This window comes from Scleropages formosus, chromosome 1 (assembly GCF_900964775.1).
Source record: "Scleropages formosus chromosome 1, fSclFor1.1, whole genome shotgun sequence".
NCBI lineage: Eukaryota > Metazoa > Chordata > Actinopteri > Osteoglossiformes > Osteoglossidae > Scleropages > Scleropages formosus.
In genome coordinates this window covers 43,106,695-43,229,702 of record NC_041806.1, presented here as the reverse complement: position 1 = coordinate 43,229,702, position 123,008 = coordinate 43,106,695, and the positions used below count along the sequence as shown (strand labels likewise).

Genomic DNA, 123,008 nt, shown 5'->3' with positions numbered 1-123,008 from the left:
AACCCGCTCACACGGCGGCTTACAGAGATGAACACCTGGACATGAACAATACTATACCATAACAATACCATAAAATTAGCCATCGGTATTTATCAGCATCTTCCATTACTGTTTTCCCAGAGCCAATCCAGAAGTGGAAGGCTCAACGCAGGTCGGAACGGCTTTCTGTTGCTGCCTAATTAGCCTTACAGATTGACGGTCTTACATGTTTACTCTCATCTCTTCCATGTAGAGTACAGCGGTACGCCGCGTTTAAATACGCATGCCAAAGCCTTCCGTCAGCACAAGTGATGAATGCAAACGAATTCCCACTTACGCTCTGGATTAAATGCCAGCAGACAGTGGCACTTGGAGGGAGGTGACAAATGTCCATCTGCAGTCCTGCTGGGTGTTGGGGCAACGAGAGGCCCAGGCGCCAGGCGTGACTCATTTAAAGCCCTGCCATGGGTAGGGGGTGAAGCGATACGAAGGCGGGGGGACCTGGCTACTGCAGTCACACGAGTGGCTAAAGGAGAGTGCGTGACAGGAAAGAGGGCGAGATTACGCTCCGGTGGCTGCCTGTTTCTTCAATGACCCGTTCAACGCTGCACACTTTCCAACTGGGGAGGGGGTGTGTACCTAGGGCCAGGTGCTCTCCAATTAGACCCCTATTTTGCATTGACATTTGAGTGCATCCAGCGGGTACAACATGTCCACACGTGCAGCAGCAGCAGCAGCAGCAGCAGCAGCATGACCCCATCACTGAGTTTATTGCGTTTCTCAGAAACCCCATGGTTACCAAGAGGATCCTGGTTTCCCCGTCCGGGAAGGATCTGTGCAAACAGCGCCTCCCGTTTGGACCCTCGCGTTGGGTCACACTCCACCTGGTGGTCACCCGCGTGACGGCACGTTCACCAGCCGACTGACTCTCGGCACAGTCTGACGACTGAACATCTTCCTGAAATAATAGCAGCAATTTCGAAAATACATATTCTTCTCGCTTGCAGTATCAGTCAAAAATCAGGCCTTAAAGGCTGTCTTCGTGTCCGTTTGAGACGTACAATCCGAGAGCCTGCTGTATCAAATGCTTGAAATGTAATGTTCACCATGGGATCAACACTGAAGTATCTGGCGGTTAAGGTGACTTCTCCTGTCTTCTGTAGGAAGTCCTACCTACATTCACTCGCCTTCATGGTCTATGAGCAGGTGGTGAGAAAAGCCTGAATGTCTGGTGGTGTCAGACAGTGTGGGAGGTCCTAAGGAGCAGGTATAAGGCATCATCAGTGAGATCACCAGTCTCACTTGATCTGAGGGACCACCAGTACCTGGCTGTCTTCTCCCACAATGTTCAACAAGAGCACAGGGGGAACATCCTCTCTTGCCTTACAGTTCAGTGGCCCAGATGGTCGGTCTGAGAGTCCTGGTTCCAGAGAGGTGAGAATAGTCCAGCCAGCCATGACGCTTGGGGGAGAGATGGGAACACTTAGGCTAAACACACCTCCAACTGTGGGCAGATCGACCAAAAAGAGAGGATGAATACGATGACCTTTGAAGCTGACAGGTCCACAGACAACATCAACAGAGCAGATCGCATGCCAGGAATAAAGCAACACCAGCAAATTGGAAAGAATGTAAAATGTTTATTGTCCTTATTTTTTAATGGCAAATTACTGAATTAACAGAAACGTCATGTTAAAAACAAAAGGGAGAAAATAAAACTATTAAGGTTATGGACATTTTAAGGGGAAAAAAGATGAGGGTATTTTCAGAGTGTAATTTACTCCTGACCGTGTTTATACTAAATCCTGGATGAGGACAGATGAAATGGATAGCTGAAGGCAATGGCTCCGAAACACCTGCCTTAAGGAATTATCCAACCCTTCGGCAATTTGCTGAATCAGGACGTACGCGTACATCCGTGATTTTACATCCTAAATAAATATCCCAGTCGAAAAACAAACACAAACAACGAGGAAGCTGTTTGACAACAAGGCCCGGAACATTCTGGAGGTGATGTGCATATATTCAAGGCCCAGAGCTGGCGTTAGTACCGGACACATGGAGACGCACACTGTCCGAAGGACACAACCAACAAACACTCCTCTACACACGAGTACGCTCCTTATGGTGGCAGTTGAAACCAGGAGACACATTGGAATGGCTGTAAATGTTACTCTGTGTACGTGGTAAAATAGTCTTGGGGGGGGGCAATACTGCTGTCAAGGTTTTCTGTTTAAAACCTTGTGATCAAGAGAGGAGGAGAGAGGGAGATATGTTCTAAACGTTGAACTCCTTCACATCCGGCAGCAATTTACAGATCGTAACGAACATTATTTGTAAAATGACTGTTACAACGTTAGCCTTTACGCCTATGACCGTAAGGAGGGAAGAGCCATTTCGCGTGGATAAATAAAAACCCGTTAACTAAAGCTAGTTCTTCTTAAAAGAAGGTGCAAAATGACGGAAGGACTCTGTCATGCTTGGTGGAAGCCCCGCGTGTCACACGTGACGGCGAATGAAAAGAGGAATCCGCATAATGCAGTTACACGCTTCTTTCCCAGGACAGCAGAAAGGAGTCTCTCTATGCATCACGTGCGCCGCTGAAACAGAAAAGCAAAGAGGACCGACAGGTATAGAAGTGACCGTCAAGTTCCTCGGAGACAGAACGCGTGAGCTTTGCCTTCAGCTTTGCGAACAGGGATTAAGATTAATGCCCAGGCCAGAAGGTCGCAACGTTCAGGTTAATTTTTAATTGATTGTGTCTATCATTATCATATTTTTTATTGTCCTGGACAAAAATAAATCCCGTAGCATTATTTTATTAAGAAATAAAATAAAATAAAATAAAATAAATGTCAAGAAAAAAGGAGAAGTGTACAGGCAATTTGTATTTACACTGGATGCAGGCATTTCATTACCGGTTCATCACAAACCCCAAAAACGCCGCGAGCCTGTCCTATCCTCATGTTACCCTGCAAAGAGCGAATCCCGAGACATCTCGACACCAACGGTCCATCGAGTCCCTCTGTCCCCATCGGACGAGCGCCGTGTGGGAGCTGATGGAGAAGCAAGAACAGTCTGCAGTGCTCTGAAAGCTGTACAAGTCCCGCCAGCAGGGCAGTCCCCTGCAGCACGACACATCCCTTGGGCTGTCCCCATAACCTCCTCCTCCTCGCCTCCCTGCCTCCCTGCCCCCCTGCCCCAAGATGAGGTGGGGTGGAGTGGTCCTTCGTGGCTCAGGAAGCACAGTCTAGAGGTTGTCCCCTGGCTGGTACTGCGGCTCGGTGGCGGTGAAGTAGTCCTCCAGGAAGGCCTGCAGGTACTCGAAGGTGGGCCGTTCCTCAGGGTCCTTCTTCCAGCACTGCAGCATGAGCTCGTGCAGCGAGCTGGGGCAGTCCTGGGGACAGGGCATACGGTAGCCACGCTCCACCTGCTCCAGCACCTCCCGGTTGTTCATCCCTGTGGGTTTTCATGTACACACACACACACACACACACACACACACACGGTCAGGACGCAGCCAGCAGAACATCTTTTGCTAGACAATGGTACATCGAGAGCTGTTGTATCCAAAAACTGAGATCCATCCAGATAATGAAGAGCTACCACCAAACATCTAGGATCATTATTTTCCACTAGGAAAAAATTTTCTGAAACGAATAAAAGATCTTTTAACTGGCAAACATTTTATTGTGTTTACAAGCCCGGCTAAAAAATGGGGTCAGCGGAGATTGGCAACAAGCACCTCAAACAGGCGTCGAAAACCACAGCGCACATCTGTCAGCAGGATGGTCCACTTCAAAAACCCATAGCGTTCTAGCCCCATACGTGCATGTGCGCGTGCGTGCGTGCGCGCGCGCGCACACACACACACACACACACACACCACTGTTGGCCTGAAGTCTTACATCTGGATGATCATGTGTTTCCTGTCCAACCCAGATCCACGTCTTTCACTAATAGGTGACTGAATAGCAGGCAGATCTTTAAGGACAAGAGAAGGGAAACCCAAGACCTGCATGTAAAGTTGTTTACCATAATAAACTATTTCAAGAACAGGAAAAAAAAAAACAGGATTTAGCCGAACGTGAAATGGACCCTCAACAGAAACGCACTCACTGCATCCACCTGTTCTTTTAGGCGTACAGCGTTTCACAGCTGCCACAGATGTTACCCATGATCCCTCACCTGGGTAAGGTACCCGGCCCTTGGTCACCAGCTCCGTCAGCAGGATTCCGAAGGACCACACGTCAGACTTGATGGTGAACTTCCCGTAAAGTGCTGCCTCGGGGGCTGTCCACTTGATGGGAAACTTGGCACCTGTAATGACAGCACGTGTCCTTTTCCTTCACGACTGCGCCACACACTGCCCAGCTGAGCTAAAGCGCTTCCCTCCAAACTGCTCTGAAAGACTTGAGGTGGTTAACCCGAGTCAAAAAGATCAAAGATTTGTTTTATTCTGTGGGCACTAAAACGGACTCAAAATGACAGAGGGGCGCCATGTAGTTCAAAGTAATGACTGCCACATGGTGATGCTTCCGAAGTGAGTCATTGGAAAGGAGGGGTGGCCAGCAGGGCTGGGGGATGTACACGATGACCTGCCGAGACTGCGTGAAAAAGGCCGGATCGTCCTTCATGTTCCCTGGGAAGGGAAGAGTTCTTTCATCATGTTGCAGGCTGTGGGTGGGAAACGATAAACAAACAGAGCGGGCAGAGGGCCAGCAGAGGGCCAGCACTGTATCGCAGTGGTAGGGCTGGTCGTTGGGGTGAACGGGGGGATACGTTTACGTCACCCCCTGCTGCATCTGGGTCCTGTATTAGTGGTGTCTGATACAGGATCCTTGTCCTCTGATGACCTTGCTGCATGCTGCATGGTGCCCACATGGAGAAGAGAATTGGAAGCGAGGACCTCCAGTTCCTGCCCATGTGTTTCGCAGAGGCTGCCATGCCTACCTTGCCGCGCCGTGTACTCGTTATCCTCAATGAGCCGGGCCAGGCCGAAGTCGGCGATCTTGCACACCAGGCTGTCCCCTACGAGGATGTTGGCGGAGCGCAGGTCCCTGTGGATGTAGTTCATCCTCTCGATGTAGGCCATGCCAGCAGCCACCTGGGAAGACGGCAGGAGTCAGCCCAAAACGTCTCGTGTGAGAACGACCTCATCGGTTCACTTTGAAAGTGGTTTATACAGCTGTTCTCCACATGGCTGAAGACAGCAGCATCCTTACAGATGCACATCAAAAACAGGAATCGTTATAATAACACCATGGGTACTGTTTTGTACATAGAAAGTCAGACTCATTATCTGTATTCAGAATCCTTCACTTGTTCATTTTCCAAGCATTCGCAACCTCTCAGTGACTTTGGTAACGCTTTCTCCATGGGCTGGGTCTGCAACCAGTGTTGCAACGAGGCAAAGCTGCATCTTGTACTAATGTCATTTAAACATGTATACCTGGGCTGCCATGTCCACCAGGTTGGGCAGCTTCAGAGCGCGTCCTTCTCCATCCTTCAGGAACTCCAACAGGCTCCCTAGAAGCACAAAGTCTCCTTACTCTTCTTACTCTACCGTCCAACGCATTTCGCAAACAAGTCCGCATCGGCGTCATCACCCACGATCAAAACTTGAATCGGAATCTAACATATTTCCAAGAAAGCAATGAATACTAATCAGTTCCTCTACTCCCTCCTCTTTAGGGACTTGAACATAAAATCTGCTTCTTCTGATGAAAACCAGAAGGTTAGATGTATGGCGAGAAATCACCGCATCTGCAATATTTATCTGCTGAGATGACATAGCATTTTTTTTTTTTTTTTAAAAAAAGAGTGCTCTCCAAGAAAAGTCATAATCTATTGATTTAAATCTTTAACACTTCTACACTTCATTACAATATCTGGAAATCATTTTAGGTAAAATGTATACATTTTAAATAACAGAAAATCAGGACAATATGGAAAGGTTATTTCAAATATAACTGCAGAGAAACCATGTATGGACTTTCTAGATGGAAAGCCAAAAGGCTGGTGCTTCTTGGTTTTTGCCCTAGTGTAGTGGGACAAACTGCTCTTTCCCTCAAAACTGCTGAATCCATCTGTCAGACCCACTTCTCTTCCCATATCCTCACAGCTTCACATCTGCTATGATGATCTGTATAATTTGCTTGTTGACTCTCCTTTCTGCAGGGACTTACTTGAGTAATGTGTTCTAACAGCTGTACTTTGATAATCATCTGTTCCTATATAAAAGTCTTCATCTGTTGTTGAATAGTTTTGTTTTCTCCAAGGTGTATATTGCTTTGGAAAAAAAGTGTCTGCTAAACAAGTATGTGTAAATGTAAATGTGGGTACATTCATACCCTTAGCCTAACGTACATGTTCCTTTCACTAAAGGCAACATACCCCCATATGGTGACATGGGGGGCGGGGGGTGAGAGTTTCAGCCTCCGCTGGACTACGGTGTTTTCCAACTGCCTGCCCACTGCTCTGTGTTTACAAAGGCTCTCTAACCACCCAGCTATGCGACAGCGTCTCCTTGGAGACGACCCCTGACCTTTGCCCATGTACTCAGTGACGATGTAGATGGGTTCTTCAGACACCACGGCGTAGAGCTGCACCAGTTTGTCATGACGCAGCTTCTTCATGATCTGCGCTTCCTCCAGGAAGGACTCGGGAGACATGGTTCCTGGCTTCAGGGTCTTCACGGCCACCTTAGTGGTGCCGTTCCATGTGCCTGACCATCCACACACACACACGCGCATCAGTTAAACACTGTGACTGCCCAGCGATCACGCACCACCAGGACCTGGACCAATAAGCCAAGAGGTTGCAGGTTCAAGCCCCAGTACAGAATCCTAACACTATTTTTGAAACAGTAAAGTCTTTAGCTGTTTCAGTTGGTATCCTGCTATATAAATATTGATAGAAATACATAACTTGAAGACTGGAAATATGCTTTGGAAAAATGATGTGAATATATTATTAATCCAAGCAAATTTACTGAATTGGTACGCAGTGTTAATTTTCTGTAGTTTTACGATGCCAATTAAAAAGGAAGGAAACTGTGCTTCTACAAAAGCAAACCAAACCAAACATCAAACAAACATACAAAGAAACAAACAGCTATTTTGGAGTCTGCTCGCCCTTGCATCGCATGCAACAACATGGCCCCGAGAACCACACGTGCGACACAGAGTTACGGTTCAAAATGGCTGCGAGAGGCCAGGAGGAGGTGCGATGCGGTTGAAAACGCACAGCAGACCCCCGTCTGAGAGGATAATCCATCGCAGGGTGATTAACAAAAGCAATAGCACGGTAATGCCCCTCTGAAGGCCCCTGCCATCTGCCACTGTGCAGGGACTATATACACAGTGCACAGAGCATGTCTCATTACCCAGAATTCAGTACAGGCCCGCTCGTTCAGAGTCGCCTAAGCTCATTCATTAGGGCAAGACTGGAACGGCTTTACTGGTCCCGCAGGACGTAAAATGTCAGATGGGATGCGAAGGCAAGCAAACCCCAGACAGAGACAAGGCTTCACTCAGGTCTCTATACAGGAGTCTACAGAGTGGGGTGAGGGTTGGGGTCGGGGTCGGGGTCGGGGTGGGGGTGGGGGTGGGGGTGGGAGGGGCAGGATGAAGGATTCCTCCCAAATAATTAAGTAATTTCACTTCCATACTGGACAGTGTAGTCATATAAATGTTCACAAACCAATTATAACGATAATATTATTGATAATAATAATGCGAAGAAGAAAAGGTGCTGATGTAATATTACTTTTTATTGAAAGGAAGTATTTAGAGAGGTGGAAAGTTCAAAGTAATTCAGGTTGTCCCGGAGAAAAAGACAAACTAAAGTTCTATTACTTAACTGCAAATCCACAGCATGAGGTCATTTTAATGTGACTTTGCATTCTATACAGGTTCCCCTTGTATAACAGATGTATAACAAATGTAATTTATACTGCTCAATTTTCATAATGAGCTATCAACTCACTTGTTAGCGATACCTTTTCAGAACAGACATTTCAATACTAAATGTGTGTCTTGGTGACGCCGAGTCCCACACAAAGTACGTGGAAGGGTTTCTCCCCTGTACAGTATGTTAGCTGCTAGACGCCTTTGTCTACTGGCAAGCAATTCACGAGTCTTGCGACTCTTTACCATCTATGACAATTGGCCCTAAAGAAAGATTAAAATTTTAAGTGATTAAATATATAAATCTGATTGAAAGGCAGTACGATTATGACTGACTGTTTAACTGTACTATCATTTTACTTCAAATGGTACTTTACCAATAGCTCAGCAGAGATCGGTTACAGACATTATGGATGATTAGACTAATTATGAAAATTGCCTTGTCCGTGTAATAATTCTGGCAGTACTTAAATTTCTAAAAACTGTTTTTCAAAGCTCTTTATAATAAAGATATATGTGTTATAATTTTAAAGCAATTTACAATAAATGCTGATATTCCTCTCCCAGGCTGGACAGCAACCTGTGTCAGGTTTGTCTTGTTTGAACCTACAGTCCAGGATCTGTGTGGCACCGGCTACCCTACCACGGTGCACAAAAAAAAAAAAAAAAAAAACAGAACAGACGGAATAAAACCACAAAACAAAAAAATAAACAGAACAACATATGATGAAGGGCACAGAAAAAATGTCAACGCAAATCTGTTATGTAGAAGCGATTTTGAACGTGTGAGTCTTAAGTCTGGATTTAAAGGTATGCGGAGCAGTTCTGATATTCTGGACTTGGTTTTCACAGACTTATTCAGTTTTTAAAGGATAAAGTAAGGAATTCAGAATTTTTGGTTCAAAGGAGTAAATGTGTCGTGACACAGGAACATGTCTGGTTTTCTCCTTTTAAATAAATTCATAGAAGAATCCACTTTCTGAGTGGATATCCAGGAATAACGTGCACTCCTTATGCAAGGGAAACCTGTATATGATTATTTAGTTGTTACAGGATCCAGTTAAGTTGCTCACAGCACTTCAGTTTGTATTTTTTCCCGGGAGGCGTTTCAATTAGAGATGAGTAAGACGTCTTGTTGCCTTACCAAACCACACCTCAGCAAAACATCCAGCCCCCAGTTTTAGTTCCAACACGAGCGACTCCCTGGCGATCTCCCATGCATCGTGGGCCAGGCCCACAGTCTCGGGCGAGTTGTTCACACACACTTGCACTAAATTATAGCACAAACCATCCGCGCTCTCTACAGGGGGGAGGGAAGGCAAGGCACAGAGAGTTATCTACCAGGAGGAGGAACATGCAAGGATGGATGTGGAAAAGACTCATCGGCAGCAAGTTTCCTGCAATTTGGTCCAAACTGAATCTCAGGTCCTACACGAATATGTACCTTTCACATTACCGCCATTTAAATGTACTTTTCACAAAGTGTTAACATATTATTAGTAACGGGACAGCAGGTGGTGCAGTGGTTAGAGCTGCTACCTTTGCACTCGAAAGTCGCAGGTTCGAATCCCACCTCCTGCTGTACTAGGCTTGATCAAGGTACTTACATTGAATTGCTCAAGCAAAATTAACCAGCTGTATAAACGAGTAAATTATTGTGGGTAGTTTACATAAGCATCTTTGGAAAAAAATCATCAGATAAATGTAGTAAAGGCCTCTTTTTGGATGCGCCCAATTTCACTACCCAAAATGTAACTGGTGCATTGACTCTACTCGCTCCCGACTTGCCTTCCACATTGCCTTGGGGGGTGGTACATTACTGTGGAGAATATGCCCGTACCCATCCAGACCTCCCCAAACTGCCCATTCCCCAGACGCTTGATGAGCTGCAGTGACTCCCGCGGGATCTCCCACACGTCTTTGGTTTTGACGGACAGGTCGGCGAGGCGGGGCATCCCCTTGTGGCAGGGCACCACCAAGCGACAGCACAGCCCCGCGGCCCGCTCTGCACACAGCACAGGAAGCAGACACGCAAAGCGTGAAGGAGAGGCAAAAGGACACGGAGCTCCTCGTCCCAGCCGAGGAGCGTTTCTGGCAGCGGTGCAGCAGGGCTGGGCGGTGCTGCGGTGGAGTTAGCGGAGGAGCGCTCAGGTGATCCCTGTGGACGGTAGACGACGGCCAACGGTCCTGCTGCCGGGTCAACCGCTCGTCCTTGCTGGCCTTAACCGGCGCTTTATCCCGTAACTTAGGTTTGAACACTTGTACAATTGCTTTAGAAGTACCTTCATAAAAGTTCATCTGTAAACCAGAGAGATGGGGATGTTACCCGTTCACTTAGCGAACCTACAGTTTGTACACACAGAAGCTCTTTGTGTTAAGAATGACGGAGTTATGAATTTTTTAACATACATTTTCTAAAATTTTGTGGGGTGACAGCTCACCTCCACAGTGTTCGCAGCTCATGTTCCGTGTTCCTGAGTGTTGCCGATTGACGGAAAGCTGACAAACCATCACGCACATGCCTATAAGGTGAATTGGTCCGCAACTTGAACGGAACATGAGCTTGTTGACAGCTGTAATTTTCACGTAACTCAAAGTTAAATTAAAAAAAAAAAAAAAAAAAAAGTAATTTATTACACCTACATCTGAGGTTTTTCCAGAACATAACCCATGAATAAAATGCAGGGCCAGTTCGCTGTTAACCTTTAATTTCTTTAATCTGAAAATAATGCCAAAGAAGACATCTTGTCCCTCACATACAGCTGACTGCGTGCAGCAAATCAATACGAGGCATCAATTTCCTTATATTCGGATGGTTTCGGACCTCTAACATTTACAGCAGCGAAAGACAAACGGTCCCAGTGACACGGTCGTCACATCCCAGTTTACCCAGGGCAGGGAAGAGGAGATAACAGAAAACGGTTTCATACCGATTATGTCCCTGCAGCTCAGGCCTGCCTGCTTTAGCTACAGCCCAGGGTCAATAGCACACTTTCCATAAAACGGGTCGATACGAGAAAAACTCCGGAGGCATCGTCCCGAATCGCCCGCGGTCGTTGCCGGTTTGACCGAGGTAAAGCAGAGCGCAGCGGTCGGGGCTAAAGCTTTGAAAAGCAGCACGAACGCTTTTGTGCCAGCGATGCACAAGTGAGGCCCGTTTGCATAAAGAGGAGGAACAGCACACAGCTGAGAGCGCAGAGGTGCGAAGGCCTCACAGAAGGAGCGCGCAAGACGTGTGGATGAGCCGAAACACAATGTGAATAAAACGTCGGTGCTGCCGCTGCGATCGGGAGGGCAGATGGACCTAGAACGATAATGCAATGAGCCATAAACACAGGAGGGAAGGGGGGGTGGGGGGGGGGGGAAGCCATAACGTTGAATCCATTTAAACATCAATAGGTCAGAAAGCTGTCAAAAAAATGTGTTTAGTAAAAGCTGACAGCGTTCACTTTATAAAAATACAGTGCAAAGGTGTTTAAGTGCTGCTACTTCTCTATCCATTTAGCCAAATCTTGTGACTGGGAGAAATTGTTAGTCTGAAAATTATTTTTTTGGCAAACTGCCCATAAATATTTAGCGCAAAGTGTTCTGCTTGCTGAAATAAAGCAGGCATCAGTCGAACGGTATGATGTCACCAGTCAACCCCTCAACTCGGGGAAAAATACACCGGCAGACAAAAGGTGATGTGCGTCAGTGACGAGCTGCACGTACGGCCTTCGGAGTACAGCCTCCCCGTGCGACAGCGGCGCGAGTGGACGTCAGACAGCACGACGGTCCGTGGAGGGACTGCGGACGCTTACCTGAGTAGTGCTGTACCAGCTGCTGCAGGGTCTCGAACTGTGCCCTCGTCGTGATGTAGTAGCCGCCACTGTCCAGCTTGCGGATCTTGTAGTGTTTTACGTGCTCCCCTTTGACTTCATCCCAGTCTCGAATGGAGAGGGAAAAGGCACCTGTGTGTGTGGAAGGGAGGGACGGACACACACACACACACACACACACACACACACACACACACACACACACACACACACACACACACACACACCAAAGGCCAAATTAGATTCATTCACACAAGGGCTGACACATGTTCCTGTCTGTCACACACTCATGCTGTGAATTTATTATATATGGTAATTTCAATCGTTACTAAATATGTATATTTAAATATATCAATGTAAAATATTTGACATTTTAAATACATCTATATACATACGGCAATATCTACACAAATATTAACACTGTGCTAACACAATTACACATCTTTTGCAACAGTGGCAGAGAATCTTTATTTGCTATTATTGTATTATAGGAATTATTTGCTATATTAAATGCGCATCACAGGTTTTCTGTTACTGCCTTGAAAACAATTCCTCTAGATGAAGAGAACCTATGGGCGTGGCAATGTTTTTCTAAAATTTTAACTCCCGGCAAAACACATTCATTCTTGTGCAATATGTAAATATAGCATCTGATTTAAAACTTGTACAAAACCTTCCGGCCATTTCACTTTCTCTCTAAGTGGACAACGGTGGTTATTCCAGGGTGTTGCTGTCAAACGCACTGACGGCACCGCTGCTCCTTACGCCGAATGCCAGTGTCCGGCAGCATCGTTTCCATGGTTACCTTTAGTGGTTTCGCTCTCCCGGATGAGGAAGGTGCCGCGCGGGTTGCCATTGGACAGGAGCTGCCTCTCTGCATCCTTGCGGCCCAGTTTGCCAAAGTACCAGCTGTGGGGGGATTGGGGGAAGGAGAGGGGAGGTGGGTTAGCGTCCTTTGTGGAAGAGCGGGGGAGTAGGCAGGTAGTGACCAGTGTCTGAGAATGTGGGCTGTGCTGGGGGGGGGGAGACCCCGCTGTTCGGATTCGGGGAGCGTGAGCTCATCGGGGCCGGTGGAAACCCAGAGAGCTGCGCCACATTCAGAATACGACAACTCCCCGTGCAGCTCTGGAAACTCCAGGGCTCTAAAAACAGCGCCTGGAATCCTCTGGAGACTGAGATCTCAGCAGGCAGAACTCCCCTTTGTCTGCAAATTGGATCAGCCCCCCCCACTGCTGGCCCGCTGTTAATTTCAGCCTGAATTACTGTGGAGCATAATGAGATTCGGCCCTGTTGTGTTCCAGTAGAATAGCACAGCCATTGCTCATAGCTGGGAGCTGAGAGAGCTGAACCTGGAGCATCCACCCCCGCGGTGTGACAGGCCTGGGTGGGGACTGTGGGGGGTGGCACGCTATGCACTTTTCCCATTTAAACCGCCGCCCCGCTGACCACACTTTAACCACTGCCAGAAGAAGCGCCTCGGGGTCGCGATCCGTACAGGACTTGCAAATCACTTCATGACTCCGGCGACTCCCTGCAAACGTGTGTGTGTGTGTGTGTGTGTGTGTGTGTGTGTGTGTGTGTCTGCCGAGCTGCAGTGGGGGGAGGGGGGGCGGCGGCGCCGGTTGAGCCTGCTGGTGACAGCCATTCCCACCGCGCCTAGCCACCTTCACCGCGCCCGCGTGTCTCCGACTCACTCCTCGGCCTGGATGGAGTCCACGGGAGCCACGTAATTACTGGGAATGTAGCCGGTTCCACCGGTGGTGAGGGAGTGCGCTTCCCACCAGTCTCCTTCACTGGGGGGAGAGAGAGGGAGGGGGTGAAGAGGAAAGTTCTACATCAGTACACGTTCCATCAAGCGTTCCACATGCGAAGCATAACCCTGTTTACAGCGTGTGACACCCTGGATGTCCACATCATACACATCTGTAACACATCTGTAACACATGGATCCCCACCGGCCATCGGCAGTGTGAACCGACCAATCCGAGGGTAAGGCACATCACTGACGGACCCCCACGCAGTACCGGGACACCGCTGGAGTCAGGGGACTCCCGAGAGACCCATCTGGAACCCTCTTGGGCCGAGAAGAAACATCCTACAGACCACGGTGGGTTGTGGGATACAGCAAGAGGAGGAGCGGGTGGAGGTAGCCGCCAGTGGCCTGCTGGGAGCCAACAAGGGCAGCAGCGCACGTGTAGGCTGTACACTGTTAGGCACACACACACACACACACACACACACACACACACACACAGGCCCCCTCCTGGCCTCTCCACCGCAGTCGCAGTAATTCCTCTCAGAGCATTTCTCGCCGTCTGCACCACCCAGTGCTGTTTACCACCACGCCGCAAGAGCCCTCGCCCCCGGGGCGGGGGCAGTGTGTGGGATGTGGGGCGGGGTGGGGGGCACTGGCAGTACCCTTTTAATCGAACAGGCTCACAAAAGCATCTGTGGACTGCGTGCGAGGTGGAGAGCCTTCCTCTGCCCTTCCTTTGTCCCGAGAGGGATGAAACGAGAGGGGCGGCAAGAAGATGAACCAGGTCGGAGTGCACCGAGCGCCTCCGCCCCCGCCCGTGACACTTCGCACTACGGCATGGCCCTTCGGTGTACTGGTGACACAAGAGCAGCATGCGAGACCAAGAATGAATGCGTTCAGTATAATTTACTATACTACATATAATAAACACTGTAGAATAAACTACCTACAATTATTAACCCAGTCATACTGCTGGATCGATTCAGGGTGAGTTCTTGATCAAGGGAACGAGAGGGAGATGGGATCTGAACCTGGATCCTGTGAGTAGAAGGCAGGAGCTCTAACCATGACGCCACCTACTGCCCCTGTACCGAACATCACAGCTATATGTTCCGATCTGGTCTCTCTCTTCCTCATCAGGGACGCAGCCCTTGTCACCGTCACCACGTTGAACCGAGCTGCTGTCTGACCGGTGTGTTGCACCACACACTCATTTGCTTTCCATAATTGTATAAATAATTAACTGTTAGCCTGGGTTAATTACTTTTTTAATAACTAATAGCAGCGCCCTGCCCACGCTTAATTACGGGTACGAGAGCCTGTACAGACCTGCATAATTTGTCGTAAATTCAAGTTCCGCATAATTCCGCGAATTGCTCCAGATTAGGAGTCAGGTGACAAATGGGAAACATTAAAAAGAGACAGAGCGAACTCCAAAAACGGTTTGCTACCTGATCTCTCTCCAAGCGGATCGATGCAGCGGGACAACTTCCTATTCCCGTCTGCCCCGTCAGCCACGAAGCCCCTGGGAGACGCTTTATACCGCGCTCGCTCAATCGGAGATTACATTATGAAGATTTTACTTCTCTGGATTCCGCCCCTCCCAACTTCACAGAAAAAAGGTCTGCTGCAGATATTTCTAGAAACACCATTATACCACGATGCTCCGTTGCCTGTGCAGTCCAACTCCAGTCCCCAACCACTGCCAAAAAAAATACAAGGGTCTGTGAGTTAATGTAATAATGTAATGCAGCGCTTGATGCAGGCTGGGGGGTGTTGCCCACCAATGACAGACTAAATTGTCACTTTCTACCAGCAGGGGGCAACCTTTCAAATTCTAAACGGCCCGAGCGTCTAGCGGCGGCGCGGGCGTGGGCGGCCACCCCCACCCACACACCCGTCTTCAGAGGCGTCGTGAGCTTCGCCTGCAAGTCAGGAGGAGGAGGAGGAGGACGGTTCCCACTGGCCCACGAGGAACGTGGCAGCAATCACAGAGACGCAAAGCGCTACGGATGAACGAGGGAGCGGGGGGTCGAATGGAGGGGCGGGACTCGGAGGAGCTGTTGAGATGGCGGCAGGTACAGAGGCTATTTCCTGTGGCTGAGCGACGTCTGGGGGAAGGTGGTAGACTCAAGCAAGGCGAGGTCTCAGCCAGTCCTTACCGCGGGGGGGAGGAAGGGGGCACCGCGATCCGGCGGCACTACATGCTCGAGGAGCGGAAAGCGGCAACAACGCCGGCCTTGTGCACCCCCGGACAGCATCGCCGGGGGGGCCGAGCGACTCGGTGATACCGAGTCGCAGCGTCGGCCCTGTGCAACAACAAGGCCTTTGAGCCCCTCCTTTGCGCGTGTCCAGCCTCCCCAGGCTAACGTGTCGACACGACGCCCTTCTACAGGGATCCCACAAACACAGCATTCACAAACGTTTTACATCGATTCATTTAGCAGACACTTTTCTCTGAAAGGAACAAAGCAAAAAGCGCATCACGCCAACATGGGGACCGACGGGCCTGCACTCACGTGCTGTTGAGAATCTGGAACCTCTCCCCTTTCCTGAAGCTGAGGTCGTCTTCCGTCCGTGCCTCGTAGTCGTAAAGTGCCACAAAGAGGGTGACTCCTGCAGGATACGGGCGGGAGGCGGAGGGGAGAGACGCGCAGTCAGCCGTCACGCTATTGATGCAAACTGACAAACCGAGACGAAGCAGACGCGAGTAGCAAGGTGATGGTCTCGCCTGTGCAGAATGTCCCCACATCCTGGATTTTACATTTACATTTATTCGTTTAGCTGATACTTTTCTCCAAAGCAACTTACAATGTGAAGCTACTAACAATTATTTACCCATCTATACAGCGGAGTCATTTTTACTCGAGCAATTTAGGGCAAGCACCTCGCTCAAGGGTACTACAGCTGGAGGTGGGATTTAAACCTGTGACCTTGGGGTCCGAAGGCAGCAGCTGCAACCTCTACGGCACCGGCTCCCCCACGCTATAATTTTATACGGGATGGTGCACATTGCCAAGCATTTACATTTATTCGTTTCTCAGCGTGTATAAAGGTATTCCGTAACAGACAAACTTTTGGATACGGACACGACTGCGAAAGCACAGCTCGTTCGTCCGATAACACCGTTTCGCCGGCACACGTTGCAAGGACAGCTGCCTACAGAAATAATAATTCAAACAGGAAGTACAAAGGCACGTGGCGTGACGCAAATTTACGGAGGCCAGGAGAGAAGTGGATCCGAAAGATGTATCGAGTCCCTCCCCGAATGCTGGGAGGGATTCAGCAGCTCTGAGGGACAGAGGAAGCTCATCCCACCACACTGGAGCCAAAACCAAGAACTGACTGAGTTCAGACTACCAAACACACAATAAATTCCTGGAACGGGACTCTTATATTGGTTGATCTCCCAGAGAGATGCATATAAATGTCCTTCTCTTAAATTTTTAGGGCAAGAAGAAGAAACATGAGAGCACTAGTGTTCTTCATACTGATGACATATTTGCTAAACAGTACTTTCTGACAGAAGAACAGCGCTCAGGCCTGTGGTTCGAACCCGAACGCCTCCTTATTCCTCAGCTCTGGTGGGACTGATCCTCCGCCTCAGCCGTTTAACACCGAAGGCCGGATGGCATGAAGTAATACATTATTTTAGCCCACAAAGACACTTGCGAAGATGTCATCTCCTAGTTTAATTCTACGTCTGTGTTTAAAAATGCAACCATGTCGACATGACTGCGACATCACCAAAAAAATCGCATTCCCGGTAACCGTGGAAAAAAATGAACAGTATCCTCCTACACCATCACTCTGAAATGTGCAAACAGTAAATAAAACGTTAATAAAATTAAAATTTATCTGATTTCGTTTCGGAGGGGCGCGGTGGCGCAGTGGGTTGGACCAGGTTCTCCTCTCTGGTGGGTCTGGGGTTCGAGTCCCGCTTGGGGTGCCTTGCGACGGACTGGCGTCCCGTCCTGGGTGTGTCCCCTCCCCCTCCAGCCTTACGCCCTGTGTTACCGGATAGGCTCTGGTTCCCCGTATGGGACAAGTGGTTCTGAAAATGTGTGTGTGTGTGTGTGTGTGTGTGTGTGTGTGTGATTTTGTTTCACCGTCATACTAAGCTTGAGGCAGATAAAATATATAAGTTTTTTTTTTTAATGGATACAAAGAGGAGGAAAAAAATTAACATATATTTCTGTCTGGAGTCTTATTTTTGCACTGCCTTCAAATGATTACAGAGGCCACAGGAGAAAGGACTGCACCAGGACTGCGCTCGGGGGAAAGTGAAACGCTGGGAGGTTCCGGAGCGCGTGGGATTGGACTCCTTTGCACAGAAATGCCTCTGTGGTTACGACCCAGCGCGGTCCCAACCCGCAGCTCCCAGGGGCGGGGCGGCTTCCCGTACGTCGCGTCGCTGCGTCGCGCCTCAAGCACCGGCACCCGGGGTCCCCGGCCCTCCTACCTGTTCCACCACGGGAGCGCAGGGTCCCCGTGTGGGACGACGAGTTCACACCTCCGAAGACGGTCACGCCCTGGCTCCCCGGAGCGTGGAAGTTGTTGTAGTTGGGGATGGCGGTAACCCCGAAGCTGGGGTAGTGCTGCGGCGTGGGGTCGGCGCCATAGCGGTATCCTGTGCTCTGCGAGATGCTCGTGTCCCGCTCGTCGGTCAGTTTCGCTGCTTCTTTATCCTTGCATTGCACACAGCCCATTATCTATAATCTAAGGACAAAGACGGGGGGGGGGTAGACACCCATTAGAGCTGCACGCTTGTGTGATCTTGGGCAATAGGTGTCCGGCAGTCAGAGTTCAGATCATACAATCAGCACCTGTAATGACAGTGCAGGGCCTGGAGGGGGCGTAGTGGTTAGAGCCATTGTCTTGCAACTTGTACTGTACTTCCCTGAGCAAAGTACAAACCCTCCTTTGCTAAAGTACTAACCCTGAATAAATGGGTAAATTGCTCTGCATAAGTAGCTCAGTGTACAAACCTAATGTTGCAAGTTAGAAAAGTTAGGAAAGAGTAAATCAATAAATAATAATCACTTGGACAATGCATCACAAAGAATGCATGATTTTCCTGTACCACATGTGTCTTTTAGAGGTGTGAACACACTCGCAGTAATTCAGCGTACGTAGGAATAACCACCGATGCTTCTAGAACCTTCTGTTCCAGTGGTCGGTGACCAAAAAGCAATTATCTCAGCAGCAGTGCGAGGCAACACTGGCCACCGCTGTGTGTCATCCTGCAATTTTAAAATGACACACAAGTTTTACGCCCCGACGATGCCGGTTGCATGCCGGGCGACTCCCACATGGGGTTCCTCCGTTTTTGTTTTTTAAGTCCCACACACAGAACACTCGATGATGGCTAAAACAAACGTCGACCTGTCGCGAGCGTGACCTCATTTAGACACCAGTTAAACCCACTGGCAACCGGCAGACTCACTCAGTTATTGATTATTCCATATTCCACAGTCACGTCAACGGTGACACGACCGTACGGGCCGCAAGGATGCCAATGGTGTGTGTGTGGGGGGGCTCTTAAAGAGACAGCACACGCTTTTCTTCCGATAATGAGACCGGGACATTAAACCTGCATCACTTTCCCAGGCTCGGATAATTCAGACGGAGGAAGTGGAGACTCGTGCACTCAGCCCATCGTGGCCCGCGTAACACGTACGTACGGCGAACCAGAGAGCGTGCCAAGCTTGTCAGAAATGAATACTCGCTCTGAGAAAAATGCAAAGCTTCCGATCCCGCATGGCAGCTGGTGTCGTGCACCGGTATTTTCTGGAGCTGCAGGAAGATGTTGTCACTGAGGATGCTGGTGGTGAGCAGCTGTGTTGCTCCTAGTGTCCCCGGACACTAAAAAGCACCACAAACGCAGTCAAATCTCTCACTTGACTGCCCTTGTGACCACAAGTTGGCCTGCGGTTTAACAAGAAAGAGCGGGCACAAAAACAAAAACAGGAAAAAATATCAAAAACAGGAACGAGTGGTCTCTGAGACACGACAGAGGGGAGCACAGCTTCATCTACACTGACTCGCAGGGAGGAGGATGCTGTGGGCAAAGTCCTAAAAGGGGCCACGAGTGCACATCTTGCTGAGACACAAAGCCATTCATACTATCGCTGCCACCATCACCACCATCTGCTGGTTTTTCAGTTTCGCCCCTCCAGGCCGACTCAGTGTGCATTCCTACACCCTCTTTAGTTCCACAGCTGGATGCTTATCAACAGCAATGTGGTGAGGTAGCTCATCTAAAGGGGACGGATCCAATGGCCTCCAGCGGAAATACCCGTATTGAAAGGGACTCCAACCTGCCAAGACCTACCACCCAACAGCGAGCAGCTTCCACGGACATTGCAGGGTCAGTCATGTGACAGCGACGCCGCCGAGCGGAGTGCCGTGCAGGCGGGAGCCGCATGCGAAATGGGCCTCCGATTCCTGGAATTACCTGAAGACCCCCACTAGACACCTGGACCAAAAAGCAATCCAAATGTCCCCAAGTGAACCGCACACGGACGAACGAGGTTACCGAGATCAGACGTGTGTAGGAAACGTGGTGGCTGAAAAGCTCGAACCTAAGTTCACCAACTCTGCTGGACGGTGGATCACAAAGCCTTCCAGAATCATCGGGGGGATATGGTCAGCGAGTTCCAGTGTGCAGGAGTTGCGAGGATCGGGGAGGGAGCAGGGAGGGTGACGGGTTTGGGGCCCGATGGTGCTCAGACTTCTCAAACACGTGCCGATCTGTTCACTCTGACCCCCAAATTAATCGCCCCTTCCTTTTCAAAATGCCTCCTGCTTAACAGATCAAGCGTAACACCTGCTAACAACAGAAGGCAGATTGCTTCACCCCTTCTGCTGGAACACAAAACCTGCCCAATAAAGCAGAAACGGGCCACGTTGGGCTTAATGTGAGCCCACAGCAAAACTGCGGAGATCTCAAAATAACACTGGCTTTTTGTAGTACCGATGACCGAGTCGGGAAATTTCAAAGGTAATCAGGTTTTTCTAGTTTATTTTAAAGAGCAAACACTTTACGAATTCAGCTAAAATGTTCTAAAATTCTTCTTTCTAGTTTTATTTTGCCAGGCTGTGGCTTGCTAGCTAAAGTGTCAGTGAAAAAAGGAGTGCAGGACCACCTTAATTTAATTCACTTCCACGGTGCTTACAGCTCATGTCTGGAATTTGTGATCAATAACAAGGTGACATTTTTAATGAATTGGATTTTTTTTTTTTTCCATTTTTACGGCAATATCTGACACTTTCACAGATACTAACCCATAAATAAATCAAGGGACATCTCCATTACTAAACTGACTGCAACTTTGTAGTACAGGGAGGACTTCGGATTTACAAACAAATTGAGATACAGGCAGACTCCTGGTCCCAGTTGTGTCGGGAAGCCGAAGGAGCCGCTGTACTTGCAAATTTCTGTTAAGCAACTGAATTACACGAAGAAATATGGGGCAGTGGATCCAAAGACTCCCTGGTTCTCTTCTTGTCAGTGGATTATGATCCCTTCAATATTTAAAGTCTATTTTGCTCAGCTTCATACAATGCAAGGAGAGTGACATGGGGCTCTCTTACCGAGGAGCAGGAGCTACTAGTGTAACGGACCTCCGGCAGTCCCTGCACGTGTGACATTATTAACAGACCAGTAGCACCAGCATGATGGCCCAGAGGAAGGAAGAGCTGCTCTCAAACTCTCCCAGGAAGAATTCATATTTCATACAGGGGTGATGGGGCACACATCATTAGTGCGAAAGGGGAGGAGGCAGGGCGGCACAGGTCCTCCCCAGGCGAAGCTGGGGGCGTGGGGCACGGGGCTTGTTATGCCACCTCATCTTTGATAGATGTCAGCTTCCTTGGAGGTCCTGTTGGGTTGGGGGTTTTATATATGCACATGTCAAGGACTGTGTGGTGGGGCAACAAGGCTGTTATTTCCACCCCGGACACTTCAAAGGCAGCAGTGATCCACATCAAGTGTGCGTGTGTTTCCGTGCTCCATCGGGCAAGAGAAGAGTGAGGAATAATGTTGGCTGGGGGGGGGGGGGGGAGGAGCACGGCAGGAAAGATAGCTGTGCGCGAGCGTGTGGAGGGGCAACGCCCATCTGCAGCTTGGGACAATGAGAGGAGTCAGAGTGAGAGGGGTGCGACTCGGGCGGGGGTGGTGGAGGCACGTGTCGTGTCACGCTTCTCACAAAGGAGCTGGTTGATTATCGGCCTCCTCCATCGCGCACTCGGACAGAGTGCATCTTCGCTGCTGAGCAGCACCGCGCACAATAAACACTCTCAAGGTTACCGTCTCGGAGCTTCTGCACACGTCCTTGTACATCCAGCCCTCAAATGTCAAACCAGTGACCAGAAAGCTTCCGCAGCAATAAACAAGACGTAAAGACACAAGGAAACCAGAGAGGATTTTATGGCATCACACCAGTCCATCGTAGGCTCACATCTCTTTCAGTGGGGTTAAGAGAAAGGGGCTAAAATTGAGTGTGTGGGTGGGGGTTGTGAGGACAGAGGGAATTCAGGGATGAGGATTCAGGCTGCAACACCTGCAGAGCAAACCCACACTTAAAGGGAATCGCTATGGCAACATTCTGACGGCGAGTCTAAACTTCCGAAGCTTCAGCGTAACGGCAGAGGCCTTGGTTTCAGACTCCACTGCCTTTGCCGCACTGCTGTCCCCTTTCTCACACCTCTACGCAGCATCCCCTCCCTCCCTGCCAATCCACCCGGAATGCCTGGGTTTAACTTTTATTCTCAAGCCACTCGGAGGAAGCGAGGGCCGGTCGCCAGGCCTTCAGCAGCCGACCTCCCTGGCAGAGTTCCTGTGAGGAGCAGTTGTTCGGCTGGGATCGGCCCACCACCGCAGGGTCACGGGGGTCACCTGGGAAGCGCTCGCACACAATGCTGCCCGCTCGGCGGGTGTCGCCGGGAAACCCCTCCAACGGAAGATGGGGTGCGCTGGGGTGCCCATAGCTTACAATGGGACAGCAGTTAGCAAAAAGAGAATTATGAAGTACATAAAACACAAAAATCAAGGACAACAGCTCCCACACACACACACACACAAAAACATGCCAGGCTTCCTCATCTTTCAAGGAGTCAGCGTGAAGCTGTGGATTTGTTTATACCCAAGTCAGGGAGGAACCACAAAGTGAATGGAAGGAGCAAAAAGAAGGAAAAAAAAAAGCATCACTCTGCCCACCAGCTGAAATGCCCATGATGGGCAGTAAAAACAGATGTGACGAGCCACCCTTTAAGGACACATCAACAACACCAGTGTCATCATCACCATCATTATCATCTGTGGCTCAGTTAAATTTCACCCCATAAAACAGAGTAAAGTGCTTCGAATGTGAGGAAAGCGCCATGTCAATGTAATCTCTCATCTTCATTGTTATCATCATAATGACGGTCATTATGAGAAACACATGACCCTTCTCTCCCAGTGCTGCTGACAGCTGTTCAGGGCCACAAGAGACACTCTTTCCATATCTGCTCTGGGTCATCTTCCAACACGTGCCTGGTGGGAGATCTGCTGGAGGATGCTTCAACCTCCTTCATTATAAAAAAAGCACCAGAGGCCATCAAGCCCAACCCCCCCCCCCCAACATCCCACAGCTCAGCAGTACTGCACCTATACAGAAAGACCATATCTGCAGCATCCCCCTCTTGGGATATGCTCAACAAAGGTGACGGTGCAGAGTAAAGAGGAGGTCAGAATATGAGAGACTTCCTTGCTGCTCACATGTTTATACGTGGACTAGCAGACAGTACCAAATTCTCCCCCAACTCCACCGGCACCCGCCTTGAACCCTGGGAGGAACCAGCCTCCTGTCCGCCGAGCGCAGGCCGCAGTGCCGGCTGCCCCTTGCTATCGTTCGGAGAAGGGAGGGGCACCTCGTCCAGTTTGGTGTCTGACGGGTGGCCGGGGCTTGTGGTGACACCATTCTGTCACAGCAGTTCAGTGTTAGCGATGGCATCCCCTCCCCGCCGGGGACATAAAATCTGTGCTCACAGCTACATACCTCAGCATCGGACCTCAGGCTTCTCCTCCTCCCAACTCAAGAATCTCTTGCGTGAGACACATACACACACACACACACATATGCGCTTGTTTGTGTGTGTGTGCGCGTGCAAACGACAGGATAATTACAATCCGTCAGTCACGTGCACAAAGCAATATCCCGTGTCATAAACGTACCTCCTTGTTGTGACAACGGCACAATGAAGCATTTTCATGCTCATTCAGAGAGTGGGGACAATTGCAAGACTGAACACAAGCTCTGTCTTTGTTACAGCAAGGTCTGATTTTCATCCACCTCCAGTAATAGACCAACTTCATGTCCAAGGTAAATTAATCATCATTTGTTCGATTAGCTAAGTCAAAGTAACTACTAAACGGCACCTCTTACAGCACAGGACATTACAGTGTTTACCTGTATGCATCATGCAGCTGCGGTCTGGGCTTCACGCATGACTCTCGTACCCGGACGCCCCAAGACACCACATAAATCAGCAGAGCAGCCGGCAGGGTAGAGGTTAGTGCAGAGCTGCACACTGCCTTGTAACTGGAACAACCTGGGTTTCAATCCAACCGTAACATCGACTGTATTGTCAAGGGTTCTTCGACTGTAATATCAAGGTCAAGCTACTTAAAAATTACCCAGCGGTATAAATGGGCAAATAATTGTAAGGACTTAAGGAATACAGGTATAACAGCATAAGGTACTTTGAAGAAAAGCGCCAGAGAAAACAATAATGTAATATACAAATGTAAATCAACTAAAGCCAGAATCTGCTCAGACAATTTAATAAAAGTCCTTGGTATATATTTATGTAAAGGATAATAATGTAAGCATTAGTACAGCGTTTAAACATTTAAATCAAGCATCTCGACACAGCGATGCTGTTTACAAACTGCTGCTTTGCAGTGGGGAAGAAAAACATTGGAAAAAAAAAATTCCTAAAGGATTCACAGTGGGTGTGAGCAGGAATTATATTTACCATGGTATGATAAAATCCATTACTGCGGTTTTTCTCCCACAGTAATGGATAAAAAGCCCTTCCGTGAGCCAAATCTCTGAGCTCGCCAGCAAGCGTGCGTCTGTGTCCGCAAAGTGCGTACTCCTGGGAACGGAGGAACGAAACAGGACATCGGTATGACGGGAGCCTGGATGGGGTCGATCCTCCTATGCCTGGCAGCACCGACACCCCTTATCCCTGTCGTAGGGACCTCGATACACGAAGGCTCAGCGATGAATATATTCTAACCAAATCAAGTTCCAGATAATTGAACACATTTGTACGGAATATGAGAAATTATACTGCACACAGGCAGCTTTATTCGACTGACAGTAGAGTTGGGTACATTGCAGACGTTCAGGGGAGCGATCCCACTGATAACACCACGTATACCGGTCTAAGAAACCATGTCGTAACTGGGGAGAGACTCTCGGCAGCTGACACATGCTGTCCCTGTCTGTTCTGTGCCGTCACGCCGCCGTTTCCATGGAACCCACGAGACCAAGGGGAGAAAGTAACACATGGCGTGCAGGAAGTGTCGAGGAAGGAAGTGCACTATTGTTCCAAGACATCACTGCAATTTCCCGTCTCCCTCCTTACTGGGCGAAGCGTGATGCCAACCTGGCAAGTTGGGGTCAAATATGACACGATACAACCTGGACATATTATATACATATTGAAAATCAAAAGCAGACATAGTATGTTTACATTTAAAACAATATGAAGTATTATTGTACTTATTGGATCATTTACATATTGTATGTAAAACAATATGAAGGTTACTATGAGTAATAAATAATTTAGATGAATGAAGAAGCTAGTGTGGGTTGGTAATTCAATTCCTTTCAGAACTTCCAAAAAAAAAAAAAAAAGAGTTTCGCGTAAATCAAGTCAGCTCCCGCCGTCCACCATCACCCAACGGCCCTTTACACCTACATGTTGGAGAGACCCACAACAAGTGCAACAGCAGCCGCCACTCAGCAGTCATTGTTTCTTGAAAAAGCCGTAGGGAGGATGTGGTTAGCCTTCATCGAGCAGCTTTCATCGAGCAGCCTCCATCAAGTTTCCATTCACTTTGCTGAGAAATCAGCAGAACCCCATTTACCGACTTTACTCTGGTGTATCTACGCATCAACGCCCACCACAGCTCTAACTAGTAGCAGTAAGAAAAAGAAACCTCCCCCAGTTCTGCTGCAGAAGCGAACCTTTGCTTGGGGCCCCCGCCCTGCCGTCACCAACTAGCGCTCCGACATCTGTCACTTTTAGCTCTGTTGCCAGGTTACCGAATTTCACGGGGTAAAAAGAAGTACGTGGTTCCCCCAGTGGCACTCTTTACTTTTAAGGCTGGGATGTTCTGAAGTGCTGGTTTCGGAGGGTTGTGCCACAGGCTACCAGCGGCGATAGATTAGTGGGAACTGTAAATACCACCAAGCTCATGCATGACCCTATCCCGTGGTGCAGTCCGACACACCGCGAGATCCATTATTCATAGTACTGCAGTCAAATGCTTCTTATGCTGCTTGCTGAAAAAAGACACTAACACTCTGTCAGTGGTGATGCCCCCAGCTTTAGTGAAACCAAGATGAAATGAATCATTGTTTTAACAAGGCTTATTCTGCCTTTCAGCTCATTTGTTTCCATGAGGTACCAATGGAAAGCATGAGGGTGGCACGGTGGCACAGCGAGTAGCGCTGTTGTCTCACAGCGCCTGGGTGGTGCGAGAGAAAATGGGTTTCGATCCCTGCTCAGTCTGCGTGGAGTTTGCATGTTCTCCCCGTGTCTGTGTGGGTTTCCTTTGGGTGCTCTGGTTTCCTCCCACAGTCCAAAGACATGCTGTTCAAGTTCCCCTGTAGTGTGTGAGTGACAGAGAGTGTGTTCCACTGATGTATGGATGAGTGACCCATTGTAACTAGTGTATCTAGCAGCGTATGTCACCTTGGTGAATAAGGTGTGTGGGCTCATAACACTACACAGAGTTCATTAGAAGTCACTTTGTAGAAAAGTGTCTGCTAAGTGCATAAATGTAAATGAGAAGCAATGCTGTCTGATAGTCTACATGCTGCTGTGAACCACTCAAGTGGCATACTGTGTTCTCCAGGTTGTAAGCAGAACATTACAGCTACAAAGATACTGAATCCACGAGATCCTGTGTTCTCGCTACCTTTATTTCAGCGCTGGCCACCAAAACCTCAGTTTTCTCCTTGGCTCTTAATAACGGTCATTTATAATGAATTCGATATCAGTACTTTGCTTGCCAAAAAGTAAATTAAACATTTAAATTGACTCCTGGGCATGGATCACACCTTTATTACATTCACGAGGAAAACTACAACTTATTTTTCCAAAACTGAGGTCCTCCATCTCCCAGCGGGTCCATCCACCCTGTTGGGAAGTGTCTATCAAAGCGAACAGTTGACTCATTACATCTGATTCATCAGTAAAGAGTTTCGGAGTAACAATGGACTTATGCCTCTGCTTCTCCAGCACACTCAAGCCATACCCCGATTCTTCAGATCCCTCAAGTATGACGCCGGCAGGAGAATTTACATCGCTTTTTAGAAAAGCATCTGCTTAATGAATAAATACTAAAACTACAAAAACAAACCAACTTCACTCCAGTAGAGCTCAACTTGCCTCACCTAAAACAAAATTCAGTGCCTTCACGTCCAAACACTAAAAAAAGACATTGGAGGAGAAGATCTAAAAATACAATTACTTCTTTGGTAACGTTTCATTAGCAGGCCGAATATGCCTGACGAATGATTCAACATCAGAGTTTAGTTCTTACTGAGACTCCACCTCTTTAAGGTGGCTGAAGACATTGAAATTTCATGCCCTGACAACATGGATTCCACAACAGTGCAACCCAGAAAGCCCAGAACAATTACATATAAATTTCCAGAGCTGCAGTGCCGTGTTCTGGTGACGTGACCCTGGTCAAGCCAACATTTGACAAGACGTTCCCTTAACCTCCTTGCAGTACAAGTGTGTGTTACTCTGCTCCTCTTACTACAGAGGAGACACCAGATGATGAACACAGGTCAAACCTTGCCAGAATATAAATGGCCCTAACAGTTTGTGCAAAACAAACAAACCCTTTCCGCAAAGCAAATTTGTTGAATACCTTCATTGACATTTTAGGCTTTTTGCCATCCCATAACATACATTTCTGAAAAGAAGAATTAATCAAAAACCTTGGGTTGTCATGGAAAGTAAAGGACTCATAAAACCAAACAAAAAGAAAGATACCCACACCCACTAAAGTAAACCATTCTGTCATCTTCAGAATATAAAGGAAGCAAGGAGAAATTCCATCAGACTCACAATGTACCAGTTTGTCTAAGTGAAACAAGAGGAACCCATTACGGAGGATTGAATTCAAGTCAGATTTCCAATACCTTGCAATTTAATGACGAAAGAAGCCAAATGCAGTCAATTTATTTTAATGGAAAGAGAAGTAAAAAAAAAAAAAAAAAAAAAAAAAGCTGGCAAAGACAAATGTCTGTCCAGAGGTCAGTGCACAACAACATCCCAAGACTTAAATCTTCAAATATCAAAAAAGACTTTCAGATTAAATTATTCTCTTGATTTCGGTTGTACCCAATTAGCCAATGGCAAGTTTCCCAAGATCTGTTGGGTCGAGCTCAACGGGACAAGAACGGGTTCGCCCGAGTGCCTCTTCCACGCTGACCTGCGCCTTGAACATGATAACTAGCACCTGTATGGCTGTTGGTTTGGTTCTGCCTCCAAACCTTCCTCCCCTACCCCCCCACTTACCAGCCGCAGAGAGAGGAACGGATATGTTCAATAAACGGCCTGTGCTGTGGGGAGGTATGGGGGCTTGAGGTTATGACAAAAGGAGCAGCGACAGCTGCAGCTCCATGCTGCTGTCGAGATCAGTCACACAGCTGCCCTGCGCAGACGTGACCTTGCTGACCTATGGGGGGGGGTCTCTTTTCAGTCCCGGGAGAGAGGTCTGCGCCACCGATCAATGCTTCGCATCCTTCAGAGCAAAAAGGGAAAGAGTTCTGACAAGATGTACAAGTGCGTCACTTCTGTACTGTTTCTATCCAACATATAAAGCAACATCACTTTTACTGTATGTTAGCTAAATTAATAAGGTGCCCAAAGTAACCTTTTACTTAGAGCACACAAATGTTAAACATTTCCTTGACATACGTGTCCAAGTCATCATTTTGGTCTTCCATCGGAAATATTTGTTGCCCCAACTCGGATCGTGACCGCAGCCCTATTCTCGGCTTATACTGACGTATTCAGTATTAAAGGATTCCACGTTCATTACAAAAGGTGACTTACATAATATAACTACAAAGATGACTTTGTGATCCCTGTCCTTTCCCAACGACCCATGAAGTCCCACTGCTTTTAAGCAGAGTGCTATTTTCAGAAGGTCTCAGATAGGAAAAACCAATACAGTGAACCTAAATTATTTCCCCTGCTCTTTCACTGAGAGCAAATTAAATTAGGTTGTAACCTAGAGCGGCAGAAAATAAAAAGCATGGCTAAAAATGATGCATAAAATTGCCAGAAAAGGAATATTTCACCTGATTTATATTTCTATTTAATATGTCAACAATGTTCATATTTCTGGGGGGCGCGGTGGCGCAGTGGGTTGGACCAGGTCCTGCTCTTCAGTAGGTCTGGGGTTCGAGTCCCGCTTGGGGTGGCTTGCGACGGACTGGCGTCCCGTCCTGGGTGTCCCCTCCCCCTCCGGCCTTACGCCCTGTGTTGCCGGGTAGGCTCCGGTTCCCCGCGTCCCTGTATGGGACAAGCGGTTCCGAAAATATGTGTGTGTGTGTGTGTGTGTGTGTGTGTGTGTGTGTGTTCATATTTCTGACAACATCAGGACACCAGCGCAGTGTTAAATATGGTGGATTTCTTTTCTTTCTGAGAAAAAAAAAACCTTAAATCCTGCACTTAAAGCGGAGAGCGTAAGCAATGAGTCACGCTTCCACTCTATAATCCTGTTTAATCAACAGTATATGGATTGAAGTCGAATGCATTTGCTGCCGTAGACAGACAGACAGACAGACAGACACACACAGCAGCAACAGTACAGACACTCCAGACCATCTAATCCTGCTGTTGCTCTTGTGCTGCGCTAGTGGATCAGGGCTAATTCCCCACACAAAGCACACTTGTGTTTAATTGGCAAATGTGCCCAGAAGGACATGTCTTAGCCCATCGTGTCGGGGGATGGGGGTGGGGCGGAGATGCATGAAGAGAGGAGCGACTCGCTCCACATGACAGCTGTACCTCCCTCGGGCGTCTGCATGGTGTTAGGCACCAGTGTTGTCCCAACAAAGGCCTTTTTAAAGAAATACTGGCAGAGTAAACCCTGGTCACAGTGGCACATGGATGGGACAGGCCTGCACCGGCACTAATTCGGACCAGCTGCTACATCCAAAAATTTGTATTGTCCATATGATACCCATAACATCCAGGCTGTTGTCGCTGAAGGAAACAGGAGGCAAAGCCGTGTCCCATTAACACCATGAGCAGTCTCCCCAATTACCTCGGTCAGGCACAGAGCGACACAGCGCTTCATGGACGCCACATCTGAGAAACTGTGTGTGGCATCTTTCAGAATTTTTTTTTTTTTTTTTTAAAACAGCAGAATTTGGAAGAATGCTTTAGCAGTCATCCAATTTTACGAATGCAAATACATTACCATGGAAATCAACTATCCTTAGTATTGGCTCATTTGGATTAAAAAAAAATAAATAAAATTAAGAGGCCTAAAAGGTCATTAAACCTAGATGGAGAGCTCCTTTGTAACTCAGTCATAACTGCCGAAGCATCTCTCTGCATTTACCTTGACTCACTTCTCCCTTAATCTTGTAAGTCCTTGACAAACATACAAATGTTTAATAATTTTTAATAATGAAAAAGCCTTTATAGAGTTTCTAGCCCAAAGTGCGAGACAAGGAAGGTAACACCCTGGGCAGAATGCTGCTCCACCGCACATCGCAAGGTATTTTTGCAAGATGAAACCAAGTTCATGATGGTTTAATCTGAAAACTAGAGAAGATGGGTAGACCAAATAATTAGGCACATCCAGCAGCTGCTTGTTTACATTTCATACACACAGAAAACGTCTATGAAACAACTTGAAGAAGCCAAAGAGAAGTCTTCGGGTTCACCCATTACGCCGCAATTTGTACTTCATATAAATATAAACTGCTGCAACAGCTTCTAAAGCCTGTCAGACCACTCCTTACAAGAGCAGTAGTACCGAATTTGGACTCAAAGAGAACTGACACTTACTTCCGAGTAAATCCCAGCAACCAGACTGATCGGGAACTGACAAGTCCCACGGGGATTGTTAGCCCAATGTCTGAGCCTTATTGGCTATGAAGTGAACATACGGGAGGACACTGATGGTTGCCTTGTTGGCTGAAATTCAAAGGACATCTCCACTAAACCTGTCCAGGTATGTACTGGCCTACTAGACTTACCTTACACATGTACCGCTGCTTATCCTGGAAGAGTTCCCAACTATGCAGAAGAGCAACATCCAACTTCTTTTCCATTAAAGGTGGAAACCTTTGTCCTTGGAGACATAAGTGGATGGCTGCTCATGCAGGTAAACTCAACTAAACACAGAAAGGTCTTTTAGACTGCCCTGGGCAGGTGCTACAGAGCTGTGGAACTGCTAATCCTTTGTTTACAGTGCAGTTCAACAACAAACCGTTATTTTCCTCTACATGCACTAGAATGGTTAAAACAGAGGCTCATCAACAAAGACAAATTCAATCCATCTTGGGTTTGATTCATTCTGCTAGCATCTGAATTACAGGTAACTAAGATGAAAGTCAGATTTAATGATAGTGTCCGAACACAAAAAGCTTATCATTACTGCCCAAAATAAGCAACTGTCCATACTGAACTCAAAAAAGGGCAAAACATACAACAAATGTCAAAAAAAAACGTGAAGAACGTTTTAGACAATACCAGATATCGCCCACATTTTTTTGTTGCTGTGATAAACCAACAAAAGCAGTGTATAGCATCTTGCTGAAGGAGTCATTATACTTCTGCCACTCACTGGAATTTCCCCATCGCCGATAATGTCGACAGAAATTTTGCTTTGCTGCATCACGTGTCTGAAGTTCGAGAAAACAGGATGACGGAGAAAACAGGTCACGGTTTTAAGTCGGTGATCCCTCTGTCCTGATGTTACGGCTGGATGGTCGAGTCTCTAAGTAGGCTCACATGAGCGTTGGGTGGACAGCTGTCTAGCCCAGAGTTCCAGCCGGGACTAATTTGGTGCCCCACCAGTGAATCGGGTGAGTTCACAAGACACGCAGGGACCTGGGAGTGAATGAAGCAATTGTCACCGTTCTCCCAAGTTCATAATACGCCCATCAATGCGGAAAGTCATTAGTCCGCTTGGGCCAGTTTAAGGTCAGTTTAGAATCTTCCCTACAATATACCTGTCAGGACTCTCACCGGGGTGCGCAGTAACTCCGAGCGCAACAATAGCACCAGGCAGCAGCCATTGTCCGCAATTCAGACGCCTCTTTCACGCTGACCAATAAAACGAGACCGGCGAGATCCTCCGCAGTAATGGGCACATTCTATTCAGCCCTTGTGAGAAGTGCACTCTGAGAAGCTTCTGAAACGACAGCTCTTCCCCTCACACACGAACTCGCAGAAAAAGAGTGCCAGGCTACTTAGCATCACTGTGGACAGGGAGGCTCTTTTATGGAAAGTTTCGTAGCTTGCGGCCGCAAGCTGTCAAATAAGACCTTCTCTAGATCTTACCATAGCACACCGGCGTACGCCTACAAGCAACGTTACGGTTACGGTTCGCTGTGGCTGGATTGTTCTGGAGATGTCAGCCTCCCTAAGACAGCTTGCCATCTCTTTCTGTCTCTCCCAGACTCTCACTCGCCGACGAGGCCAGTGCTTCTCAACATATCATATGGAGAAGCACAATACCATGGTAACCACCGAACTCTGGCAGCAGTTGCCATGACAGTGTGGTATATGTTCCATACTATGATGATCCCTTAGTGAAACAAACAGAAATAACTTTTTCCCATTCCCCTACAAGAGACTGCCCTTGGAATCCACTGTGAAAAGTGCAGTAGTACAAGTTTATAAAGAGTATAAACTGAACATGAACTTCATTGAGAACCTATAGGCCAAGTCCCTTTCACCTAGTTACCACCCGACCCCCTTACTCCAGAAGCAGCTGGGCTCCAAATCTGGCAGGAACCCTCCACGTTGGCTCAAAGAGAAGTCATTCCGTCAACTCAACATCAGCGCCTCAAGGTTCGACAATGGCACACGAGCAATGGTTAATGAAGTGTGGCAGGACCGGGGAGATATCAGGTTACTGCGTTTAACACGGTGAGCGCTCCAGGGACTGTAGTGCTCCTGTTGCTGTGAAGCTTCATCTGAGATCTTCTGAATGCTCATTCGGTACTTTGATGTTCCCGACTCAATGGTGCTCCGCTGCCAACGCACGCAGGTGCCCCCCTTCCCCCCAGCTGACATGCGTAGGTGCCCCTCAGCCTCATCACATCCAATACTAGCAACACAGCGGCAGAAGCTGCCCAAGGGCTGAAAAGCAATCCACTGACACAGACACAAAGACCTCTGGAACTGGAGAAGAAGGGAGAGGACAGAGTTGACGGGAGGGAGAAAAAAGCAAGCTCACTAAAACAATCCCCAGATCACGGCCTGACACTCTGGTCCACCGAGATCAGCGTTCAGAACTCATCAAAGCGGTATGGATTTGGCCCGGACCATTTCTACAAACAAACACACAGACAATTCCGGATGCGTACACTCATGGCTGCCGCGGGTCAACGCGAGGGACTGCCTGATGGAGGAGGTGCACGTGGGTGGATGGGGGCAGGGCTCTCACACTCTAGAATAAACTGCTCTTATTAAAACAGCATGTGGGGAGGAAAGCATGCTGAGGGGAGAAAATGCAAACAGATGTCAACAAAACACGCCGCAGTTGAGAGAGGCCGGGGCGGGCATTTGCCGCGTCTCCTTTAATCGGAAAGTCGTAACTCCCGGTGGCACCAAATCTCTGCCTTTGCATGAGAGAAAAGCACTTTTAAGTGCAAAATAGTTGAGCTGTGAAGTGATTTTTGCCTCATGGAATCATAGCAAATCTTAGCGTTCTATTCACTTTGAAGGGACCACAGTGCGCGTGCACACACACACGCACGCACACACGCACACCATTCCTCCTGGTTTCACAGTAAACAGTATATTGCTGCACAAGGCATTTTAGGCTCGATTTTACGCCTTAATTTACAGCATCGAGTCACACAGTCTCTGCGCATTATCCAAACAAAACTGATTTCGGTATGATTCATCTATGTGAACGTCTCTGAAGGTGTTTAAAAGACATTTAGACGGCAGCGGAAGGTGAACGGAATTAATGATTCATCTTTATATGTCTTGCGGCCTTCCTTCCCTCCAGATGACATGACCACGAAAGAGTGGGCAGGCCAGCCATAAGAAGACACAGCACTGGGACGGGTTTAAATCGATTCAGTACGGCAAAACTAAGACCATGACGAGATACCACTGACCTACCATTAGTCATGACGGCTACGTGGAAGCCTAGACTCGACTGGCACTGGCCAGCATCCGGGTCACTGCACCATGGGGTGAGCAATGAGGCCACAAATCCATGAACCATAAACTCAAACACTGTGCACCTCAACATATCACATTAAAAGATCTAGAGCAGAACAAAGGTGTAAACATCTTTACGCTTATTCAATGCATTTCTCCAAAGCGACTTACAATGTTAGTCTACCTACAATTATTTATCCATTCATAGAGCTGGGTAATTTTAGTGAAGCAATTTAGGGTAAATACCTTGCTCAAGGGTACTACAGCTGGTGGTAGGATTTGAACCTGTCACTTTGGAGTCCAAAGGCAGCCACTCTACCCACTATGCTACCAGCTCTCCCTTTATCAAGCTTTATAACTGGACTTTCTTAAACTTTTAAAAATGGTAAGCCATATACATTGCTTTGGATCAACCAGTCTGCTAAAACGGTAAAGCGCAGCTAAAGACACAGGAGCGACTCTAATTAAAAGTAATGCACATGGGGGGGGGGAGAAGCTGCGCACTCCTGCAAAGAGCCCTTGTTGCAAAGGCGGATTTCCATTTTGCCACTCTTGAAGAATTCGCCGAAAAAAATTCCTTTCCATTTATAGCATATTGTACACTGCTCCAGTGTGCTTCCCACAACGCATTCCATTTTCCCGGGGAACAGAGCAGCGGAATCCGCAACGACCTCAAACCGGAAGGGGAAGTTTCGGGAAGAGGCAAGCGGCGCAACTGCAAGCGGAACGTAAAACACGGGCAGAAACGGGTTGTCAAAATTCAACGGGCGCAGCGACGTGAAAAAAGGAGGTAAAAGACAGCGATGAGCTGCGACACGTGGGCTTACTATCTTCATCTGCCGGTTTTCCTGTCGGCTTTTTTTAAGCTCTTACTGCAGGCCGACGGCCATTTCATAGGAGGTCTCGAAAGAAGGCCTCCTCCGGCGTTAAGCACGCGCCGTAGCCGCTGCGACGAAAACCGTTCCGCACGCGGGCGCGAAACGGTTCGAGGCCGACGGGCGAAGCGACGTTGCTCGCCCACCTCCTGCAGGGTGCGAAAAAGACTCGCAAGCCAGCTGGCATCCCAGCTCGGCTCGGGTCCGCATCGGCTCTGAAGCTGACATTTCCGTTCGCCGGCACAAGCGCGTAACCGTCCACATCCGCACGAAACCAGGCCCGTGCGAAAAGGAGGGTGTCGCAGAGTTCGCTGTATATTTGTGATAAACAAGCACGCAGGTAGAACGCCCCAGCAAAAGCACTTTTTCATTTGGTTTTCACTTGCTCATGCTATGATGACTAAAGTGACACATTTCACACTGATGATGATGATGATTACACCCACTGTTGAACTTCCGGGTGAAGGGGCTTTTTTTTCTTTGTCTTGGAGGAACGACGTGAAACGAAGGAGAACAAAGGCTCCCGTAGAGGCCTAGAGAAAGCGCTCGCTGCAGCTCAACCCCCTCCTCTGCGCTCTTCGCCCAGAGCTCCCGAGAGCAGCCGTCCTCAAACCTCGGGCTGGGACATTACTGCAGGGAGCGTGTTTCCGTGCGGGCGAAACGGCAGCAAGTCGCACATGACAAAGCCTCGGGAGCCGCCGGTACGGTGGCCGACGTCTAAACTGCAAAGCCTTTAGATTAAAGAGCAAAAAACAAAAGACTCCCTGAATTTAAATAAACCGTAGACCTGAAATCCAGACATTCACTGACAACAACTGCACATCTTCTTTTATGAAGTTTTTTTTCCCCGACGGGAATCAATATCGCTCTGTCACACGGCAGATTGCCTACGACAGCACAGTCGTAGATGGCTCATCCCTGGTGGCTGCTGCAAGCAGGTCTCCCTTGAGTCGTGCCCCCTTGGGTGGCCATGCGGAAATGCGTTTTCAGGGGAGGGACGGTGCTCACCTCTAGTTTCAGTGCGTCAGGACCTTTATTTGCTCCACATTGCTCGGTACACAGCTAAAGCAGAGGCCCTGTAGGAAGAGGAGGAGAACAAAAAGAAGAAAACTCAATTATTCATCGCACTTCTCAATAAAACATGAATGTCAAATGCGGGTTGTGCCGATACCATTTACACTTTGCGCAGTTTTCCCTTCCCCGTTACCGGCTGCAATTGCCTTCTAAAAATTGGCCGGGTTCATCTCGCACTGTAACCTCAATAACTGCCACTTCGCCAGCAACAGGTGGCTGAGAAAAATCAAGACACGGAGCAGAGGAAATAAATAAAAGCCACGATGATGAAATAACTCCCATGACCTAAAAATGTGGATTCTCTTGCTAAGGTAATGGGGTCACAACACTCAATATTTTTATTTATTTATTTATTTATTTTTTTTTAAATATACTGCCAGCCCATAACCTATCCAGACTAGTAGGACTGTAGATTTCAGCACTGGGGCATCACAAGAAATAATTAAATTTCCACCCAATTTTTTTTTTTTTTGTGCGAATAAAAAAAAAAAAAAAAAAGAAAAAAAAAAGAAAAAATATCAGCTGTGACCCCTCACAGGACACATTACTGAACGGATATGTCAAAATAGAACAAAAAAAAAAAAATTAATTAAATTACAACCATATGCTTCCTTCATTCCTGCTCAGTATTAGTGAACTCACATTCGTACTGCTTCGCTGGTGCCCCAAATGTGACAGCCCCCCAGAGGAAGCTTTCCAGATTTAAAAACTGAATCAGAGCTGGTGAATGAAAATTTAAAAACATATTTAGGGAGAAGTAAATCAGCCAGATGATCTCACTACAGCTGCTTGAGATACGTCGTAAGTCTCACATGGCTCAGGCTACACTTGTAAGGAATCTGAATAGATATTTAGACAAGTATAAAGACAGCAAGCCTGAAACTGTAAAGGCAACTTAAAACAACTTAATTACAGAGTAACCAAAGCTTATTGGGGGGGGGTGCGGTGCTGCAGTGGGTTTAGCCTGTGCCTGCTCTCTGGTGGGTGGTGGGTCTGGGGTTCGACTCCCGCTTGGGGTGCCTTGGGTTTTTCCCCCTCTCCCCCACAGCCCTACGCCCCGTGTTGCTGGGTTAGGGTCTGGCTCACCGCGACCCCGCTCGGGACAAGCGGTTCCAGACAGCGTGTGTGTGTGTGTGTGTGTGTGTAAAGCTTACTCCATGCATTACAACCTTGTAAAAACACTGATAAAGTGCATGCTATAATCCTGCTGAGGGAGCAGCGACACGCAGTCACTTCGATGTGCCATTGTTTCTGACATTTCTTGATTTATTGTTAATCTGCAAAAAGATAAATCCTTTGCTTCTGTCCATTCTGTGCTGCCTGTAAGGATTCCACATATTTTTCAATCAGCTGCCTATTTTTAGTGATGGAAGATTTCTTTTTTTTTTTTTTTTTTAAAACAATGAAATAGAAATTAAAAAAAAAAGTTATATTGGCAAATTAATTCAATTTGGAAGATATTTGACTGGACCGGCTGTGACCGATGACAAGGCGGAGGCAATACATTCACCGAAAAGAAGGGACACCATTGGAAACAATTTCTGTACAGAATTCGTACATTATTTCAAACACTTCTCTGCTCCATGTGGAACAAAACCCGTCTGCGCAAAGGCATCACAAGCGACAATTTCCAGAACGCCTCAGAAACACTCAAAAGAAGATGGTGCGAAACATACAGGTTCCTGCTCCTCAAAAGCCATCGTCTTGCAGGCTGTAAACGGGACACGTCGTCACCGAACTCGTTGCATAAATACAAACGCACAGACAGGAACGCTGACGTCATTCAGCTTCGCCAGGGAGAATAATTCGCCGCTGCAGAAGCGGCCAAACAATTTCTGCAACCTGAATTGGAGAACTTTTCACGGTGCTGCGCTCCGACAAATATAGATGTACGTCAGACACGATCGCGCAGGTCAAGCCTCTCGCGTCCTCTTCAAAATTCTCCTGTATTTTTTTTTTTTTAAAATTTACTCGAACCGTGGAATCGGCCGGCTTTCCCTAATCCCCAAGTCTATCTTAAAGGGAAATCCTTAAGGTAACGGGGGACGGGTTTGAAAAAAGAAAAAAAAAAACGCGTATTAACACAGTTCAATCCCATGCAGATAAAACTCGGCAGAATCTCAAACGACCCACGTCGCTCCAAAGGTCAAAATGCGAACCGTCTGCAACGGTGCAGAACACTTCCTTTGCGACCGCTCTGCAGGGAGACAGAAAGAGAGAGTAGAAATTAAAGGTTAGCAGAGCAGCGGCGGAGTTTTATTTTTGGATGAAACAGCGGAGGGATGGAAACGCACTGGCTTCTCCTCTGTAAGTAGGGGAAAACATGTGATTTTCTTCCCCCGGCGGCATCAAACTGCCAGTCAGCCATCGTCCCACACACCCCAGACCACTCGCAGGCCTTGCCCCAGTGCAGCCCGTGCAAAGAACTCCCAGCAGGCTTTGCGCTTAGAAAGCGGGGCCGGGGCAGGGCTGCGTCCCCCTTTTCAGGCGCACCCCTCCCAGTACGAGAGAATGGAACAAGAGGCATGGGGGAGGGCATTTCAGCTACATGGGAGATCACATGACTGCTAGGGCACAACAGGCATAGTCATTCTGCTGCTATTTACTGGGTAAATCCAGCAGTCCCCCAACGCTGGCTGCTGGGAGGACAAAGCTGGCGTGACACCGAGGGTCCCCCCTGCACACAGGGCCTGCTGGCACTTCACAAAGGCAGCCCTGTGACGCTCGGGAGAAACAGAGAGAGAGCAAGACAGAGAAAGGGCGTTTCCCCCTTGAATGCCTGCTGTCTACAGGACCAGAAGGAGCTGCTCTCCATTGTAGACTTTGCGGCACCTGGGTTTTGTTGATCCGGGGGAGGGGGGCAAAAAAAAGAAAAAAAAAAAAGAAAAAACAGAATGTGGATCCATTTCTCTTAGAGCAAAGGTGGGAAGTTCTGGCCCTCCTGAACCACAGGGTATGTTGGGGTTTATTCCATCCAAGCACTTAATTGCTCAGCCTCATATGGGATTTTCATGGAGCTCATCGCACGATTCAAGATACACCGAGCCGACTGCGCTCGCTCAAACATGTTAAATCAAACCATTTTTTTCTGAGAACAGTAAAGACCCATCTGTAAAATGAGCAGAAAGTCTTTCATTTGTTTAGTTTAAGTCTATAAATCCTTAAATACTTAATTCCTCAAAGGCTCATACCAAGTCATAATTAAATGATTATTGTTATTAATTTTTGCTGGAGGGCAAAAAAAAAAAAAAAAAAAAAAAATTCACCATTAACATACATACTCCTGTGAAAACAATACCAAGTGCCCAGCCAAAAGCAATCGCTTTAATTTAAATTTAGCAATGCATTCAAAATACCAGTCAAGGTGGAGTAATTAAGAGATCAGCTGGAACAAAAAGCAACCAGCCCTATAACCTCTGAGGATCAGGATGACCCATCACTGTCGCTGATAAACAAAATTTACTAAAATCTTCCACTCACTAGAGAATACAAAATATTAGCATCAGTGCAGTTTCAGATCACCCATCCTTTGCCAACTGCAATACTGACTCTGGAACATTCTATGATGCTTAGAGGCCTTCAGTGCAAAACAGAGGAATAAAACCTTCAGTCTGCAACAAACCCTAAGACACAGCCCATTTGCAACAGACAAATAAGTTCGCACATCTACACTGTACACACAACATTTGCGTAGTGCAAACTTTTGTGCTGGAGGTATTCATCCTATGGTACTGATTTTCAGCTCTTCTCCTGTCAGATGACCAGAGCAGCTTAGGTCTCCAACTAGATGCAGGCTGTGAGTTGCAGAAAGTAGAAGGTAATCACAAAAAAAGTGTCACAAGAAGGAAGAGGTACCCTTTGGTTATCTTCAAAAGAGATCCAGAACTCTGAAGAGGAACCCCCCCCACACACACACTAGGACGGGATACCAGTCCGTCGCAAGGCACCCCAAGCGGGACTTGAACCCCAGACCCACCGAAGAGCAGGTCCTGGCCAAAACCCGCTGTGCCACCCGCGTCCCCCTTGGTTCCTGTAGAGGAACCAACATCTTTCATTAGAGTGACCCATAGAGATGAAAGGCAAGGTTGAACTCAGGGCCACCACAGGGGATGGGGCATGGGTACATGATGCTTAGCAAGCCAAAAAGGTGTTCATTGCATTTGCATTTACGTCTGTTCATGTGGCTAATGCTTTTGTCCAAAATCACAGCTGTGAGAAGACAATAAGTGCATTCAACACTGTTTGGAGTTGAGACTGGAAGGGATCTTTGCACAACATCAATACATGTATTAAATTTACTCTACGTCTGACTGGGTAACATCTACATATTTTTTTCCTTGGAAATAAGCTCCTTGACATTTCATGTTATTTGCTGAAACAAGACCTGACACAATCGGTGTCCCGTGAGCAGCCAGATAAAAATCACCCCCTCAGACGAACTTTGAGAAATGGAGCACCGGGGAGCAGCATCTGGCCATTGATAGGATACAGGAGAACATCATTCTGGGCAACTTCATAAGGGATGTCAGGCTAGGCTGGGGTGTGGTATAGCGCGATGTGTTCTTCCTCTTCTCTGGGCCAACACTCTCAGATGCAGGGATGAGTCATATAAGCTAACATCAGCCCTGATGAAAAGAGCAAGCAGTCAAGACTCGGCGCAATGCACCAAACACTGCAGTTTACCAGCCCCCATCTACTGCTTATAGCATACAAGCACATATTCTGAACTTTCACTGGTGCTGATTTGTTCTAACCCTAGATATCCCGATTTCTTGATCACCCTTACAAATGGGAATTAACTTCAGTGGAGGCTTAGCACCTCGCTCACATTCACCTTCACATTCGAGAAGGTAGAGACAGTTGTTCTGCCAACATCTTGCAGAAGCGGGTGGAGAATTCAGCCAGCCGGTCTCCTGTGCCAGGGCTCGGACCCCAAGGCGAGCACCCTCTCCCTCGATTGGGCTCCAAGGGCTGCATCAGCATTGCTGCGGAATATGGCGGAAAGCCCAAAGCGGGGGGTGGATCACTACCACCTTATCTCCACCACAGTGTTTCCAGGGGATGAGAGACAGTGTCACCATCGAAACACATGGGTAAACTGAGATCACTGAGAAGGGCGTTGGAACGGAAGTGAAAAGCATACACACACATAGCCCCACAAACAACAGTCAGACTACAAATTAAAAATGTATGGGCTTCTTTGGAAGAAAGAGACAGGAAATAAATGACTTGTTTCTCTGAAAATACACACACTGATATTTAACATCTGTTCTGCTCTATACCAAAGCAACTATGTCAAGCATAAACAACAAATATGTCTTCACCTCTCAGTGTCATTAGCACTGAAAATACAGAAATGCATTCAAGAAAAGAGAAAGTGCAGAAACAGAATAAATTCTCCTTTTTTATATTAACAACAACAACAAGTCTTACTTTGCTCATGCAACTGCATGGACAGCAAACTATTTGCTAATCAAAGCCTAACCGTATGCTACCTTTAAAACAACATTCATAAATGTAGAACAGCTATTCATACTGCTTCTGATGATAAATAGGAAGTTAAAAAAAATCCAGCTCATCACAGGTAACTGTTGACATACTGATTCCCCATCATGCATTGCTCACCGCAGAATCTCGGAAATAGGGTAGGGTCCATCGTACTGCCCTTCCAGCCCAAGACACTACAGAGTGAGAAATTCCACCAGCCGGATCTCGGCGGGGTTTCCCTAAGTGGCTCTAATGCTCAACTTTATTATTTTTAACTCTACTAATACAAATACTAAGCTTACCTGAAACAATGGTGACTTCCAAGACCGATGGTGACCATCTTCAGTGGTCAGGAAGACACTCAGGAGACATTCACACAATGCTCAGAATGGAAAGGCACAAGTGAAATGAGGTCTGGACAATGGGACAGTGTTCAGGCATGACTAGCAGTGCAAGTCCACACATTTCACAAAACAAGCTGCCAACTACGGGTAGAGCTCCACGTCCGATGGGGTTCCATTTGGACGACCTCACCGTAAGTCACAAACCTGCTTACACTGCATTACATAAACCATAAGGATACAGAAACAATCAACATGCTACGTTATATAAAAGGGCTTTGCCATATTTTCCCATTAATTTTACACAATATTCATGATAAAATACTAATATAGAATTATATAAACACAGTAGTGTTATATTTTCATGCTGCACTTATTTTCACTTTCATTTATAAATTTCACCCCTTTCACTTTTTCTATTCCGCACACAGCAGTACTACATTTTTTTAGCCAGCCATTCTAAAAAGTAACTTGAATGTAATCACAATAGTTCTGTAAATGAAAAAACATCTTTGTAAATCAAATGCAACCACTGATTGACAGACTGAGCGAGTCAGTAAGAAATATGGTGCCTGGTTCCGACGATATTATGTGTCACATCGTTTAATTTCAAAGTCAGGTATATAATATGAAAAAGTTTTTCCCCCCAATCTTTTTGTCAGGATTTTGACAGAGTCCATCTGAAACCATTGTCACCGAATGCTTTTCGGTTTCGCAGGACCTTGGCGAAAAAGAATGGCCCATTCAGCAACTTGTAATTAACATTCAGGTCATTCCAAAAATGCACCATTGGTATTCAGCATGCTAATTTTGATAATACAGTGAAAAAGCTGTCAATATTTCAATGAATCTGTATTTTTTTTTCCCTCTAATTTTGCATAGGGAAAAAAAAAGAAAAAGAAAAACGACCGCTTCTTCCCCCGCCGCGTCCTCGCGCAGCTGTTGGGAACGAGGCCGAGGCAATCTGCCGGCTCCGACGGAGGCATATGGCCGAGTCCTGCTATAGGAACCAGCCATTAGCATCTCGGTAGTTAAACAGCGGTGAGGATATTTCAGCTGGAGGTTAGTGATATTTATAGACTTTTAAATATAGACCTTGCCTATCTTGCACTGTACTATACAAAAACTGACAAAATGCATATATTACTCCATTATAAAAAAAAAGGCCAAAAAACACAGAAAAAGTAAAACAACAGAACTATAACTAACAATCTTGATACTAAACAATACACCTTTAACATATGTCTCATCTAGTATGACAAGGAACGATGTACCATCACCTCCCTGCAATTTATGCAGTTACTTTTACTTATTTATGCATCCCATGCCTTTGTCCAAGGAGACTTCATTCAGTTCATCATCTATTATGTATTGCTTAAAGATGTGATGGACTACTGTGTTTCTGGACTTTGCATTACATTCAGGTCATTCAGTCCATAACTTGAACTCTGGACTGTGTGACCTGTCTGTATGGAAGGCTGCTTTGGAAAACCACCCATGCCATTCCAGCTTGTTGGAGATCAACTGTAACCACAGTGATGATCCTAATCTTTATCCATTACTGCCTCCAGAATGGTAGAGGGACTGGAACAACAAAGGTTTCCTTCAACTCAAGGTATAGGAATCCTCAAGGTTTCTCTTTATCTCGAATATATTCATCTCAAAACACCTCTACGAGCCAATTGCTAAACAACTTCCAGCTCCGGTTCCGAGGTTGGATGAGAACGGTGTTTTGGGAGAAAGCAAAGAAAAGAGGGTGTGATACACGGTCTGACCTCCGCTCAGAGAACGCAGCGGAAACCAACCGCTGAGGCTAATTGGATTCCTCCAAAGGAATATTCCCCCGACAGCCGTCACCCTAAAGCTTCAGCCTTCTCCTCACAATCTCTCATGCAAACATACCAGTTTCACAGTCCATTTCATCTCATACCGACAAAGACCGACAAGCATATTGCGGAAGTTTCTCCACCCATTAGCTGATTCCCTACAGCCTCGTTACAGAATTTTTATAAAATGTATAATATTCTCTTTCCATGTTACAAAGACCCCATAAACGCAGACTTTAAGCGAACTTCGGAAACGAAAAAGCGGCGCGTCCCACCAATAACCTCCAATTTCAGGCATCAGCGCCTAAGCGCTTCAGGTCTTCCAGGCGCCTGGAGCCGAACACAGCTAAATATTTAGTGGCCTGCGAAAAGCAGTTCGTGGAACTATTCAGAGTATCAGTGCAGACACTCATGTAGCCACAGCTCCCTGCAAGGTCCCTTTGACAAGGAGATGCTTTGTAAGGACCCCCGAACTTGGAGAACCCACACTCCAGCTACGTGGCTCAAAGCTAACAATTATAATGCGATTACATCAGCGGTGGCTAGGGGAACATACCGATCCAGGACTGCAAGTGTGGTTGGAGAGGGGGGGAAAATCAATTAATTTAACGGTTTGGATTACATAATCAACCAGATTTGACCTGGTGTTCACAAAGACCTGTGACTGACACAGAGAGAGCAGTGAGCCCCAGTCACAGGTAGGGAAATCTACTGCCTTTATAGTCTTTCAAACGCTACAGGAGATCAACGCTAAAGAACTCATCCCATGACCACAGCGGGGGGAAAGCCAGAAAGTGGATGCTATTGTTTCCAAGAATGTATGCGTGTGGGACCCTGTGCTAACCTGTTTGGCCCCATCCTCTCAGGTCCTTGGGAATATTCCTACTGAAGGCATTCCAATGTGCTTCACTGCCCACTTGGTCCCTGCTCAAAGCCATTGTTTCCCCGATGGAACCCTATGGTTGAAAAGCACGATAATACCAAGGTTGACACTTGAAAAAAACAATCAAGCTCAGGCCCATTTTGAGTCCTCTCTGAAGGTATTGGAAATTAAAATTCACAGAGTGGAAACAAGGATCCTCAACCATTTCAGTGCGCAGTAGAGGCTGGTTAGTGCATCAGGGTATCAGGATTCACGCTGAAAATAAAGAGCGTGTGAATGTGGCTTCAGACCAGTGAAGCGCAGATGCCGGAGAGCTGCTTCTGGAAAGCAGGAGCATCACTTATGAAATTCCACACTGCTCGTGACCCTTTGCGTACGCGTACCAGAGACACCGATGCCTGGAGTATCGAGGCTGAAATCCAGAGGACACAGTCGGAAGCTGCTCTGAGACCACGCTAGTCTCAATGTGGTTTAGATGCACTAATAACTGGAGTGCACTTTCAAACCAGACATATTTTTAGCTCCTTTAACCTGTAAGGGTCACAGGGTTTCACTCCACCCCATCGGTAGCCATCCGACCTCCAATTCAGTTTCATATCCTCTTCCGCCTTGAGGTTTGCCAGCTATAATATTTCTGATGACTCTAAATTAGTATGAATTTCTGCAATTGTTTTATCACAAATATTTAATCTAAACCTTGCATAGTTCCTAGCAATGGGCTACAGTAAATTTTTGGATTAGGGGAACAAAAGTTAGTGATAGTACTCAGTGAAGTTATACACAATTACTAGGGGGTGATAGACTTGCATGAACACTGCTGGTCTCCAAATGGTCATGCCAAATGAACTGACCCCTACAAAATAAAACTAAGTTTTTTTTTGTAATATAAAAAAAAAAGAACAGAGAGCAACTGTGACTGGGTTTCAAATTGAAAAAGAAAAAAAGCAGAGAGATTTTTGAGTGGGAGGGGAGCAGGCGGCATAGGAGACATGAGACAAAGGTCGAGAAGTCAAGCGGAACTGAAGCACAACCCACTATAAAGGCCCTGACCCTAACTCCACGGGCTCTTCTGAAAGCCTTCCGGGCAGCCAAAACTGAGGTGTGAGACTACCTCACAGGTGCGCGGCCCCATGCGGAGCATCCGGAATCATCATCGCGTTCAATTTCTTCCGAAGACGCGACTCACCCCATTTGTGGCTGGTGGAGATCAGGAGAGACACTCCACAGGGGGTCTTGGACAGTGGGACCCATCTGACCATGTCTGTCAGGTTCTGTCCTGTCCCCATTAAAGAGAAACAGTGAAAAGAAGAGCATGCCACGCTGAGCCTGGACAATAAGCAGAGGCCAACAACGTCAGCGCTCGGCAGCTGAGCCCCATTCAGGGATGGGCTTGGAGGAACAGAAAAGAGCTGCCAGGTAACTGTGGGAATCAGACAGAGATCCAGACAGCAGGCAGGAGGTGCTCTGCCAGGCTTTGAAGCAGTAAGGCAAGGGCTCGCAACTCTCAGTGAAAAAGAAGAGGGGAAAAAAAAAAAAAAAAAAAAAAGTGTCACTGAAAAGCAACCATCTTCCCAGGGTTTGGTTTCCAAAGACACAAACAAGGTGTACGTTAAGAGTTCAGCATCTCGGACTGACAACAGCAAAGCTCAAAAACAATAACCTGAAGTGATAAATTCACCATGTGTTCACTACATGTAAACCACCATGGGAGACAAATCATTTGCTTATCCAGTGCAGTATATGATGTTCAGAAAACTCTCGACAGACTATGAGGAGTACATTTTTCAGAGGCATCACTGATTTTCGGGGTGTGGTCACCATGAGCCCAACAGTAGAGCCCACATTATTTCAAGACACAGTGCTAGTCACACAGACAAACTTCTCTACTAAGGCAGCTGCCACCTTCTTGACATGCTGTAAGTTATCCATACAAAAGAGCTATTCGATGAATGGCACATCGGTCACCACTGGCAATCTACAGGAGCATGACAGGTGCACAGGCAGTCCATCAAATGTCAAGAGAGGCCGAAACGTCAGTCTTTGCTAAACCATTCCATAACCTTGACGGAACAATGGCAATCTTACTCAACAACCGAGGATCTCCTGATGGCAACCAGCACGTAACGAACTTGCTCAGATGCGAACAATGCTCTGGAATAAAGGACTAGGTGCAGGGCAATTTGCGAGCATTTGTCAAACTAGCAATCATTAAACAAAAATAGGAAACTCTACAGTGTAGCACGATGTGCACCAATTTAAATGACCCACTTTAATAATGAAGAAAAACATGGAAATATGCATTAATCTTTTCAAGTCGTATTCATTCTTGAAGTCAGATTAATTTGAAGCACCAGGCATAGGTTCTTTTCAATGGAAGGGTAAAAAATTATCAACTTCATTTCGGTCCCAACTTTGTTACTTGTCCCAACTTGATAATTAAATAATGTTTGTTATTATGACTCATCCAACCGAGCATCCCTTTTACGTAATGAGCATGTTTTTAACAAGGCTGACCATCATTATGACTTTACCACGATAAGGAGAAATTAAGACGTGTCATTTACAACCATTTTGCCAATCCTGTGCTGGCTAAGAGGTTCTCTTAAAGATTAAACATTCTGTGGGAGGCTTACATGGTTCTTACGAGTGCAACGTGCAGCTAAAGCCTCATGTTAAACCCAACAGACCCATGCGAGTACTCGAGTTTCGAGAAAAGAGTCATGTGCTTTACAGAAACCGGTGACCATGTTACAATGACATTGAGATTTTTGGATAGGAAATCCACAGGCCAACGACCTCTTAGTGTGTATGATGTGCTTCCTCAAAGGAAGGAAAACCACCCAAATAAGTAATAACATCTGCCACAAACACACACCAGCATTACGAAGCCACAGCAGATAAAGAGCAACTTTCGAAAAGGCTTGTTTGGAGAGGCAAAAAGAAGCACAGCGTGACAATGAATAAGTAACCAGGAAAAAGTGGTGTTAATTGTACAGGGGAACTGGAAGAGTAAACCCCTCAGACAGAAGTAAGAGTCTTGAGCGACAAAGCGGTATATGTTGAGCTCATTTGCGGACTCTGCAAAAAATTCGGACACGCGTGTCCAACTGGAGAGGTCACCACATGGAAAAACGGGTTGTGCCGTCATCAGAGTAGACTGCCTTTGGAAATCCAGGGCCAAATTTAATCAAAGCATATCACAAAACACACCGCGTCAACTTCCAAACGTGGCCAGCTCCTCCACGACAACGATATCCAGAAACACTTCTGCGAAAAACCTTCCATTTCATACCAACGGAATAAGGACGGTCTAGTTTCCTCTGCATAGTAATAAAGGTCCACAGTGATAAAACTATTTTCATCATTATGGGAAAAGAGTCATGGATTTATTTAGCGCATCTGTGTTTATCTGAGGAATATGTGGATAGACACACGTGCTCCCCTCTTCTCCCTGAGCATCACCTTGGAAAAACGGAGGATCTTTGAATTTGGGATCAAATTCAAATTTGGCATCTTTGAATGGAATGGAGGATCTTTTCATTTGAACAAATGCAGCCTACTGTACTTGAAAACATCTGAGCTGCACGGCGAGCAGAAGAAGGGACCGGTGAACGCTCTCCTCAAGGCCGGGCCAAAGGGAAGGATGTGGTCCCTACAGGATACAGGGGTCTGCCACCTTGATTGACCCCAATTAGAAAAGAAAAGTGGTTGTTTCACACTGAACGATGACACTGGACACACCCAAAATCTGTCTGCTTAAACAACAAAGCCTAATAATAACTACACATGCTCACACACACACAGTAAAATAATATGGCCACAATATTCTATTTACAGTACACACTTGCCAGTAATCAACAATATGTCATACTCCAGTCTACAATAAGCTCTTGAAGGTGAAATATGATCCATAACAGTGACATTACTTTAACTCGTGAAGGCTCACAGGTATTGGGCAAAAATAACATCTCAGGTGCCTGTATGGCCAAATATGCAATACGCAGTAACAAATCAATATAAAGTCAGGCACGCACTAGGGGATGCCACATGGGTTGTTGGTTACATTTTCAGAAATGTTACTGTTAAACAGAACTTCTGGGAAAAAAAAAAAAAAAAAAATACAAAAAAAAAAAAAGAGAATCCATTTCTAAGTCACACAGCCATATATAAATAAAAAAAAGCAGCATGGATTAAGCAATAAAAAGAAGGCAATGATGAGCCCTTCATTATAGTCAAACCTATAATAAAACTAAGCAGTCCAGTTGATGTCCATAAGGGACTATCACTGTCATCATACAATGAAGATGCTCTTGTTAATAATCTTGTGTTGTGATGCATTCATAATTCATGTTAAACAAATCAGTAACCCTTTACCCTTTTGAAACCTTTTCCATATTATTATGTGACGCTGTAAATGTATCTCTTGTTCTGTGAATATTGCCCTACTGTTTACTACAATATTAATAACTAAATAAAGATGCTGTTGTGGGTACAGTGTGTAAGCAATGGGGGGCTTGTAGGACGGGGGTGGGATGTGGAATGTCATGCAACATTCACACACTGATTGTTGACTCGAGCAGTTCGGAAGGATGGCAGCCAGCGCGCGCGCGCACACACACACACACACACACACACACACACATACATACATACATACAGAGATGAGACCCAATGCGACAACACTGTCTGCTCAGTTCCAAACAACCTGGCGCTCAGGACTGTGTGGTCAGGAAAAGGGGTGCAGGTGCGACCCCCCGACCCCCCCCCCCACCTACCTACCTACCTACCTACCTACCTTTGCGGGGGGGATTTTCAATTTGTGCAGACGCAGCACTCGCGTTTAATTCCCACACAGGGTAGAAGATATTACTTTACCCCAATATATTTCATACCCAATATGATCATCATCAGCCGCCGCCGCACATCAGTCCGACTGCGCACCGGCACCCCCGGCCGAAACCATAGCATAAGAAATCACAGCAAAAATAACACATCGCATCGCGTCTACAACTAGTGATTACAAAAAAAAAAAAAAAAAAAAAAAAAAAAAAACATACACTGTATTCTCTCAAAGTACCAGCGGGGACTTAGTGACCCGCCAGCAGGAGCGATCGCACCGGTTAATAAATCAATAAAAACGTGCGTTCACATTCGTCGATTCGCACGCGCCGGCCGTCTATCTCTCATCATCATCATCAAATTAGACTGAGCGCACAAAGAGTGCAAATGGAAGAAAGAACACTAGTATTCTTACCCAGATCAAGCCGTCTGGCTGATCTACGCCGTGTATTCCATTGGAAAGAGCTAAACGAAATGTTGTTTCTGTGTTGGGAGTATTTTATGAGTGCGCGCGCGGATACAGTATCTCCAGTGCTCCCTCACCCCAGCGCCGCGCGCTCACAGATGATGGTTTACTGCTGCGGAGCCACTAAGAAACTAACGGCACCAGTGGTGTGATTGACAGCGCGATGAACCAATTGGATACTCGTATGAACTTTCGTGTAGACGCGTGAGAAATAGACAATGATAGTAACCAATCACATGTTTGAGTACCTCCTCATTTAAAGGTATGGATGAAAAGACAACCAATTTAACCAATTGGATACTCAAATTCACGTTCTTGCAGGATTTGGGACGGACATACAAATTTCCCAACCAATCAGAGGGCCGGAGAGGACGTATTATGGCGGCGAGGAGAAAGCCCTTAAGTGGTATTTTCTGGTTCGTCGGAGTGGCCGAATATATAGTGTTTCAGGGCGTTAGACAGTGTTCGCAAAATTAATTATTATTGTGCTTCTAAGTGGACTGCAGAAACCCCGAACTATGTATATTTAAAGCAGCTGTCAAGTAATCTTTAGACTTGTTTTTTTGTGAATTTATACAGGACTAACGGTAAAAATCTCCACACAATTCCACGTGACAGTGAAAAACCAAGAAGTTAAGTTGGTGTTTTAGCGCGTGCATCTTCCAAAGATGAAACACGATTACTGCACTTTTAGAAATACAGAAAAACTAAACTAATAAAGTAATAACGTTTTTCTGTGCATTATTATATTCATAAAGTCATATACGCCAGGCCCAGTTTTTTTAAATGCGGGGTGGGACTGCTGCAGCAAGATCTTCAGTCCAAAAAACCGGGTGGATTAATAAAGACAATTCGGATTAAAAAAAAGTTTAATCGCGGCGCTTAAATTGAACGCTGCCGTCGCTCTTTGATAACCCCTGTGGTTTATCATATGGAAATGAATGGTCAATTCATGTTCTGATGGCAGTTATCTATCTATCTATCTATCTATCTATCGAGAGACTGACAGGGTTTCGAAAACGAGAACTGAAAAAGAGAAGAGGTTTTTGAGTATGGCTGTACCGGCGGCGCGAGACAAAGGTCACGTGCACTATGCAATAAGAAAGAGTTGACTCGAGCGCCCTCTGCAGGACGAGCCGTGAACGGTCTTTAATGTATTTAACGTACGAGTTCACTGTACTACACAATTAGTGGATTGGTTATTTATTTATTTGGAATAGCATTAAACTTTAATTTTCTCCCGCACGGCAGAGACCTAAAAACGGAGAGTGACAACAGGGAATATTTAATGAAGTGGGACCACTTACATTTGTTCATTTAGCTGACACTTTTCTCCAAGGCAACGCGTAATGTTTGGCTGTATGCAATTATTTACCCATGTGGATAATTTTACTAGAGCAGTTCAGGGTAATAACCATGCTGAGGTGTGACTGCTGGGTCCAAAGGTGGTAGCTTTAACCACTATGCTAACAGCTGCTGCTTAATCTTAGTATAAATGAAATTATTACAGAAAAGTATGTAATTTCAAGAAGGTGAGATTTAATTGAACGAGAACATTAGGATTATTCCTACTGAACAATAAATTGAATGTTTTTGAATCTAGATGCCTGCCTAAGAATACTGCAACAAATTCTTCAGATGCATATTCCGTTATTGATCTCAGAATATGTGCTAAATATCTACCGTGATAAATATTTTTGTGATGTAAATTTATGGTAATGTTAAAATATACTGCATAAATAAAACATTTGTCTCCATCTGCTGCTGACTAGTTACACACACACTCTGTTGTGTTTTTCCCAGCTGGAAACAAGACAGTGTCTCTTTTCTCACGTGGGCTATAAAATACCTGTTGTTAAATGCACAGATAAAGCAGTGGCCAACACAATGGAGCACCAGGGCTGGGGTAATCGGCCCCAGGGAGACTGCAGCTGTTGCCTTTTCGGGCCTTGTGTGGCAGTCTAATCGAGATGCCAGTTGCCTAATGTCTTTCAAGCAGTGAATCATGGACGACCAGGCTTGCCAGGGCCACATACACGGCATAGAGACCGTATGCTTGTTTCGGGCCAGGAGGCAGAGCCTTGGAACCTCGGAGCCATGGAGTCGTGACTCCCCCCTCGGTGCAGCTAAAAGGAAGGAGACTCACTGGTATTACAGGGATCAGCAGACGAGTCATTTGAGTGTTCTTCCGGTGTTCCGAAATACACTGCTTTAAATATTAAGAATACAAAATGCATTTAACCACAGCCACTCACATTTATAAATCTCCTTTCCATGTAAATATGTATCAGCATAATGATAAAGTAGTAAAAAGTGTAACACATACAGAAATGTTTTATATTTATAAAATACTGTCTTTAATAGTGTCAAATATAAAGTATCTCATGTCACCTCAAATACATTTAGGAGGAAACAAACTGGAATGAGAGGCTGTGCGCCACACTGAAAGATACAAAAATTTCCATTTTTGTCCACTGGGCAGCAGTGGTTTCTCAAAATGTAAGTAAATCATTCAGTTCATACAAAATTAACAATGCTGATTTAGTAAAAAAAAAAAAAAAGGATACCATTTTCAAGAGCACACACAGATGAAATATGTCTAAACACCTTTCTTGTTTTCAATCAAAAAATGATGATGAATGTTTTAATGTCTTCAATTATATACTTTGTATCTTATCAGTGAAAAACATAAAAGCTCTTACATTCTTCTGTAAAAAAAAAAGGAACAACGAATGTTTTGTCAAGGTGACAAACTCTGAAGTAATATCGAACGGCCGTTTCCACTGCATTGTGCTTGTTTGTCAGCGAATGCATCACAGTAACTTCCTTATTGGACCATTAATACAATGTCCTTGACCTGCTCCATTCTTCTGTTTGATCTGTTAACCTTCAGAGCAAAGGGTGGTAGTGCAAACACATCTGCAGAAGGAAGGATAGTAATTCACTCGCTTTACAGTGTGCCTTCCTTCTTTAGCCTGAAGGTCAGGTTATTGGAGGAACACTGCTCAGCAGACATTAGAGACTGAGGTAAGAGTGTGTGATGCGCTCGCTGAAAAATCAACAAAAAAAGAAATTTACAGGCATTGTAAAAAGCTATCTCTTCTGATATTATTTATTCACTCAGCTGATAATTTTCTCCAAAACAACTGATGATGTATGATTCGTAAGCTACTACTTAGCTAATCTAAGACTAAGCTACTTACTATTATTTACCCATTTATACAGCTGGGTAATTTTTACTGGGGCAATGGGCTGGGTGCCTTGATCAAGGCTACTGAGCAGGAGTGGGAATTAGAACTCAGGTCCTTAGGATTGTAAGGCAACAGTTCTAAGCACTGCTTCACAGTGTTTGTAAAGGGTCAATACAAGGTTCCAGTTCTACGTGTGTGTGTGTGTGTGAGCTATTACGTCTCGGGATACTGCTTGCGTTTCCTGCCTCCCTTTTGATTTTTACTGGCTCCACTTTTCTAGTTTTTCAGGCTTATGCAGGATGAGATATAAGGAATTTGAGCGGATGAAGAAGAAGCCTCATTGCAGCCCTCGAGGGGTGAGGTGGCCCATCGTCCAGGTGACTCTTACTCCTGCTCCTCCAGGTGACTGGGTGCTGATACAGGAGGTCTGCTTCGCGCAATACCTGAGGGGCCTGGTTTTTCCGGGACGGTCCAGCTCACCGTTTCAGGTCATGTTGTTTTTCGTACAACCTTGTCTTACAATTGAAGATGAGCAGTAAAACTAATATTTCGATTGTAAATCAGTCACTATTTAAAATGTGCTGGCAAAATACTTAGGATTGTAGCCTCAGTTTTATGGACAGAGAGAAGAAGAGAGAGGAGCTGCTCGAGAAAACAGAGAGGGAGAATTGCAGGGAATATGAATTCACTTCTCACCACGCTGGAAGCGCAGGCACTGCTCCCAGTCGAAATCGAAGCCTGCTGTTGATGTGTTTTTATAATTATTGCATTTTTTAGCAAAATGGCACAAATAGTTTTCAGTTTTATAGCCCTTTGGAACCTGTAAATGTTTACCGAAAATATTAAGGTTGAGCACCTCAAGAATAATAAGTCTGGCTGCATCTAATGGGATCTGAACCTGCAAAGCTACTGGTTACCATCCAAACCCCTGTATTGTATTGTTGCTTTTATACCAACTGTCTGCTCATTTTGGTACCAAAACAATATAAAATCAAGAATATAAAAATGCAATTTTTTAATGCAGAGATCTGTCGCGTAGAGCAGACCTGAGACCCGGGTGTGGACCCATTTGTGGGATCATTTATTATGAAGATACTCAGGACAAGACAATACTCTCAGGCGGGGACAAGCGTGGTTCAATCCAAGGTGCAAACATGGACCGAGGGGAGAATCCGAAGACGTGGTCGATGATACGAAGCGAGGTTCGATGCGTTGGGAAGCAGGAACAGGGACAAGGAGACGGGCAAAGGAACAAGGAGCGAGGTAAACGGAGTAGGACGGGTAAGCCGCTGAGAAAGAATCATGGACACAGGAGGGACGGTTGTCTCTAAGAGATTCCGCAACTGAGAAACAGCTGGGGATGGTTTTTATGGATGAATGCTTCGATTGCGGACAGGTGCCTAATCGGCGTCAGGTGCCACTGGTTGAGGTGCGTGCGTGGTTGTGACAAGATCACATAAAGGAAAAAAGAATCCAAATGTGTTGCTAGGCAACAGAGAAGGGGACATAAATATAGTTTATGGAAAATGAATTGTCCTTATATTATTTTTTAATTTCAGAAATGGACTGTGTAGTCATTTAACATGGGATACATTAAGAAATACTAAATATTGATAACTATGAAAATGGCTAAAAATGTAAACTACTTGACTCATCATCTTTTGTGAAACAGGCAGAAGGCCGCAAGGTGTCCATGGGTGTGTGTGCTGTTACATTCAGATGCCCCTGGGGGACACACTACAGTCAGCTTCCAGGTACAGTGCAGAGAGGAGGAGGAAGAGGAGGAAGAGGATGAGAGCTCCTGTTATCGCTTGCCTCACTGCGATAGCGTCTCTGGCTCCCGGCTGTGGATTCAGTCCCTCTTCTCTATGGCAGAGCTGAGCTTCAGCTGATGAGCTCCACAGCTCCTGGGCCTTCTCTGCAGAGAGCCTGCTGCGTGGCTCCATCATGCTCCCTGCTGGAACGAGACAGTCGCGCGTTACGCCGTTCCCATGGAGACACACCACTTGCAGCACATGTGGTTTGCAGGGATGGCGCAGCACCGTGATAACGACTCATCTCTGAAACAATGACAGCCCCACATTTCAGTCACATGTTCTGTGACACATGCACCAGAAGGGTGGCTATTAGGATGGTGACATCAGACCTTTCATTATATGGCATCCAGCGTAAACATCACCTGTTATTGCATTAGCCACGTGCAATTTGGCAGAAACATTACCGTCTGAATGCAGATGTTTTGGTTTTCCATAAGTACCTCACCACCACACTGCCAACAAAGGTAAAACCGCAAGCAACTCAAATCATTAACATATAATACCCAAATGAATAGTAATATCAATAATAATAATGACTACTGTTCACTTTATCATACGTGACACTGCATTTTACAGAGAAACCATGGAACAGACAGACTAAAACAAAACTGATACTTCTGCTTTCTTATTCAGCGTGAATTTAATTCTGGTTAAGTTGAATGGTACAGCAGAAGGGCCCCTTCTGACACCTGAACCATAACCGTGAGATAATGGGTCCTTCAGACAACGGCTGTTTAACCTCTATAGTTCCTCCCTCCCCTGCTTCACCTCCCCCACACACACACAGATGGCAATTCCAGTTTTGCTCCTGGTGAATCATTCAGGAAAACAACTCAAGCACTATAGCTACGTCATTTACCAGCTTACATATCCCAGAGTTCTGTGTGGGATAATGACAGACAAGGGTGGTACCCGTTCATCATAACCTGGATGCTACCCAATGCTTGGTTGAAAAAGGCTTGAGGTATGACAGCTGATTGTACCTGTTGTATCCCTCCTCCACGTCCCTGATGGTGTCGGGCAGTGGCCTGTTGGCTGTCTCGGGTAACAGCAGGGTGAGAGCGGCACCCAGCAGGGGGCACAAACCGAACATCATCATGGGTGCCTCCTTACTGTACTCCCTGAGGAGGTAGATGATGGGGGCGATGACCCCGCCTACACGTGCGCACATGGAGGACATGCCGATACCACTCTGCCTGCGGACACGCCCGAAAACCACATCATCAGCAGAAATAAGGCCAAAACGTGATGTCAACAAATTAGTAACATGCCTCAGAATCCTGTTAACTCTTGATGTTCTGCTTTTTTTCCATATTCCACAAACAGTTAAAAGGGAACCAATATATATGGAGTATTAGAACAGGAACAGTGTGGACCATTCCTCGCAAAGAAGTCTCTAGAAAGAGCTGATTTTGTTCACTGTGTTATGTTCAAACCTTTATGCAATAACAAAGAAAACTTTGACCGACTGAATTTTTAAACTTGGGGCCACACTAGAGAGCAATGATCTGCTGCTATATCTCTTATGCTTTTAGACTATGAGCCCTTGGTGCTCATTGTGCACCAAGATCTAATCTCCAAAATTCAAATATTCCTGGAGTACTAGGGAATGGAACTCCTGCTCTATCGCCATGAAATGATAATTACAGGGCTTCCCTACAGCCATTTTTTTTTTTACTATATTGCTCCCACAAGAAGCTATAAATTTAATGAGAGGATGAGGATGCTCACCTGATGACTGTGGGAAACACCTCGGCGGAGTAGATGTACACAATGGACAGCGAGGCTGTGATGCCGAACTTTCCGATCATGGCCAGGACCGTTCTCAGGACAGACAGCTCTGCGAGGGCGATAGGGAAAATCATGGGCCAGCACTTATCGGCAAATGTGGACTTCCAAAGTTCACACCTCGCCAATTGTCAGCAGAGTTGTACGTTTTTCTTTGGTTGCCCTTCTACACATCTGCATGCTTTGCTCCATCTTGCACTGGAATTAATATTCTATTTAAAACGAAAGCCAAGGTCATCAAAGGTCAAAAATTGCTTTTTGAATGAGGTATCTGAAGCCGAGAAGTGTGGCAAACAGATCACAGAAGCGCTAAAGAAAGAATAAATGAATGAAGCCACTGTCAAGCCCTTCTGAGTCTGAGGGTGCAACAGCATGACTTCACCGTTCGAAAACGAGCCACTGTCAGGCCGAAACAGTCAACTTCACAGCTCAAGCCAGAACGCAGACAACACAAACAAGCAGCACCACTGTTTCACCGCTGCCTGCAAACCACGCACTGTAAATATGTGTGACTTTGTCTTTGAATCATATCCCATATGGCGTCTCATAATTTATTCACGAGGGCTGAGTCATTGCTGCGTGTTCACGTTCACAAAGGCGGCGAGGTGCACAAAGGCGAGCTGTAATAGTACTGTAGTTTTTTCGGATTTTAGAAGAACCACACCACACCTCAAAGAATTTTTTTCAAAAACAAGTCTGTCAATATAACTATGAAATAGTTACCTACAGGTAATATCAGTTCCTGTTTTGCAGCAGTAAAAAACAATGTTAAAGTCAGTGTCCAAAGAATTACAATTTTACACAGTGAATATGGGACATGACGTAGCATGAAAGGATTCCTACCATCAGGGATGAAAATGGTTAAAAGACACGCAAGTCCTCCAACAGCAATAAAGGAGAACTGGGAAATCTTCCTGGAGCGGTTGAGGGTAAAGAGGGTGATGGTTCGAGCAGGCATCTCCACAAGGCCGAAGATGAACTGGGTGAGGTAGATGTTCATCCCGAAATCCGAGATGTTCAATGAAAGGCCGTAATAGACCAGTACGTTGACGAACCTGACGAATGAAGGGTAAGTGTGTGTCAGGTGGGATGAGGAAAAAAATCCATATAAACACAGGTTCGGTGTTAACAGGTCATAGCTGTGTGCCCTGCAACAACTGTTTCCTTCTACCCAGCACTTACCATGGTGCTCAGTGAAACAGGTGCTAGACTCAGCAGAGCAAACAACAGGAAATGGGAAAATGTGTGTGTGTGTGTGTATTGCTCTTGATTAAGGGTCAAATATAACCTGTACTGCACAGATATTGATCAGTGAAACACAACCATCCAGTGAGACTCAGGGATAGGGTCCCATTGCTATTTTCAGGTGGAAGGGGATATAAAATGTCACACACTAAACTTTAAGACAGGCTTAAAGGAACTCTCGTATGGAAGAGACGGCGGCCTTTCTATATTGTTATTTCATATGTAAAAAAAACTGAAATTGGAGATAGAACTTCAACAGCAGGAGTCAGCAACCCTGGTTTTTGTCGGATACGGTGAGGGGTGGTTTCCATTAGCGCTGAGCTCCTAATTGCTTAGCCTCTGAATAAGATTTCGACTGAAAGTGTCGATTCAAGTCGGATTAAATGGAATGTTCTAGTCAAGAACTTGCTCTCACTTCTCTATAAATACCGCGAGTGCGTGATCAGCGTGCTCTCCAAGTCTGACTCGTGCTCCAATGCGGCGGCAACGACTTCCTTGCTGTTGATATGTTGTGTGAAATATTGGAGTGCACACACACACTGCATATTTAGTTGCCAAAATTCCTGAAAAAGACAGTGGTGCTTGGTGGATGTGGTTCTGCCACAGATTAAGGTACCTGTCCCCTACCTTCATATTGCTTTCTTCCTTTCATTATTAATGCGTCACTGTTTATGTATAAGGGGTGCGGTGGTGCAGTGGGTTTGGCTGGGTCCTGCTCTCTAGTGGGTCTGGGGTTCGAGTCCCACCTGGGGTACCTTGTAACAGATTGGTGTCCCATACCGGGTGTGTCCCCTCCCCCTCCAGCCCTGCACCCTGTGTTGCTGGGTTAGGCTCTGGCTTGCTGCAACCCTGCTCAGGACAAGTGGCTTCAGCCAGTGTGTGTGTGTGTGTGTGTGTGTGTGTGTGTGTGTGTGTGTGTGTGTTTATCTGCATAGTGTGCAATGAGAAACAACCCAACAGCCCTGTCAAGTCCATCAGGAAGTAAATGTATTACAGACAACAATAATGGATTTTAAGGAATGGCAGGTCAGTTTAATTAGCCCTGAAACAGTTCTGCCATCCCCCCAGGTTATGAAGTTTCAGAGGTCAATGTGACCAGTCAGTGAAGAAATAGTTGTGAAATTACCACAGGTAGAAGAGTATCAAGGACAATTTCCTCATCCTTGGAGTACGGACCAGATCGACTACGGTGTGTTTTTTCTTTGCTGCATCCATCTCAAATTCCTTATATTCCTGAAAGGCAGAGAGGAAGGCAAAGCCATTGCACTTCAGGAAAGGGTGTTTCTCGGCTTCAAGAAGAGTTGTGTGAAAAGATAGCAAAACCCCCACCAGGCTAATTCATTTGCCTATCCTGGAGATGATGTTCTGTGGAGCAGGCCTTGGCTGTGTGGACAAAACACAGTCCATGCAAAATTCCCACCAGCGTGACAAGTAGCTACAGCAGAATTTAAGAACAAGGCGGCACAGCTTCCTTTCATTTTCCATTCTTCGAGTACAAGAACATCTAGTGTGTCCACCTCATAGGGCTTGGTGAGGCATGTTTGCACTTGCACGAGCAGGTGGGTGGGAGGTGCTTGTGGACCTGAAACATCTTGACATCGGGGGGTAGCTGCTTGCCGTTCACTGTGCCTGCCTTGCGGATTAAATCCATGGCTTCCTCATTCCTTCCGTTAGCCATTAGCCAGCGAGCTGATTTGGGCAGAACACTGGGGATACAGAACGGGAAGCATTAACAAAGTTAAAAATCAACCCAAGCCACCCGCTGAACCAATGGACCAGGTCATCAATGAGTTTTATATCATTCATAGTGAAGGTCAACAAGTGAAGAAGGTCAACAAGGTCGTTTAAATTCCAAAAAGAAACAAAGCGGTAGAGGATGTGTAGGGGGACACCCAAGATTACCCAAGATTCTTATCATGAACAGACACATGTCCTTATGCGTTTCAGCTTGGCACATTGGTGTAGGAAGGGCACAAGCACCTCACCAGATATAGAAGACAAAAAGGAATCCTGGCGCGGAGATAGCCAGCTGCAGTTTGCGCCAGTCACGAATCAGGAAGGCCACGCCTGCCAGAAGGATGTACCCAAAACCGAAGGAGTAGTCCGTGATCACCCCGGCGAGCATGCGCTGTTTCCGCCCTGTCCATTCCGTACCTGGGTTCCACAGGGAGGAGGAGCTCGGAAGGTCAAGGGTCAATATCAGCCAGTCAAAAAGGACTCAAACTGACTAAATTTTAGAGAAAGCTGAGCTGTCAAAATAAATTCAAATCCATGTTTACTGGACTCCCAAAAAGGAAAACAATATGGCTTTGTAGGATGACACTGAGCATAACTGACCTAGGACAAAGGCATTCATGATAACTGCCGAGACTGTTGTCCCAACTATAAAGCGGAGAAAAATGTAGACGTAGAAGTTTGGGGCGAAGGCGGTGCCCACTCCAAAGATGGCTTGTATGGCCAGGCCAACCAAGATGATGCATCTCCGGCCATATCTGCAATAACAGAAATAAAACATTTTTGATTGAAAACAGCTTAAGTTACTTAAAGAAGATGAGACACATCGCACACTTATGTTGAGGATTAACGCAACACTTAAAAAGGAAAACTATGCATTTAGAACACCGCAGAGTAAAACCCAACATGTTTCTAATACTTTTGGCTTGGCGGTAGAACATGAATGCGTTTCAGATCAAATGAATTGAAATACCTTTGAATTATGGCTATGACCCTCCCATCACATGTGCATCCGGCAATTTTTTTGTCGCATTAAAAAAAACTCCACATTGCCTGTTATAACAATTAAAAATCATTTCATTGCTTTGTGCCACTTGAACGGCTCGGAGCAGGAACCTAATGTTTGCCATCATGCTGTAGGTAAGAAAAGTATAGTGCATGGGATTTGTTGGATGTTTTTCTCATATTACAAAAACACGAGGAAAGAAAATATCTTGGTCGAAATATCCGTTGTGTGACCGCGACTATTGTTTCGTTTTCTCACAGATGTGGGATAAATATAAAATAGCTAAATTAGTAACAACTGTTATCCCAGTAATTAGACTTTCATGTTTCATCACCAAAAATATTGTGGAATTTGTTTACATTAAGAGCTTCAGTGCAATAATTTTCAAATTAAATTACACATCTCTGCTGTGTTTCCTGCATAGCTGTGTGATTTGAAGAATGTGTTTCTTTGTACGGAGGAATCCAGGGTGAAACGTGTACCACTGAGAACCCTGCAATCAGTGATCATTCTGGGACATTTGCTCTTACTTGTCTGCCAGAGCCCCAAAGAGCACAGCACCGACCAGGAGGCCAGACATGTAGATCGAAGAACCAAAACTGTTTAGTTTGGCACTGTCGCACACAAGGCCCCACTGCAAACAGAATGACGACAACCTCATAAATTATGTTATCATTTACCAGGACCGATAATACGAATAATTTCAGTTTCTGAGACAACAGTAAAGCCCATCAGTGTCTTTCAATTCCCAAACCCATAACAGGATCATACCTACCTGTCCGAGTTTACCATAATACAGAAGCTGCGGAGTAAAGTAGGGTTTATGCTTTGCTATTTTACTTAAAAAAGTCCACACCTGGGCAAGGGGTCCTTCATCTCTATCCAGGTGAGAAAGCAACAATTCACACACGTTTTCAGAACCGCTTGTCCCATACAGGGTCACGGGAGCCTACCCAGTAACACAGGGCGTAAGGGACACACCCAGGACAGGACGCCAGTCCATCGCAAGGCACCCCAAGCAGGACTCGAACCCCAGACCCACCGGAGAGCAGGACAGTGGTCCAACCCACTACGCCACTGCGCCACCACACCCCCTACAAGCAACAATTCCTCATCTTTAATTCATCCATAAAAATGAAGAAGAAAGTCTAGATTGACCCTGAAAACACTAATGTTACTGTGATATATATACACGTCCGTGGTACGTATCATTCAGTATTCCTGTACTGCTACCAACGACTGCCGGCTCTTTGGGAAGTTGTTTATACAAATTATTTTTTGCTCCATGACCAAATTATATACTGTATGCCAGTTCAGTAGATTCTAACCCAAGGTCATATAATCTGTGTTGTTTTTTTAATCCAAGTCATACTCATAAAATGATCATTTTCTCACAAGTGAAAAAAGGAAACAGCTTGAAACAATGCGACAATTTAATGATATTTGAATCTTTGGTATTTCTTCTTTTCGTTCTGAATGCAAAATAGAGCCATTTCATATGTTGAATTACTCGGTAAACCGGTTAGACTGTTTTTTTTTTTTTTGCTTCATACAGTTATTTTATAAGTAATTTCCTCTTGTCATTCCATCCAGCTGCAACAGTGAGTCACCACCTGTCCCACACTAGAAGACCCAAGTGTGATACAGTAGGAGATGTATTATCAGTTACCATCCCTCTCTCCTCGTAACAGAAGGGCCTGGATCCAGGCCAGCATTGTAAAACCCAGACGGGTTCTACTCTATCTTTTGTGGCTGGCAACAGTCTGTGATAATGGAATCTGGCCTTGAGGAGACCACCAAATGCCAACACCTCAGCAGTCCTCCAGCCTAGCTCCCTCCTACCCTTGTTCTGTGGTCATGGAGGGAGCCAGCTTTAGATATTTTCACGCATGTTTTAGGTAAGTTATGTGGCTGTTACGCAGCATTCATGCTTCTAAGATGTTGGAAAAAGATGAGTGCTGAGACCCTAGGTTAGGTCCTAGGGACGAGGGTGAGATGCAACAGTCTCTTCTCTGCACACCCATGTGTACGTCACAGTTCCTGAGTTCAGCCCCACCCCACTCACCTCTGTCGCTATAGTGCTGTGAAAGGTCTCTTTGCTGAACTCCCACCCTCCCTGGCAGCCCCCCTGCATGGGGCCACTGCTTTGGGCCAGAGCGTTGCTGTGGTTGGCAAAGGCCGATGGGGCGTCAAGCGCGGTGCAGGAGAGGTTGTAGCCACTTCCATGGCTAGTGGTCTGGCTGAAGTTCAGGGGCAGGCCCTGGTTGGCTGCGACGGGCCAGGCAGAGCGGCAGAAGTGGGGGGGGACCGCCCCAGTGAAGACAGACACCAGCATGTGGAATGCAAGGAAGATCTGCGGGAGGCAAATCCATACGTACAAGGTCTTCTGGAACTTGCCGAAACCACCAATTCTGTCGAGGACATCATCAAAATTCATGCTCCTTTTTTCCACCTCCCTTGGAACAAAAACTGTCAGATACCACAAATGACAGAGGAGAGCAAAATGTCAACAGTTATGCAAGCGTTTCTGATCTGATACCGAATGAGGCTAAAACAGTGAGGCACGAGGGGAAGTGAAAGAAGGCCTTTTATCCAGCTTGCCAGGTTCTATAGATGCCCTTTTTATAGAGTTGTGTAAGCTCCTTCATTCGGCTATCGTCACACCTGTGGCTTGATCGCAGGCAGGAAGCAAGGGCTGCTGCTTTCTGCTGAGGACTGACATCTAGGTGCATGCATTCAGAGTGATATAACCCCAAAGCTGGGAGTGGCTTAACTGCCTGGGTGGAGCCAATCTTAAGGGGGAGGAGTTCTGCTCAAGGAGAGCAAAAAGAGGTGGTCCTTATTTGTTTAACTGAGTGAGAGAGAGTGTGAGATGGCGGTAGAGCGAAGGAGAGAGGACTAACACACGCCTCCTCTTCTGTAACAGGAAAAGAGGAAGTGAGTGCCTTCAACACACGAGCCATTGTAAAGTGATATCTCCAAGTAGCTGATGGGACAAGAACAACTCACAGAGAAATCACACACACACAGAGTGTGTCTTTATGTTACTGAAGAGTGCCACAATAAGCTCTAGCAAGACTGCAAAGTAAAAAGGAAATAGTGAATTAATAATCATCATTCTCTTAAAAAACACATCTCATATTAAGAGTCATTATGCGTACATAACACCCAATATGTCCATAAAGGAATTTTAGGTAATATTTTATAGATGATAACCGTAAACTAGCCTAGCACCCTGTACTTTCTGAATAAGCTCTGGACTACTGTGATCCTGACGTGGACAAATGGTTACCAACAGTGAGTAAATTTATAGATTAGAGATTATAGTTTTTTGGCATCATTAAAAATGATGTACAGGAATATCCCAGCATACAGACTCTTGGTTTACAGCTTTTCCGTAGAAAAGTTGAACACGTTTGATGTATGGACTGGCTGCTCCCAGTGTTAAGTACTTTTTTCCTCTGTTTCAGGTAGACTTTCCCCTGATGACATAGAGATTCTGAGTCAGTTAGGGACAGACTTTTCTGGAATGTATAATGAGCAGTTCTTGCATTGTTCCTGATATTTTTAAAATGTTGTTTGTTCACATACCTCTTTACACTTAAAGTCTCAAAATGCAAATCTTTCTTACTCACCTCTCCCCTGATCTCGTAAACATGTGTTTAGGTATTAGCATTTTCAATAACAGTTTGCTATTGAAAAAAAGGAAAAACCCATATATAGCTACTTGGGTGATGTATATCGGTTCATTTGGTGGAATGTTACATATTGACTGTACTCTGGAACATCATGTCTGCATACTAAACCTCCTGTTGATGTAATGCACCTTTTGCATTGCAGCACATAGCAACATGGGGTTGGATGAAGCAAAGAAGGATACACAGACAGGGCTCATTTTAAGCATTTATTCAAACACTAGCAGCAGGGAAATAAGGGTCTCAGTCTAAGAACCCTGGTCCCTCAAGAACCTGTACTGCAAGCAAGCTTTCCCAGCCTCCTTAGCAACTAGAGGCTCTTTCTCCACAGGTTGTCAAAACACGGCCACGGCCACACCATTTATCCCAGAAGTGCCCCCAGTGGTTGCACACTTATATTTCACATTTTTCCCATAATGCAACTATTTACAATAAACCAATCTTCCTACCTAAACACAGTGATGCGGGTCGTTACAGTATTGTTCTCTGAGATGTATTTTACTTTGTGGAAAATTGTCTGTTAAATTAATAGATATAGATAAAGATAGTTTCTTTCTTTTGTTTATGTGTACTTTCATAAAAAATAAAATTTCTGCCCTAATTGATCCATCCATCGGCAACAACTGCTTGCCCTGACTAGGGTCATGGTGAGCTGGAGCCTAACCCAGCAGCACAGGGCCAAGGGAGGGAACACCCAGGACAGGACACCCGTCTGCCACAAGGTACCCCAAGCAGGACTCAAACCCCAGACCCACCACACAGCGTGCGCTAGCTGCCACCCTCCCCTCATTTACTCATTGTTAGTTTCCTTCTTCATTATGTTTACTATCTTATCTTCCTAATTTTTTGATTACTATTTCTTGAGACTGTTTTTAAGTGTTTTTGGAAATATTGTGGCATGTGTGTAAAGTCCAGGAATGCATAATTTTCCCCCAACTTAAAATAATGGAAAAGGACCTCCCAGTTTACAGACTTTTGGTATATGGACTGTTTTCAGGAACAAATTAAGCCCATAGAATGGGGGATACCTTTATTTCCTTGAATTCAGAATAGCTCATTTCTTGTACTGATTCTCTTCTCTTTTTCATAATTTCATTGTGTATGCGCATGTCTTCTTAAATCCTGGATTCTGATTTTGCAGAAAAAGCAAAATCTCATCTGGGAGTAATCTGGGCTAAGTTCTGATCCAGAGGTGTTCATTCAGCAGCAGCACATGCATCGGGTCCAGTAAAACCAACGAGAGGGTCAATATTTGGTAGCACTGGAGAAGACTGTTAAGTGCATGACTTGAAAAGATTGAAGGATCTCACACATAACCCTCTTCAAGTTGATTTTCGCCCCATACAAAGTTGCCTAGGGGTACCCAAACTTTTGACTGCAGCTGTACATTTATTTCATACACTTCTGATTTTTAGAACTATGTAAAAAATGTGAACAAAATGTAAACAAAACAAAGAAAAAGATACCACCGCTCAGTACATGAAAACAGATCAGAAATTTTTCTCAACATTCTGTGGTTATGCAAGGCTGCTACAACTATACTAGAAGTCCAGTACAGAAGAACATAGTAGTTGGCAAACCTACATGCAATGACCGTATAGATATGAATAAGTATTAGTGCATATAAACTTCTCACAGTCTGAGAAGACAACCAATCCGTTCATTAACGCACCACATTGGGTAGTCTGGCTACTCAGCATCTCTAAATAGCCACTGGCTGTGTAAAAAGGAGAAAACAGCTTGCTGTTCCAAAGAAAAGCGCAATTTATGGAATAAGTTCTACCTAGGAGTGGGCCAGGTCCTGCGTGCCACTGGATGACCTCACTGACCGAGTAAAAACATGAAATATGAAAACATGGAATAAAGCTTCATGAGTGTAAATGGGGTTTATATACAGTATATATATATATATATATATATATACAGTATATATATAATATATTTTTATATGAGGTATGTGTGCGGGGTGGCTGTGGACCTCATCCAGGCACATGCTAGTACAGCTGGTTTCAATGCTCTGGTGCGATGAGGGTGTCCAGGGTGCTCGTCAGAAGAAATCAGAAGAAGATGTAAGGAACTAACTGTGGGTTAGATTGTTGTGTCAATGACACCTAGACTTACTATGGTATGTGCAGACCTTTTGCACAGAAAAGCAATCTGGTGTGTTTAGAAGATGTAGTTGCAAGCTGTCTGGCCTGGGTTCAGGTCTAGGTGGGATTTGCTCCAACCTCTCCACAGTCACTGGAACTGAAGAGGCTTGTGGCAGTTGAACGGGACCCAGGAGGAAATTCCACAGTTTGGAACCAATGCGAGGGCGTTCGCCAGGCCCTCGGCTCCTTTACAGGCTGCGATCAGTTGAGTTTGTGTTGCGCTCGATGTTGAAAACATCTGCTTTACGGAAGAGCGGAGGAAAATGTCACAGGTTTGGGGCAGATGGGAGGAGGCAGAACTGTGGGAAGTCAGCCAGCGGCGCTCTACAGGTGACAACCATCATGCTCAGAATGGTTTCACTCCTACTAACACATGCCAGGCACGTGAAATTCTGGAGAAGAGACGGAAAATTCCAGCACATTTTCTTCTGTGGGGGAGTACCATGGTAGCGGCCCAAGGCAAAGGGGGGGCGCCCTTTAACCAAGAAAAAACAGACCATATATAAGGGACATGAAATTTGCTAGTGTAGGCGCAGACCATGATGAGCAAGAGTGCCAGAAAAATTTGTATTAGTATTGTTTAGTGGGGTTCAACAGCATGCCTGAGAGGGTGAATGAGAACTTTTTGCTTCTGGATGTCGAGTAAGGAACATAGAACAGGGCTGTCATTATCCCTGTGAAGATGTGTTCACAAGTGGCACAAGTGCAAACTTCCAAAAGTTGAAACAATCCATGAAACGGTCCTGTCTCTGCAGATGCAGAAATGTCCAGGACTCAGCAGAGAAATGGAAACCTGAGGGATCAATTAGGTTTTCCACAGTCAGTGAGGCACTACTGTACATCTTTCATTGTTGTGTGTGATACCACTGTTTCATCCTCCTCTGGAGACACGGTCGTCTTCCTCACAGAGCTCCTGCAATGTCCACCAAGGTGGTTTTCCTGACCACACCATGTAACCGACACCATCTGAAGTCCTCCTGGATGCATCAACCGCTCCTTCTACCCTGAGTCCCAAGAGGAGGGTGAGGTTGTTTCCAGGAACAATAACTCAGAACTCAGAATGCTTTAAGCACAATAAAACAAAGCAACTAAAATTTAGTTGGACTGTCTGGAGGAAAAGAAAAAAAAAATTTCTTTTTTCAACAAATTGGATGAGAAAAATATTGTATAAGCACTGAACATTACAGAACTGCTTCGTAGAGATATTTATTCAAAGCGTCTCATGTACTTTACAACGACACTTTTCAGCATGAATATAGATAAGTTCTGGCTAAGAAGATCTTTTCAAGGAACAGCAGCAGAGCCCATCCCAGGGCTTGAACCTGCAACCTGCTTTATAACATTGCATTACTTGCTGCTCTCCTAAACACTATGAACCAGTCACTGCGCTACATTTTACACTGTGGAAAACTAGGAGTCTATAAGCGATTGCAGTTGTGCATCACCTATAGTTCTTTAATACCATCTCAACCATATAAAGATGGTTAAGATGGATGGATGGAAAGCTGGACAAATGTAAAACTGGGTTTAAATACTAGGTATACCAAGCTTTAGAATTACGCATCTGCATTTAAGTCTCTTTTTCTGTTGATATGATGCACTCATTGCGCCTCCTAAATGAATAAATGAAAATGTAAATGCACATGTACCCCAGCAATTATGTTGAAGAGGACATTGTTACATTTCGACACGATTCTCTGAGCACAAATGCGTTACGGAAATACATAGGTTATGAAACGAATGCTTTTTGTAACGGAAATACATATATAGGATACGAAATGAATGCCTTTTGAAGGATAACTTTTTTAAACTATGTGGTTGGAAGAGAAAATTGAAAAAGTTTTTCCATGTAATTTTTCTTTTAAAAATAAAAGTGAGATGGAAAACATTTCTTTTTAGAGCTTAAAATCTAATTTTATTATTGCATTTGCTATTACATGCATAATAGTCGTAAACGTGGAGAAGATAGATATTCCAACACGTACATTAATGTGAGAGAAAGTACGCCTTCTTCTAGTTCTACCATAAGGGTATAAACCCCCACAAAGTCTACTGTTCTAACAGTAAATAACATCTATCCTCATGTGACAAGTAGCACATAACAGGATTTTGTTGTGTATTAATTCAACTGAAAATAAGTCGGCAACAGCAACCATGTGTGAAACGGGAAAACAGATGCATTTTTGTATTGGATACGACTGTAAAGATGCATTTGATTGATGACTCACTTGACTGGACAAAGCGCATTTCAAGAGTAACACATTAAAAACTTGCAGACATCTCTAAGGATGTTCTTTGTAGATCAGATTTCTGCATATTTTGGTTCACAAGGTCTAAGTCTTGCGCACGTAAGTCTTTAAATGCTAATAAAGGCTACATTGCTTCTCTTTTCATTTTTATTTTTTAATTTCTTTTTAAAATTTTCACTATGGCACGTTTCATTCGGCTAACGCACGGGTTCAGTGTGTAACTGGCACCTGCTTTGTGGAAGTGACAGGATCCAATTTTCTGTATATTTTTGCCTGAAAGCAAAGAATCAAACCTGTCTAACAAAATAACTATTAATTCGGTCAATTTTGAGAAGCTTTTTAATCTCAGTAAAGCTACAATAAGGAGCTGACTTCTGCCAGCAACGGGAATGCCTATGAATAAAAGTTGTTTGTGGACCGATTAAAAGGGAACCTTTTGCAGGACAATTCTAGAAACTCCGCATAAGCAGCCACCCCCACCTGTAGGTTTGTAATTTATTCTTTATAGACGACACACTGCCACTCCTTCACGCCTGCTTCCATGGCCATGATCTGGAGATGGATGGTCGACACGTGAAAGTGATGTGCATGAGCGTGCGGCACGGTGAGTAGTGCTGCTGTCTCACAGCGCCTGGGTGGTGCGAGAGAACGTGGGTTTGATCCCTGCTCAGTCTGTGTGGAGTTTGCGTGTTCTCCCTGTGTCTGTGTGGGTTTCCTCTGGTCCAGAGACATGCTGTTTACCCATAGTGTGTGAGTGACAGAGAGAGTGGGTGTTCCACTGATGTATGAATGAGTGACCCAGTGTAAGTAGTGTATCTAGCAGTGTAAGTCACCTTGGTGAATAAGGTGTGTGGGCTGGTAACACTACATAGAGTTCATTGGAAGTCACTTTGGAGAAAAGTGTCTATAAAGTGAATAAGTGTGTGTGTGTGTGTGTGTGTGTCTAAGAATGCCCCTGTGGCCCTTTCTGCAAACCTTGACTCCAAAAACGAATGTGACTGAAGGGGTGTTAACATATGATGACAACAGTTTATGAAAAGCGGTTTCATTCTTCAGCCTCACTTTGAAATTGAGCCCTATCCTGTGGCAAGAAAAAAGCAATTTCACTCTCAGGTTCCATTACCTTGTTTACACCTTCCCTGCACTTCCAGAAGAAAAAAAGTCTAATCCCAATATTTTCAAAATTATGCCTTCTGGAAATTATAGAACTTTCACACAATCTCACAGGTCCACCCTGGCTTTGCTTACATGATGATGATGATCAGGACGACCTGGGGTGCAAAGTATCCATCCTTGGTAAAGCAATAAGCTTTTATACTATGAAGTGCTGTTACATTATCCATAAAACCAAGCCCAGACTCTCAGGAAAACTTCAGAGGCATTAAAATACATTTTTCATTTGAAATTGTCAGATGTGAAAATTAGTTTGCATACGTTTCCTATATTAGATGAAATGTTAAATTAAAATTCCTGTCACACTCTCTCGATCAAACTGACAATTTTTTTGCCTTTTTTTTTGCCTACCTGCTCAGCTAAGAGTCTGGGAGTAACGATTGACACAAGTCTGTCTTTCTCTCAGCACATCGAAGCCACAACCCGGTCCTGCAGATGCGTTCTGTATAATATCTGTAGGATCCGTCCCCACCTCACAATTGACTCTGCCCAACTACTTGTCCAGGCCATGGCGACTTCTTGTCTGGACTACTGCAACTCTCCTGTGTGGTCTTCCTGCTACTGCCATCAAGCCTCTGCAGCTTCTACAAAACGCTGCTGCACGCATTGTGTTTGATTTGCCAAAGTGTTCCCACGTATCTCTCCTACTCATTTCTCTGCACTGGCTTCCTATAACTGCCCAAATCAAATTCAAGACCCTGGTTATTGTCTAAAAATGCATCAATAGAACTGTTCCCAGCTATCTGCAAGACTTGATCAACTGCTATGCTCCAGACAGACTGCTACGCTCTTCCACATCTGCTCGCTTGCTGGTCCCGCGCACGAAAGGTAAAGCACGAAGGTTCTGGGTTCTGGCTCCGTTGTGGTGGAACGACCTCCCCCTCTCACTCAGAACTGCTGAAACTCTGTCTTCATTCAAGAAGGGTCTGAAAACTCACTTTCGCCCATGATCACTTAAGCTCACGAAAAGTGTAAACGATCATCCACCACATCGGAGGATGTGGTGGTGCAGCGGGCTTGGCCGGGTCCCACTGTAGCAGGTCTGGGGTTCGAGTCCTGTTTGGGGTGCCTTGCAGAGGACTGGCGTCCCATCTGGGGTGTGTCCCTTGTGCCCTGTGTTCCCGGGTTAGGCTCCGGTTCACCGCGACACCACTTGGGACAAGTGGTTTTAGACTGTGTGTGATCAAGAATCGTCGATATTCTGAGTTTTATGCAACTACTGATGTAATGAACATCGGTGCATATGGTGGAAAGAAACAAACTAACTGCACTTAATCACATGTCTGCAACTATGTCTCTTTCTCCTAATGTAATGCACACATTGTATTTTCTAAGAGATGCACGTCGCTTTGGAAAAAAGCGTCTGCTAAATGAATACATGTAAATGTAAAAAAATAAGAGAAAGCTAAAAATGACTTTTGTGAACTACTTAGAGCACCATTCTATGAGCTCAGTAATTGAATGACCACCGTTTTGTTCTTGGATCCCATTTACAGTCATTTTTGGCCAAGGTAACCGCACCGAGAGAGTGGACTGCAACAAAGGCACCCCCGCATGGCGAAACTCGACTGGTGCAGTGTTATATATCCTCTCGCCGGGTCCAGACACGCCACGTTCGTATTTCACAGTCTTCATAAACACTGCCTGAAGTCCTCATCAATGGAGCCAAATGCGAGCTGTCACATGTCAACAGCAAATTTCCCGAAACCAAAACAATCAGCGTTTTTTTGAATCAGGATGATAACAAATAGGTTTACAAACGCAACGCCATACCACAGAGTCCTGAGGCAGGCATAGTAAGCTCCGGCAGGGTCAAGCAGGAATACGTTGTGTAACATGCCTGGGGCGTGGGGCAGAGCACTCGCTGAGTAAATGAAACCATGCTGGAAGTTAGGTAATGACTACTGTACATAGATGGTACTCTGTACACAGGTTCACAGGATAACAATATGTAACAACACTTCAGGGATGGGGCTTTCTCACAAGTGTGTACCTCAGCTCCTAATTATACCGTACCGAACTTCAGTCAGGAGGGTGTGGTGGCACAGCAGGTTTGGCCGGTGCCAGCTGTGTGGCGGGTCTGGGGTTTGAGTTCTGCTTGGGACGCCTTCCAATGGACTGTTGTCCCATCCAGGGTGCTTCCCCTCCCCTCTTGGCCTTGTGCCCTGTGTTTCCGGGTTAGGCTCCGGCTCGCTGCGACCATGCTCAGGACAAGCGGTTGTTGAGGTTGGTTGGTTGAACTTCAGTGGCGGGTGGCGTGGTGGTTGGGCATGTAGCTCTGGTGCCTCACAGCACCTGGGGTGTGGGTTCTGATTCTGCTCAGTTTCTCCCCATGTTCCTGTGGGTTCTCTCCAGGTGATTTCCTCCCACAGTTCAAAAGTGTGTTTCAGGTGACAGTGAGTGTGTGTGTGTTTGTCTAATTGCCCTGTAGTGACCCGGTGTACCCTGCCTCACATCCCATCCTACATTTACATTTATTCACTTTGCAGATGTTTCTCTCCAAAGCAGCTTCCAATGAACTCTATGTAGTGTTATGAGCCCACACACCTTATTCACCGCAGTGACTTACACTGCTAGATACACTACTTACACTGGGTCACTCATCCCTACATCCATATTCTTCCAGGATATTCTCTGGACCACTGCTACCCCATGTTGGACAGCTGGTTACTAATAACGGATGAACAGATGTCCTTTAGCCACAAAGCTTCATGTAACCTGTTTTATTTGTATATATTGCAAATGTGTGTTTTATTCTGTTTTAAAAACTCAAAGACTAAAGACGGAAATTCTGACAGCGCATCATATACACCTATACGCCAATAACACATTTCTATTTTATAAACAGGTATGAGTTACAGTGGAGACAACAGCCACACAACTGATACAAATCTAAAGGTTATTTTAAACAACAGGCAACACGTAGCACGGTGGTTAGAGCCGCTGCCACTAGAACTGTGCTCCTGTAGTACCCTTGCGCAAGGTATGGTAGTTACTCTGAACACAGTTTAAAAAAAAAAAACAGCTGTATAAATAGGTAAATAATTGTATTAGTTAAACTGTTAAGTCACTTTGGACTAAAGTGTTGGCTAAAATGAATAATAAATTCAAATAGTAAAAAGATCTTTTTAAATTACAGCAAAAAACATATCAGATTTGGCATGAACTTCAATGATGAGGCAGATTAGGCAGATAGGAGTAATTCCTAGAAATGATGGTCTGGCAGCGCTGAGAACTCTCAGAAGTTTTCACTAAACCTGTGTAGGATAAGCAGTGTTTGCGCAGACATCGCGAAGACTCATCTTCATAGATGATTTGTGGACTCGAGTCAAACATCCGCTCGCAGTCTGAAATGCCGTGACAGACCTTCAGAAGCTTCGAGTTCCATACATACTTTGTGTTCGTGTTTGTGTTTTATGTGGCACTGTTACGAAATGCATCATTCTTTTGTTGTCAGAGTCAGTCGTTCATTTGCCATTTGCACAGTTACAATGGGCATTGAAAGGCTTGTCACGAGGCTCATATAATACGGGAACAGACAAGAACAAACATATTTGAATAAACACGTATTTAGACAAGGATGTGCTGATAAGTAAGGCAGTACAAATACATTTACGTTTATTCATTTAGCAGACGCTTTTGTCCGAAGCGACGTACATCTCAGTAAAAGTACAATTTATGCATTACATTAAGAGAAGGAGACATGGCTGCAGACGTGACTCAAGTAAACCTGGTTTGTCACCTACCACTTGCTGCAACGAGGTTCATCGTTCAAGTAGGCGTATGAAACACAGGATAGACAAATCCTGATACCTTCCAACCTTTTAAAAAAATTTTTTTTTTTCTTTAATAATATTAAGATACACAAGCAAGCAAGTACAATGCTGGAGTAGTGTATGATAAGAGGCTTTATCTGGTGATGCTCATGAAGTTACAGTGCATGAACATTTACACCATACATGAGCTGCAGAGATCTTGGGCGAAATGGGTCTGGAAAAGGTGAGTTTTCAGACCCTTCTTGAATGTAGACAGAGTTTCTGCAGTTCTGAGTGACAGGGGAAGATCGTTCCACCACAATGGAGCCAGAACTGAGAACTTCCTTGCTTTACCTTTCATGTGCGGGACCACCAAATGAGCAGAAGTAGACGAGCGAAGGGGTCTAGCTGGGGTGTAGTGGTTGATCAAGACCTGTAAGTAAGTGGGAACAGTTCTATTGATGCATTTTTAGACAATAACCAGGGTCTTTAATTTGATTTGGGCAGCTATAGGAAGCCAGTGCAGAGAAATGAGTAGGGAGATACATGGGAATGCTTAGGCAAATCAAACATGACTCGTGCAGCAGCATTTTGTAGAAGCTGCAGAGGTTTGATGGCAGTAGCAGGAAGGCCACACAGGAGGAGGGAGTTGCAGTAGTCCAGACGGGAAGTCATTGTGGCCTGGGCAAGTAGTTGGGCAGAGTCAATTGTGAGGTAGGGCTGGATCCTATGAATATTATGCAAGATGGATCTGCAGGACCGGGTTGTGGCTTCGACGTGCTGAGAGAAAGACAGACTCACGTCAATCGTTACTCCCAGACTTTTAGCGAAGGAGCTAGGCGAAATGACAGAGTTGTCCAGTTTGATCGACAGATCATGACAGGAGGACAGGCCAGCTGGGAGGTGAAGAATCTCTGTTTTGGAGAGATTGAGTTGGAGGCGGTGATCAGACATCCATGAAAAGATGTCCGACAGACAGGCAGCAACACGTGCGGAGACGTCTGACGCACCAGGTGGAAAGGAGAGAAAGAGCTGAGTATCATCAGCATAAGTACAAATAAATACGAGTACAATAAATAGTAAATACTGAATAGTCATGTCCAGGGGTCCGGAAGAGGCAGTAATATAGTGTCAGCACTCGTCAGCGACACCAACTCAGCAGCACACCGGAAACCGGAAGTGTGCACTATTGGAAGTTGTGTTACTTGTTTTCTCTTGTTTTACCATGTTAAAATGCCATAGAATCAAGAACACTATGATGTATTTGGCTCCCTGAAGTTTAAATGTGCTAAAAAAGTAAATGGTTTACTTTTTTAATGGGCGTGGTGGCGCAGCGGGTTTGGCCTGTACCTGCTCTCTGGTGGGTCTGGGGTTTGAGTCCTGCTTGGGGTGCCTTGCGACGGGCTGGCGTCCCATCCTGGGTGTGTTCCCTCCCCCTCCAGCCTTGCGCCCTGTGTTGCCGGGTTAGGCTCTGGTTCACCGTGACCCTGCTTGGGACAAGCGGTTTCAGACAATGTGTGTGGTTTGGACAGTAAATGGTTGGCAGAAGAAAGAAGGGTCAATTATTCTACGGGGACCTTCATACATGCGTCTGGCGTCATCCTGTTAGTAGCAATAGTTTGTGTTTTACCCCTTTCAGGGGTAAGACTGAAGCCCTCCAAGCTGGGGAAAATATTTCATGTTTGGATGTGTGCACCTCAGAAAGGTGTCTCTGCTCCGGACACAGAGGAGATCTTTGTGCCCCTGCCGTCCTCCACCAGGTCAGCACTCCCTCTCTCCCTCAACCACTCACTCCCCTCGCCCCTTTCCCTTCTCACCCAGAACCCTCTCCAGCGTGAGTGCTAATAAGATGTCCCCGCAGCTGTGCAGTGCCCTCCTGGTCATTCTGGCTCATCAGGTAGGAAACAGGTTTGATTCTCTCTGCTGTAAATCGTGGGGAGGGGGGGGTTTGAACTCAATGGAAACAATACTAACAGCAAAATGGGACTGTAAAAAGAAATAACTTCAAATGCAATGACTGTGAAGATACCTGACTAATTGATATTAACAAGAGGTACCACCAAGGTACCAATATGGGGAAATTTTCACCCCCCACCGTGCACAGGAAATTCAAATGTACTTGTAATGTAACAGCAAATGTAACGGCGATAATTTAGTTCATGCATGTTGCATACCTGCGAAGGCACACGCCAGACTTTGAGCTTGCCGAATTCACCCGCAAGGCTTTCTGACCAAAAAAAAAGCCATCACTTCCCTTGCCTGGTGCTCAGCATAAGGGCTCTGTGCGTGGAGGGGAAACTTTTCAGGGCGGCTGTTGACATAGGGAAAAGGGAGGCTGCGAAGTGCTGCGTTTCCTTCCAAGCTGATCCGTTCTCACGACCGGAGCCGAGCCGAGATCTTTCCGCAAACTTGACGGAGGCCTCCGATTTTTGACACACCCTTCCTTGACCCTGCAAGGTGTCACGGTGTCAGAGCGTCGCAGCGATCGCCTTCGCTAATGGATCCTAACAACACGGCTCAGACATTTACCCTTGTGCAGGAGCAAACAGGCATTTGATCTTTTTTAAACACCGTTCTTATGCTTCCGAGCTCAGGAACCACCCCTTGATCAAAGCTTCACCGAAAGCGGTCACATACAAACAGGAAATGGCTCGAGTGTGAATGGTACGGCTGTTACCCAGGGAGGCTCCATGTGCTGTTGGACTTCGGTAAAAAGCACTCAGTCCTACTGCACAAAGAGCCCACTTGTTGACATCAGAGGGGTCTCAATGTATGTCTGTGGTAGCACGCCACACTTCATTAGGATTATCCTAAATAAATTGCACTATCAATAAACGCAAGGTAAGCACACCTGGCATCCAAATAGAGAAAGCGACATTACACAAAATAGCTGAAATACGTCTTCCTGCTTTCCCCGCTGCGAGGCTTTTTCTGGCTATCTCTACCAAGATTTTGCGCTTCAGTGCACGGTAAAAACTTCATTATCATCTTCATTTGACTTCTTTGTGTCTTTAAAATTTAAAACGAGCCTTACGTCACCTGGGCTGCCCGTTCAAACATGCTTACGAATCCTCCTCGGTCTGCGTGGAGTTTGCACGTCCTCCCCGCCTTCACGCGAATTTCCTTTTACGGGCCAAAGACGTGTTTCGGGCAAATTGGGAATTAAATTGCCTGTAGTCTGCGTACGTGTGCTTGAGTGGGTTACACTGCACTGCTGCATAGAGGAGTGAATTGTTTATACGGAATATAGTGTCTCTAGCATTTCAAGTCGCCTTGGATGAGGGTGTCACCTAAACGCTTTTTCATAATCACTCTACATTGCATCTGTTAAATGAATAAGTGGAAACGAATGGTAAATTGTCTTCATTTTCTTCCCCAATGACTAAATGATAGGTCTGTAGTGGGCTTATTCCTCGTGTTATCAAGGGAACTTGTTACGGATGTCTTGCTCGCAACTGGGGAGCACATACAGTAGGTAACGCGCTCTAAGATGTAACCGGAGGCTTGTGTGTAATATACTCTCAGCTGTAGCTTGGGGCTTCTGGGGAATGTACTTCCACTTGTAGATGGGGACCTAATGTTAATGAGCGCCCACCTGTAGCCGAGGACTTGTGGGTAACACTCTCTGTTAAAGCTGAGGATTGCTGGCCCCCGTTCACGCTCCTGTCCTGTCACACAACCAGATGTTCTGCAGAGCACAGAACCAGGGCCTGGTGGCCATGCCCAAGTCAAGAAGCGAGCGTCAGCAGTTCTGCCACTGGCCCTGCCGCTGTGGCGCCCGCCCCCGGTGCCCCCCCGGGGTCAGCATGGTGTTGGATGGCTGCGGCTGCTGCAAGGCCTGTGCACGACAAGCGGGCGAGCCGTGTAACGAGCGCGACATCTGCGACCCGCACAAGGGCATGTACTGCGACTTCTCCGGAGACCGGCCACGCTTTGAAGTTGGTGTCTGTGCCTGTGAGTACCTCCTCCCAGCAGGCATCTGGACTCCACCCAATTTCACAATAGCTAAGATGCCACATTAGTCACCTTCACTTGGATGAGTTATTGCTTGTTTGCCTCCCTCAATGAGTCACGTTGAGTGATGCATCAAAGCAAACTGATTTTTCCCACTCTGGGTGCCATGGATGGATATGGATACACTCCTCTGTAAATACTTACATTGCACCTTGCTCTGTGTCAGACATGTTGGCGGTGGGCTGCGAGTTGAACGGGGCCTTTTACGACAATGGCCAGGCCTTCCAGCCGAACCCGCTCTACAAATGCATGTGCATTGCCGGTGCCATCGGATGCACTCTGGCCTTCACCCAGAAGCCTGCCGGGCTGCTCGGCCCCTCTCCTCTGCGTGCCGGACCACCGGATTCTTCCCAAAGCAGTGCAAAGAGCAAGCATGAGCAGGATACCGGCTACTGGGCTAAGCCAGGTGTGTGCTTGCAACTGTCTGCTTGACCACTTGCGGCTGCTAATCAGAAGCAAAGGTAGGGAGTTTGGGTAGAGCAGAACAAGATCTACTAACAGGATATGATAAATGGTTGCAATATGTGGGGTAGGGGGTGGGCCACATTGGTGTTCCGACAATAACAACAGTTTACCTCAAAACAATCCCAAAGAACAAACTGGATTAACAATTTGCCTTCATAGATGTGAAAATTATCTGAATTTTGGATTCATCATCAATAACCCAGTGTTCTGTTACCACAGACACTTGCGAGAGGAACTAGCTGCAATGGGAATACTGTTAAACACTTCAACTAGATAAAGTTACAAACTTTTATGAGACATCAATTATTAAATTAAATCAAACAAGCTCATGCTTTGTTTTAAAACTGAGAAAAAAATGGACTGAAAATTATCAGTAAGTTAGCAGCTAGATAACATGCCAAACTAGGGTGTATCTTCAAAAGGAAGGCTCATTTTAACCCTTACAATGAAAGCTTACAGGGATCACCCTTTAGCCTGGAAGAACAACTGCCTGGTACAGACAACGCCCTGGAGTCCATGCTCTCGCACCTGCGGGATGGGAATCTCTGTTCGGGTCACCAATGACAACAGCAAGTGTGAGATGCGCAAGGACCGGCGCCTCTGCCTGCTGAGGCCATGTGAAAATGCTGTGCTCAGAAGTGTGAAGGTGGGCCTCTCTTTCACAGTGAAAGAAAAGGGGACAACGGTGGTGAAGAAAACTGATAACGATTGCAGTTATTCAACCCAGGTTTAGCCCTAAAGCTAACTCAGTATCACTTTAAATACAACCTGTATAAACGAGCCATATTTACCCCCTTTACTGTTTCATGAGGAACCACTTGGAGGTTTCATTTTCTCCAAAGTGATGTACAGTAAATCAAAGTGGATTCTATAACAGACAGAACTTTGAATACATGCATGATTATAAACGCAAATTGTTCATTTGATGGCACCGTTTAGCTGGCACACATTACATGAGTAGCTAGATATAGATCTTGGAAGTCTCATAAAGATGACAGATGGTCATCATAAAACTTTCAGAAATTACGAGAAAAGAGTCAAAAAGATTTGTTTTGAGGTCCTTATTGTATGCTTAGAGGGATACAGCAGTTCTGAGGGACAGAAGGAGCTCATTGCATTAGAACAGACAAAACTGAGAACTGACACTATTGATTTTTTGATTTCACCTCCCCCTTGTGAGACAGCACTCCGTAGGAGCTGCTGGCCCGCAAGGCAAATACCATTTGTCATGACGGGTAAAAGTAGAATCAACAGCCAACTGCAACTCAGCAATCCTGGTAACGATGCTAGACTGGTAGTTGAAGGTGGATATAGTAACCCACTTTAAGACTGTATAGGGACATGCTGTCTGAAGCTTCTAGACAAGCTTACAGTACAACAGGAAGAAAACATGAAGAAAACCAGTAAGATGACAATGTATGAGGAACCGGTGGAGCAGTGCTGCTCAAAAGGCTTGAGTACAAAGTCTATGTCCAAAGTGAGCTGCAGGGGCTTGGAAGGAAGTTTGCTGTATAGGGCCTGCACAACGCTGGGTATCATAGGTTGAACCACAAAAACTCCACAAACATTAAAACAAAGAACCACAGATTACCTCTAAGGCACAATAAATTAGAATGTGTTCTCACTACGATTGTGTGTTTACTTTCATTTATCTGCGTTACGTCCAGATCCCAAAAGGAAAGACATGTCGGTCCCAGTTCCAAGCAAAGAGAGGAGAGAAGCTGAGGCTGTCAGGCTGCACGAGTGTACAGCGCTACCGGCCCACCTATTGCAGCGTGTGCAGCGACAAGCGCTGCTGTGTGCCCACCAGGTCGCGTATGGTCTCACTGGAGTTCCGCTGTGCAGCCGGCACCAGCGTGCGCTGGAAGATGCAGTGGATCACTGCCTGTGTTTGTCAGAAGAAGTGCAGTGCACCAGGGGACATGTTTGCTGAACTGCGCTTCCTCTAGGACAGACCGATGACTGCATCTAACAACCCAATCAAGTCTGCTACCACCACACGCAGACCCACACAGTGAGTGACAGATGACCATTTTGGAAGATTCTGGATGGGCAGATGCTGAGTCGGCTGAGGAGCTGACTGAGCCATGCGGTGGATTTAGGTCAAGTGACAAAGGACAACATGAGTCCTGCCGTTGGACTCTAAAATATTAATATACTGCAATAATCCTCATATTGTGAATTGTCTTACAAACAGAAGCAGCCAAATTATAATAAAAAAAACCAAAACATGCTGGGAAGCACTGCCAACTTAAACTATATTGAGCAGAATTCCTACTTCAACATTAACTATAAAGACATTATAAAATCTGTAACACTAATAGTTACTGAAATAATATTACATAGAAGACCATGGATTCAGCTTTAGGAATGGAGCTAATTTGTATAAAATATTAAAATACAAAACTGGAAATCTGCTCCCTCTCAATAACCCCTGTTTTTCCTACCATAAAGCAGCCTTTTAAAATTAAAATTTCAGTGTCTTACTTAATCAGCAGTATTCAGGTCAACTCAAGTATTTCCCAGCTCTTTATAGTAATTTCAACAGGGCTTAACATTTCACCTAGAGTTACAGAGACAGAAAACTATCTATAGCAAGCAATGGAAGAACAGCTTTCATTCCATTTCAGGTGTTACATGTGACTTGCTCTGGAAAGACCGGTAGATTCAGTTTGAGAGCTAAGACAAAGAATTAAAGAGTCACCAACAATAAAGAGAACTTTTGTCATAACAGTGTTGCATGTTGTATAAGTGTATGATTACTAAATTCTGTGTGTTAGACTACATTGTATACACTGATCTTATGTCACTGAAAACCTGAAGTTTAAAATGAACGCCAAATCACATGCCAAATACCACCCAGTCAAGACAGTTTACCACATTTTCATACTAGCCAACTGACAAAACATCTCCTGGACACAGAGTTATTCAACAACACTGAGTGCACTATGGTGGTCAAAACCAAGGTTTAATAACGCATCTACTAACAGTGCTGCCCCCGTTGATTCAACATAATTAAGGTAGCTGACAGAGGAAAACAATAACCTAATGAACAAACAAATTAAATGATAGCAGTGGTACCACATTCAATGTTCCTCTGATGTTGATTTGGAGGACTGAATGAAAAGAAAATGTATAGTCATTCTCATCCAACACTACAGCAATTCTGTTGAATATCACAAGAAAAAAATGCAATTATTCTGATAACTACATATCTATGACTCAGGAGTAAAAGGTGTGTCACCTGAGCAACTCACTCCACCACTACAAAAACACTCACTTCCATCTAGAGTCCATAACAAGGAAAAACATTACACACATTTAGAAAGCATAATTCACATATTTTAATGTACAATTAAAGGAAATATCTGGACTAAAAATGACCTGCATCTCACTTTTGCTTTTATGGTTTTTTTCCATTAGTTAAAGCCCGTTATTTTTTGTCTTGCACATAAAAACTATGTATTATAGAAAATACTTCTATGAAAAATAATGCAATGTAATTAAGGTTTTCACATCAATTGTTAGAGTACATGTTTATAAATAGGATTTTTTTTTTACATACAATCTGCAGTTGAATCAATGAGGAAGAAATATAAAGAAACAACAATGTGTGGATGTACACAGACAAAAACCATATGTATGTATACAAACATGAGGGGAGGAGGCAGGCCATACTTGCACACATAGAATGACAAAGCAAAACTGTAGCAGCAAACCCGACCACTGCGAACTCTAAAGCTTGCGGACCTTCATGTGGCCACCTGGAGCCGAGGTGCATCAGACCACAGCAGGCTCTTGGTGCTCTCTAGCTGGTCGTATTCCTCGATGAGAGATGACAGAGAGGTGACAGCTTCTGAAAAGCAGGCATGCTCCATGCCCCCCACATGCAGGTAATGATGCAGGTGGGCCTGGAATTAGGTGAGGAAAGGGGAAGAGAGGGTCAAGGGAAAGGAGGTCAGCGAGTTTCATACAGTCAGTGTGGGACGAAGTTAAAACCTCATATTTGCAAACTCAGTCCAAAGCATGTTGTGTGTTTAGTTTGTGCTTACCTTTCCATTAACTAACGAAACCCAATATGGCATGCATATCTAATAAACTCTACCTTGTCTCATTAATTACTGATAATTAAAATAATTGCTACACATCAGAAGCACATGATTTTTTGTAAAGCCCCAGTTTGGAGTCCTCAGCCTTTTACCTTCTTCCTGTAGAGCTTCATGAACCTGTCTCTGAGCTCAGTGAAAGTGGGCTTCACACAGGTGTTGTTGGCTAAGGCCAGCAGTGAGTGGCTGTGGCCCACAGGTGGGACTGAGCAAAGGCTTGTCTTCCATCCCTCCTGATTCCAGGACACAAAAGACAGGGAGGGCTTCAACCTGCCGATTTGAGGGGGGGGCACAAACCAGTGAAGTACTGTTGTCCTGATTTCTCCCTCCACAACCCTTGGTATGTGGAGTTTACACAAGACTGAGATATTTTGCAAAAACATTTGAACCTTTAAGCGTACTAAAAGGCTTAAAAGTTGATTACGTCTAACAAGCTTAAGAGGATAAGAGCAGCTTCATTAAATCAAGCAGTCATGTTAACCCATTTCGATACATGCCTTTAACACCTTGCACACAGGTATGTTCTTTCATATTGCTTTCAACTTCTCCTGGCTGAATGTCCACATGGGATGTGTACAAGGCTGAATAGTGTATTCATCCAGTACAGATTTCATATTTCACACCAACATCAAGCAATAAATGGCACCATTATTCCTGTGCTGCTTGGAAGGCAATTCAGGCACTATGCCCTAGAGCCTTACAGATCTTATATGGAAAAGGACCGCTGACTTCAGCATGGGATCAAGCGACTGGTGATTCAAAGCTCACCTCTCGATGTTCCTGCGGAGGTCAGACACTTGTACGTTACCGCGGACAACAAGGGCACAGGCCAAGTAGAGGCTGTGCTTTGGGTCTGCCTGGATAAGTTGGTGATCTTTGCTGAAGGCATCTGTGAACATTTGATCTAACCTGAATAGTAACACAACACATTTCAGAACAAACCACAAATGTCAGGTTTGACCATCAAAGTCTTCAACTGCTGCTCTGAACAGAGGGATAGCTGGTAGGGTAGTGGCTGTAGTGGTTAGAGCTGCTGCCTTGGGACCCAAAGGCCACAAGTTCAAATCTCACCTCCGGCTGTAGCACCTTTGAGCAAGGTACTTAACCAGGACTGCTCCGGTAAAACTACCCAACTGTATAAATGGGTAAATAATTGTAGGCAGACTGACATTGCAAATCGCTTTGGAGAAAAGTGTCTGCTGAATAATGTAAGGTAAAATGACGCTTTATTACTTTCAGAATGTTAAAACATCAAGCCACAATCTTCACTAGAAAAACAACTTAAAATCCTTGGGATACCTAGGCTTAAAACACAGGTATTTACAGTAGCGCACCACCAGTCAACACTGACACTGTAAACATACACCCTTTAAGACAGGAGTAATGAAATATTTAATTTCCCCGTATGCATTTCATTTTACACAGTACGTCAGTATGTCATGCTGATATCAAACCTTATATCAAGGTGACCATCTTTGCACAGATTTTCTACAATATGCTGGAGTGATTACAGTAAGCCTATAAAGAAAAATTTCTTTTTAGGGCTGTAAAGAAAGTTAATTAACAGAGGTGGGCAGGAAGTCTCCAAGCTATATATCCTGAGTTCCAGTACAGTCCAAACAAACAGAAGTAAAGATAGGCCGTAAGAGGCTGCTGACCTCCTGACGGGGATGTTGACGTCTGCCAGTGTGTAGAGTGGGGTGAGGCTAGAGACCAGATAGTGAAGCCGTGGAAATGGCACAAGATTCATAGCAATTTCGTTGAGATCCATGTTTAGTGAGCCCTCGAATCGAGCAGAGCTGGAAAGAAAAGCAGACGAAAACAACAGCCTTCAGCTCAACTTAAGCCAAAACAAACAGATGAAACTGCAAGAAAAGTCCAAATAGACTGACTACCTGAAAATGGCACACAGCACCAGAGGTATCAGCATAGACACTCCAGAATACTCAAACAAACCAACATAGACATCAAGACATACTGTAGTTCAAAACATGAAGCAAAAACAAAAACGCAAGGTTGAGGAATCTACATGGAACTTAAAGAAACCACAAATTCTTTTCCCTAAAGCAAAAACCAAAAATCCAGTTAACAGAAGGACAACTGTTCACTGGTATCAAAAACCTTGCCACCTACCACAAGGCCTAGGGCAAGTAAATACCATGATTTATGGTCTTATCCCAGCTTTAATATTTCATGACAAGTAGTTATCAGTTTCATTCTCTTGTCTTTGATCCCCCTATTACTGCAAAGGTCTACTGCAGAGAAAGCAAAAAGATGATCTGAAGACAGAATTAAAAGAATAAAGCTTTTTTTGGCTGCAAAAGGCAAGTTAAACCACCTCCAGCGACAGATTCAAGCAGTTATGTGATGTCACCTTCAGGTACCTGGTCAGATTAAGCAGTAAATTGGCTATAATGTTGTTCATGGCATCAAAGGGCTTTTCAGTCCCACCGACTCCACCTCGGCCTGATATGAGGGTGCTTTCCTTCCGGATTACTTGACTGGGTTTCCCAGAGTGGGCCATTTGTTGTATCTTGTTTATTATATCAACTAGAGACTGGAGACAAAATGACAATCATTGACAAAAACCTAAACAAAGACCCAGCTTTTGTACTCTTGTGCAAAATACTGACCTAAACCATGACAGTCAAAATCCAGCAAAATGCTGGAAAAATATTCCACTGTTTATAGTAACTATGATGTCACACTGAAGAAAAGCAAACAAAAAAAACCATCTTATAATAGGTATGAAATTGCAGTTTGAGACATTTATTTGTACAGAAGCTGTAAAAACTGCAACATTTTACACCAGAAACAAAGGATTCTGGGCAAGACATGCAAAAAACACAGTGAACATGCCTGGTTCTCAACAGGCAACACACAATCAGCATGCTCTGTCAGTTCTCGCATGGCCAAGACACTATTATAGGGGGATGTGATGACATCGTCCTCAGCAGAAGGGTACACAGATGTAACGATCCTGCAAACTTCTGGGAACTCGTCTTCCAAGAGGCTCAGCACGTGTGTACCTAGACCAGAGCCAGTGCCTAGCAAAGACAAAGTACAATGAGTGCATTACATGCCAATACCATGTGCACTTTATATGGGGAAGGAAATAATGAAAGGGCTACAGCTGCCGCCTTGTAATCAAGGAACTGGGTTTGAATCCCACCTCCAACTGTAGTAACCCTGACCAAAGAGCTCATCCTGAATTGATACAGTAAAAAATATAGCTGTATAAAAGGGTACTAAATAATTGCAAATTGTAACATTGTAAATTGCTTTAAAAAATATCAGTTGAATAAATCTCACTAAATATCCAAAACATGACTTCCACAGCACTCACAAAAACCCCACTGTGAATATTTAACTTTCTGTGATGCTGTATTACCTTCATTGCAAATATACATAATCAAATACCTCCGCCCATAGAATGGATGAGGAAAAAGCACTGCAGGCTGTCACAGTGCTCTGCTGCTCGGCGCACCTTCTCCACCACGTGATCCCTGCACGCCGGCCCATACACCTTGTGTCCCACCGCCCTAGAGATGTGGGCAGACCAGATGTCATGGCAACATCTTCCTAGAACCCTCATCTCACTCCAACCAGCCCACATACTCTTTTCTGCAATATGTGAATGCTCTAAATGGAAGAAGTGTTTACACAAAAAAATCCACAAAGACAACTATCACGGGACGAATGAAAGCACACAACGAGTCATAGCAAACAGTGTTTGCATACAGCGTTACTAAACAATATGAAATAAGGTTCGAAGCCAAAGATTTGGATCATTGCCAACTTTTACAACTGCTTCCCATCAGCTTCAATCTTCAGGTATCATAATGTGAAAGCGAGTTTTAAACACAGAGGTACATTCCAAAGCAGAAGATGGATTACCTGTAAATCAACACATAAAAGTAGTGATTCACAATCCAAGACTGCAGCGGTCTAATTATCCATTCAACTTCAGCACTTTCTAATTCACTGAACTCTCAGCAAGGCAAGTCTAGAAAGGCTCCCTCAGAAATCACATTGACATCTAATCATCTCAAATTACGAAACCAGACTGGCAGTTGTAAATCCACGTCAGTCACATAACCTCTTGAATGTATGTGGCAGGTAGGCTGAGATTAGAATATACTCACTGAAAATGAGAAAAGCTGTAAGTAGTTAAATACAAAAATATACCATATATATTGGAGTGAGAAGACACAACATGAACATGTTACCTGAACCCACATATCAAGGCTGGAACCCTTACCAGTTATTGCCGGAACCTGAGACATCTGTGACGAGCTGTGTGCTGTCAAACACATCTCTCAGGGGACCTTGCAGGATCTCGTTTACCACACCTTCCTCCATGTCAATGAGAACAGCCTACAGAGATTAAGCCTGCTGTCAGTGTGGATGCAGCAGTGAGACTTGAGTGTAGTACTGGCTAGCAGAAAAGCTTGCTGTTTGAAATTAGTTTTTTTACTAGGTCAAAGCGGCACTGAAACAGAACAAGAAACCGAAAATGCATTGACATACATAAAACAAGGGCTGATAGTCAAAAGGATGCAATATTCCAGAAGGGTGACCACACATTTTAAGAATTCCTCAGAATTATACACATCAGCTGTTGATTCTTCCAAGCAGAAGAAAATCAACTTGTCAGCCACATATTTAGAGATAGAACTTTGCATGTAAACCATATCATTAAAATACATTTCCCTGCAAAGTATGTAATAGTAATCACTCTATGTTTCAGAATATACAAAAAAAATAGTTGTGGTTTAACAAAAAAAAAAATAGAAAGGGTTAGATCAAACTTTTTCTTAAAGGTTTTCTGAATGGGAAGTGAACCCCTTTCCAGTAAGCTTGATGGGCCACCACAGATCAGGACTCTGTACCCTTGCCCTGAGGGATCTAATTTTTCCAGATGTGATGTCGTTCTCCCCATCACTTCTCCTATGAAAGCATGGAAAGAGACCGTCTGAGCACTTTTCATTTCAGCAAAGTGAACATACAGGTCTATGAGGAATGCAAACTTGTTACCTGGTGTCCACATTCCTAAAGAAGCTGCTCAGTGCTTCATCATAGACTCCTTTCTATTAAAAAAAAAAAAAAAAGGTTGAACTTAAATATAGATCAATATAGAACTTTACACAAGAGCTTAAAAGTTGTTACAATAAGGAAAGCACTGAAGAGACCAGATCACCTTCTAAAATCTTTCAATTTATGTGGTACAGTCAGCAAGTTCCAAGACTGGCCACTCCGTGACACTGCTGTGTTGCATGCTGCACCACATGGTGATCATTTTTACAACTTACTGACTGTGCAACATGTTTGAAGGTTTTGGAACTGAGGGAAGACTACAGAAAAAGCCTCTGCAATTAGGAGAGAATTGCTACAGGACTGTCTAGTACATACCCAATAAAATGTACAATGCAGGACTGGAATACGGTTTATACGCAAGTTGACGTACACTGCGGAACCTTCCAGAACATAGTCCCCTGGACGACCTCTGATGTAGGACTGTGTGGCTGGTACTTACTGTATTGATGTGGGCGTGTTCCCTCAAAGCGAGATCCCAGAACCTGCATCCCACCTGATTGCCACACTGACCAACTGTGGAGTCAATATAAACCACACAGAAACGTTTTCAATTTCCAATATTTTAATATTCAAACACAGTATGTATCATATGAGTAACTGAGTATGTATCATAGTATCATGATAAATAAAGACTTGAACTAAGAAGTCGTTTGAAGTTGACACACAGGATTTAATTTTTGTTTCTTTATTAAACCAATGAAAAGCCATCGCAAAGAGTTTCTGCAGTTTCAATTTGCTGTTAGTTTTTCTGAAAAACTAAAGCCACGGCGCGCGGCACACAAAAATATTCAAAACTGTATAATAAATTACATCATGTCTTGAGAGCAACAACTCTATGCCTCTACTCTAGTCTCTAGTATATTTCTTGGCTGTAAGAGACACAAAAGATTTAAATAAATTAAATAAATACACTCGAAGTAGCAGAGAACCTGTGTGCGCGGCTGTGCAGTACTGCGTGCTCACTTACCTTGGACTATTATCGACTGTGTCATCTTCGACTATTCTACTATGTTGTCTTATTTGCTAGAACAACTCGAACACGGTATCAAGACGTTCGCCCACCTCGGACGCAATATTCTGTATGTAACTAGACCTCATTTCTAACTCCAAACGAAGCATTTCACATTCACTAGCTTAAGCTAACCAATTAAGCATCGCCTCCGTACCGTAACTCATAGATACCAATGACTCTACCGTTTAGGCGCCAACCATTCAAGTGAGTTCGTCCCATGTTGATGACGTAAGGGAGTGCTAGGAAAAATATAAAAAGGGTAAAGAATCTCACGATCGGATTGGACGAAATGAGTCATGTGGGGAGCCTTGGATCATTTCAACGGACAACATTAAAAAAAAACCCCACAAAAACAAAAAAACACCGCTTAATTTTTATCCTCGGGTCACCAGGTGGCGGTATATGTCCGAGTTTGTTCTCAAAAATTGAAATACTGTAAATTTGTTGACAATGGATGGATGGGTGGATGTAAATTTCCATTTGTGTTATACTACACACTCTGTAGTCAGCACCACTTACAGAAAATTTGGATTAAAAGCGTTGAAATGTATCTGAAGGTATGAACTATACAATAAAAAGCTGCATCCATTCGTGCTGTTTTTTTCTTACAGTACATTATATGTATATATTTTGCTGTATGTATGTATGTGTGTGTGTGTACTCAAGGGAAAAAAACAACACTTGCAAAACGCTGAAGTGTTTATTTCGTTCTGTTCAAAATATGTAAAAAATACATTGTAAAAGTTGATCAGAACAGTTAGTAGCATATTATATACTGGAGTGGTGAAACACACATTAAACATGAATGCATTGTCTTACTGTGTCTTTATTCCTAACTGTGAAATGAGATTCTTTTTATGTCTCAGCACAGTATTTAAAACAGTTTCATTTGAAATACAGAACAGACACTTCAAATGAAAATATATATAGTCCCCCTTATTAAATGTAAACAACATAATGTAAACAAAACCAGTTGTGTCCGGATTTACTATGATGTCCTTCAGAAGAGACTGGGGCACAACAGGTATTTGTTATGTATTAAACATCATATAATTTCTATGTATTTAAGTTACACCTTTTGTTCACAACCAGGCTGAGTGTTACAGTAGAACATTATTCCCTAAATTTAAAATGTTTTGAACCTTTTTATTATCATTACAGTGATATTCAATGTAATGTAATTCAAAGGAAGTCAAGATGTAAGTAAACTTATTAAAACTAAGATACAGCAACAATGCAGTTTCATGCTTTTTCTTTATTTAGACAGCAGAAATGTGCGGGGAAGATGTGGGGAAGACAGTGTGGCTAGTTGCCATGAAGATGTGCACGTTTGGTCCTATGTCACGCCGCAGGGCAGGAGCTCACGCTGACGGCCCCATTGACCAGAGCGGCCTTCCTGAAGCTCACTGGAGTCTTGTTGACCTCTAGGTTTCTCATGCAGCCAACGTACGGCCTGTTGGTCGCAAGGCCTTGTGGGAGCAGAGAAGCTGTAGAAAAAAAATTTAGGTAGAAGGAATATATTAATACCTCATTAACTTTTTCACTGAGACCAAGTTACTTTGCTGTTTTTCATTGTTGCGTGAATCTGAAAAGAACAGAATAGCTGTTAATGCACAAAATATAAATAGCCGTACGACCAGCGGTAAGACTGTTGTAAGGTTAAGAGTAACAGTATTACACAGGTAATCAACTCATCCCTCAAGTAAACGTGGTTAAATAATTTTGGGAAATCCCCCCGTTAGGCAAGTTCCTGTTGTGATGGGGCACATTTACGGACCATAAAGCCTGGTGTGAATGGTACAACGCTTGAAGTCCAGATAAGTGAATATTTGTTTAATTAGAGTGTGTATGTGCGGTGGTGCAGTGGGTTGGGCCACAGTCCTGCTCTTGAGTGGGTCTGGGGTTCGAGTCCCGCTTGGGGTGCCTTGCGACGGACTGGCGTCCCGTCCTGGGTGTGTCCCCTCCCCCTCTGGCCTTACGCCCTGTGTTACCGGGTAGGCTCCGGTTCCCCGTGACTCCGTATGGGACAAGCGGTTCTGAAAATGTGTGTGTGTGTGTGTGTGTGAGTGTGTATGAATGTGGTATGGTGCAATTTGCATGTAGTATGCTGTACACTTTTTTTCAAATGATTAGAAACTAGACATAATTTACAGTGAAAATCTATGAGCCCACAGTAGGCCTTGCCACTGACCTGGTGCCCAACCAATAAACACCGGAGTCCTGGTTTCTACAGTTGGAGGATTGAGAGCTCCCACCACATGGTTCACCTCCGAGTCCACATCCAGCTGCACCACGTTGACATCCCGTATCACTGAGACCACAGGAAAGTGTCACACAAGCAGAAGCAGGAGAGCAAACCTGATATGTACATTAACTTCCGATACTGGAAATGACAGTACAAGAGAAGTGATTTGTGGCCAAACACAAAAGACAAATCTTAATTTCTTCCAGCATACCTGTTATTTTGTGCCACCGACCGTCACAGACTCCATGTTTGGGAGACACTCGGGTGGAGAACTCACGTATGCCATTGTTCACCAGCACTTCTACCTGTGAAGGACAGTGCGTGTGTACATGAGGGAGCTGAACATTGGAGCTGGACCCATAGAGTGCCTGTGTGCCTCTACTTTAGTGTGTGTTGAGGGTGGGCAGGTACTCTGTTTACCTCTCCACTATCGATGTATATGCTGAGGTAATCCTTGTTGCTGGTGTAGACGTGAAGAATCACCCCAGATGCCACACGGGGACGCACTTCTAGTGCCAGCTCAAATTTCATCCCCAGGCTGAAAGCGTCATCTGAAGGTGATGAAAATGAGTAAATATACACAGCATGTGTAAATATACATACAACAATCCCTCAACCAAGTCATGTGCTTTACTGGCTCTGCGTGGAACCTCGCACTTCACATCCCCAGTTCTGGAGCCTGGAATGTTTCCCTCTTGTGTAATGGCCACAGAAGTGTGCATGTGTGTGTGAAACTGAGACGGTCACGGTACGGTGCGAAATCGCTCGGGTGCTTTATTTAACAGCTGCGCCTCTGTTCCCCAAGACTCTGGGGGCCTCAACCAGTCTCCTTTGCCCCTTCCCTGTAAACCAACTGGGCTTCCTACCACTGCAGTGCAGAAGCATGTCATATTCCCAACACGTAAGCTTCTGGTTTTGTGTATTTTCCAGAGAAAATGTAAAATGTCATCTAATATATGGGATAAATTGTTCCTAAATAAAACCAGATCACTCAAAATGCAGATGACATGTGTCACTGCAGAAAATACAAAGCTTTTTAATGCATTTTACCATTTTTTAAAATTTAGTGATGGTCAGATACCAACTCTCTGCCTTGAATATGACCATATACACACATCTCCTTTAATGCGCATGCTGCATGCATGACATAATACATTATATAAACAAGTACTTTTCACACTTATGATTGCACATCTTGTCATCTTCCAAGCCAAGGAAATGACACAAACAATATCAGTGTTACCTTTTCTCTCTCAGGCTCTTTTCTCTCTGTCTCTCTTACTATTGCAAAATATATAAAGATCTGATCAGATGTAATGCCAAAAAGCTCCAAAATTCAGATAATTGGACAGGGGGCAAATATTTTTTCACAGAACTGTAGGTCTTTCTGTGAGCAATGAGGAGGATCACCTACACCATCTCTTTCACCAAGAACAACACAGGACAGTTTTTAGTCCTTGGCTGTAATTGGTCTGTAATTTTAGGCCATTAGAAGTACTCCACATCTGAAAGGATGAAACACAAAACATCTCACATTTGACCACATCTAGTTTTTGTACATTAAGATGTTTCCTTATATTTTGGAAACACGTGGAATCAGTTTTGCTTTGTCAGTGAGACTACGGCATATTACCCAAGACCACATATCCGCCCTCTGCTGAGAAGTAGGTCCCTGCCTCAGAGGGCCCCTCGAAGCAGGGAGTGACCCCAAAACTGCTTTCCACCGAAGACAGCCACTGGCCATCTAACTGGAGGTTCTTCACACAGCCTGTGAAGCTGTATGCTGAATTCCTCTATAGGACAGGGAAACATGGTACAATGTGCTCAGATCGGCTGCTGCGGTGTGATCAGTGGGTTCATGGCTCAAGCCCCAGCAAAAGAGGCCCTGAATTTTTGTTCAATATATTACTGGATTAACTGGGTAGAAGCATAAATATCAAGAGGTCTTCAAGTTGCTGTTGTCGAGAATCCCAGACAAATATGATGAAGTAGACTTAATGAGATAGAAACTTCTGGCCTGTTACAGAAATGTATTTGCTGCCAGTATCTCCACAATATCATACTTAGAAGGTTCTTACATGGGATCGATCTAAAATTACAGAAATCCTGCAGTGAGGTGCTGGGTGTACCTGAATGTTCTTTAGTGCTCTGCCAGGTGGCACGCCTCCCACGTAGAGGGGTCCACTGACTTGCCAGGAACCATTAGAGCTGGCAGCTTGCCCCACTACCATCTTGAGTCCATTAATTATGAGTCGACCCACATCACCGTCACGTATGAGAATGACCTTCAGGAGAAAAGGAAACAGTTTATGACATATGACAGATAGGAGTATAATAGTTCAGTGAAAGCCTTTACAATGCGAAAGAATACTTACATTGTGCCATTTTCCATCATTGAGCCTCTCTGGGCTTTTGACCTTGATCTTGTGAGGGCCTGCATTGAAGGTGTAGACCAGTTTCCCATTTGCCAGGAGGAGAGCCATGTAGTTGTCCTCCTCATTGTCGGACACGTAGAGGATGAGGCCAAAAGATGAGTGGGTCTTCAGAGACAGAGAGAAGTGTGACCTGTGTTGAAAGAAATACATAGGCTTAGGGTTTTCCCACAGCATATGGGGAACATGAGAGCTTATGGAAGCATGTTTGAGAGCAAGCCGGAAGCACTGTGGATGGAATGCATCACAGAATGGTAAAATGTAAAATGATTGTTGATTGTTATACCTTCCCACAGGACTGACCTCTCACTGAAGGACTGTGGAATGTCTGTGTACTCCTGACGGCTGTGACTGGTGCCCCCATAATGGTAGGCGTGACGTGGAGCTCGAGGGTTATGGGGCAGGTAGCAGGTGTCTGTTGTGGCTGGTGAAAGGAGATCATTTTGCAGCCCTTTTATGTCCTGAAAGAGGCTGGACTGGTCTCTGCCCACCTTGGAAAGAGGAACCATTCAAGTAAGAAGAACCATTCTCTTAAATTTTAGACCTCACTCTTGCAGCCAATGTTCTCTTCCAAAGAGGATTACATAGCAGGTGTGACAGAAATACAATAGAAATACCAGGGCAAAATGTACAGAAATGGCACTAGTTGTGTTCTTTTAATTATGTGTATTTACCTGCTAAAAAGTGTGGCAGCTGGATGTGGGGAGAGACACAATGACAAGATACAGTAGAAAGAAAGACTCTCAGAATAACTTAAAATGCACAACTTAAGAATTATCACTGTCTTCTTAAAGTGTCCTCACTGTCTTCCAGCAAAGAATGAATCTTCAGACATCTGCTAATAATAATTTGGATCTTTCTTCCATAGTGTAATACAGTCACATGCAGCTCATGCACCAACATTTCCGTAAATATCCCTTTCATATTCTATGTAAGGCCCTGCTTGGGGTGCCTTGTGATGGACTGGCATCCTGTCCTGGGTGTGTCCCCTCCCCCTCCAGCCTTACTCTCTGTGTTGCCAGGTTAGGCTCCGGTTCACCGCGACCCCGCTTAGGACAAGCGGTTTCAGCCAGTGTATTTGTGTGTGTATTCTATGTAGGTTAGTGTACTCTCTTGGACTTAATTACCTTCCTAGCCAGGGGTGTGGCATGCAGGCCCCTGGAGGTGGAGCTCCTGCTCAGTGTGTGCTGCAGGGCCACTGGGGCTGTTTGCACAGGGCAGTCTTGGAAGGAAGCCTGGACTTTCTCGGGGTACCTCTGGAAGTCCTCTGGCTCGATGTCCCTGTCTTGCCTGCAGGAAATGTCACAGCTTCATTTCGCTGGGGAACCACTCTGCCCCTTAGCTGTCTCCCCAACAGTCATCATGAGGAAAAAACAGACCTACTTTCTCTCACTGAATCTCCATTTGCATCAGAAGTATTGGTCTGCTAAAGTGGGCTGAGACAGGCAGTCAGAGTGGTTGGTCACCTGCTGATGTAGGCATAGCTGATGCAGCCGGTGAAATTGCGGATGGTGCTGCTTGGTGACCCCCCAAAATAGAAGCTCCTGACAGAAGCTGGCGACACTGCAGGTGGGGAGGGCCGGTTCCGGTCCTGCTTGTCTTTGTCATCCACAACTAGCTGATACCTAGGAGAGTTAGAAGAGATATGTTTAACTCCACAGAGAGCCATTAGCTCTCTGCAGTTCTTTCCTTTTTCTCCCAAGCGCATTCAAGCCCAATTCCAGTTTGTGATGAAAAAATGTATACAGTACTTCCACACAAAAATCAGAAGTCAACATGCATGACTAATCCACTGTATGTGATTAAAGTATCAAGTCTTAAATAGGAAACCAGCTTTACTTCTGATTAGTGACCGAGGCTACGAGGAAATGAGGCCTTCCATCATTGTAATGCTTCTTATGTGATTTCACTTTGGTCCCTTTGGAATTCAGCACAACAGCTCCATTGTCGAGTGAGATGGAGAACACGTCAGCCTGAAAGGACACATTGCAAGGAGTCAGTCACCACCTGCACCCCATCACACAACGTAAAAACAAAAAAAATCCCATGCGAGTAAAGAAACAGTGCTGGTGATGTAGACTGAGGAAATCTCACCCCGCTGTTGTGGAAGAAAAGCAGGCCGGTGGGCTGCAGTGTGCGGAAGTTGAGCCCACCTTCGAACATTTCGAAGGGGGAGATCTTTGCAGAGGACCCCAGGAAGTTTTCTCCACTGAAGTATGCTTTGTAGGAGTACTTTTAAACAGAAACAGCGCTGAACTGTTATTCCAGTCATGAAAAAGCAGAAGTTACATGAAAAGCAGCCCCTAAGTATATTTTACAGGTATCTTCAATACCATGCATAAAACCTAGCAAATCATTTCAACGCTTTGAGAATAATTCACTAGCCAGCAGATTTTCCTACGAGGATACTCCTGTTATCGTGACAGATGACAGTTCGAACCTGTTTTTTCAGATTTGGTTCATGGTTTTTCAAGGAGAAACAGAGTTGCCATTGAGGATCCACACACAGCCAGTGCCTTCTGTTGCACATTAAACTCAACAGATGCTGTGCATCTTAACTAACATGCCATGCATGCTAATTAGCGATCTGAAGGATGGCAGCCTGCTGGAGTGTATGGGACTATGACAAAAAGCTATTACTGTGAAACAAAGGAAAATGTGTCATATTCATTCACACCAAAACTCTACCCCAGGCACTCATTTCACTTTACAACCCAAGTGCATGTGTAACATTTATATCTCTGTGTAGTGTTGAATACAATCCAGAAGCAAAAAGCCCTGTCAATGACGGTGATGTCAACATCTACCACTGGTGGAAGAGAACTGCAAACTGATTTGAACACGGTGCATCTTGAGCACAAGTGCTTCTGTCTGTGAGGTGGTTGTGGGAGCAGGGGTTTACGTACAAAAAAGTCTTCTGGGCAGCCACTGCTGACACCAATGGTCCCTGGCTCTTCCAGAAGATTGAAATCCTTCTTCTGGAACTGGAAAGCCTTAACGCAGCCCCTGAGCCCAACCAGCGAGGAGAGCTCAGGCCTAGGTGAGAGGGAGAAAACAGGGACCATTATTTTCAAACCTTTGATACGATGAAGCATTTACTGCCATGCACTCTCATGCCAATGGTAGCATCTGCTGTCATTGTATCACTGTAAAATCTAAAAATTTCTAACTCGCATCTGGAATGAGGCTAGTCTCTTTTACACCATGTGCCAGTGGAGTTCTGTGTGTGTGCTTTTCAGTGTGTGGTTAAACTGTTGACCTGGAGAGCAGCACACTGTGAGGAGCCCCTCCAATGTAAATATCTGAGAAGGGCAATGTTTTCTTCTCATTGTCCATGGACTTCACATGACTCCGGTCCACTAGCAGGATGATCTTCTTGGAATGGTGATAAATGATGGACACCTGAAGAGCAACAGAAATTACTGATGGTGCTTTTATTTGTTCAGTGTGACACCACTCTGTTTACAAAAACATGATGATGATGATGATGATGATACACATGGTTCACCTCATGATATTTTGCATCATTGATCTTCAGTTTCTCTAAGTTGCTGTCCATGACGACTGGACCGCCACTGAATCCAAAGTCGTACACAAGACGCAGGAAACCATTTTTCAATTCTAATATAAAGTAATTACCCTGAAACAGATTAAGAGAACATGATTTTGTGAGATTTTTCATATTTTTGCAGTTTAGCTAGGGCTCAGGAGATGAATGCAATTTTGCTGAAAGGCAGTACGCAATACTCACCTCATTGACCATGAGGAAAAGGATGCCATCGTTTACCACGGTTCGCACTTCAATGTCAAACCTGGTCACGATGCTAAACTTGGCCCTTCTTTCAATGTTGTTGACCAGTGCATAGCCAGAGCCGTCAAACAGATAACTGGCAACACGGTTCTGTGAGAAGGCAAGTTTGTACCTGGGGAGAGAGCAAAGACAGACACAAAGAGAGCCCAGTGGGTTCAGTTACAACGAAAAGAATGGATAAACAACAATGGAAACCCTGGCAGAGGCAATGGAAAGTGTATTCTTAGTCCTTATGTGCTATAAGCCTCTTCCTGACTGAGCTGGGTGCCTGCCTTGTTTGGGTACTTAACACTGCCTTATCTCAGTCTCCTGACACAGGGAAAGAACCAAAACTATAGGAGACCCAAGACCTTTAGAAGAAATAAGTGCTGTCAAACGGAATTAGAATCACAGGGACATGATTTAAAAGGTAAGGGAAGGTGCAGAAGTGTAATGATCTCACAACCCTGTTGTGTTTCCAAGAACTTTAACAAGAGTTTAAAAGGGTTCTCCGTTTCATTACTAGCAAGAGCAGGGGTTTCCCAGGTACAGAATGCAGAAGTGAACATACTTATAAAAGAAATTAACTCATATGGTGGATTACAAAGGAAATTACATTTACATTTACATTTATTAATTTGGCAGACGCTTTTCTCCGAAGCAACGTACATCTGAGTGAAAATACAATTTGTGCATTACATTACGAGAAGGAGACATGGCTGCAGACATGTGATCCTTAAGTAAACTAGTTTTTACTTTCCATTTGATGCACCGATGCTCATCGCTCAAGTAGGTGCATAAAACAAGGATAGATGAATCCTGATAACCTTCTTACATTTTTTTTAAATACTAATACTAATTAACTTTGTGTCTTACTGTTCAGGACTGAAACATAAAATCACGTAAAATAAAAAGTAATCACGCTTTAGGGGTTTGCATTGGACCTTTGAGTGATATTTGCATGTCATATGAGAAACCACACATGCCGGCTGAAACTGCTTGTACTGGCGGGGTCATAGCGAACTGGAGCCAAACTCAGCAACACAGGGCGCAAGTCTGGAGGGGGAGGGGACACACATCAGACTGGACACCAGTCCATCCTAAGGCACGCTAAACAGGGCTTGAACCCCAGACCCACCAGAGAGCAGGACCTGGCCAAACCCGTTGCGCCATCACACCCCCTGGTATGAGAACCGATTTGAACAGAACAGAATCAGTCTGGTTTCTGTATTGTTAAACCATGCAGTGGGCAGAAGTGTTGCGGGCACCTGGGACATGGCGGCACGGCCGCTGTGTTGATCTTGTGAGTTCGTTTGAAGTTGTACAGGCTGATGACATCATTATTGAGGGTGGCCAACTCAATGCAGCCCACGAAGGGGGGCAAACTCAATGCAGAGGGCAGCTGATGAGAGAGGGAAAAGGAACATGTGTTCAGTGCAGTGTGACATCTGGTGAAGACCAGCCCACCATGAAAGGTGATACTAACGGCAGCAGTCTGCCCCCCTTCCGGCCCCAGGGAGGGAGGACGGCCGTGGAGGCTGACAGACATACCCTGAAGTCTGGAGGGGCACCCCCCACGAAGAAGACTGTGTTGCTGGGGTTCAGGTCCAGCAGCGAGTCTGTTCCGGGGGCCTCACCCTTCTGGATGAACTTCTGCTCTGCCGTGGTGCTTTGGCTGGGCACAGTGAGGAACACCTTTCCATGGCGTCCCAGCCTGCCAGCACACACAAACGCTTGATTATCTTCGCTGACACACAGGATCCACACAGAACTCCAGCATGAGCAGCATTTGGGCTTGTGTGGGGCTGCGAATGCAGTACCTTTCCACTTTGACTAGGTTGAAGAATGGGGGCCATGTACTGACGGGCTTCGAGCTCAGGGTAATCTCCACATCTTCGCCCCCGAGATTGTAGACATAGACCAAATAGTCATTCTTGATGGTGAGTCCCATGTAGTCTTTCATTCCCTTGTGAGGCAAAAAATGATGAACATTTATTTCTCCATTATTCTTTCTAGATTTTAGGCATGTAAGAAATACTTGTGAAAGACATTGAAATCTGTACTTAGAACATACCACCGTGAAAATGGAAACAGTAAAAAGCACAAAATGAAAGGAAAAAAGACTATTACCATAAAGAAAACTATAGCAACTATTTTTGCAGTAGTTTAGCAGCAGTGATATCTTTTGAAGTAATAGAAATTTCGAATTAAAGAAACTGCTAATTGCGGCCTGAGATGTAACAGAGCAGAAACAAACAGCAGTGACTCAGGGAGAAAAATGCAAAATTCATTAATCCTGGGCATGAGTGTGTTTGCTTGGGAGGAAGGATAATGACACTTATGTAAATGAACGCTTGCTTTGAAGACAGACAAAAACAACTCTACCGCCCACATCCTGGATACCAGTGAAAAGGCAACTGTCCACTCTATACAGAGTGCAGAGTCTCCCTCCCATTCACTGAGTTTCGCAAGACTCCCTTTCATCTTGGTGGTGTTCAGCCCATCTGGACCGTTTCCTACACAGTGCAAATGCATCCCTGACTTCATACATGTCTGCTAGACTTCCCTTTTGCTGCCTACTGGGGTTTTATTAAAATGAACTCAGGACTGAAACAAGTGGGCACCCTCACATTTTTGTTGCCCAGGTAGAAAACAAGGCGGTCCCTTATGGGTTCCTTCTCCAGGTCCACTTTCATGTAGAGGCTGATGGATGAGAAAGATTTTAGCTCCTCCATGTTCATAGGCGTCTGAACCTCGACTGCTGACTGACCGTTGAACTTCATGGACACTTGCACCTAGGGGACACAAACAAGGTGCTGAAAAACAGACAACAAGGCAGATGAAATAAACCTAAAAAAAAACATAAGAGACTTAGTTAATTCAGAAAAGATGATAGGATATAAGACAAATAAACAAAAATAAAATACACAGTCCCACAACCGGGACAAGAAGTCTGTCTATAATTCGATAAATAAAAAAATGAGGACCCATTATATAACCAATAGTATGCAGGCCTCAAAATAATGACAATATCTTTATTATCTTAAATTTTGTTGACTGGACAGTCCTCTTTGGTCAGACTGATTGTTTATTGTGATTGGACTGTTTAATTAATTGTTCCTTGTGTTCTCATAGGCTGAGGTCATTCGTACTCTGATTGGTCAAGCAGTCCACCAGGTTGCATTGTACCTTCTTGGCCACGCTCCTTGCTTGGGCTATGAGTTCTCTAATACGCATGATGTTGGTGGAAACATTTGCTGGTCGTTTTCCTTCCACCACTTTCAGTTTGTCCAGCAGCTGTGGGACAAGCTCTGACAGGCTGTTCACTATAGGTAACACATCATACAGTGTATGAAATATCGATCAGATGAATTCTTACACAAAACTCTCCAAATAGTTAAATTCTATTACATAATGATTTGCACAACAAGAGCATTATACAACCTCTATGCTTGAAACCATGAAGACAAATTATGAATAATAGAAAAAAGCAACAAGCGAACACAATATTTTCAGACAATAGTAGAGACAGAAAAATATCAGTCTGGTGAAAACGATGAGCCATTGTAGGCACCTGCTTCCCCAGCAGAAACAACGGTGCGGTCATAGGCTGCAGTGGAGTACTCATTGTTCCTCATATTGTTAGACCACTCCTCCACCTTCTCATGGATGGGACTGACTCGGCTCAAGACCTCCACGGATTTGTTTAGAGTTGCCTCTGCCACTTCCTTAGTGAATTGCAGCCGCTGTGTTGTCTGGCCTGTGGGGTTCAGTCATGGAGATATAACATAGGCAGTGACGACATCAATTTCTCACCCTGACACAAACTTGAATCTCAGACTGAAGGTTTCTTAATGAAATATACTTGAGAAGACCTCAAAGTCTTAAGAAAATCATAAGAATTGGCGAACACCAACTCATCTACAGTGACTTCCAGGTCTTTTAGGTATGAGAAACAACGTGATCTAACAGGATTAAAGAAGGTGGACGGGGATCTATTACCTTTGTCTATGTCATTGATCTCATTAATTATGGCTGACAGCTTCTCATTCATGTTGTCCTTCATTTCCTTCGTTTCTTCAACGTAGTTTGTGTTGTCAGTCACTACAGACTCCAGCTCTGAGAATGTAGATTTAAGTATCATAAATAGCCATATATATGTGAAATTATAAGCAAATAAACAAAAACAATGTAAGAGCATCTGTTGCACAGACAGACATTTACTGATCCTGCTTAAAAACATTTTAAGGAAGTAAGACTTGACTGATCGATTCATTCATTGCTTAGGGGATGGCTTTGACCAAAGCTTGCAGTACTTGACACATTTGTACAAGTGGGTATTTCGTTATTAGTGACACCAACAAACAATGTATTAGCCATAGTCCTAGAAGACATCATACTTTAAAAAGACAGAACTTCAAAAACATATTACCAGTTTGTTCAGACTGTAAAGAGACAGACTCTTTGAAGACGCTGTCACTCTCTGTCTTCAGATGGCTGAGCTGTGTGCTGATCCCAGAAATGGCCTCCATATGGAGTGGACAAAATAATGTAAAGCAGTTAAGCAGAGGGCCCACTGAAGACGTATGAGAAGTAACAATTTACTATACAGTGTGAGAACATTGTGGGCAATGAGATGGATTCATCAAATCTTAAGACAGGGGAATATGGTGGATAAAAATCCGAAGTAAAGAGGAATAGAAAGATAGCATAGATGGGAAAACAGCACCAAGCATACTGAGATTTGATAGTTGCATGTGTTACTTTACAAATTTAATATTCAGTAATGAGAGAGAAACAGGAGTCATATTCTTTGTGTGACACTTACATCCTCAGCTCTGTTTGCCAATTCAAGGGTCGTTAGTCCAGTTATGTTTGCCTCCTCAATGAACTTGGCGATATTTTCATACACATTGGAAGCATTAATGGCCTTTTCGACAAAGCCGTTGGTGTCACTGTGTTTCAGATCACTGTGTAAAGGATATGTGCATGTGAGGAAAAAGCTTGAGACAATCACAGTCTGCAATGAAATCAATAGATCACGTGTCCCTCCGAAACAACACCTTTTTAAAAGTAGCTCTTTAGACACTTGTAATTCTTAAAACAATAACAGAAAACAGGCTCATTATAAAAGCAAAAGAAATCAAGTGAATTTGGCATGAAGTTAAAGCATGTTAACTATCTCAGGAGTTGATGACATGACCAAGCATCAAAGGGCAAAAGGGCAATAATTCCCTACACATGTCTTACTGGTCCACTCAACACAGTCATAAGCAAACACACACACACACACACACACACACATTTTCAGAACCGCTCGTCCCATACGGGGTCGCGGGGAACCGGAGCCTACCCGGCAACACAGGGCGTAAGGCCGGAGGGGGAGGGGACACACCCAGGACGGGACACCAGTCCATCGCAAGGCACCCCAAGCGGGACTTGAACCCCAGACCCACTGGAGAGCAGGACCCGGTCCAACCCACTGCGCCACCGCGCCCCCCACCGTAAGCAAACAGACATATCAAAATAAAAAAAGAAACAGACTTTAAAAGACAGTGGCTAAGATCAGTACCAGCAAGAAAGGCCTTAGTATTAATCACAAGACTGACTAAAAGCTGAAGATGTGTTAAAATGAATCTTTGTCACATTGTCTTACACGTAGGGAGGGATTCAGTTTTTGAGGCTCACCGTTCCAGCTCATTTGCCAACTTTAGAAGCTCATTAGCATGATCAATGGCTGTTTGGACCAGGTCTATATCAGCAAGGGAGAGGTTTTCCATCTTCTCTTTCAGAAGCTTACTGGCTCCATCAATAGCTGCATGGAATTCTGTCACATTCTATGAATGGCCATATACAGACAAATTTTGAATCTTACTTAAGAACGAGAGATCATAATACACAATGTTAAATATGTAAAGTTACTAAGAAAGATGCTGGCTAGGTCTCCATATCACCTACTGGTATGCTGTAATTCATGAAACTGTACAGAATAGTAGATCTAAATACACATTTTTAATGTGCCTTTAGCTAAAGTGTGAGTAGTGTCTTAATGTACCCAGTTTTCTCAGTAAAATACATTGTTTACCTTGACCATATCTTCTAGGTCTACAGCCACATTTCCTGTGTCAATGATGATTTCATCTGCCCCCTGTAAGGTACTGTTCACATCTGCAAAGTTCTCCATTAGCTTTTGTTGTTCATCCTAGATGTGAGAGAGCAAGGAAGGAAGGGAAAAAGGATGGGTAGAGGAACTTATTCCAGATTCTCAGCTGCTCTACAGCTGGGGTGGTTTCAACATTGTGTTTGGGAAAAATGTAACATTTCTCTCACTTGAAAAAATGATATTTAATATGCATGGCAATTCTATTGAATTCTAGAATATCTGGACAACCTTCTGAAAGTTAGTAGAACGTGCTACTTGATTACACCTGTGATGAATTATAACCAGGGGGCACGGTGGTGCCGTGGTCGGACCGGGTCCTGCTTTCTGGTGGGTCTGGGGCTCGAGTCCCGCTTGGGGTGCCTTGCGATGGACTGGCATCCCGTCCCGGGTTTGTCCCCTCCCCCGCCAGCCTTACATGCTGTGTTGCTGGGTTAGGCTCCGGCTCCCCGTGATCCCGCATGGGACAAGTGGTTTCAGGTGATGTCATGTCATGTCATTGTCCAAACCGTATGTGTGTAAATTGTAACCTTTTGACCCTGACCCCTCACTCTATGTATATGGACATATTTGCTTTTAGTCGTTATATTTTCTACCTGTATGATTTTTTCAATCTGTGCTGTGCATAAAGCCAATAAAAATCATTTTAAGAGTTCTGAATTTACTACAGTCATCTGAAATTTCAGCTGCTTGCATTAAACATGGTCGTGCCTCTGAAAATCTGAACTCATTGTTTCAGGCCTTTGGATCACAACAGGCCAGAATATCCCTATAGGAGAGTTAATGCTTTGCTGATTCTGGCTATTTCCTCCTGTGGATAGAGGAGTTACAGATCAGAGATGGCCTCAGATCTCAGCAATTCCCCATTCTGAGCCATCTGATGATGAAGGCCTGGCCCATGCACAGCAGGCCCTGCTGGCTGATGCTCAACAGTTTTCGCAGGGATTTTGCAAACTGCCTCCATGTGTGCTGCTGCTGGACAGCTCTCCATTACAGCAATAAGATGAACCAGAACCATAAGGGTAGCTGAATGTATGGATGTATAGAGCTGTCTCAGTTCTCTTTCTCAAGATGTTCTTAGCATAAGAAGTTACATTTTATCACTTTCATTTTACATTGTACTCCGTTGCCTCCCTTTAGTACAGATGTTGACCAGGCTGAACGTTAATACAATAGCAGCCAGCAGCTGTGTGTACCTTTTATACACAAGCAACACTGTTCAGTGCTCTGCTCCACCCAACCCTCAGCTCTTAACAGTCTACAACAGCTGGGTTCCTGTGTTACCATTCAGTCTTAAATAGCATGGCTGATTAATTTCCAGTGAAACAATTCACACAGATAATTGTTGACTGATAACAGCCTAGAAGAGTCATACGGTGCTGCAATGTGGCAGACATGTTCTTGGGATTTCATTGTTTGCAGTAAATTCCCCTTAATTATTACCATGACTTTGTTAGTAACCTTTGAGAGTCTGTTATGTCAGAATGACTAATAATGAACTGTGCAGTTGCCTTTTGGAACACATGAACCCAGATTTTTTCAAAGCTCATTCTCTGCAGTCATGCATCTTGTTCAAATGCAAATGTGCAGTGGCTTTGTGATTCAGTTTCAATATGTCCTCCAAAAGATGAGAACTGAAGGTACAACGTGTTTAACATTTCCAGAATTCTTCAGTAACATTTCTGCGGTATGCCTGTGTTCTCAGTAATATTTATACCGGCTATTGTGTGCCTGGCAATACAGGAATTGACTTCTAGATGATAAGTTCACAACTCATCAATGTCTCTTCAGTGAAAACTGAGAGAAGAATTCAATGAGCATGAATTTCCTGACAAAGTTATCACGAAATTAATTTGTATGATAAATCTGAAAATGACCGATGTACACCATTGGACCACACAAATACTCCTTGGTCACTTCAGCCTTGGGAGATAAACTATTAAGCAGAAAGGGACCCTAAACTTCCAAGTTGAAATCATGTTGAGAAATGAAGACAAGCAGGAGCTAAAAGTCTGGCATAGGGCAGAAGATATTTGGGGTATTCAGACACCTCATCTGGGGGAGTTACCTCAAACCTCTGGAATTTGAGGATGTTGGCCTTGTTCTTGTCTTGAGTTTGATGTACGGTGCTCTGAGCTCTCTGAAGGAAGTCTTGGGCTTCAGAGAGCTTATTGCTGAGCTGGGAGAGGTGGTCCCGCACAGGGGAGACACGGGTATCCGTGCTCACTAGCTTCTTCTCCAGCTGACGGATTCGCCTAAGGACTGCACAATGCATGCACACACAGTCATGCACATACACATCGTTATTTCTCTGTATTTTCTGATACCCTTACTCATAATGCACATAGGACCACAACTCCTTCGCTACTCACGCTCGTCGGCATCTGTCGACTCATTTTTTGCGATGGGTTCATAGGGGTCCAGGTCCAGTGCCCTCATCTGGTTCACCATCTTCTCTGCCTCGGTGGTCTTCTGCTTAATCACTGCGGGGTCCACATCCTGGTGCACGCTGTAGCGATCCCAGTCACTAATCATCTCTGATAAGAGAGGGTGGATAAAAAGGATGAAGGCACAGTTAGAGGTGGGTGTTCACAGAGGGATAAATAAAGGACTTAAGAAAATACAACAATCCACTAGCGAGTAAAACTCATTCTACATTTGTTTAACCTTGACTTGCATCAGTAACCTATCAGTCTTTACCTTCAATCAGCATGTTCAGAGAGGTCAGGGTTATGGCCAGCTTGTCTGCCAAGGTCAAGGTCTTCATGGTGTCTCTGTCCATTTTTTGCCCCAATGCCATCACAAAGGTTTCCTTCATGACACAAGTAAGTGTCAGTTTCTGACCTTTCCTGTTACTTCTGGACCTAATATTACATGCAATTAAAACCCAACCCAAAAATCCAAAAATCAAGTTTTGAAGCCCCCTTTACACTGCCTGGGGGGGGGGGGGGGGGTCATACACCCATACCTGAGCTCCTAAAAGATTCATGTTTGTCAGCAGAGTTTTAGCTGCCTCCTCCATCTCTGCTGTTTCCGCTTTCATTTGCCTGGACTTGTTCTTCCATCCTACAAACTGTTTCTGTTATGAAGGCAATTATTATCCTGTTAACCTCAGAGCTGAAGATAAAGTAACAACACAATGAAAACCTAAAAAAAGAACATGGTGAACACTTTCGCTTAGAAAAAAGAAAAAGACAAGCTCAGCTTGGAGTAAAATCAGGAATGAAGGGGTTGGGTGCTGGAAACCCCATGTTGTATGTAGGTTTTTGAGCAATGATGGGGGAAGCACGCTTGAAGCTTACTGAAAGACTTTATTTTTTGGGATGTACGTGTTTTAGCAGGTAGCTTTCTTCAGCATAACGCTTTCGGTAAGCTTGAAGTGTGCTCTCCCATCATTGCTAAAAGCACTTCCACTTACATTTCTAAGTAAAGAAATAGTTTTAAAGTTATTATTCCCAGGATCACACTCTCCTTTAGAAATAGTACAGTGGAACTCTTCATAAAAGGCAAAGAGAGGCAAAGTACTTTTTCGTTGAACTGGAGGCCAGTTCTGCTAAAATCAGAGGGAACTCACCTGCAGCAGAAGAGCAGTGTAGTTGTAATACTTGAGACGGTCATTGGCTGCAGCTCCTGTGGAGATGTTCAGCACACTGGCCTTGAGCTCGTCCAGAGTCTTGTTAGACATTTTGATGTCGTCAATCAAGTAAAATATGCACTCATCACAGCCTGAAAGGTAGACACAAAAGGCAGGAATTCACTTAAGAGGATTTTAATTTTAGACTGCAAACACTGCTTGGATCCTGCTGACCCTGTTAGGATATTTGTTTAGGTACTGGGAATACTGGCCATTGTAAAGATAAGTAATCGCAGGAACAAATTTTGAGAATACTTCATCAGCCACATCAGGGTAACTCACTGATGTTGCAGACGTTGACCTGGGAGGAGATGGAGGTTTCCGGCAGGCATTCTCCAGTATCCAAGTCACATAGTCCTCCAGCACAGTCACACCCTACATTTTATAGACCAGACAGGCATTTCAGCACATAGCACATGTTGCGCTCTGTTTGACTTCTTTTCAAGCACTAAAGCAGACGGGTGTGTAAGCCACATTTCAGTGACGCCGGGCCCGATTCAGAGGTCTCTTGGCCAGGATCCGTGGACATCTGCACTTTCGCTCTTAACACTGCCTTTTGGCAACTGCTCATATGAGGCCTAGCTCAAGCAGTGATGTCATAGGAGACCAATGCTGTCTAAACCCTGCCACGGCATTCAGACGATCGAAGGAAAACCCAGTGAGATGAGTGCAGAAATCCGCATCAGCACAGAAGTGTGGGCGTGGGAACATCCCTTGAATGTACAGGCGATGCCGTGTGAAAAACCTCAACAGTCCCACATTCCATTTTCACATCTGCTTGTTCTGAGAGTGAGTGTAGCTGCATCCCTCAGTGGAGCAGAGGGGTTTTTCTATGACTTACTCTTGCAACCCTGGGGCCCGTAATCCCAATAGCCAGGCTGGCAGCGCTCGCAGTACCGGCCTCCAGCCCCCAGATGGCACTGGCAGCTCAGGGTGAGAGGGTGGCAGGTGGGTCTGAGTGCTGCTACCGCACACTCGCACTTCCTACAGCCCATGCAGCTGCCAAATCCAGAGTAGCCATCCTGCATCAGATGTTGAAAATATTTGTTAGTCATTTGGGTGAATGATGTGTGAGCACTCATCAAAGCACATGTATTTGTGCTTTTTTATTTGTGTTTATACTTTTGTGAGATGATCCTGCTAAAAAGACTGGGCTAAGTGTTTGGAAGAAGGATTAAACATATGGGTTGGATCAAGGAGCCCTATTGGCTGAGTGCCATGATGCAAAGTTTAACCACCTTGGAAAGTGGCTCTCAGCTCCTCACCTCGCACTGGTCACACAGCTGGCCAGTGACCCCTGGCTTGCAGTGACACACACCTGTCCTATCATCACATGATGCTGTGCCACACTTATTGCACTGACACTCTGAAAGGAAAGAGACACGGTTTATCAGCAACATCCATGTCAATTTATGTACTGACATCAACACCTGGGTAAAGTTTGAATTTTTGCACGGGGTGATATGCTGCACACATCCTAAAACTGTCAGCGATAACCTGAATTTCTCATTATTTTCCACAGTGTATCTCATAAAATCTACAGCTGAATCAGTCTGGTAGTAGAATGGTAAGATTTAAGAGAGATAACTACAGTAGTGACCGAGGCTATATTTATCCTGTAGCGGAAAATTTCAGTTGATCACAAGAGCAAACGCGGAATGGTACAAACCAAGGTACTAATGAAACTCAAAACAAAGTCAAATACTTTCCATACTGCACAGATTGTTCTCTGGTAAAGGTTACACCAAGGACCACTTGTCACACTTTGACTGACATCCCATCAAGGCAACCACCCCAGCTGTGTAAACATGTCTGACAAATTTTCCTGTATTCTGTTTTGCAAATATACTCCAAGTGGGGATTGTACTCATACCACATATTAACACATGGCCATGGTTAAATTGAAAAGCAAAGCCATGCTAATTCTAAAAATCCACTCCCCCCATCCACACTGCACATTCAGATGAGAGCTTTTTTAGGGATCTCCCTGCTACCAGCCAACAGCAACCCTTTTCGGATGATCTCGTCAGAACACATCATGCACTAGAAGATTTTATTTTTATTTTTGTTGTTTTATCTATTATTATTCATTGTATTAGGGTAATTCCTCAGTGGTTAGAAAAATACTTAGTCTGAAATGTTTTACAAAGCTTAACATTCCACTGTTTATTAAATATGACTTATGAAGATGCTTGTCAGGTAGATACCATACTTAAAGGTACAACAGCACAGCCACTTCTATGTGTTCAGCCTAAAACTTTAATTTTACATTGGGCATCCCTCTGTACATGTCACAGTGACTATGGGTGATGTGGCATTGGGCTGACAGAGGTTCCCAGATACTCTCCGTGGACACGCACCCCTGCAGTTCTTGGCACTGATGGCATCCCCGTAGAAACCCGGTGCACAGCGCTCACAGTTGGCACCCGCTGTGTTGCCCCAGCAGTTTAGGCAGACACCCGTCACATTGTGGCACTCGTTGAAGATCAGGTTGGGGTCTGAATTCCCATTGCAGTCACACTTCTTGCAGGAGTTGCCCAAGGCAAAGGGATTCCCATAGTAACCCGGTGCACACCTAGCAGGAGCATCGACACAGTTTGGAAATGAAAAGCAGCTGGAGCCTCTGGTGCAATTCCTGCACTATCAGCTCCAAGAAAATTACGCTAATTAATTCCCCCGGAGTCGACTGAGCTCTGTTTTATTTTCTATGCATAAAATATATAAGCCCCTAAATTGAATGTCAAAACAAAACAGCCAAAAAATTGAAGAAGCAAAGCTCAGAAACACAGAGCTCCAGTGATGATAACTGTGGCTGGAGTCCCTTTTTGAGTCCTAGATACTCTGTGATGACGAACCTCTCACAGTAGTGTCCCGCATAGCCCTCCTGGCAGAGGCATCGCAGGATTCCGCTCCTCTTATCGCAGTGCAGGGCAAAGCTAGTAGGGGCAGAGACGAACATGAACATGAGAGTAGCGCCTAAGTGGGCAGTTCTTTCACCCCTCTCGGTTGGCCCCCTCCATCCTCCCAGTTCTACCATCACCAGCTGTCACCCACTGCACCTAATCCCATCTTCCTCAGGCAAGGCTTAGCCCTTCCCAGCCACACCCAAACTCCTCCCACTTTCTTCCCACTATGCAAAGACAACATGTGTTGTTACTTACTTGTTGGAGGGTTTTGCAACAGGGCAGGCACACGGCCGGCAGACATGATGGCCCTCAGGGGTGGTTTCAGGGAGATACCCGTCAATACACCTCTCACAGAAATCCCCAGTCGTGTGGTTCTGGCAGTCCTGTGTACCAGGGGACATTGGACACACTCAGAAAAGAACCATGTGTCCTTGGTTGGACATATTCAAGGGAGCAACACAGGTCAACAAGCACACAGGTCCATCTCAGTAGTTACGTCATAGATGTGTAAATGTAAATGTAAATGTGAGAAAGGTCTTCAAGTCCAACTAATAGAACAAGAGTTGGTGTAGAAGGCAGGTTCTGATTTGAGCGAGGGACCTGCTTTCACTGCATGGAACCTAGAATAAACCCCCTGTTGTGTTGTTATGCCTGCTCTAAATGCAGCCCTGACCTGAGCCCTCAAAGTGACCTGTCAGTCTTGTTTATTAATGTACTCTTATGCAGCTATTATAAGGTACTACACGTGCAATAAAATCCAAGTGTCTGGGCAGACACACAGAATACTCAACTTTCAATCATCCTGAGAATAACCTCGTACATTAAAACTATTCACTGTGTGGGTGAGGAACACACTTACTATACAAATCCCTGTGATATGTTCACAGTTCTCCGAATGACCTTTGCAGTTACATGGCAGGCAGGTTTTGAGCTCGCTGAGGAAATATCCCTTTCCGCACAGCTGGGGGAAGAAGCAGGAATCAGATCTTTAAAATTGATTTTCGTATTAGAATCACATATCTGCATCCAAGTCTCTTCTGCTGTCAATGTAATGCACTCATTGTGTTTTTCTCAGCGATATATGTCACTTTGGCGAAAAGCTTTTGATAAACGAATAAATATAAATGCAAATGCATTCAGCTCCACTTATATTTTAATTCAAGACGATGGGAGCCCCTGGAGCACATTTCCTCCACCCCAAAAAAGTGGCAGAATTAATACAAAAAACTCTGTCTTTGGCAAACAAGATGCCCCCGAAGCACTCCAAGGTTCTGCTTTCCATGCGGGCCTTCAAAATCACATGTGGGCAGTATGTGAGCGAAAAACCCAGCTGGAAATGTTTGGGAAGGTCTCACATGGTTCAGTTTTGCCCATTTTCATTAGATGAAATATTGTTTCTGTGCAGTGTGTTAAACACTTCCATGTCTACAGCATTCATAGTGAAATCTTCACCAGAAACCCAAGACATGATATATATTTTACGGGTCTCCTACAAGGATCGATACAGCAAACATAAAAACATATAGTGCATTTCATACCTTGGCAGCATTACATCACTTGCCTGTGACTAAAAGTCAGGTGATTGTTGACCTCTGTGCAGCAGAGACAGAATTTACAATGGATTACTGGGGGCTAGAGAAGCTTATAACCATACACAGGTCTCAACGTGGCTGAATCAGACACTGACAGCAAAAGCAGATAGGAATGACATTGGAGTGTGTGGGAAACGTGAGTGGGATGTTTATTCTCTGAAGCATTTGTTAATTCATCCATTATTAAGAATCAACTGTCCAATGCAGAATCACAGTGGTCCATGGTGGCCTATTCTGCAAACACAGGGCGTGAGGAAGAGAACACCCTGGCAAGGGCAATCATACATATACACACACACACATGCACACACACACACACACACACACACACACACACACACACACACACACACACACTACCAGCAATTTAGAGTCACCAGTTCACCTGAAACACGTATCTTTGCACTGCGCGAGGAAACTGAATCACCTGGAGGAAACTCCCACGCAGACAGAGGCAGATTCAATCCCATGTCTGAGCCCACAGATCGGGAGTTGTGAGGCACTAGTACTACCTGCTGTGCCAGTTTTGCCATCCTTTATATCAGATATCAGGGCCAGCAGGATATGTGCTGGTTAAGGGCACTGAATTGTAACATGAAGACTGTTGGCTTAAATCCCAGGGAAAACTCTGCAGTAGTACCCCTTGAGCAAGGTGCCAAAGATGGATCAGTTTATTAAAGTTGTTGCTTCTTCCCACAGGTATTAAAACCATCCTTTGTGGTTAAAGGTCTAATCTACACTGAGTCTGTTGGAGCATTTTTACAAAATTTAGCCGTTTACACCCTCAAAAATCGTATTTAGCTCTGAAGCCAGGTCTGCCAATAAGACCTGCATTGTCTCTCTCCTCCACCTCCTACTTCTCCTTCACAGGAGGGGTCTCCTGCTCAGCTGTGGTATCAAAGGACGTCGCCCACCCGCTCTGTTTGTCACACGCCCCTTCGGGCCTGCCGGCGGCCCTGCCTGGGGTCGCCTTCTGGCGCACAAAGCGTCTTTGTTCCCATCGGGCTCCTACGACACTCGGGTCCTTCCCTCCCATGTCTCTCACTCAATCGGACGATTATATTGGGCCCGCCATTCTTGCCATTTACACATTCCTATAATACGAGGCCAGTCGCAAGCGCATATTGCCCCCTGATGTCGCCCGCTCTCGAGCTGTGGGACAAACAAAGGCCTTTCGTGTGAACTAATGCAAGACATCCTGTGGACTGCATTCCTCTCTGGCCCTTATGCTGCAGCAGACCTTCCTTTAACCCTTTCCTCTGGCTTTTCATCCAAACCCTTTGACAGGGAAGGATGAGCCCAAGTGTCAGGTGTATGTGGATTATCCCTAGCTGTGTCAGGGGGCTGGTGACATTTAGCGCTGTAAAAATGGGTGTAAATCTTTGTAAGTAGCTTGACATTGTAAGTTCTTTGGAGAAAACTTTTAACCAAATGAATACATGGAAAGGTAAGCGGCATACTGAATGAACTGTGTCTTACTATATCTAAATTGAAGAAAGGTTCAGATGAGGCAACTGATAGCATAGCGGTTGGTACTGCTACCTTTCAATCAAAATTCTACTGGTTTGAATCTCACCTACTGTTGCGCAAGGTACTTAAATTACTCCAAAAAAAAATTACCCAGCTGTATAAATGGGTAGATAGTTGTAGGTGGGGGGTGTGGTGGCGCAGTGGGTTGGACCACAGTCCTCCTCTCTGGTGGGTCTGGGGTTCGAGTCCCGCTTGGGGTGCCTTGCGACGGCCTGGCGTCCCGTCCTGGGTGTGTCCCCTCCCCCTCCGGCCTTACGCCCTGTGTTACCGGGTAGGCTCCGGTTCCCCGTGACCCCATATGGGACAAGCGGTTCAGAAAATGTGTGTGTGTGTGTGTGTGTGTGTGTGTGTAGTTGTAGGTTGCTTAAAATGATGAGTTGCTTTGGAAAAGTGTTGGCTAAATGTAGGGTACAGCGATTCTGAAATGATCTTGCGGGAGATGAGACAACCTCGTAGCTCAGGGATTGAAGCCACGCCTGGCCTCTCTCTGCTAGACAAGGTGTTTTTGATTCGGACTCTAAACAGTGTGATTGATTGCTGCTTTGGGAAGAGAGGAGGCGGGGCTTGGCACGGAGCAGGAGCGAATGGAGGTCAGCCAGGGTACAGAGATGCGTTAAACCCTTGGTTCTCCTGATTCTCAGAAGGCACGCACAGACCAAAATGAAAGCCAAGAGTGGCCCGCACTGTGCATGAGCGATAGCCATGTGTGGAGAGAATTGTGGGAGGCTGTTTAATGGTTGCCCAACTAGAGTAATATTAGATTTTCCAAAAAACGTGAAGACATATAGCAAAATTGATGGAATCAATTAAAAAGAAAACTAACTGTCACTGTCACCTCTGCATTGATTATCTGTAAGCAGTTTTATGAGAACTTTACATGTCCAAATCACTGGAAGTGCATAGGAAATGTGGTGGTATAAGCTGATACATGAATAATGTGAGAAATTTTCATGACAGAGAATACCCAAGAAATTCCCAGTTCATTGCCCAACCCAAATGGCACTAAAATGCTCAAAATATCTTGAACTACGTCTGTGTTCTGCAGTTCAGATCATCTCAGCCCACTGGCGCACAAACAAAGATTGCATTCAGTGCACGGTTCAGCAGTAGTTCTGCTTTGCGTTCTTCATTTCCAGGCACTGTCTCTGTTTTATCCCAACATCGCAAAGGGCTTCTTGTCTCCCACAGGCCGACTGCATTTTGAGCTGACCTGGGATGTGCTTGCGGCCGACTCCCAGGACCCACTCCAGATTGAGTGTATGTTTGTGTGTATGTGTGTATGCGTAAGTGGCAGTGCATGCCTCTATTCTCCGAGACTCTTCCATGACAATGTGGTCCATGGGTTACACATTTCGGGACCCAGATGCAGTCTTTCCCTTTCTTTGCTGGAGGGGAGTTTTGTTGGACCCCAGTCCCACATACCCCCGTCCCGGCAGCCCCTTTTGTCACAATGAACTGTACACACATTGTTTATGCTGGCCCTGCCCAGGCGTTCGACTATCGGCTTCTTCACTTTTTCTCATCTTTTTTTAGTAGCTACAAATTCAACAAAGGATACAATGTTGAGCAGAAAAAAACACAAGTGACATTGATGGAACATTATCCGCAAAATCTCTATGGACATCATAACACAGTCAGTTAAGAATCACAAACTACTGCAATGTTGTATAAACACACATTTCCCTAAACGCTTTGAAAAATTGGTGAAATTACACTACCCAAGTTCGTTCAGTGCAAAATTGGGCAACCGTGCTGGAGAAAGGTGTCTCGTGTGGCGTCTGTCAGACACGATAGTTAGAAATGTCTGTCTACACCCTTTGTAGATGTGTTGATGCCCTACAGCTGCCTTTGGTTGGGGGTCTGCCATCCGTGATGTGCCGGGGCTGGTTAGGCCCTTGCAGGCAGTGATCCCTCTGCCAGGACTCCCAGTAGGGTGTCTTTGACCCTTGCCCCCTCCCCACTACACACACACACACAAACACACACACACACGAGTCTTCAGAGCAAGCACAAAAACCATGAGACCCAAACTGCCCACTACCACATTTGAGAAAAGAAACCCAGACAAACACTGCAAAACCTGCCTGTCCAATGCTGGCCTACCTAGACAGTAAGAACATGGTCGAACCAGAGTACGTTGCCGAACGCAGTTGCTGCGAAAGTCCTGCTCACTGCCATGCTGCAGTCAGAGGCCTTGTCTGCCAGGCGGAGAAGCATAAAAAAAAGGGCTTACGTTCAGCACACTCGGCTGCTGATATTCCCAGAAACCAGTGGCCGCGGTGGGCCAGGCAAGTCCCCCAAGGACGGCGGCGAGGAAAGTCATGGAGAGCGCAGCGCTGGGTGCCATTTCCTCGTCCCTCGCGGTCTCTCCGTGACTCTCGCGTCTCCCTCTCTCCGCAGCCGCTCTCTCTCTGGCCCTGGGCTCCAGATGCCGAGCTGCGCTCACGCCAGAGCCAGCGCGCGGTCCAGTAAAACAAACTGTACAAGCTTCCTCTCCCCCCAGCTCCTGATCCACTCCCCCCCCTCACACACATACGCACACACACACACACACACACACACACACACACACACACAGACACGCACAAATAACCACGCCCCCTGCCTGCCAGACCTCTCCGTTCCCTAGAGTCTGGATCTTAAATTGTATGCAGATGGAAAGCTGGGAAAGGGTGAGGGAAGGAGTGAGTGTGCAGGAGAAAAGGAAGCGCGGGTTAGAGGACAGGGAAGAGGACGAGAGGGAAAGGAGCAGCAGGAAAGGAAAGTGACGGAGGGGAGGTGTGACAGCACCGGCGAGATGGGGTCTCTCAGAGCTTGCACGGGGGCCAGACAGTGTCACACAGGCCACCTGATCTCCCTTTGCAACACCCTTTCCCCCCCTCAGAAAGCCGGATCGTGAATGAACCTTCTGGCCACGGTAAGCGGCACCCCCGTCACGGCACCTCGCCCCACCAGCTCTCCTGGGCCTGCTGCCCCGATGCATGTTTTCTTAGCTCCTAGCCTCAAAGAAGGTGCCAAATGTATGAGAGCCGTGTCAGAGGCCTCACGGTCTCACACGCAGCAGAAAGTGACTTGGCACAAAAGGCACACTGTCATGAGACTTTGCTCATTTCGATGACGAACAGCTCCTTCCTCTGCTACTCATTGGCCACGTTGCCGGAGGTTTCCAAAGAGCACCGCTTGCATGACTGCGGTGCGTCTCCGAAGACCAGCAAGCACGCTGCACTCGAACAATGGCACGGAGAAATTTCTGGCAATCCAAACTATAAAATGTGAGAGAAATTAGGGTCTGAAATGTGCTTCCAATATCGGAGCGTGCTGAAAATAAACCTCTTTAAATTTTTTGTACGTCTCCCTCTGCCTATGATACTCGTTCTACTTATAACCATCAAATGTTACTAATTGGTTTTAGCCTTAATGCTCCATACTCGGTGAATGTAAACAAGTGAAACCAAACCCATATTGGCAACCCTAACCCTACCGGTAACCCAACTTGCAGCCAGACATGAGAATTTTACTGCATTACTTCCATTTAAGCTCCCTGTGGTACTAAGAACCAAAGTGAACTCCTTGATGTATACAGCAAATAATAGTTAATAAGCAGTAACTCTTCCTAGCTGGGTTAGGGGGTGCGGCCCCTGGAGAACCCCATTAGTTCTTTTCAAGACTTCAGTGTCAGCAGGGCTGTTAATCTTATGATGGGCAGATCTTCTGTATTTAGCTAAGACACACACCCCAAATGTCAGGGCCAGCAGGTCCTTTCTTTGAGCCTATCAGCCATAATTTTCCCACTTTTTCTGGTTGTAAGCTGCAAAATGTTTTATATACAGTACTGTGCAAAAGTTTTAGGCTCTTGGTTGGGGGGAAAAAGCTGTTAAGTGAGAATGCTTACAAAAACAATGCTCTTAATTAATAAACTTCCTATAAAGCTTAGTAACTATCCATCGGGGTTGTGGCAGTTTTGCCGGGTCCCACTCTCTGGTGGGTCTGGAGGTTGAGTCCTGCTTGGGGTGCCTTGCAATGGACTGGCGTTCCGTCCTGGGTGTGTCCCCTTCTCTTCCAGCCTCGCGCCCAGTATTGCCGGGTTAGGCTCCGGTTTGCCACAACCCCACTTGGGACAAGTGATTTCAGATGGTGTGTGTGTGTGTGTGTGTGTGTGTGTGTGTGTGTGTGTGTGTGTGTGTGTGTGTGTGTGTGTGTGTGTACTTTCTTTCTTTAATGACATACAAAACCCTTACTGTAATACTGTAACTTTTTGCAAAAGAAATGCTTGGAAATCTAAAACAAAAATTTTTGTTAAACATCTAAGTGCCTAAGACTTTTGCACAGCACTGTAAAAAGTCAGAGGAATTTTCTGTTACTGCATTTGAAATCACCATTCATGAATTTCTAAACAACTATTATACAAGTACAGGGGGTATGGTGGAGCAGTGGGTTGGACCACAGTCCTGCTCCCTGGCGGGTCTGGGGTTCGAGTCCCGCTTGGGGTGCCTTGTGGTGGACTGGCGTCCCGTCCTGGGTGTGTCCCTTTCCCCTCTGGCCTTACGCCCTGTGTTACCGGGTAGGCTCCGCGACCCCGTATGGGACAAGCGGTTCTGAAAATGTGTGTGTGTGTGTGTGTGTGTGTGTGTATTATACAAGTATTTCTTCACAGAATGTGATCTTTTTCTGACACATCAGAATACTGTAAATTCTCACAGTAGGATGCTGATTCCTGCATTTTCAGTTTGTTTTTAATGTGATGATTATTTAATATTTCATAGGGGCTCTGTTTTATTTCCCTGATGCATGGTGTTTGTACATTTGTCCTACTTTTCCAACAGATCTTGGAATCTGTTTCCCCTCCATCGTGGCTGTCGACCATTGTGTCCCTGCCCCAGCTGAAATAACAAAGTGAGGAAGAACTAGAGAAAACTGAAAATTACTGATGTCTGACTGAACCTCAGACCAGTCCCAGTGACCCCCTGATGACCGCACTATTGACTACTGATTTTCACCCATTACTTTCCATTAAACACAGGGCCCTAGAGGGAATATTTCTGAATAACCCTATCTGGTAATCCGCAAATGGTAGTGTAGTGATTTGTGCTGTTGCCTTGTCATCTGAAGGTTGCTGATTCAAAACCTTCTCCCTAAGCAAGGTACTCACCATGAATTATTACAGTAAGACTTCCCTGCTGCTTAAATGGTACATAGTTATAAGACAACCCCGCCTGGGTCTCAGCTTAAAAATGATGATTAATATTTCTGAAGGATTTTAATATGTTGTTCCACAGTATTATTGTTCTAGTTTTAACTTTGAGTAATATTATATAGGGTCTTGGTGAGTCTAAAATGTAGGTTGTGGTTGAGGCCACCTTCAGAATGCAAAATGGTATTGCTTTTGGTATACTCCCAAACACATGGAACGAGTAAAAAGAATGAAAAAATATTTAAATTAGAATACAAACAAACTAAATGTCACTGGCCCTTACCCCAAAGACACACATATGTGTGAAATCGTATCATGCATTATTCAGTGCCCTTGAAACAGCTCCATTTTATATTATAGAAGGACTGAAAAAAGTTTATTCTGAAGCAGGTGTCGTTTTCTACTTTACAGGGGCACCACCAAGAGAAATTTAGTTTGTGGAAGACAGTCAGACATTCCTGCCCATTAATATGGGTGGTCCGTTGTCATTTCACAGCTCATTCTTTGTCTGGCATTTGCCTAAACCCTCTTGTTACTGCCCTAAACCCACATCATGCCATCTACTTCACAGATAATGGGAGAGCAACCTCAAGTATTTAACACAGGCTGACCTTTGACTCTTACTGGTGAAGATGACTCTGGGAAGAAAGCTATTCAAGCATCCAAGAAAAGGAAACACACACACACACACACACACTCTCTGAACCGCTTGTCCCATACGGGGTCGCAGGGAACCGGAGCCTAACCCGACAACACAGGGCGTAAGACCGGAGGGGGAGGGGACACACCCAGGACGGGATGCCAGTCCATCGCAAGGCACCCCAAGCGGGACTCAAACCCCAGACCCACTGGAGAGCAGGACCCGGTCCAACCCACTGCGCCACCGCGGCCCCCGCAGAAAAGGAAACAATTCCGCATAATTAAGATTAACCAAAATACGTGAGTTTGACTGGTTTACATTGACTACAGCTGAGGATTTTGGCTCGAGGAGGTTCACGCTGGAACCTGTTGTGTGTGCAGTTATGAATGCTACAGGACCAATCCCTGGTCGGTGCATGAAGGCATTTTTCAAGTTTGGGAAATATGTCTTTGACCTCTTCTGCAGCAATTCACGGAGATACACGACACTTCTGGGTTGATTTATTTTCACTCCTCTGTCCAATTTGTCCCACACAATTATTGCCTCATTTGTCCAGAAGCTATTACTGTAAAACATGTAAAAGATGAAACACTGCAGAGGCAGTCAGCAATCTTGTATACAGAATTATCTCAATCCATAAGCGTTCTTATTTCTATGCAGTCCGTGTTTTGCAACTGAATGCCGGTAGAACCTTCTTCCCACTTGGCTTGTCTACAGTATGCCGTTCCTGCCTTCCACAGGAAACAGATGTGGAGCTACACCAGCGGTGCATATTTCTCATTTGCTTAACCCTCCGAAAAGGCCTCGAGTATTGTTCTTATGGAAAACTCGATTCTGTGGTAGCAACTGTGAGACTGTGCGATCAGAAGGTGAGGGGCTAGGAGGTGATTCGGGATTAATGCTCTGGGGTTTCTCATCTCCCCTTCCTGCTGAGGTGAGCACGCAGCCCCATTTTTGTTTATAACTCCAGTGTAGCTAACCACCGTGAAGCCCCCGGGACCGAGTGTCTGTTACACTAGGAAAATAAAGCTGTCCTCCACAGTGTTCCCATGTGAGAGAAGAACCAGTTGTGTTGTTCACTCACGTTAGAACTTTCAAAAAAAAAAAAAAAAAAACACAAAAATTTACTAATGATTTACTGAAAAACGTTTAACATTAATTCATATAGACAATGCTTTTCTCCAAAGCAAATTACAGTTTTAAGTACTAAAGGTTATTCAAACCCAGGTTATTCAATGGCAAAACAATATCTATAACCACTAGGCTAAACATTTTGATTTGAACCCAAAGGGAAAAAAGCATGACTATGGACTAATTCATAAAAACGTGACATCAAAACTGATTGCTCATTGAAAGAGGTCATTATCATAATCAATGGATTAAATTCTAGGTTCCCTTTGTCGTTTAACTGTCAGGGCTAAATGACATATTGCATTTCTGAGAAATTTATCCTGCAACATGTGTCACACAGCTGAAGAGCCTGTTCCTTCCAGAGGAGTGTAGGCACTCATCTTTGTTTTTTGGGTACATTGGCAGACATTTATTTACTTAGCAGACACTTTTCTCCAAAGCAACTTCCACTACATAAGAGTTATCAGTCCACACACATTCACCGTGGTGACTTACACTGCTAGATACACTACTTCCAGGGGGTCGCTCATCCATACATCAGTGGAACACACTCTCTCTGTCATTCACACACTATGGGTGAACTTGAACAGCATGTCTTCAGACTATGGGAAGAAATCAGAGCACCCAGAGGAAACCCACACAGACACAAGGAGAACATGCAAACTCCACGCAGACTGAGCAGGGATTGAACCCATGTCCTCTTGTACCACCCAGGTGCTGTATGACAGCAGTGCTACTCGCTGTGCTGCCATGCTGCCTGAGCAGTATGCCTTGGAGTTTGTCGGTGTACATTTGGGGTATAACAGAGCCCCCCCCAGCCCAATGTTCAACAGCTGAGCACAATTACTGACACACTGAGGATTTACCGTATACCTCCAGAGACACATAGGAGATGATCTATTTCAGACCTACAGTACACACAGGACCCCAGTTAGATAAATATTTTACCATAGAATTACGTGTTATGGAACACATCCTTGACTTCATAAACATTTGGCTCACTGACTTGTAAATACTTGTGCCAAGGAGATCTTGAAGTAGTTCTGCAAAGTCATCGAGCATGGTGGAGGTAGCTTAGGAAGACAAAGAGGCACTTAGCATGCATGATTCTATCTCTGAGTATGAAAGATGGGGTATCATCTCAGTCTAGGTGTGCGCTCAGCGCAGGGAAATTAATGTTTTTTACTGTCCGTTTTAGAGTGCGTTAGACTGCATCTCTTGAGTGTGTGAAACAGCCATCCCACAGGGAATTCGGTGAGGCCAGTGGGATCTTGTGCTGTTGGCCAACAAGCTGATTAAAACCAGATGAGGAGTGGATGGTGGGGGTTGGAGGGGGGTTTGTGAGAACCGTCTTTTAACCCGGCTGAGGCAAGGTCCAGCTTCGTGGGAGATTCCAAATCGTGTCTGTGAGAACTGGCCCATCTAAAAAAACATACTTCAGTCTTACTGGAAGACTAAGTGCCAGACTGTGTGTCCAGTGAACAGACCACCCTGCTGGAAAAGCTGCAGTGTGTGCCGTTAGGTGGAGCTCCTTCTCTATTGATATCACTGCATTAAATTGTTCTTGTGAAAACACCAAGCTCACCCAAGTGAGGTACAAACCACTTCTCTACGATCATTTAGCTCACGTGCTGCAGGGACTCTGAGCTGCATCTTGCCATCAAAAATGCAGTGCACTTTAGCCTCTGTTTGCACAGGTCTGTATTTTAGAAGCCAGAAGATTTTAGATGCCAAGCAAAAACAAGTGTGTTTTGAGAGAAAAAGAGGAGGGGGAAGGGAGATGCTTCATCCTGCTCCTTCTGACTACAGTGTCATTTTTTTCTTTTCCATGAGCTCAACTTCACCCCCACACTAACAAGGCCCCCTGTGTGTATGTGAGAGAGAGAAATGTGACAAATGCTCTTGATTCAGGAATCACTTTGATTGAAGGGAGCAGTGGGTACCATAGTGTGTTGACCATCACAGGACCTGAGTTTGAATCCCGCCGTAGTTGTAAACTGATTACAAAGATCACACACACACACACACACACACACACACTGCCTGAAGCCGCTTGCCCCAAGTGGGGTCTCTGCGAGCTGGGGCCTAACCCAGCAACACAGGGAGCAAGGCTGGAGGGAGAGGGGACACACCCAGGAGGGGATGCCAGTCCATCACAAGGCACCCCAGTGGGCCTCAAACCCCAGACCCACTGGAAAGCAGGCCCTGGCCAAACCTGTTGCGCTACCACGCCCCCGAATGCAATGATGGTCCCCTCAATAATACTTAATGCTTTAAAAAGTCATGGTCTACTCATTAGAACTAACACAAGAAGAGGGGTGAAAACATTTCATACTTGAAGGACCCCAAATGGGTCCACTTTAATAAACTTAAAATGTATTTGCGTGGGGGTGCAGTGGCGCAGTGGGTTGGACTGGGTCCTGCTCTCCAGTGGGTCTGGGGTTCGAGTCCCGCTTGGGGTGCCTTGCGACGGACTGGCGTCCCGTCCTAGGTGTGTCCCCTCCCCCTCCGGCCTTACGCCGTGTTACCGGGTAGGCTCCGGCTCCCCGCGACCCCGTGTGGGACAAGCGGTTCAGAAAGTGTGTGTGTGTGTGTGTGTGTGTGTGTGTGTGTGTGTGTGTGTGTATATTTGCGTGTTTTAAAATACAGTTGAAGCACACATGTACATGCATTTATTCAAACAGCTGATGCAAATACATTTATTCATTTAGCTAAAGTGCACTATAATGAAGAATACTATTAATGAAAAAAAAAAAAAAATCAGTGAAAAAAATTCACATCCGTTGCTTTATCTTGAAGTGGCTGATTTATGCTTACTTACGTCAGAAGTTTTTTCGCAGGGGACCATCAGTCACCATCATGAACAGACTGAGCTGATACGAGTCACAAGTTGTCTCCATCTTATTGACATATTGCAACAAGAGCAAGAGGCACGGTGGCGAGGTTTGGCCGGGACCTGCTCTGTAGGTGGTCTGGGGCTGGAGTCCTGCTTGGGGTGCCATGTGTCGGCCTTGCGTCAGACTTGTGTCAGACTAGCATCCTGTCCGGGGTGTGTTCCCTCCCCCTCCAGCCTTGTGCCCTGTGCTACTGGGTTAGGCTCCAATTTGCTGCGACCCCCACTCGGGACAAGCGGTGCACACATTTTGTGTGTGTGTGTGTGTGTGTGTGTGTGTGTGTGTGTGTGTGTGTAATGAGAGTATGCTGAGCAGCAGGTAAACACAGGAAAGAGTTCCGGCCTTGAACTTCCAAGAACCTGTTTTATTCCTTATTATACAAGCAAAATCTGGTTAGTGAGAGGGGCAAAAAGACTGGAACAAAAAAAGGCCAGAAGACCCATGG

The 123,008-nt window shown here is 45.2% G+C and overlaps 5 protein-coding genes and 1 long non-coding RNA gene across 11 annotated transcripts; 2 read left to right on the top strand and 4 right to left on the bottom strand.

Annotated features, from left to right (window-relative positions):
* Positions 1-3,138: 3,138 nt before the first annotated feature.
* On the bottom strand, positions 3,139-50,033 carry fynb (FYN proto-oncogene, Src family tyrosine kinase b). Of its 3 annotated transcripts, XM_018743703.2 has the most exons (14): positions 49,871-50,033; positions 36,014-36,081; positions 17,926-18,182; positions 15,983-16,079; positions 13,402-13,500; positions 12,513-12,616; positions 11,690-11,839; positions 9,730-9,894; positions 9,034-9,189; positions 6,527-6,706; positions 5,432-5,508; positions 4,933-5,086; positions 4,168-4,299; positions 3,139-3,438 (listed from the first exon to the last, which is right to left on the bottom strand). In XM_018743703.2, the coding sequence occupies exons 3-14, from the start codon at positions 18,170-18,172 to the stop codon at positions 3,230-3,232; spliced, it is 1,770 nt and encodes a 589-aa protein (XP_018599219.1). In that variant the 5' UTR covers positions 18,173-18,182; positions 36,014-36,081; positions 49,871-50,033; the 3' UTR covers positions 3,139-3,229. The 3 variants fall into 3 exon arrangements, with proteins under 3 accessions (XP_018599219.1, XP_018599221.1, XP_018599222.1); XM_018743705.2 differs by lacking the exon at positions 9,034-9,189; XM_018743706.2 differs by lacking the exon at positions 9,730-9,894.
* A 1,688-nt stretch (positions 50,034-51,721) lies between these two features.
* On the top strand, positions 51,722-55,906 carry LOC108929419 (uncharacterized). Of its 4 annotated transcripts, none has more exons than XR_001965756.2 (4): positions 51,722-52,069; positions 52,328-52,420; positions 52,815-54,375; positions 54,785-54,992. It is a non-coding gene; the product is annotated as an uncharacterized LOC108929419 (long non-coding RNA). The 4 variants fall into 4 exon arrangements; XR_001965757.2 differs by lacking the exon at positions 51,722-52,069 and having other exon boundaries at positions 52,252-52,420; positions 54,785-54,866; positions 54,988-55,906; XR_001965758.2 differs by lacking the exon at positions 51,722-52,069 and having other exon boundaries at positions 52,252-52,420; positions 52,815-52,948; positions 53,393-54,375; positions 54,785-54,989.
* On the bottom strand, positions 54,986-63,214 carry LOC108929418 (solute carrier family 22 member 13). The gene is made up of 10 exons (XM_018743933.2): positions 62,768-63,214; positions 61,233-61,336; positions 60,300-60,454; positions 59,948-60,116; positions 59,545-59,668; positions 59,089-59,195; positions 57,561-57,772; positions 56,661-56,769; positions 55,913-56,125; positions 54,986-55,069 (listed from the first exon to the last, which is right to left on the bottom strand). The coding sequence occupies exons 1-10, from the start codon at positions 63,137-63,139 to the stop codon at positions 54,997-54,999; spliced, it is 1,638 nt and encodes a 545-aa protein (XP_018599449.1). The 5' UTR covers positions 63,140-63,214; the 3' UTR covers positions 54,986-54,996.
* Positions 63,215-75,573: 12,359 nt separating this feature from the next.
* On the top strand, positions 75,574-80,152 carry ccn6 (cellular communication network factor 6). Its single transcript, XM_029257738.1, has 5 exons — positions 75,574-75,621; positions 77,408-77,678; positions 77,905-78,144; positions 78,656-78,849; positions 79,871-80,152. Exons 1-5 carry the CDS (start codon positions 75,574-75,576, stop codon positions 80,150-80,152), a joined length of 1,035 nt encoding a protein of 344 aa, XP_029113571.1.
* A 1,600-nt stretch (positions 80,153-81,752) lies between these two features.
* tube1 (tubulin, epsilon 1) lies at positions 81,753-88,625 on the bottom strand. Its single transcript, XM_018743503.2, has 12 exons — positions 88,374-88,625; positions 87,846-87,919; positions 87,347-87,399; positions 87,202-87,259; positions 86,571-86,686; positions 85,730-85,851; positions 85,169-85,356; positions 84,694-84,866; positions 83,968-84,108; positions 83,078-83,218; positions 82,405-82,579; positions 81,753-82,114 (listed from the first exon to the last, which is right to left on the bottom strand). The coding sequence occupies exons 1-12, from the start codon at positions 88,396-88,398 to the stop codon at positions 81,956-81,958; spliced, it is 1,425 nt and encodes a 474-aa protein (XP_018599019.1). The 5' UTR covers positions 88,399-88,625; the 3' UTR covers positions 81,753-81,955.
* Positions 88,626-89,113: 488 nt separating this feature from the next.
* lama4 (laminin, alpha 4) lies at positions 89,114-115,210 on the bottom strand. The gene is made up of 40 exons (XM_018743911.2): positions 114,941-115,210; positions 110,445-110,546; positions 109,841-109,968; positions 109,535-109,615; positions 109,040-109,254; positions 107,945-108,045; positions 107,521-107,701; positions 106,962-107,054; positions 106,620-106,771; positions 106,014-106,124; positions 105,746-105,857; positions 105,418-105,582; positions 105,114-105,307; positions 102,971-103,087; positions 102,574-102,722; positions 101,714-101,855; positions 101,318-101,411; positions 100,888-101,004; positions 100,460-100,645; positions 100,075-100,211; positions 99,516-99,680; positions 98,706-98,851; positions 98,437-98,599; positions 98,154-98,287; positions 96,847-97,018; positions 96,604-96,735; positions 96,355-96,497; positions 96,002-96,131; positions 95,190-95,327; positions 94,935-95,068; positions 94,562-94,720; positions 94,223-94,385; positions 93,399-93,586; positions 93,039-93,228; positions 92,793-92,948; positions 92,297-92,456; positions 91,084-91,214; positions 90,875-90,968; positions 90,610-90,729; positions 89,114-89,905 (listed from the first exon to the last, which is right to left on the bottom strand). The coding sequence occupies exons 1-40, from the start codon at positions 115,052-115,054 to the stop codon at positions 89,760-89,762; spliced, it is 5,655 nt and encodes a 1,884-aa protein (XP_018599427.2). The 5' UTR covers positions 115,055-115,210; the 3' UTR covers positions 89,114-89,759.
* Between the last annotated feature and the right edge of the window lie 7,798 nt (positions 115,211-123,008).

What these genes read in the sequence shown, in the direction of transcription:
- fynb (XM_018743703.2), bottom strand. Translation starts at nt 18,172, where the DNA reads ATGGGCTGTGTGCAATGCAAGGATAAAGAAGCAGCGAAACTGACCGAC. An exon ending in CACTGAGTACATGGGCAAAG is followed by an intron (nt 5,509 to 6,526) that starts GTCAGGGGTCGT and finishes TTGTGCTTCTAG; the next exon opens with GGAGCCTGTTGGAGTTCCTG. An exon ending in CGAGTACACGGCGCGGCAAG is followed by an intron (nt 4,300 to 4,932) that starts GTAGGCATGGCA and finishes CTGTCATTACAG; the next exon opens with GTGCCAAGTTTCCCATCAAG.
- LOC108929418 (XM_018743933.2), bottom strand. Translation starts at nt 63,139, where the DNA reads ATGAATTTTGATGATGTCCTCGACAGAATTGGTGGTTTCGGCAAGTTC. An exon ending in TTTGGGGCTCTGGCAGACAA is followed by an intron (nt 60,455 to 61,232) that starts GTAAGAGCAAAT and finishes CTGTTATTGCAG; the next exon opens with ATATGGCCGGAGATGCATCA. An exon ending in GTGTTTCCCACAGTCATCAG is followed by an intron (nt 56,126 to 56,660) that starts GTGAGCATCCTC and finishes GCGTGTCCGCAG; the next exon opens with GCAGAGTGGTATCGGCATGT.
- ccn6 (XM_029257738.1), top strand. Translation starts at nt 75,574, where the DNA reads ATGTCCCCGCAGCTGTGCAGTGCCCTCCTGGTCATTCTGGCTCATCAG. An exon ending in TGGTCATTCTGGCTCATCAG is followed by an intron (nt 75,622 to 77,407) that starts GTAGGAAACAGG and finishes TCACACAACCAG; the next exon opens with ATGTTCTGCAGAGCACAGAA. An exon ending in CGGCTACTGGGCTAAGCCAG is followed by an intron (nt 78,145 to 78,655) that starts GTGTGTGCTTGC and finishes TTACAATGAAAG; the next exon opens with CTTACAGGGATCACCCTTTA.
- tube1 (XM_018743503.2), bottom strand. Translation starts at nt 88,398, where the DNA reads ATGACACAGTCGATAATAGTCCAAG. An exon ending in CATCCATTCTATGGGCGGAG is followed by an intron (nt 85,357 to 85,729) that starts GTATTTGATTAT and finishes TGTCTTTGCTAG; the next exon opens with GCACTGGCTCTGGTCTAGGT. An exon ending in TGTTGCCTGTTGAGAACCAG is followed by an intron (nt 84,867 to 85,168) that starts GCATGTTCACTG and finishes TTTTGTCTCCAG; the next exon opens with TCTCTAGTTGATATAATAAA.
- lama4 (XM_018743911.2), bottom strand. Translation starts at nt 115,054, where the DNA reads ATGGCACCCAGCGCTGCGCTCTCCATGACTTTCCTCGCCGCCGTCCTT. An exon ending in TCTACCTGGGCAACAAAAAT is followed by an intron (nt 98,852 to 99,515) that starts GTGAGGGTGCCC and finishes TTGCCTCACAAG; the next exon opens with GGAATGAAAGACTACATGGG. An exon ending in GTGCCCCTCCAGACTTCAGG is followed by an intron (nt 98,288 to 98,436) that starts GTATGTCTGTCA and finishes CTCTCTCATCAG; the next exon opens with CTGCCCTCTGCATTGAGTTT.